At 40.2% G+C, this 144179-nt stretch overlaps 4 protein-coding genes across 9 annotated transcripts; 3 read left to right on the top strand and 1 right to left on the bottom strand.

Annotated features, from left to right (window-relative positions):
- The first annotated feature begins 34225 nt into the window (after nt 1-34225).
- On the top strand, nt 34226-44057 carry LOC115917581 (epidermal retinol dehydrogenase 2-like). Its single transcript, XM_030971736.1, has 7 exons — nt 34226-34289; nt 37666-38009; nt 40535-40666; nt 41652-41751; nt 42528-42672; nt 43238-43363; nt 43939-44057. Exons 2-7 carry the CDS (start codon nt 37689-37691, stop codon nt 44030-44032), a joined length of 918 nt encoding a protein of 305 aa, XP_030827596.1. The 5' UTR covers nt 34226-34289; nt 37666-37688; the 3' UTR covers nt 44033-44057.
- A 15929-nt stretch (nt 44058-59986) lies between these two features.
- CHCHD7 (coiled-coil-helix-coiled-coil-helix domain containing 7) lies at nt 59987-69124 on the bottom strand. The gene is made up of 5 exons (XM_030971926.1): nt 68987-69124; nt 66208-66285; nt 65533-65631; nt 61950-64780; nt 59987-60864 (listed from the first exon to the last, which is right to left on the bottom strand). The coding sequence occupies exons 2-4, from the start codon at nt 66259-66261 to the stop codon at nt 64679-64681; spliced, it is 255 nt and encodes an 84-aa protein (XP_030827786.1). The 5' UTR covers nt 66262-66285; nt 68987-69124; the 3' UTR covers nt 59987-60864; nt 61950-64678.
- A 191-nt stretch (nt 69125-69315) lies between these two features.
- Nucleotides 69316-122071, top strand: PLAG1 (PLAG1 zinc finger). Of its 6 annotated transcripts, XM_030966716.1 has the most exons (5): nt 91638-96753; nt 107305-107418; nt 110413-110512; nt 114320-114678; nt 115274-122071. In XM_030966716.1, the coding sequence occupies exons 4-5, from the start codon at nt 114437-114439 to the stop codon at nt 116535-116537; spliced, it is 1506 nt and encodes a 501-aa protein (XP_030822576.1). In that variant the 5' UTR covers nt 91638-96753; nt 107305-107418; nt 110413-110512; nt 114320-114436; the 3' UTR covers nt 116538-122071. The 6 variants fall into 6 exon arrangements, with proteins under 6 accessions (XP_030822559.1, XP_030822594.1, XP_030822568.1 ...); XM_030966699.1 differs by lacking the exons at nt 91638-96753; nt 107305-107418 and adding an exon at nt 69316-69537; XM_030966708.1 differs by lacking the exons at nt 91638-96753; nt 107305-107418 and adding an exon at nt 70016-70416.
- A 7900-nt stretch (nt 122072-129971) lies between these two features.
- On the top strand, nt 129972-131021 carry MOS (MOS proto-oncogene, serine/threonine kinase). Its single transcript, XM_030943730.1, has one exon. The coding sequence runs from the start codon at nt 129972-129974 to the stop codon at nt 131019-131021; it is 1050 nt and encodes a 349-aa protein (XP_030799590.1).
- Nucleotides 131022-144179: the final 13158 nt, after the last annotated feature.

Below are 144179 nucleotides of genomic sequence, written 5' to 3'. Positions count from 1 at the left end.
AACCAACCACCTTGCCTACAATCATAAGTCACAACAAGACTGATGAAAAACAACAAAATAGAAATCTAAATGGAAAAATATTTTTAGCACCTTTGCCAAATCAGTGTGCAAACTCTCAGGTATGGAAGAGCATTTTGCTTTGCCTCCCTAGAATATGCAAGCAAAGGACAGCAAGGAATTACTGACATGAGTCACAGTTTTGGTAGGAAGAGCCAACAATTTGGCAGAAAAGGGATTTATCCTGAGTAGATATTGGCAGAACAAATTACATCTGTGATACCAGTGACCTCTTGCTTCCACCAAATGTGGGGGAAAAAAACACAGAAATTTGCAGTCATTTTGAGAAATATGTATCAGAAAGGTACTGGATAACAATGTGTCTCCAAACAATGCAATGCCAGAAATATTCTGTAAAATAATGACTATTTCACTAGTAATACACATTTCCATTTAAGCAGAAACTGTTCCCACAAGTCTGATAAATGCCTAGCTGACTGCTTGTCCACAGCTTAAATTTTCTCATCCTGAAAAAAGGAGCTAAGGAAAGAGTAGGTGAGTGAGAAAAAGGAAAAGCGTGTTTAAAGATGGCTGCCACCCTTCTTAGCACAAACAAGAGAGGCTTGTGGTTGTAAGCAAGGACAATTTCTCTGAAAAACACTGCTTCACAATCCTAAGAAAGGCAGAAAAGCTGTCTTCCCTGCCAGTAAAATTCTCTGACTGAACTAAAAACACAGAGGGAGCTCATCTGGTTTTTTTAACCAATCATTGTGAAAGATTTGATTAATAAATTTCAAATGTATTTACAGCATTTTTTCTAGATGTCCTATTTTTTCTCACATAAAAAACACAGAATAAACAATGTTAATTAAATCTATTTGAATCTTTCCTAATTTGCACTTTATAATATGATAGCATTTGCTTTGCTTACACATTAACATCCTCCTGTTAATCACCAACTATCATGCAAGGTCCTTGCAGAGCCTAAACAGCAGAATGAATATTCGTGATGGTGCTAGTTTGAATTCAAAGTGCATTATATAGAATTGCAGCACACTTTCAACTGAAGATTGAACTGTGAAGCACTTGCTTATTTAAGCTAAAATGTATTTGCTCACCTGAATGATCCTGCAGAAGTAAGCAAGTGATATCTGCCTCATTTAATTTTAGTTCTCTGGAGGTGAGGTGGCAGACCCAAACTACTAATTTCACTGCCTGATTGCTTTCTCAGAGAATCAATTTATTTCCACCAGCAGATGAGGAAGTTTGGATGGATTTCCTGTCCTGAGATGTCCACTTTATTGCTTAAAAATAGGATAAAGGAGTTTCAACCTATACTCTTATTGATATCAGCTCAAATATTTGGACATTTAATATGCATCACAAAACAGACAGGAAAAATACAGCTAATTTATATCCAAGTTTAAACATATTAAAAATAACATGTATATTATAACTACATGTAATGCCAAAACATCACCATGCTGTCAATATGTTGGATTATTCCTTCTTTCTTCACTTCAAAGATTAGCAATTACTTATAACTAATAAACTTGCACTGATTGGGCAAGCTGGAAACAATGGATTCTGAGTTAAGTGCAGAAGGAACTGAAACACCAGATGTCTTCCCTATGTCTGTTGAATTAGCAATAGGTTTTCAAACTGGCATTTTAGGTAAAAACCTTCTTCTGGAAAAATCTGGCTCACATCACTCATGGAGATCAATGTGGAGTGAAGGGTTTTTACACTTTAGAGGATATCCTCAAAAATGCTGCTGAGATTAGGAATGAGGTTACTTGCCATTTCTAAAGCAGCTTTGGCGAATGTGGTCTTGGCTAAAAGGTTTGCCTGCCCTTTCTTATTCACAGCTTCAGAAAGGAAACTGTGTCCTGAATTGCACTGATGTAGACATGAAGTTTAAGTTCTGATTTTTTTTAATCTCCTTATTATCATGCAAATTTCCAGTGTGCCTTTTAAGATTTTATGTTAATTAGAAATGCTGGTTCTCACTTATGAAAGCTAAGCTGCTATGAACCAGAAAATTAGGGCCCTTGTATAGGTAAACAAGGTAGGCTTAATATGGAAGAACAACTAGGAAGAGTGAATAGTTGATTTCCAGAGTGGAGGTGGGCTGTTTGGGAAACCCCAGTGCTGTGCTCATTTCATGTTTTTGTTACTGATTTGGAATAGAGGATGAAGTAGCAAAATCATCAGATGATATTAAGGACACTTGAATTATTTATTTCACTCCCTTCTTCATTTGGCACCTTCGTCTCCCCGGCATCCCTAGAGCAGATGTAACAGCTAGCTCACAGCTAAACTAAGGCAAACCTCAGTTTCATTTTTCCCCCAAATGAACACTGGTCAACATTTTCAGGTTAATTGATGGAAGGCATGACTCTGTGGAATAGTGAACTGCACTATGGTCAGAATACAAGAGAAAAGTGGAACCAAATGACCCATTATATGTTTGAGGTACGAGAGCAAGGGGGTAAGATATCATGGTCCCTGTGAGTCTGGCACTTAGATGTAACACAGCTTTACATACCAACAGGTACACTAAATTTCAGAAAACACCCTGGCACAATGGCATTCCATCACACAAACACATAGATTCCTTTATGTTGGAAACGACCTATCAGATCATTGAGTCCAACCGTTAACCCAGCACTGCCAAGTCCACCACTAAACCATGTCCCCAAGAGCCACATGCACGTGCCTTTAAACACCTCCAGGGATGGGGATTCCACCACTTCTCTGGGATGCCTGACCCAATGCTTGACTACTTATTCAGAGAAGATTTTTTCCTTAATCTCCAGTCTAAACCTCTGCTGGTACAATTTGTGGCCCTCTTCCAATTTCCTCTTCTGCCTGGTTTCCCTCCCATAGAGTACAGTTCTCGCCGAATTTTCCTGCAGCTCATCAGCTGCTCCCGAAATTACGGAGGACAGGAGACACCAGAGTTCTGCACAAAAATAAACCTGCCCTAAACCTGCTCCCTCCTCCGGTTCCTAGCGGGGACGGGACGTCCCAGAGCGGATGCCCGCTGGTGCCCCGCGCCCGCCGGGCTTGCGGCGCTCCCGCTGCCGGCAGCAGGAGGCACCGGGCACTGCGGGGCTCCCGGTAGCGCCGGCACCCCCCGCTCCCCGCCTGCCGCTGGGGCGACCTGCCCTGTGATCCTCCGGGCCGGGCTGCCGTGCCGGCCCTCCCTGCTTCCAGCATCGGGGGTCGCTTTGCGTTACCGACCCACGCACTCATGGCTATACTCATGGCTACTTACTCCTGTTAAACTGGCATATTCCACACCAGGAACCTCACCTATTGATGAAACACCATATATAAGCACTTCATCTCTCTTTTTTTTTTTTTTTTTTTGCCCCTAGCATATAATTTTTAATACGCATCAACTATTTGGAAAGAAGGAGAAAAACCTTCGCGGGTCGCCAGACCACAAGTGCACAGCCCTCGGCGGCAGCGCGGATTCCCTGCAGGAAGAAGAGGGCTCGATCCGCGAGAGCGGAGGGCGGCAGGCGGGACACAGGCTCCGCGGCCGGGGGTCGCCGCCCCGATGGGAGCCCGCCGGCGAGGGAGGAGCACCGGCGGCTCCGTCCTGCATCACTAAGAGGCAATTTCACAGACTCTTCACTTGCTCCTCCGATCCTGTCGGCAAAACTTGAAAGGCAGAAGGGTACTTGTGCTTAATTCTTTACCTTTTTCCAGATGGTGGCGATTTGTATTTCCCGCGCACACTGGGGTGTGTGATTTACGGCGAGAGCATTCACCACTGGAGAAGACTGAAGGGTCAGCCCCTCTTTTCACTCCCTTCTCCCAGCCCCGGCCTTCACAAGCCCCCAGAATGAGAAGATCACCTTTCGGTGTCACGATGGAATTGTACATCAAGAAATAAACATGAGGGAAACATCGTCACACGACGCTGTTATAAAAGCACAAAATCCTAAACCCAGCCGATCTTGTCTGGCTGCGCCGTACAAACTTTGCGTACACAGGAGTGCCCTCTAGTGAATAATATCTGTATATTGAAAGCAATATTTTGCCGCGAACATTTCGGAGTTAAGAGAAATTGTCATGGTTTTGAACTGCAAGTAGTTTTTTGCCTTTTCTTTAGAAAACTGTCCCGTGTATGAGAAGACCCATATACACTTTTTAAAACATCTTGTAGTCATTCATATGCCGGGGGCACTTCTTTATGATTTTTGACAAGATCATTTATAACACCTTAATAATTGAAAGCCTGGCAACTAGAAAAGATAGGGCACAAGAGTGAAATCAGTGCAGCAAATTTTTATGGAAGTACAGCAAGCTACTTAAAAAGAGAGGTGCAGACCCAAAAGGATCTGGATCCAAAAAACTAGACATGAGACAGAGCCAAATTTGGAAGCCCTTGGTAACATCAAACAGCAGAAGCCAATGAAGTTGCCCAATGATTATGAGGAAAGAGAAGGGTGAACACTGAAAAATGCCAAAGAGCTGGGGATGGAGAGCCATAGCTCCCTGCACATGGGGTACTCTGAGAGTAGTGAAGATACAGTTATGAGCATGGAATAGCAATAGTGTCCTCCAGGCCCTGATAAAGAGGCAAATAAATCACTGGTCTAATTTACAATGAAAAGTCATGTATTTGCAGGTTACCGCAGGAGACAGTTGCCCTCATTCACATTCCAATGAAGATTTCCTCTGGCATTACACAGCTGAGATGTCCTTAACAGAGGTTTCTCACTTGCTGTAAACATGAGGACATTCAGGATGAAGAGCAGTGACAAAAAAAGTGATGTCCCTGTTGTACAGGTCTGGCACTCAGGAAGACCTAGTCCTCCTTCTCATGAAGCAGATGAAGTTCCCCATGGAGATCAGGTACTCAGCAAGTATTCTCAGAAACAAACAAAAAAAATTTTGTCCTAGTGCAGACAAACTGCGTAAAACTTTGTAAAACCTACAAGCTCTCTCACTCACTGGCTCTGCAAAGCCTGCACATCATGTGGATATGTTTTACTGGCACATCCAAACCAGAGTGACCATGAAGATAATCTGTAGCTCTCTGAGGCACAGCCACTGCATGGCTACACACATTTGTAATAAAATCTTTGTATGCTCGCAATATGCTTCAGTTCTGAAAAATAAATGCTTTCTCCCCATCAAGTTTAGATTCAGTTTAAACACCCCATCAAATAACATCGCAATTCTTCATGCTTTTCCTTCAGTTTCCATTGGAAAGTAAAGTATTTTTCTGAAGTGTAATGGGACACAAGAAAGAAAAAATTGCTTTCCCAGGAACGTTGGCATTCTTTTCAGTTGCCTAGACAGACGATTCCCCAAGAAATGTTGATAAGGTTTGTCCCAGCAGTACAGCTCATCAGCCATGAGCTTCAGCTTTTAATGCATTCTATTTAATGAATTTGCTGAGAACTGTAATCAGAATTGCTGGCACGAATTCCCCTTGCAGGCAGTGAAAGGACCAAGAAAAGGAAACTGAAGGCAGGTGAGTAGCCTGAAGTACCACGGAGATTTTGAGCCCACTTTGTGCATGTGAGCGTGCAAATTAGGTCTGCCTTCCCAGAAAAGGGTCCATATTGCTGCAGGAAACTGCAGTTGCCTTCAGCTGGCCCCAGTTAGGCATGCACTTACAGGCACAGAACCCTGAATATTTATACATAGCATAAGTTAGTAAACATTTGAACAAGTCTGTTACGGTGGGAAAAAGTCCTATAAATTTCACCAGGCTCTGGAAGAAGTGTTATTTATTCATTGTTAAAATCTCACAATGTCTGCAGCTGTTCTTAGAGATTTTACTGAGGTAACTCTGTGAGACTGGAGGATGGATACTGAAATAATTTGCTTTAAAACAAGAAAAGCTGAAAGTGAAACTTTACACTTTTTTAAGTCGCTACTTCTTATTTTATCAGGTGCACATTTTCATTTTCTACTTAGACATAGGGTACACCATCAGAAAGATCAGACTTGAAGTTCAAGTGGAAAAACTCAAGCACATTCCTACTTAAGCACTTAAGGATGTGCATTTCCTCCTTATGATGTCTTTCTTCTTTTTGCCAAATATTGACTAGCAAGTGTCCATTACTACAAACATGGTAAAACCCTGCAATAAAATAGACTGTCGTGCTCATGGTCATTTTCAATCTGAGTCACAAAGAAAATGTGTTTTCAAATTTTATGCTTTAGATTAATCAGATTCCTATAGAGACACATGCTTCAGATATATTTTTCCAGTCCTATACATGCAAATATTTAGTCCAAGAATTTCCATTAGTCTAAAGCAAAATGCTCTGGCAAAATGCCCTCTGCAGGAGGAATCAACAATTCCCAGTTTCTGAAGCCTCTGTTACTGACAGTTCTCTCAACTACAGACGAAAATTTAAATGAGGGTCCTTCTTCATCTGCAGCCTGAGAGGTTCAGCTAGGTCATGAAAAATACTGTTGGAAATGTAAATGCAAGATGGTATTTCCATAATAGTTAAACAAAGTTTGCAATAACTATATATAAACATAAATGTTGTGAATTTAATGGGGGACAGGTTTGTAGATATAACGAGGGGTTTTCAGATATCATTAGCTCTGAAGAGTGTTCTGAAGAGAATAAAATACAGTATTTTCAGGCCTAACTAGAAATGTCTCCTTGGTTTGGCACCTCCAAAACTGATGCTCACATTGTTCATTTACCTTACAATCTTACACTGAGTGAAATTACTCAGTTTGTTGAAGACTCATGTGATGAAAAAGAAATTATGAAAGAAAATGGCTCTGAAGATCTTAAATGCCAGCAATTTAGCAATTTCTATTATTGCATTTACCCTGTGCTCTTGGCCATATGGGTTCTTCTACTTTTGTTGCCTCTCGAGCAACTTTGCAAATACATTAATAAAAAACTCCAGAGACTTAAGAAAATACCATGGACCATGACTTAACCACATTCATTTTAGATTGGTTTATTGAGGATGAGGAAGAAGAAGGTGACTTTCACAGGATCTCGGGCTAAAAGGAAGTCTGTATTTGCCACCTCACTTTTGCACAAAGAAAATTATAATATTTCTTTTTAATTACTTTGGGATTTTCAACTGCCTAAATAAGATCATTATTCAAAAAAGAAAAGACTGAAATTAGACATATTTAAAATATTGCTACTGGTGAACAAACTTCTTCTTTAGTCGCTTGCAGAATTAATAAATTTCTTATGTTTAATCTTTCTTTAGGTCATATTTTCTGTATGACACCAAAGATTTTTCAGGTTACTATTCTTAATATATGTTTAAACAAAAAGATGTTGTGAAAATTTCTCTTTATTTTTTCACACATACAGTTCTGTTCATTATTTTTTAAAAAGCACATAACACATTGAGTTTCACAATAAATCTAGCTGGACAATCATCTCTTTCTTATAAAGCAGTAAAAGAGAAAAAGATATTTTAGTATATGTTTATACATTGCAGGCAAAGCAGGAAAGGAAGTACTTTCACACAAGATTATTTTTCATTCATATCTGTTGTAAACTCTATAAACTGTGCTTTATTCATCAGTAAATCATTGGAAATTTCTCGTAATTCTTGTAATTTCTTCTGTAGTTTTGTAATTTCTTCAATTTGATGACATATGCAACTGTGAAGTGTTATATTACTGCCTTCAAACAATAGGCCATGAAAATATTTGAATACAAACAAGATTATAATTAAATGAGGAATTAATTTATTTTTTTAAAGGGATATGTTATTATGGAGCAGGTCTAATTTCTTTCCTCTCTAAAATCCAGTTTTCTCAATAGATTCAAGTGTAAAATGATTTTTTTTAATGTCCTCAAAAATAAATTAATGCCTTGAAGTTTCCTGGCTTTAGCCATACTTTTTTTACTTTGAATGAGTATTCTAAAAATGTCCTTTTTTCCCCTAATTACCTGTAATTTCTTGAATTACAGTGGAGTACAAATAAATCACAAAAAGAATTCCTTGCATTATGGCATTCAACTGCAAATTCTGCATCGTTGTGCGGAGATATGTACAAGTTTAAGCACACAGTCAAATAACACACACACTGAATTCACATTTAAAACCATAAAATGATAATTCCTCTCACAGAGTATTCTGGATGCATAAAAGTAACTGAACACAATCCCAATGCAATGCACAGTTCACCCCTGAATAAAGAACCAATGTCCCAGATAACTTCTGAAATATATTTGCAGTTTCTTGGTATTTTGTTGATCTCTGAAAAGAGTAGCAGTGGATGTCTGGAGAAAACGGTCCTTGTAAAATCAAAATCTTGCCTCTGTGAAGGGCAGCAGACACACTTTCACCTGTACCTGCCTTTTGCTAACATGCCTCTCAGCTGCTCCATCCCAAACTTAGTCCCATACCTGGAGAGGCTGGGAAGCCAAGAAGGCATGCAAACACAGTGGATTGGGTCAGCATGGGACGGCAGCTTCAAGCACATCAGGCAACTGAAGGCTTCATAGTGAGACCTGCTGAGGAAGAACAAGAACATACAAAGCATAAAAAAGATTCAGTAGTGGCTCTGGAAGTTATGAGGAGTCTAAATGAAAGTAAGCTTCAATTAATATTGGGTAGACTTAAATATATAATTTTTTAGAGAAAATGTGTCATCATTTATAATTGGTGTTTGTTTGGCATTGTCTGCAGTGGCCAAAACTACCTATGACCTCTAAAAAAAGTGTCCCTGTAGAGGTAAAGTTCATACTTATTTATATATTATGGAAAATGAGACAGGGGAATTAATTTACTCTCATGTCTTCCATGAAACTTTGACTCGAATCTCTTCCACAGGTTTCCAAGATGCTGGTTCCACTGCAAGTATTTCTTTTGAGTGCATTTTAATGCATGTCACTAAAATGTCTTACAGTTGAAGTGTTAAGTACTTTTAGGTTTCTGCTGAATTCTCAAGAGGTAGATGATGAAGGAAGATGAATTCTTATAAAGGCGGAACAGAAATAGATGGGCACTACCTTAATTTAGTTTTATTGTTCTATCAGTATTTGGTTTTGCACTTTCCTATCAGTATGATAATCAGGTTCTTAGCTTGTGTGTTTATGTGTTTGTTAAGTCAGCCTAAGAGCTCTCGTCATGGATAGGAAATCTGTAAGCTTAACAAAAAATTTGGCAGCTGGCTGAGGGAGTAAAAGGTGGAGTTCAGGGGTTAGGAATCTGTGGCTGAGCACAGAGAACTCAGGGTGTTCTTGCAGGGTCTGGGCCTCAATCACTAAAATAAATAAGAGAAAAATGCCAACTTTGCATGTCACATCATGACAAGATTGCAAATGTTCAAGTAGCAGAACCAAATGCATTTGAAGAAAAGAATGTGTTTACTTCCTCCATGACATTTACATGTTGCCCAAAAAAGCAGGTATCAAGGTTGCACAAAAAAAAACCCAAACTTACAGCATGGGAACCAGGCTGTGAGCAACTTTCTGGTCAGTTTTGCAAGAGTTCTTTATACCTCACTAGCATGGCATTGGAAAGTCCTTTCAAAATACATTAAGCAGCATGACTTCCTGCTTGCTGCATGCTGTTTGTTCTCTCCTGTTCTTCCCAAGGGAAGATGCTTGGGTAGTGAAGTCTCGTCTCTTTGGTAGAGTTGGTTTGATTATAAACAATTATGTTGCCTCAGTGTTTTTGCTAGAATTCAAATAAATATGCCTTGAACTTTAATTGGAAGGTCAGGTTTGTGGCTGTCCTTATATCCCAGGATATTAATTTCACTGTCTCAGAGTGGTCTCCAAGAACATTCTGTCTCCTAGACAGACAACTTTTATGACAGCATTTACCCCTACTGAGGTGGAGATAGGGAGCAAAGGGAACAGTCTGCATGGACAGATGAATGCAATTGTCAACACCAAGCTCTAGATACTTTTTTGGCCATTGTGGAAAAACCCCACGGCGATGAGAAGAACCATCTTCTTGTGGGGAGGGATTGTAGACAGCTGAGGACAGGTCTGATGATACACTCAAAGTAAACAGAATGGCTGAGGGCTTTTTATTGTAGGTGAATTGTTCTAAGTGCTGAAAGCCTGGTGACCAAACACATCAGACTCCTGTAGTCCAGCCAGGAAGCAAGTGAAGCATGAATAACTGAGTAACGTGTCATCGTCTGCCAGCATGGGATGGGATCTTCTAGCCAATCAAAGCTTATAGAAAGCATTACTCATGGGCAATGCTATGTCCAAACTTAGCACAATCAAGGAATGCAAAAGAACTTCTAAATTATAGATTCAGCTGATCAATCACAGATGTGCAACGACTAACTCCAAAGTAGACTGTACTCTTCAGAACAGCTTTCCTCACATCATGATTCTTGCATGGGTTTGGTTTCACACAGATGTTTTTCATCCTTGGGCTAACTTTGTCCAACTACAGAACCGACAAGGCAGAAACAGCAGCATGGTTGTATGGAGTGAGTAACAGAGCAGTATCTCATCTACCTTTTTCTAGTACTTTAGTTTATGTCACCTGATGAGCTTCATTGATGATAAAAAAGACCCAAGAGACATCCTTCTCAAACACCACATGTGAGCAGCCTGACAATATCTAGCAATTATTCATCAGTGCAAGCCTGCAGAAAGGACTCAAAGCAATTTATTACATTCTCCAGCATCCTTCCTTTTCAGAGGAAACAACTCATTTTCATAGGTGACCATCTTGAGTGCTGTGGATATGGAAAGGATATGAGAGGGTGTGAACATGCTAGCTCTCTCTAAGTAGTCCTTTCTCTTCATGTTCGTGACATTTAGCCACTCAAGCTCAATGGGTCTGTGGGTCAGTGTCCAGACCTGAGATCAAGTAACCTTATTTCTTCTGCAGAATAAGTACTTGCTTGTGGGAACTCACTGGGGGCTGAGATGTCACCCACACCTTAGCTCTGTAATCTCTGACATTTCATTATTTTTGAGTTAATTGATCACAATGAAGACTGAAGGTTTAGTATTTAAATACGAGTCTGTGTTTCTCTTTCCTAATTCTTTTCCAGCCATGACAGTCCTTTACTTTCTTATTCACAGCACAGAACAAACTAGTGCTTAGTCAAAACAGACTTTCTGTGGTATTGCTTTATATGTTTCACATCTTCATTGCAATGGAGTAGGAAAAAGGTAATAATATCTCTTTACTAATGGGTAGTTGCCCCAGCATAAGGACTCGGGACATTTTTGATGGTAAAATATAAGTTCCATCAGCAATATTTCTTGATGGAGGAAATTGTGAACGGTAGATGTGCAATGTATACATTGCTGCAACTCTATCAGAAGATCATTAAAGCAGTGCAAACCACCCAAATCAATTATATATTCCAGAAATATATTTTTTCTGAATGGTTTCAGGAGTCCATTTCCACTCATATCATTCAATGTATCTCTATCTATACTTAGTATATCTGTTTTCTGCAAATGACTGACACCAGAAATAGAGAATAAATGTAGAATTTAATATACTTTAGGAAAGCTACTGCAATTGCTTCACAGATCTATCTCTGAAGTAACCAAGATGCCTGCAGACACGGGAGAAAAATGTAACAGTGTATACAGATTCAAAAAGACATTTGACAATATTTTTAAAAATTACACTGACAAGGGCTAGCAGGAAAGCCCCTTGTGCTATCACAGTTGATAAAAAAAATAGGAGTAAATGTCAAGTGCCACAAACTGCATGGTGTTCTGATCCAAAGTGTTCATCATATCCGAAATGACCACAAAAAGGTGTGACTCAGAAGGAGACATGGTGTGCTGCTGATGTGGTTATTCAACATCATGAGGCCTGAAAATGAACCACAGAAAAGCCTCAGGAGATTGAGTGACTAAGTACAAAAATACCAGAGGAAATCACTTTTATGTAAACAAATGTAAAATGACACATGAAAACACAATCCTAACTTTGCAAACAAATCTAATTATGGTCCCAACTTGACTATTACTACTAGAGAGGTTTTATAGATATAATACACGGTTACATAAAAATATCACTAATACAAACAGATGCCACTGTTTTTTAATAAAGATTTTTTAATAAAAACTCAGAAAAATGCTATGAATTATTAGGAAATGAATACTGAAAGAGACAAAAAATGTCATTATGCCACTGGATAAAGTCAATTATATGCATTATGAATACCAAGACCATAACTGAAAGGGCGTAGCAGAAATGAAAAGGTAGAGAAAAACCTAGCAAGGGTAATTTTGACCTGCAAAGTGTCCTTCCTATAAGGAAGAGGTAAAATAGAGTAGGATTAATAAACCTGGTGAGTAGACAGCTGAGAATATAAGAGGTCAAGAAATCAAGGGTGGCATGAAAACAGTGACTAGAGAATCTGTACTGAAACATCTGGGAAACATCAAATCACACTAGCAACAAATCCACTATAGATACAAATATATAAACTATTACCATTTCTTTTCATCAGAAGAACAGCTGCAAGCTCTTAAATAATCTTAGACACTAGATGAGCAGTTTTTATGGTGAATTTACTAGCCACACTTCGATGACTGAACATCTGACTGAATCTTCTTTATGTCTAGTGAGACATCTGAGAAACCTCAATCTCTTATTTGACTCCTCACAGATACATAAAATCTTTGACATTTTCATGTTGCAACAAATAATAAGTAGGATGTCCACTCACTGAAGTCTACAAACCTGAATTATTTTGTCAAAAGTGAGTTGGCCTCAGTGAATGATCCCTGGCCTGTACTGTCCTCAAAACCATGACCATGCACGGTTTAGGGGAGGGCTGACTGATAAGGACAAAAGGCACTAATAATGAATGAAGACAAAAACCAAGGATATGATGCATCTTCTCACAATCCCAAGGGAGCCAGGAAAGTCTGTGGTGACTGATCACTTCTTTCTTGTGACTCATGGGCCACTTGCTGCAGAACCTTTTTAAAGACTCTCAGTACAGAGGTGCTCTCTATTCTTATGGACTACACATCTGCAAATAACCTGGGATGAGGACTCCAGGGGCATCATAGATATTTCTGTTATAAATTTCTGCCATATAGACATATATCAACAGCCAAAGAATTATAGCAGAGATTCTGTGTACAATCCAGAGCTGTGTGAATGATGTCACTGTGTTTGGAATAATTCCTAAATCACATGAAAAATACTCATGGGCTGTACTAAGCACAGTTGAACTTTGCCAGATTTCATTTCAGGCAGGCAGAATTTTCTTTTTTATAAGACTTATCACAGAATCATAAGCACATCAACTGGAAGGTTTCTCTGGGGGTTTCTAACCCAACTTTCCACTCAACACTACAGGGTAGTTTCTATTTGAAAAATGGAAAGAGATTTCTCCATCTCCCTGGACTCACTCTGTAGTGCTACACTACCAGTGTAGTAAAGTTTTCTCTAGTGTCCATCCTGAACATCCCAGGCCAAAGTCTTGTGGTTATTGTACCTTATTATTAGATGAGCAAAATAACTTCCCATAATTTGCTGGCAATGATCCTCCCAGCGTAGCCTACTATGCAACTGGCTTTATTGTGCACCAGAACACAGTCTTGGTCCAAATTTGACTCCTATTTGTCCACTGTAACACCCACGTAATTTGCAACAGGACTGCTACTCAACCTTTAAGCATCCCTTTGCTGAGAGAGGAGCATGTCTTTCTGTCCATCAAAAAGGACAGCTTGCTTTTTCCATCACATATTAAAACAATGAATGGGATCCAGCAGTGGTCTTCAACAGCATGACTAAAACTAGAACCTCTGAATTTAATTTCCTCGGGAAGATAAGACCAGTCATATGCTTTTTTAGGCCACAGATATATATAGGTGTGTGTGCCATGCACACCAGAGTGTGTGGCAAGATAGAATAACATCAGACATATTTAACAGTTTTATTTCTATTCTAGTATTCCTGTAAGAATTTAAAGATGGGTAATCCAAAAATACACATTATTATAATGTGTGTCATAAGTCAATCAGAATTTACTCATGCATGGCATTCTTCCTTAAATTAAGAAAACAATACTTCAACCTCAACATTCATCTTTTAAATGCATAACCTGTTTTGGAATGAGTTTCTGTGGTTTAAGCATGAAAGTTGGCCAAATAAATACTAGTTTTATGAAAAAATAATTATGCCAATGGCATGAGGAAAAAGAGTAATCCTAATTAAATAAAAGCTTATTTATGCTAAGTACATTTTGGGAAGTCCATATCAGGGAAAAGCTTTTCATTCCACTTTATTTTTTTTTGGAAAACTGACTGCATATCAGAGCCAATATATTACAGGTGAGATCAAACACTACTCAACAAAAAAAAATCTTATTTCATGAAAAGGCTTCATATTTGACACGCAAATGCTGTATTTCAGTGCTGAAAATTATGTCACAACTAAAACATGAATAATTTTGAGATACAATGAATCAAATGCAAACACTAAAAGTAGAAGAAAACTGTCATGACTGGAGTTCTTACCTGCAACAATAATTTAAGATATTTTAGATGCTAAACCTTCCTCCATAAGTGTCTGCATTACTTTTATTCAATACTACTTGCAGTTTCAATGTGCAGTTCCCAAGTTTCAGAAGATTTTCTGTGGAATATATTGACATGACAATGTGTGCTTCACCTAATTCAGACAGACAAAAGCCACTCAGTTGATATTGTGAGTATATTTGATTATACTGTATGAGGCTGTGACTACATTATCACACTGATAATTGGTTCCAGAAAATACCAAGTAACACATATGATTAAAGTTAGACTTGCTTTTTGCAGACCAGTCAAAGACCAGCATATTGCTTTCAGCAGGGAAGAAAACAGAAGAAGTTAAATACATAATTCATTCACTAGGAACTGGAAACTTTTCTGAAGAAAAAATAGTGCACAAAAGATCAGCAACACACTGAAGCCAGGAAAAAAATTGAATACATCCCTGCAATTCAGAAGCCAAGCTTACCAACCATAAATCTGCAGTGAAATGCCTGGAAAACCACACAGCAGACTTTCAGCCTTGACAGCGCTTGTCCCTGATTCTGATGTTTCAGCATCAGCAAGCACAGGACACTGCTCTGATATTCTGAGTGGCAAATGGAGTCTCTCCGCCTTATCATTTTTCCTGACAGTATGTGTTTTACTCAGACTTCTCTCCCCATCTATATAGTCATGTCTGTAACATGCCCATGTTGCTGTATTTAAGTCGTGAAATAAGGTCTTGAGCTCTGAATTCTTCACTTCTGTTTAGTTACAAAATAACCAGAAGCAGAAATCGTAACAACTGGGGCCAAAACCAGGTTCTTACAGGAAAACCGGGTTGGTCTCTTGCCCTGTCTTGCTGGATGGCAAGTCCTTTTGCTGAATCAAGTTTTTCACATCTGACTGACCTGTGCATTCAGGCTGAAAGGAGGGGATGCACTGTGCTCCCTCCAGTGCCATTACCTGCAGCAATCTCACCAGGTAGGGCTCGGCCAACCCTGTCAGGAAGGCTGGAATTTCTCATTTTCCACAAAATTCAGTTCTATTTCTTTTCTAAATTCCATCACCTTATTTGTCTTAATGTGTTCAGCAATGGGGCAGCCTGGAAGTTAACTTCCTTTTCATCCCACTCAAAACCATTTTTCTCAAAACCTACAAAGCATTATCTGCTTCTGCTTCACCCTCTGACACACCAAAGCTCATCTCTCACACTCTTGATTCTTTCAAAACCTGACATTACCATAAGACATTTATAATAATTAGTTGCTATAGATTGTATTGATACAGGTGGTAGCACTGCGAATTTTGCACTGAAATCAGTGGCCAAATATCTATACATTCTTTAGTCATTCATGCTTTTCCATACCAACGGAAGGAAGGGCTGTGGAAAGCAAAAGAAATTAAGATGTGCCTAAAAGATAGGGATTTTCTGGTGATGGCATTCCATCTTCCAAAAACAGTTCAATTCTTAGACTTTTGCAAGTGAGGTGGCAGAAAAGAGCAAACATCGAGAACCTTCAGCTTGTATAAATCTTTCAGTCTCACCATCAGGCTACACTTACACAAAGTTCTGCTGAAGGCATTGCTGAAAGTGTGTCAGTTATTCATACTGCCTTGACTGCAAGGATATTTCTAGGGTGCAAAGGCTTTCTGGACTGATGAACTTGCTCGCAAACAGTGGTACCTTAAAGCCAAAGAACAAATATTAAATTTGAGAAACAAATTTCATTTTAATAGAATTAGATAAGAGCAATGCCTTTTTACAAAGCCTAAGAAGCACTAGCATGCCAATTTTACCACCATCTTCTTCCCAAAGCAACTTTGCTTTGCATTGCTATTAACAAATCCAGATACTAAGTTCATTGTAATGAATAAGTTAAAAGGAATAACATAGGTATTTAGTGCTCATAATTTCTAATATCACAGTTCAAGAGATAAAAATGCACTTTTTCTAACATATCATCATAGATATTGTCTACTAGTTGTTTGAACAGGACTAATTTAAAGCATCAGAATGAATCATTTTACAAATGGTCTTCTAGATTCCTTTATGAAAACCTACTTTGATTTTACAAAAGAGAAGGATGAATATAGATAATTTCTAGGATGGAAAAGAAAGAATAGAAAAGAATAGAAAAAAAAATAAAAGACCTATGAAGTCACCCCATTACAAGTTGTTTCCTTTTTTTAAACTTCTTAGAGAGAAAAAAAAGTCAGAGCTTCCAAAATATTGATGTTATGAATTTTTTTCTCTTTTTTGGGGGCGGAGGTGGTTTTGGGTTTGTTTTTGGTTTTGTGAGTTTTTTTCATTGGTCTTCACCTCCTCCCCACCCCACCCCCCTTTTTTTGTGTGTGTGTGTTGGTTTGTTTGTTTATTTTTTGTTTTAAGAGCAAGATAGTTTCCCTGTTTTGCTTTGGACTCCTGCCAACCGAATCTGCAGCTTTTCTACCATTTGTTCTGCTAATTCAACAATACCCAGTAGGTGGCCTCAGTGTATAATCTATTTCTTTTCTCTTCTTCCAGTGATTCTGCCTGCTTTTTTCATTGCAACAATTTTATCTTAGTTAGAATCTCCTGTGTTTATCCCTTATTTTCCTCGGGGCTTAGAGAAACATTTTCTTTAGAGAATACGAATATTACCCAGGTCCAGACAGACATACGGCCTGAAAAATACAGCAATCCTTACAGTCTTCAGCTCTGGATCTTTCAAAGAATGATTGCTGAGTCTTGTGGTTCTCCTGCACCTCCACCTTCAGAACATAATTGACTTCTGGGAATCAGTCAGCCCCCGACTATGGGGGAACAAGGATTATCACCTACATATGTCATCCTATGGGAATGCCCTTTCAGGTAAGGAAGCTCTTCTGATACAAAAAGTGTGAAATGAATTCTTAACCAGATTGAACATCTAAATTATCTTAGTTATTGCATTTAAGTATTTAAGACATACTGAAATTCATGTATCTACCCATTATCACAAAACTGGAAATATTGAGCTCTGACAGTTACTGGGGTCACTTCTACAATATTTTACTTTGACAAGTTTCTGAATTCAGTCTGCCTCGCTAAACCTCATGTAATACATCCTACAGACAAGACCAATTGACATTTTCACTGTGACTTCCTACACTGAAAGAAGTGCCCATGCTTTTGTGAAAAATATTTATCAATTAAGTATTTTTGTCTATGATGGAGTCCCCAAATTTTTTGATCTGATTTTTGTAGTTAATTGATGTGTAAATTCAGTCTTTGGCAATTGCCAGTAAACTAATAAGACAGACAGTCTTATAGTTTCCTTACCATAATGAGGCCTGAAACCAATTTGGCGGGGATCAAGGAAATATGAAGCCTCCAAATATTTCCGGAATTGCCTCACTATAAACTTTTTCAAAAAGGCAGATTGAAGTGTCCTATAATAGATGTGCCTGTCTGCATCAAGAAGGAGATATTTTTAGATTTGTGTCAACAAGAGCTTCCTATGGAGAAGTTGATGGTCCTATCATACCCTAACACCACTTTCAGCTAAGCTTGTGACCTTTGTTGCCCAAAAATGTGACTCCAGTACTGTCTTCACTTAAGGCTTCATTCATATGGGGCACTAAGGAAAATGTCTGCTCAAGACAAATAACCAGACAATGTATGTAAGTAAGGCTTTATTCATTTTCATTTAGAAGAAGGGCAGTTTAGTTTTTTTTTAGTAGGCTAAATATGGTGACCTATGTTACAATGACTGAGAACATCCACACAGAAGTTTAGTGCAACTTAGCATATGTGCAGTAATTTATTTCATTTTAACATTCCAAAGTGTCCAAGTGTAGGCAAGCCCTAAGAAAACAACATTATCCAAAATGAAAACTTGGGTTTGTGTTTGTTCCCTCCATAGCCTGCTCTGCTACCATGGAGACAGACAGCTCTGTCACATCTAGTAATCTCATCTTCAAAGAAACAAAAACATTCTTGGTGAAAGAGCCTGCAAAGCTATATTATTGGTCCTAAATGTGATCTTGCACCCTTCACTGAAATCCCACTTCATCATAAAAGAAAACAGAACTATTCTCTGCCACCCTTGTTTTCTTCTCATCTCTTTCTCTCAATTGTAATCAGAGCTCCCAAACTGTTCCATGGGCAGCACTACTAAATGGCCCTGCATAACACCCTACACAACCCCAGCAACACCAACACAACACCCCTGTCCAATCTCTCATATCCCTTCCTAACCCTTCCAATTCTTCCCCATCAAGGCAGGACCCTGCCACACCTTCAGTCAATCCTTGCATGCCCAGCTGAGGCTACTTGGTTCACACCCTTGATGTCTCCTGTCCATAGCTCAGTCTCCTCTGAATAGCTCCTGCCGGTTTGGCTGGGGACTGAGAGCACCCTGCTCAGACAGCACTGGAGGACTGGCCAAGCGTTGGCTGCCTCTGAGCAGGCAATGACTCAATTCTTCATACATTTCTCTCTGTTCAAATCTCTCCTACAATTCTTCACAAAAAGTACGGAAATGCAACTTCTATGCCATTCTGCCAAATGTTCCTGATGATATCACTGGCAGAGACATCTTGGTTAGTAATGTGTCATTGTGGTCAGAAACCACGCTCATGAGACAAGGGTCCTGGGGTCTCAACACATACTAAAAACCAAGTTTTACTGTGCTCCCTACAAAGGGACCTCACTCCTCGTTTCTTAGTCTATTAACAGAAACATGAAAGAGCCTATTAAAACTAAAATTCAGAAAGGTGTTGGGAGTTTAAGACAATGGTTGTATATTGGCATATTGATGTTTTTTAGCACTGAAGAAAGAACAGAGTAGGTCTTGTAGTTCTCAAGAAAACACTGAAATAAAAAAATTAAAACTACATTCAAGTGCTTGGGGATAATTGTAGTTTGGGGGTGTATTCTGAATACCAAACATAATTTTGCAGGAACTCCAACTATTTTTAAGGAGAGAAGTGACACATGGAAGTTATTTTCATGTTAGCTGGAGAGACATCGAAGGAAATGCAAATTTAACCCTCAGACTGGGAAGGGCAAAACTGCAGCACATTCCACTTTCATGAGACTTAAATAAGTCTCTTCACTACAGACAAATAAAGCTCTTACAAGCAAATCACAGATCTCAGCTCTGCTCCTTCCAGAAGCCACTGCCAGAAAATCTTGACCTCTTACTTCTTTTAACCATGTGGTTATACATGATTTGGGTGACTATAGCAGTCACAAGCTCTTTGTTAACATACCAGCACTGTACACAAACGACTGAGGAGTCAATGACCTGGGCTCATCTTCCACCCAAGGCACTGATCTATCCAGATCAACAGAGTGATTTAACTGCTGCAATGCATTCACTATTTATATCAGATCTTGGTATGAATTTACTAGGCTGAATATAAGAAGATTCTCAGCCTTTTCTTTCCAAAGAAAAATAGTGAAGCTAATCACACCATTATAAAAAGGCACTTGCAGGCACATCAGATACCTCAGTTAACCCAGAACTCCTGAACCTCAAAGTAAACTGACATTTATGGTGTGTCCAGCAACATCAAATGTGAGATGGAAAGCACCAGCTTTTTACATGCTTGCATTGCCACCTACAAGACTTCAATAGGAATTAAAGAGGGTGAGCTGGGAATGCTGTCTGGCATAAAGCTGGTGTCTTTGGGGGAAAAGTGAGCAGGTAAGTGGAAAGGAGAAGGATGTCCCCAATATGCTGCAGGGATTTGGCAGTTAAACCAAATTTTTTTTGTTTCTCTCAATGGCCCTGAGATATTTTAGCTATTTTGAACTATGAGCATTAGCCCTCTTCTCCTATAGAGTGGTGTACAGGAAGAGGAAGGCTAAGAATAAGGTCATACACCAACCATGCACCATGTTCATTGTCACTCAGACTTTTGAAGATAAGCAATAATGAGTTAAGATGTATGCCAAAATCACCTAAATTCTGCTCTCTTTGCACATCTGTAGTTTAACTAACATTAATATATTTTGCCTGTGAAGGTACCATTCTAGAATTGAGGATCTGATACTGATTCCATCCCATTGCTAAGTCTAAGCACATGTCTACATGAGGCATATTAAACCAAGCATCCCACACAGCTGTGCACTCAAACTTTTAGTCATGTGTCCAGAATTAACCCTGTTAAATTTTATAAACTGTTATTTTGTTCTCAGCCACACCAACCCTTACACAAGGTTATCCTTTCACAGGCCTACCACGGACCCCTACAACACATATGGACCCCTGTATATCAGAAGCTCTGAAAAGAACACAGGAATTCACCACTGATACATGCTATAAAACTTGGCTCTGGCTATTCTGGATTGCTTAGGGAATCCTGGGAATCTCTCTTGTCTTCTTTTGATCATATAAATGGGGTGGATCATAAAATCATAAAATAGTTTGGGTTGGAAGGGGCTTTTAAAAGTCACCTAGTCCAGCTCCCCTGCAATGAGCAGGGACATCAACTAGATCAGGTTCTCAGAGCCTCATCTTACCTGAATGTTTCCAGGGACTGGGCATCTACCACCTCTCTGGGCAACCTGTATCAGTGTTTCACCATCCTCGTTGTAAAAAATTTCTTCCTTATATCTATTTTTAATGTACTCTCCTTCTGTTTAAAATGTTTGCACCTCTTTCTATCATAACAGGCCCTGCGAAGAAGTTTGTCCCCATTTATTTTACAAGTGCGACTTAACTATTCAAAGTCTGCAGTAGGGTCTCCCTGGAACCGTCTCTTCTCCAGGTTAAACAACCCCAATTCTCTCAGCCTTTCCTCATAGGAGAGGTGTTCCCTCCTTCTAATCAACTTTGTGATCCTCAATTGGACAGGGTCCTGAAGAGAGCCTTCATCCTACATCCTATACTGAAGCATGAATCATCTCATGTCCAATTACAGCTTTCTCAAACTGTTCCAGCTAATCCCCTAATCCCTCAAATCAGCATCTTCTAAAGATGGGGACAGCATCAGGCAACTCCAAGTGATTATCATCTGTTCAGTGAGGAAGAGCTAGGTTACATTAGCATCTACCTTGATTCCACATTCTGGTTTTCAGGGATCAGAATGTTATTGAACTGCACATCCTAAAAGAGCATGAGACATTACAAAACAATTTTGACAATGTGGTAACACATTTTTCTGCAGTGAAACCTGCAGGACTATTGAGCTAATGGCCAAGCTTTTAAAATCACAAGGTCAACCACTTCTTCCTCACCCCTCTGTATGCAATCCTCTCCTCTGTCATGTGGTAATCAGGTTCAGAAAAATTAAAGACATCTTATCTCTCATGAGTCTTTGATGCAGTGTTGGCCCTGTTCTTCTGGTTTAAGAGCTTATGAATGGTGTTATAGTGAGCTGTAAACTCAGTCATAAGCCTAACAAGCTTGCATTTTATCTATGAAAACTATTCTGTAGAGTACAAACAATGTATATTTTCTTTTCACAAAAAGAAAATATGATTATGATTATTTATTATTTAAAAATATGTGAAACTGACGTGGAATAGTGGAAAATAACATCCTGCAAAGATAGTGTTCATTTTAGTTTTGACCTGCAAGTGTGTTTTTAAGTGTTGCAAAATAGACAAAGCAAAACCTGAACAGACATAGACAAACTTGAAAAGTTCATGAGGTAAATAAATCTATCTACTGATGATACAAAATTATCTTACCTGTACAAGGCAACATACTGACTGTTTAAAATCTAAAGCGGCCTTTTGATTTCTTCCTATAGTGAGCTCCAGTTCATATTCTACTTTTGAGCCTTCTCATCTCTGATGTTCATTCATCTCCAGATCTTTCAGGCCTTGAGAGATGGTCATCAACAACTGAAACTAGAGTCAGGTCTTACCTAACCTCACACAGCAGGATGACAATCATTCCTGCTCCATTCCACGTGTTTAATTGCTCAAATATGAAAGCCCAGGAGTTCCTTATTACAATTGTCCTATTTTTCTTGGTAATAAATCAAATTAAGATGTCATTTTATTATGTATCAAATATCTTGGTGTGTACCTTTTACTGTGGTTGTTACATGTCCTAAACAAATGAAGGAATGCATCATTACATCTTCACAGGAGCTGGCAGGATACACAAGAAGAAATTAAAAAGTTCACAGGATACAGTGATAAAGAAGGAACAGGAGACACAAAATGAAAGTGGAAATTTGCTTCAAGGACTTTCTACAAAGGGACACCACAGAAAAGAAGATTAGAACATTGAAAAAAAAACTGGCTCCACTGGAAGGTCTGACTAGTGCAGGCATTAGATCTGAAAACCAGGCACCACTGGTTTGAACTCAGCTGTTCAGGACAGTCAACTGTTGGCTCAACTGTTCCAGGAGTTGCATGCCCTCCATTGCACACATTTTTCACTTAAGATTCTATGGTCATAGAGATTTAGCAGTAATATTAAAATTACACACAGAGGAAATTTCTCTACACAAGCATAAATATATCTACTTTAAAATGAGATTGTTTTGAGAATCATATTAACCTATTAAACCTGAAAATGCACCAAACTGTATTGCACCAAACTTTGTACATGCAATAGTCTAGTAATTTCCAGAAACATATATTGGCCATCACCTCTTCAAACATCTACTAGGTCTGAGTTATGACATTCAGCAAATAATTACTTTTTTTTAATTATAGGGCTATCAGGAAATAATGTTGAATATTATACAATTTTCTATGGAGCACATTAAATAAAATTCAGAGGAAAAATTAGAAAGATGATCTAGTTTCAAAGTGGTTACAGTTCAATTTTCCACATGCGAAGCAAGTCTGCCAAACATGAAGGAGGTTTACAGGAAAGTAAATGAAATAAACACCTTAACACCGTGATGGCAGAATAAATATCTGGCAGACAAAGAAACACAGATCTCTTTCTGTAAAAGAAACAAAACCAATCAACCTAACACCCAGAGAAAACGAGCAAGCCACTGAGTGAATTGTCCTTGAGCACTTTGCCTCCCAACCAAATTTCATTCACAATTCTTACATGCAGAAACAGTTCTATGGTAGTTAGATACAGCAAAAACTGAACTGATAAAGTGGAAAACAAACATCAGCAAATTGTGGAGATGCACCTAAATATTTGAACATTTAGCAAGATCTAAAAAGTATAAGTCAGATATTATTTGTATAGGTTTGGAAAGAGTTCTGCCTGTGGCCAAGGTACTCCTATAATTTCTTGTGAGAGAAACTTTGCACTTTACAGTAATCTTTTAGTAAGTTACAATGGATAGCTTAATTCATGCTTGGCATTATTCAGGCCAGCACCTTCCCAGTGCCAAAGAAAAGAAGTCAAGCAGCACAGGCGCCAGTATAACACTGCTACTCCCCACTAGCTCCAGTCCCAGTCCATGCAGCTGAACCTCTCTTATGCTGCAGTTGTAACCTGTTTCCTGTTATGAGTAGAAAAGTTGCCCATTTTTTAAAAGGCTGCAGAGTTCACAGGTTGGGCCACTTGCTGCCAGGGTGGAGTTTTAACTGTTTGTTGTTGTAATCACCTGTCGTTTTCGTTAACTATCTGTTGTTGATGGTTGCGGAATCCCCATTTTGTCAAGCGGCACCCTGCTGCTTCCGGGAGGATGGCACCCGGGCGGTGAAGAGCAGGGGACATCGGAGTTGGCATGCAAATGACATCAAGGCTAGCACGCGAATGAAGAACCCCCTCACCAAACCTAGAAAAAAAACCTAAAAACAATGAGCTAACATGGAATTGACGGATCAAAGTGATGTCTTGACGTGAGGAACAGAATCCAGTAGCCACAAGACCCTTTTTACCCCTCACCCTAACCTAAAGATGTCGGCTGGACAGTGGACATCGAATGTGAAACCAAAAAAGCGGGAATTTTCTGATGATGTCGTGAGGATGGAATCCCCAGCTCTGCCCGCAGAGGAGCGGACGAAGCTGCGCTTTTCCCCATCCTCGGTGCCATTCTTGGGAGTAGCGGCGGCGTGAGCGCGACCCGTCGGTTCTTCCCACCCGAGCTGATTTTCAATGAAGGCATTAAAAAGGAGAAAGATCTTCTGCCCTGTTTTTTTCATTTCCCCACCCATGGAAACGTCGTCACAGGGGCACACCTAAGCTCGAGGCTCAGAGAAAACGTTTCGGGAGTCACGTTGTTGTATCGGGAGCCTATTGCTCTATCAGCCCTCGTTGCTTAAGTGCCACCATTGCGGCAACGGGGCCCATCGCCCTGAGGGACGAGGCCGAGCCGTGCGCGGCGCCCGCCCGTTCGATCCGGCAGGTGCCATTTTGTGCCACCTCAGGCCCGATCCGCTCCCGCGGCCCCCGCGGGGCTCCCCCACGGCCGTCCCCCAGCCCAGGAGGCTGCGAGTGGGGGCACGGCGGGGATCCGCGCTCCGGCCCCGCCACGGCCGCCCCCGGGCTCCGCAGGCCGAGCCGCCCCGCCCGCACTACATTTCCCGGCAGCGCGGGGCGGGGACCGGCCGGGCCGGCTGGGGCTGCTGGGAGGGCCGGTGGCTCGCCTGCTGGCTTTCCGGAGCGTCAGGAAGGGAAGGGTTGTTTGGGGTTTTTTATTGTAGGTGCGAGCCGAAAGGGGAAAGCTCCGCAGCCTAAAAAAAGCCTCGCCGCTTCCTCAGTTCGCAGCGGGACCGGTAACGGCAGCGCCAGTCAGGGGGGCGGCAGGGAGCGGGCTCCAGCCGCTTCCCAGGTGGTTCTACGGGGGAAGCGGTTCCTTCCTCCGGAGGGCTGTGGCACTTCAGAGGTCGGCTTTGGAAATAATTTATTTAATTTATGGTTTCTGTAATCACTTCGCAGGCATCCTGGAGACTAACAGCTGTTGGGGGATCGTGGTGGCTCCAGGCTGGGACTCTTGCTAGGAAAGACCAAGAATGTGAGGTTGCCATCTGGGCCATCTCTTTGGCCGTACCTTCCTGACCAGTGTTTTGTTTACCTGTGTTACGCCAGTTGAAGTTATGTATGAAGTTACATAAACATACAAAACAAAACTCTACCCACCAGTATTTGGGAGCGCACACAAACAAATGCAGACAACGTGAAAATAAGAATAGAATCGTTAAAGTTCAGGTTTGGTTTTGGTTGCTTCTAACTGGTGCCCAAGCTGATCTTTCTTTTCTCAGAAGGTTGACAGATCACTGTTTTTCTTCTAGAACTATGAGGGACCTGTCAATTTAAAAAAAAAAAAAAAGGTCTTTATTGAACATGATGGTATTTTCCCACCTTCCTTGCTAACCTTCCCTTCTAATAGGTTTTTCAATCTCAGTTTTCAGATGTCTAGAAATTTTCCAATGGAGCTACATGTCCCCATATGGCAAATTTAAGCCCTGTGGGAAGAAGTTTACTTTTTTAGTTACTGTTGTCATATGTTGGGCATGATGCACAGATAAAACAATCCATGGATCACAGCATAAAATGCAACAGGTAGGCAGATGTATATTGTTTACCAATTCAGTGCTACCTTCAATAATTTATAGTTCGTCTAATTGCACAATATAAATATTATGTGCCTATTCTCTAATACCTACAAGGGCAGGTAACTGAGATAAAACCCCAAGACTTTAATTATAGTGCTCATACTAACATATATTAGTGACATACTAACATGGATGAACCAAAAACATGTACCGTACATACGAAAAGTCTTTTTCCTAAGGGAAAGATCACAGACATTATCTAGAGATCAAAAGGCATAATTCAGAAGCTGCTGTAATGCACAAGCATGTAAATTATATTTCCTCCATTTATCCATCAGGAGCATTAAATGCAACTGTTTTCTGTGGCTTAGGAAGTCTCTGACTGAATGTGTCCATATGCACTGAGGGAGCACTTGTTTGCTTTCCCTGTTCTTACACTGTTTGCTTAAGTACCTGCTGCTGGCTGCATGAGGAGTAAAATACAAGGTTAAATAGATGTTTTGACTAACACAGTATGGCTCTTCTTCTGCAAAGAACAGTGTTGCTGCCAGTGCTGTATAGGTATCAGTCATGTCAGATCAGCTGTGTAATTTAGCTTTCTGAAATGAAACACTTCTTTCTTGAAACTGCTGCTCTGAGCAATAAGACTGTTCTCCACAGTCACTTTGCAAAGTGTCCAATACTTATTACATACACACATAAAAGACTGTTGAATCTCTGAAATAGGACTTCTAGTAGGCAATCATTAAAAACTCTGGGTGTTAATACACTTTTTCTTATGTATGTATTCATTTTATAATCAACCTGCATAAAATAATTACAATTCTTGCCATGAAAATCAGTCTGCTGTCCAGGACTAAGGGTGTAGAGGGAAAGGGCAGTTTCTTTCATTTACACCTTGAGGATGCCAGTCACTTGTTATCACCTGCTTATTTATTGTGAGAAACTGAATAAGCATTCAGTTCATCCACACCATTTATCACTTTATCACACCTCTCCCCTCTCAATTCTTCCAAGCTGTTGAAATGTCTCTTAGGCAAAAGCTATTGCACACTCTGAGAGCCTGTTCACTCTCCGGTACATCTTCCAAGTTGTTCTAGATCTTTTCTGAGATGGGAGTAGAAGGCAGGGGAAATAGTTCTCACTTAGCATGGAAGATGGGGGTGCATGATGGATTCATCATGGTGTGATTATTGCTTTATACTTCCTTATCCTTTCTTCCCTGAAAAACTATTATGTCACTTTGCATGTTATTCTGATATATTTCCCAATGCTTTCCAAACTCTTTCCGTTCTTTAGAGACCATTGATTTGGATTTAAAAAGCAGGCAGTTTTCAGCTTGACATATTTTGAAACAAAATCCAGTCAAAAACTAGGTGGTCTTGTGGTCTTGTTTTCTCCAAGCGTAATTTTCAGGGAACAGGAAGGAGGCTGAGGAAGATAACGTTGGTGGAACTCTCCTTCAACCACAGGAAATTAAATGGGCAACAGTAAAGCATTTTAAAATTGCTTTCTTTGGCTTTCAGCTATGGAATTAACATGTTACAGATTTCAAGTTTAGTACAGAAAATTTCAGAAATTCAATTTCAGAAATTTCAATTTCAGAAATTAAGGGAGTAATAGTGAGGAATACAGACCTTTCAGAAAATATAAGGGACTTACTTAGTATTCAGATATATGAGAAGTGACACTGTGAGTACTCAGATAATATCCTGCATTCAAATGGAACAAAAATGGGCAAAAAAGTTCTGTCTCTGTAATATTGAGATAATTTCATAGGATTTCTGTGGGTGAGGTTCCACACTTAGCAAGTGATGTCTTGGGGGAAAAAAAAAGATCACAAAATCAAAATCTCCCATAGCTATTCAAAGTCAGCTGTGGACAAAAGTTTTAATTTCTCAGTTTCTAGTATAAAATACAGTGACAAATAAAGGACTACAAACACAGTGATAAGTTTTTTTCATTAGGTTGGCTGAGAGTAAAAATCTCCTGGACAGGTTTCCTTTCTTCACAAACTTCCTTGAGACTTTTTCATCACACCACTTTGTGCTGCTGTGGCATCACATGCATCAGCCTTTTGCCACCAACCAACATGACTGATGCTCAGTTTAATCCATCAATAGCCAACTACTACAGGCATTACAATCAGAGCTGAAATGGGACAACAGTGAATTTTAAAATAAGTATCTTACATACAATACTCAAAGATACAGCAGTTTATTGTAGGAAAAATGCATAAACAAATGCATCAGATGCATTTCAAACAAGTGTAGGCAGATGGATACAACAAAATCCTCAAAGTGTAAATATAAGACAAAATGTAGTACAACTTAAAAAGGGGTTGTGAAGTGTGACTAAACGAGCTGGACAGGATTTTTTCCATCTCCTTTAGGATTTGAAATGTCTTTTCCCTTATTTTCTCTAACTTTCTAACCTACAGAGTACTGCATACATCAATAGACTTACTAGTACTCAAGACCTCAAAGCACTGAGTACAAATCATCTCCCTAGTTTAGATCAGAATTTTACTGCTGTTTGCACTGCATGTTGTGTCATGTGTACCATGCAGCATAAGTGTGTAGCACTGAGGCACATCTAGAACCTGTGGAAATCAGGCCTGTACACTCTTAGCTTCTTCTGGGGAGTTGTTCAACTTAAATGTTAAGTGGACTATTAAGTGGATCATAGAAATCCAGATGTGCAGATGAGAGGGAGTGACATTTGAGTTTGAATCAAACCTGGCAAAGCAGAGGTGATTTAATCTCTGGTCCCTCAGAAATCAGGGGGATCACTCCAAAAGTAGCAGGTTTGAAATAACTTTTGAAGTAACCAAGGGAACACAGGGAAACATTGTCCAAGCCAGTACTCCTGTAAATGTACATACTTCATGCTCAATGTTCATGAATTTATATGTTCTCTGAGAAAATAATTTTACCAACATGTTTATGTGTGGATTTCCTCTGTAGCTGAATACCCTAATAACTTAGAAATTGTAGAGAAAAGGGCAAGTTAAAATGCAAAAGCAAAACAGTGCTGTGATTTTGCATGTAGCAGAGACACGAGGGTTAATGTCATTGCAGCTAGCAGCTAAGTATGATATCATGGACATAAAAGTTAGCATAAAAATATAATCAATTTTTCCTTTCATAGCATTTTTTCCAATTTACAGGCCAACAATGCAGAGGAATGTATCACCCTTTATTTTCTTCACAGACATTAGCAGCATTATCTCAGCTTTTGAGAAATACACTGCAAGCCAAAATCAACCATCACAAGACATGGCAAGTATATTCTGGCACTCACAGAGTTTTACTGAGGGACAGAGGGTACTTTCTGTCTTATTGAGACACACTTACATGAGAATAGGCAAAAATTCTGATACTTAATAGTTACATCAGCTGATACTCTAGAAAGTATGGTGCAGCACTGGAAACCCGCATCTCCTTTAGGCCTACAAAAAACAAAGTAACAGAGGAGCAAAGGAGCAATTTTTTTTTCCTGGTAGCTTAGAGTGATACAGGTATGGAATGAAGCTAAACACTCAGAATTAGTGGCCACATGTTACGGAGTGCATTAGAATACACTAGAAACTCTGTGCCTCACTCTCCCCAGGCTGTTAAATATCTAAAACAAGACAAAAAGCAACAGAATTTGAAAATAAGGAAAAGCAGAAAAATGAAGATTAGGTCTGGCACAGAACCATTATTAATTTCCTTCTCCCCTTATTATTTATGTTCACTTCTAGCCCCTACCTGCATGTAAGGCTGCCCTGGCTTTCCATCAGGTCACAGATCTGCAAGGCCAGATGAGATATTCATGACTCCATACTTGGGAGTCCTCCCTCCAGCACATGGAGGTTTAAATTAGTTCTTTGGTTATATCTTGCTGTTTCCATTCTGTGTTCTCCTCCAGTCCCTACTTATTCCTGTAGTAGAACACACTCTCCAACCCGCTGCATTCCTATATATTAAATTAATAAATTACAACTTTGCTAACTATTCTTTCTGTTATCTAGATAGTAGCCTTGCTGCTTCATTTCCCAGACATCAAACGTTCTTTGGTGGTTTTGCTTCCCTGCTGTGTCTCTAATTTTTCCCCATCAGAAACCTTGCATTACTCTTTATTAGAAAGCATTTTTTCCAAGTCCCAAATAGTAGGAAACTGCCCCATTCTCTTTACTATTCAGCAAAAATTATTAATTACCTTTTTTTTTTTCAACTTCTCCCTTTAAATCCATCCTGACAGCCTGTACATCATAAATGATGTTTTAGCCCAGACTCCTCCAGTAACTATTCACGTATTATTTTTTTCCTGAAGAAAGCAGAAAAATCTCTTGTGGGACACTTCCTCCTACAGTACAGGCAGGTACTCTAGTAAGTAAGGATGCTAATAAGAACATATTACCAGGGGCACACAGGGGAGCATGCAAAAGGTCTGAGCATACAGCTACATAGCAGCAGTCTCTTTGCAGCTGCTTGTGGCAGCCAACAGATTACCTGTGTTCATTGTGCATAAAGTTACAGCTTACACATTGGCAAATAAAATCCTAGTGCAGGATCAGAAAACACACGCTGCTAAACAAAGCTGATTTATAACAGCTCTTGGACACACAATATTTGATATTTAATATTTAATATTTGAGCATATGCTGTAGCATTTCTGCATCACACTAGAATGCACCTTTTTTTTTCATTCATCTCACTGTTCTGAATAAAGTGGGTTAACTTTGGAGATGGGAGGTCAGCCAATGCTGCCTCATTACCAGACTCATTTAACTCATTCATGTGTGGTAAAGAACATAATTTCACACACATCCCTGTGTATAATACTACCTGTTGCACACACATCCCTGTGTAGTACTACCTGTTGCCATGGTTAGAGGCAAGAGCACCCATACCACACTTTCTTATGGCATGAGAACCCCAGTTAAGTAGTCATGTTTGGCAAGCTTTCACTCCTCTTACCACACAATCCTCTGCACTGTGTGAGCATGCAATAAATTTCACCACAGAGCTGGCCCATACCAACACATTTTCTTCACATATTCTGATGAGGTTCACTGCCAAAAATGCTTAGGGAATTAAAAACAATCTATCAGGTCCTGACATTGGAAACACATCTTAACAGGCACTGAACTATGGGACCTGAGCATCCAGTGGCTAAGTCATGGTGATACTTAGTGCTGGCATATTACTATTCCAGTGAGAATTTGTCCCTCTCCTAATGTTTGAGGAAACCCAAAGCTGCTGGTGTATTTGCTGTGTAGTTTGTAAATACTTTGAACAGATGTTAATGCAGCACATCTCAGCCCCTCACCCTCACAAAACAGGACTTGGCACTTTTCCCAGATGAAATGAATAGGGCACCAGTGGGTAACAGTTTGTCACTTTTACAATTCCTCTATTTTTAAATCTGCTAATATGTGGAACTAGAATTCCATAAATCTCCATTAGACAGTAAAAATCACTCAAAGGAAATGCACGTAGTAAATGAAAATTCAGAATGTCACTTAGTTTTCTGTGTTCAGGATGATAATTCTTCCTCTTGACTGGAATCTCCTTTGCCCCAGCTGTTTGTCTCCTGCAGGAATAAAAAAGGAAAAGTCAATTTTGAGGAACTCTGGCTAAGTGACATTTGCCCTGTTTCCTTCAGAGGCAACACAGGACACATATGACTTCTATGAGCAAGGCAGTAGGGTTTTTATGAAGACCACTCCCCTCCTAGAAGTTGCAATGTGTGACTCAGGACAAGTTTGTGTAGGCTGCAATTGCAGTGACATACCTACAATTGCTAAAGCAGCTCATACTGCCAATGAAAACTTAACCATAGAATTATAGAATAAACCGAGTTGGGAGGGACCCATCAGGATCATTAAGTCCAACTCTTGGCCCTGCACAGGACACCCCAAGAGTCACACCATGTGGCTGAGAGCATTGTCCAAACTTGATTGCACCAAGCTTCTTGAGCTTTGTGCTGTGACCACTTCCCTGGGGAGCCTGTTCCAGGGTTCAGCTGCCATCTGGGTGAAAAATCTTTTCCTGAGATCCAACCTAAAACTCTCCTGACTCAGATTCATGCTGTTTCTTTGAATCCTGATGAGAGTGAAGAGATCAGTATCTGCCCCTCTGCCCCTCCACTTCCCCTCGTGAAGATGTTGAAAAGTGCAATGAGATCATTTTGGAATTCTGCAGTAAGCATTGAAAGAAAGCAGAAAGATCAGACTGTTTACAAGCATATTACACTACTCCACTTCAACAGCTGGGGAACATGGGGGATAACTGATGCTTTAATATCAAAATATTTCTTGCATTTTGAGTGTTCTGATAGAAAAAAAAAAGAAATAATATGAGAGCTTTTAAGAGAATATGGCTCCAACAGCATGACAGGATATTCTTGTTTGTTTTTTACTCTTAAGTGAGGATGACTGTTCTAATCACCATGCAAATGCATTTATCCAGCTTAGACCAACCTTAACTCTCTATTTGCTTTATCCATGTTTCTTGTGACACATCTATAATCAAGATTAAGTGGTGGTGAAGTCAGGTGAATGTAATAAAACATCTACCACAGATTCACATGAAGCATAACAGCACTCTAGAGTGGTACTGGGTACACTGTTCCAGCAGAGGTGCCAATGTCTACCCAACAACAGATGCCAAGTGCTTTCTTGAGGTTAAGGTAGGCCAAAATACAATACAGCCCTCAGTAAAAAATGCTACAGACTAGCAGTACACTTACACAGCATAAGTACTACAGAGAAGCAGAAGTGACAGCACTTACAAAGTTCCTCAAACATGTTCTTATTACTTGAATGACCTTGGGTTCCTTTGAAGACATCCAGTGGAACGTTACACAAAACAAACAAACAACACCAGTCCCAATTCTACACTCCTGGAATTCTGACAGCACTCAAAAATCAGTCCAAAAGTAACATGTGGCAAGAGGGAGACATCCTCATCTGATACAAATTAGCATAGTTCCATTTCTAGACTAGAATCAAGAGTAACAATTCCATTTGTGTATTCTCAGACATGAGACTTTGAAAGATAAAATTTGACAGTCTTAAAAATAGTTTCTCTACAAACTAGTTTTAGCCTTTCATAATGTAGACTAGTAAAGTGAAGCTGTCCGGTGAATTTTGTTTCAGCAAGTTTTATTCAGCAAGTTTCTTACATGCCCAAAATCTTCATACCAGGTGGGGAAAGGGGATATGTCTTCCATCTTCTAGCCTCCAACTCCAATCACAAGGTCCCTCTCAATGTTAAATACTATTAACTTCCAAGTATTAATGCAAAGCTTATATTTAAATATCTTTAAAATTAAATAACTGGGGTGTTTTTTTTTACAGTTTCTTGTTTTAAGCGAGCCACCTTAAAAAGATTTTTTTCTCAAAAGAAAGCAGCAGCCAGTGTCAGTGTTTGACTATCATTAGCCTCCTAAATATGCTGCTTTAATACAATAATACTGTAAAGTAGGCATATTAACGATCACGATAATGATTTGCCAAGCAAATGCCTGCAGTCATATTTTTTTTCTGGTGGAACTAAGCGTTCTCTCATCACACAAACTTTCCTTGAAGTTGTGAATGGTCAGCAACTTACAGTTCAGAGTTCTGCTGCCTAAGGACAAGCATATGGTTTAAAAAACCCTCCAAAACAATGCTGCCCTAAGGGACTTATGTGAATGTATAGCAGTAAACGAAGAGCATTTCACTGAATTAGCAAACGAAATACTCTAGTCTGGGTAGAGCCAGAACACATTTTTTAAACTGAAGTGTCATTCATTCCCTCAAAAGGACACCACCCTGAAAGGGTCCCACTCCCCCGGTGAAGCCACTTCCGTGCAGCACGGCTTCACACAGGCCAGGTGACCTCTTTACATCAATCACGCCTTTAGGTGCAGGTCTCAGCACGGACTGATAACCACCTCGTGTGTATAAATACTTTTTTAAAACAAACAAAAAACAAAAACACAGCCCCAACAAACAACAACAAACCCACGGAAAGTGCGTGGGAGTTAGGGCGTTGTCCCGAGGGCCTCCACCCAACAAACTTCTCCGTGTTTCGAGCCGTTGACCTACTCCGGTCTCAGCGAAGAGCCTACGGGGAATAAGCGTCCTCACGGCCCGGGAACGACCCCACAGCTCCGTGCCGGGCTCACTCCCCCCGCCCGGCTGAATCCCGTCCCGGCGGCCGGCAGCCCCAGGCGGAGCGCGGACAGCGCCGCGCCCCCAGCCCGGCGTTCAGCGGAACGGGCACCGGCCCGGCCCCGGGCATCCGCTCAGCCCTGCGCTGGGGCGGGCTGCTTCATAAAGGCAGGGCTGCCTGGCTCCGCCTCGCTGTGCTCCCTGCTCCCTTCGCACCGCTCTCGCCTGCCCGCCCCAGAGCCTCTGGCCACGGTGGGAGGCGGAGGTTTCCTGCCTGTCCTTCAGGCCGGCAGGCGAAGGTATCCCCGGTGCTGGAGCGTTGTGGGCCGGGTGGGCGCCGGGGGACGGGACGGGACAGGACAGGACAGGGTAGGGTAGGGTAGGGTAGGGTGTGCGGGCACTCGGTGGGAGGACCGAGGGCTGTGGGCAGCCGGGCGCTGCGGGGCAGCGGTGCGTCCTGGGGAGGCGGCCTGAGGAGGGCGGTGAGCTGAGCACTGCAGCTGCACGCTGCTTGTGGGCTTTCTTATGGTGCTGGTTGGGTTGGTAGTCGCGCTGTGCCAAGCCAGAGTAAGGTTATCCAGCATCCCCCGGGGGCTGAGGAGTTTACTGCTGCGCTTGGGCAGCCTTAGCTACAGGACTGCTTTACTTCTGTGGGATCGCAACTCTCCCGGTACAGTGAGAAAAATGCATCCTTGCCAAACGCCGCTCAGGTGATTGCGTGATCAACCTTTAGTCCTTCGACTAGCAAGGGTGGTGTGTGTTCAGCTGCCACTCTCAAACCTGGCCCTGTCAGGTCTGCAAGAGCTGTCGGTGGTGATCATTGACATGTACCAACAAGCCTTTGCTGGCCAAGTTATCTGCACTTGAAATCTGTCTGATAAAATGTGGCAGCAGCTTTCTGGCCACAGAGAGAAACAACTTTCCCAGGCATTGTCCTGGGGAAAAGTCTGTGAGAAGATCAGAGAAAAGAATGAGAAACAATTCTTACCTTCACTTGCTGCACCTGTTGTTGTGAACATGTGGAATGTGTTGTGGAGATTTGTTTACCAAAGGGTGGTTTCTTAATTAGCCAATGGTGATGGTGTTTGGATTGGTGGACCAATTAGGTCCAGGTGTATCGCAACTGTCTATAAAAGCAATGGGTTTCTTAATAATTGTATATATAATAAAGAGATTGATCAGCCTTCTGAATATCATGGAGTCAATGCTAATTATTACCCAGCTGGGGGCCTGCGACCACAATAAAACATTGTAGAACATCTGATATTTCTCGACTGCTTAAAAGCCCTCCACACTTATGTCTCTGTGGACATAGGCATACTAAAAAAACAATACAAGGCATCAGAAGTGATTTGAGATTTTTATATGTGCCAAAGGCCCCCTTGGTTAATTAACTTGTAAATACATCCCTGCTCACTTTAGTTGACAAGCCAAAATCGGCCAGGTGAGTGGCAAATTTAATTGTCTGTATGGATATGCTTGGTTACAGTAGCTGGTTTAATTAGCAGTACTGATGCATTGAGTGAGATTGGAGGCCCAGTCAAATTTGGGTTAGGGGATAGATGTGTCTGTGGAAATTAAGCATCTTGTTGAAGGATGCAGAGTTGGTCTTCTAATAGGAAATATCCTGTGGTCTGCATGTATAAACAACTCTGCTTCCTTAAGTGAAAGGTATACTTTTCTGAAAGATCTCATGTGCCTCTGACCTATATAAGATTAATTCTTACTTAAAGAATTACTGTCATAAATTTTCAGCTGAGTTCAAATTGTGTATTGCCTCTGAAGGCAATTACCTTACTTGGCACTTGGTTTTCCATAGGGATTAACTTTAACATATTTATCTATGCCAGAGATACCAGTCTCCTTTCATCCAAATGGAGGGTTTTATGTTAAGTGCATTAAATTAGTGCAAACAAGTTAACTTCAGAAGCTGAATTTATTTTAGAGGCTTGTTTCTTCTGTTTTAGACTCAACAAAGAACTTGGGTTTCCAAAAGCTTGCACTTTTTTATGTGCATGAGATTTAATAACATTTTTCCTTTATAACTCTGTTTTTGCTTAGAACTGTAACATCTGCATAGATAAGAGAGCCTATTACAGGAGATGCTAATATTGGCTCTAGAAAAATGTTTCAGTGCTGTTTTGGTATTTGTTTCACTTCTTACTGAGTTACTGCCTCTGTGCACATTTTTTCACATTTTAATGAGAATGAAGAATAGAAAGTACTCAATTGAAAGCATTCATCCCATGCCTTTGCCAGAAAGAACTTCTTTTTCTGCCACTATGTCTGTGGCAAATGTTTTTTCTGTTATCAGAACAGTTTTAAGATGTTCCAATGTTTCTGCCAGAAAACTTTCTGAAATAACTAGCTCTGCTCTAGCAGAGGCCTGTTTCTTTTCAAGACTGGCCTAGTTTCCTGTGTAGAAAACCTGAGATTTGTGGTAACACGTGTATATTCACATGCTCAATTTCATGAACTTTGCTCAGAGTAGCAGAGACCTAAGTTACTTATCTCCTGGCACTTGTCAAACATGATTACCTTACACATGGATAGCAAAGTTAACCAGGAGATGTAATCAGGCTGGGTATGTCTAAAGGTTACTAAAGGTGCTAAATGTCTGAAACTGCTAAAGGTTGAAGTGTAAGTGCCAGCATACTCTACCTTTAGCTGAGAAAGAAGATGTTATTGCTTCATAATGTTGTTAGTCAAAGATTAAAACCTGTTTTAAGCAAGGATTAATTTCTTGCACAGCTTTTGTATGCTGGAAAATGAAATAACATTCCTCCAAGGACTTAAAGTCCTGCTTGGTGTTGGCTTTACTGGGATATGTACAGACTGTGAGGTTAAACATGTACCTGAGATGGTATGATTCAAGTCTATGACATTTGCTTAATGCGGGGAGGTGAAGAGAAGAAACTCAACAGCTTTGCAGTGCATTCTCAAAGAGCTGTGTTCAACTGCAGAAGCAGGCTCTCCTCAATAATGGTACTACAGGTAGCTGAAAAGTCAGTAGTGACACACAAGTATTTACCTAGTGTGCTTTGGAGATTTACAAGCATATTGTCTTCTGAAGCTCCTTATACTCATGTTTTTTCAGCATAATTGGGACTGTGACTTGTTCTGCATATGATTTCATGGTGACAGGGAGTGCCTACGAAGCAAAAAACATTATGGTCCTAAAAGGAGAATTTTTCCTGACCTATAGTACTAGTGTGTGAGCACTGAAGTTCTTTGATCAAACCATAAGTTTTGATTTGTAATTGTCATGCATTTCTGTTTGAGATGCTCAGTGGGCAGATTTTTATTAGTAGTATAGTATGTATTTATTTATTTTAGATTTTTGTCCACATCCTGTCAGAGCAGAGAATGAAACCCATGGCATGAGGGATGGGGAATTTCTAATGCAGATGAGGGCAGGTGTTTCCTATTGCTGCTGAATGGTAAATGAATTGTAAACTGCATCCTAGAGGAAAGTGGAAGCAGCCTGAAGATGAGATAGAAACAGGACAAAGGGATTAGATATGCAGGTGTATGCCTATATATTTCTTTGAAACAATACTCAAAAGCAGGGTAGAGAATGTTTAGAATGGATCTGAAAATGTTTTTACAATATTGATGTTTGCTTTTTCTCTATGGTTTACCCTATTGGTAAATGTTTTGGGTTTTTTTAATCAGGTTTCTGAAGAAATAGCTTGAAGATGAACTTCTTCCTGGAAACGTTAAAAGTGATTGTACTTCTTGTTTACTACTTCCTGGAGTCACTGGTGTTCTTGGTTGTTCCTGTACGGAAGAAGAATGTTAGTGGTGAAATTGTATTAATAACAGGAGCGGGAAGTGGCATTGGAAGACTCTTAGCAGTGAAGTTTGCCAGCCTTGGAGCCACGGTGGTCCTCTGGGATATTAATCAAGAGGGGCTCAACTGCACAGTAGGACTGGCCAAGGAGAAAGGAGCAGGAAGAGTACACTCTTATGTCTGTGACTGTAGCAAAAGACAGGAGATCTACAGAGTAGCTGACCAGGTAAAGTATATTTGTGGCTTTGACATTATTCCAAGATGAGTGCAAGCATGGGTGTAAGATGCATGTAAGTTTTCTAGTGGATTCAAAGCAAGAGATTAAAGTTAATTCATTCTGAATGTATTTCTTCCTATCTATTTCAAGAATTCTTGTTTTTAGGGTTGACTTGTGTATCTCTATTGCTTAAAAAATAAAAAGAGCTGGCTCTTTTTTTCAGTAGCTCATTTTAACTGAGTAGCTTCTTATTTATTCATTCAATGACCGAGCAGGCACTTAATCGTGAAGTGTGGAAAATCAATTTCTTGAAGCTAAAGCAGTATTTCAAGTTCTGGCAGCCTTTTACCAAAAGACCATACATTGTAAAAAGGATTATCTGCTTAGGCAATTTTCAAATAATTCCATTGCTGTGAAGAGATTTTGGCAGACTTACTTTATCTGAATTAATAAATGTATCTTGATGTCTTAAATATTTCTTTCTTTCATTTCTGAAGAGCTTTGTAAATATAGCATGTGGTTAAATAATTTGGGCAGACTAGCAGTATCGCCAAAAGCTAAAATTGTTAAACAGTTTCAAGTCTAAGAACCTGTTCTCATTCACTTAAAATTTGCTAAGCTTAACTGTTGAACTAAGAGATTTCCATAGCAAGTCTTGCCTGGGGATGATTTTTTTAACAAAAAATTCAGCTGTCTTCAAGAACATCTTTTGGTTGAAATAATGTTTTGGTGCTTTTTAAGAAGCTCTAGCCTTCTGTCTTTTTCTATCTGTGCAAAAATGACTATGATAGGCTTTCTGATACATGAAGCTTGTGTATGAATTGCAGCTTGTTAGAGGCTGGTGCTATTGGTTTTGTATTCCAGTAATGCTGATCAGCTTTGGTCTCCCTTGCAGCTGTTATACCAGCTGAGCTGGACATCTGCTGTCCTTGCAGAGAAGTTGCATGTCTCTCCATAGGCTTGTAGCTGTGCTTCCTGCTGAACTGGGAGAGCTGGAGGAAGAATATTGTAGTGTGAAGGATACTGGAATGAAGCAGATGAAAATTAACCTTTAGGTTTGAGAACTTGAATTGAGGGCTAGCACTCTGGGCCCATGGAGAAAAGCAGTGGCTGAGTCATGCTGGTGAAATTTGAAAAAGAGAGCTGGGTGTAGATATGTGTGACATGGGTTCAGAATGATGCAAACAGAGCTTGCAGGAACAAAGAAGTTGCAGTAGGGTCCAGTGTGTGGTCCCTCACTTAAAACCTTCTGTCAGCAGTTCAGCAACTGTCAGATTCACTAATAATCCTCATGCTAATCTGCATAGAAGAAAACACCTTACTACCGTTATTTCAGAAATGTCGTGTCCTGCTGATGATGTAGAATTATCCGATCTTATCAGTATAGGTGGTGCTTGGTGCCACTGCTTAATTCATGCAGCGTAGTAGACTTTGGTTCTTAGTGTTCGTATCTTTGGAAGATATGACCGCATTGTTCCAGGTTCTTTTTCCTCTTCTGGTGACTCAGCTTTATGCAGGCTTGGAGTTTTGCAAGACTATGGTGAACTAAATTTATGCTGGTAGGGCAGGATATGTTTGAAAATTTTGCTCCCAATAAAACAGTTTTATAGCCAAAATGAAATGTATGTGGATCTTTAATATGTGCTTCATCATCCACACAGAGACAGCATGAAAAAGTTACTTCAGTAGGAAGAAAACCAAAAGGCTCTGCATGTATGAGGTCATTGTTTCTTTCCCGTACCAACAGGATAAAGGACAGCCTTTTGGCTATCAAAAACTATAGCTTAAAATTTATTTCTAATGTCTCTGTTCCAGAAGTACCCAACTCCTAATAAAATAGACAAGATTAGAGCAATTTTAAGGAATATGAGTAAATTAAGCTAGAATAAAGGATAGGTGATAAATTATTCTTTAATTCTTCACTGTGTTACCCATTTCATTTTTCCCAGGTAGCTCAGATCAATGACTTGTATTTCAAATTCTGTATTAAATATTTTCATTCTCCTTTGGAGAGCTGACATAATATCTTGCAATCAACTGACCTACACTTGTTCCCTCAAATGGGTCTGTTCATGAAGGCTCTCAGTCTGGAGCTAAAATGAAAACTGTACCTCCTCTTACTGAGTTTAATGTATACGTATTATTTTTTAGCCAACTTAATTTCTGGGGTAAAGTGTACCAGATTCTAGTCCAGAATTGCTCTTTTGTTTTAAGATGTGTTTACTGTAGAAAAATACTTGTTGTATTAGTTAAGCTTTCTGCATTAAAGTCTTATCTTGAACACTTGTCCTCGGAAACAGAGGTGCTGAAAGCAGAAGCTTGTGTGAGCTTTGAGCTCCACAAATCTGAAGAAAATCTATTTAAGAGCTCACATTTAAAAAGGCATCAGGTGAGACTGCAAGAACCTGAGGTGTTTGGATCCATAACAAGTTCAACTTATTTAAATGTGTAATATTTCTGTTAAGTTTTCATAAATAATACTTGGAAAGAATGTTTGGATTTATTGCACACTCTCTTGATGCTTTTTGTTTTAGGTTAAAAAAGAAGTTGGCGATGTCAGCATCTTGATCAACAATGCTGGTGTTGTAATTGGGAAGAGATTTCTTGATTGTCCAGATTCACTTGTAGAAAAAACCATGGAAGTGAACACAATGGCACACTTCTGGGTAAAACCTGTATTTTGCAAATACATACTAAGACATAATTTTAATGTGTTTTCAATGTATTTGGCCTTTTAGAATTGAGGAAAACATATAGACCTCTTTGGAAGTTCAGTCAGAAATTATACAAGAAATTATTTATTTGCTCTGGAGTGGGTAAATTTTTTTTTAAAGCATGGAAGAATGGATTCTTTGGGAATCTCTAGTGTAGGCAGGTGGAAGCACTTCACATTTAAAATTCTCTTAAGAACTGAAGTATACCATCTGCTAAATTCTGAGGCTAGTCATAAGTTAGTGTCTCATTATTAACTGACATGAAGCAGGCCCACATTAATAGTTGCTGCTCTGAGAAATATTCACTTCTACTTCAGTTCTTCTGTTCTGTTAGTGTTCTAGTTGTTCTGTGGCTGTGATAATTCCAGTAAGAAACATCACATGTTCTGATAATCCTCTTGATAATAAGTGAAGCTTTTGTCCAGAATGAGTAACCTGCTGTGCTTTTCTTCCTTTCAGTGAAGGCTGGTCACCTATATGGTGTTTCAGTCATAAAGAATTGTATAAAAATATTCAATCATGTTTCAGTTTATTTAGAAATAAATTTAATCACAAAGATTTAATTAATCTAATGGAAGGAAAACATGAAATTAAAATCTTTGCCATTTCACAAAATTTGCAGTGAGCACTTTAATTCTCATTTGAAAGAAACTTCATGACTAGATTAAGCCATATATTTAGCTTTCATCAAGTTAGCATCTGTCTTGGGTAGTACTGGTAGGGTAGGAACTTGCCATTTAAATAGTTGAAGATTAGAGTTCAAACAACATGCGGTTCAAGCTCCACATACATACACACATCCTTTCCATAATGGAAGGGGGAAAGCTTTTTTGAATTGTTGGGAGAATTTCTCTAAAACCATCAAACACCTTCAAAATATTATGGTGTGTAGCTTACTTAGTAAAATGTTACATTGCAGCTCTGATTTACTTTGCAGACTTACAAAGCGTTCCTCCCAGCAATGATTGCCGCTAACCATGGACACTTGGTTAGTATAGCAAGTGTTGCAGGACTGTGTGGAGTCAGTCAGGCTTCAGGTAGTGTATTAAAGTGGATTAAAGCTAATATTAATTGAAGTAATTACTTTGATTTTAAACTGTGCCATCAATATCCATGGGGGGAAAAACCTAACTTGTTTTGAAATTCTGGATCTTTCCATATAGTTAAAGCAAGTAGTCAGACTTTCAAAACAGCTGACTTTAAACAGACCATTTCTTCACAAAGCATTTTCCAGAAGCTCAGCAGTGCTGTGAAACAGGTTTTTCTGCCAAGGCAGAAGGATCTGGAAACCATATAGAGCTTTGGAAGCTGAGAATCTCAATGTTGTTAAAATTTACTTGCAGGTTTCTGATAGGGAGAGGCCGCTTTAGATTTAGAGGGAGCTCAGAAGGCATTTCTGGAATATGTATACAAAGAGGGCGGAGTATGAAATAAGGTGACATAGCAGTAAAAGAAATGCAGCTCCAAGAGAGCTTCAAGTTGAAACCACATTAGAGAGTCTTGAAAATGTGAGTTTGAGGCATAATAAGTGGGTGCATGGATTTAAAGAAAAAATGGTATGAAAAAATAATTTCATTTACCATTGTTCGTTAGAGAGTGAAAAAATGGTAGCAGAGATGTAATGAGAAACTCTGTCTGCCAGTCTAGAACAACAGTTGATTCAGGAGAGAAAAGAAAAGGAATGAATCCAATCAAAAACAAATTTTAACCTAATCCTGAAAACCATTCCTATTCTGATGTGGTTTAGTATTAGACAGTAAAGTTTAATTTTTAAATTTAAATATTTAACTGCAGTTAATGTTTTATTTTACAGATTACAGTGCAAGTAAATTTGCAGCAATTGGTTTGGCAGAGTCAATTGATATGGAGATGAGAAATCTGAGAAAGACTGGTGTTAAAACCACAATTGTGTGTCCTTTTGTCGTAAACACGGGATTGTTTGATGGTGTTAAATCCAAGTAAGTAAACTCTTGTGAGGTTTTTATGAAACTTGCATTTTTAGCATGTTATAAATCCCTATTTCCTTTATGAAAATCATGAGCCAGGCTTTTTTCTGCTTGTATTATTTTTAAGGCTTCAGATGGGTGTTATCCAGTGACTGGTCAACTCAAAAAGCCTAGGTACTTTAGTATTCATTTAAGCTGAAATGTGAAACATAATTGGTGTCCTTTCCTTTGCAGAAGTCAAATGCTCCATTTGTCCTCTCTGGTTTCTAAACCCCCATTCTCCTCCTGAAATTGATGGTATAGCTTTGCTCAGTATGCATGTATAATGACAAAGTTTGGGAGCCAAATTAAAGTCTGATGTGTCTTAATATGAGGTCTCTGGTTTTGTCTTATGAGAGGTCATACGGGGGGAAATAATCATGTCCACTCACTCTAACATACTGAAGATTCTGTTGTTCATAGGACTTGTGGTATTTATTTCTTTTTTTAGTTGAATAACTGTAAAATTGAGACTTTTTCGAAGAAAATGTGAATCCAAAGCAATTTGTATTATAGCAATAAATATTCTCTTTTTCAGGTGGCCACGTATGCTTCCTGTTCTGGATCCAGAGTATGTGGTCGAGAGGATAATCAGTGCTGTTCGGCAGAACCAAGAAATTGTGCTTATACCACGCATCCTTTATTTTTTACTTTTTTTTAAAAGGTGAGTTATGTTTCTCTTCCCCTCTCTCTTTTCTGTTTGGGGATGCTTAAAGTATAAAAGAAGCTTCTACTTGCTGGTTTGAATTTTCATTTAGTTATGCACGTTTTTGGAAGGGTTTTGTTTGTTTGTTTGTTTCTGTGGGTTCAGTCTACCCTTGGGCCATAGAACAATGGCAGCAATGTCTAACTGTGCCTTGCTGACTCCACTGGGCTGCAGTTTTACTGGGGGCTGTAGAGACCGCCTGCTTCTCCATAACTGCGTGTCAGAGAATTATTGGTTGGAAAAGACCTCTAAGATCACTGAGTTCAACTGCAAATCCATCTGGTGTCTTGCTCTAGCATTTGGGCACTTTTGACTCTGTTGCAAGCCAGGCTGGAATACTGATCTATCTATAACTCAGGCTGCCAAATGAGTGTAAAGGATATTTTGAGAGGACCAGTGGGTCTGTATTCTAAAGAGTATACTGCCTTTACCAGTTTTAGCTAGGTTAACCTAATTCTCTGATAAAACTGCACAACTCTTCTGATATCTCTTTGTTTATTTTTGTTTTCTTCTTCCATGTCCCTACCTTACAGCTTCCTACCAGTGAAAGCAACAGTTCTCCTTTTAGACTACTTTGGACTCATTGTTATCATGAATACCTTCAAAGGTAGACCAAAGAAGGAGTGAAAAAGCACAAAATTCAGAGACCAGCAGCTCTAAAGTGGGTATTGAAGTTAGTTAAAGGTGGTGGTGGGAAAAGTTTGCTTCACTAACAGCTGTGAACTTTGGGTGCCTCATTTCTCAATGGTAACAAGATTTTTAAGAGTTGCTTTTTAACTGGCTCTTAATCAACAGCTTTCATCTGAACTATTGTTTATGAATTGTATTCTTTTCACCTCATTATGAAAATACATTAATTGAACTTACTTGCTTTGGTTTATAATGCCTTAAAAGGGATCCTGCATCACAAACCAATAATTGGCAACTTTGGGGGGAAGAAAAGACCAAGAAACCACATGTATTTAGCAGGTAGCCAGAAAAGCCTGTAGTGGATCTGGCTTCTTGCTGCCATTCAGTGAACCATGAGGATGAGCTGTACTGCTGGTGCCATTACCATTCCCTGGTAACCTGAGGAATTCAAGAATTTCCTCAAACAACAGATTCTAACTCTTACAAATGAAAGTTTTGGGAAATAAAAATATACACTGTGTTGGTGAACAAAACAATTACATTTATTAATTTTTGGAGGTGTGATCTCTCAACTCATAGATGACAATGGGTGTTGGGACAGGGATAGGGAAGGATATGTAAATTAAGCATTTGTGCTGCTAATCTACTTTGTGCCTAATTTATTTTAAAAGCTATACTATGACTGCAACTTTGTAACGGAAGTCTTTGTATCTTTTAAGTACAGTATTTTAAGAACTATTTTAAATTGTCATCTCCTAAGAAGAATAAATTTGTATTCATAAAGCATGAGACTACCAGTCTAGGTGGGCTATTCAATGCCTCATCGAAAGAGACAATGAACTACTAAAAGCAAGGGTGTTGTGTTGTATAATAGGGGTTTCTCTTGGGATTGCTTCAGAAAGGAATGATGTTGGCAGAACTGAATGGTATCATTACAGCCATCCTTTGAGTAACAGCATAATGTTTTGCTTCTCTGTGTTGGGTGACAGGTTGTCTTGTGTTTACAGAGAGTTGGTTTACTTTCCCTTTACTCTTAGGACTGTCCATTTATTTTGAGCATATGCTGTGGAGGCGTTGCCCTTTTTGACAACGGATGCTTAGAAAGCTACCTTGACTTTCTGTAATCCAAAACAAGAAAAAGGAAGTTTATGTGTACATCACTTCTGTACATGCTAAGTCCACTTCATCTCACAGTTCTCTGCTAGCAGTTGGTATAGCAATTGGAACAGTATGGACAAAAGGGGGACTTTTTTAATGGGGAGTCTTTTTTTCTTACAACTATGGCCTAGAAACTACCTTCATTTCCCTTGTCTATACAAATAGTAAGGTTTATTAGCAGGGAAAGGTTCACATAGAACTACTTTACTACTGATGAGCAAGAAACACTGAGTAAAACAAGTGTGTTAAAAATCACCTTACCTTTATGATGTATTGATGAGAGCTAGAATTCAGACTGATGGAGAAGAGATTTGTTTCAATCTCCTTTCAGATCTTCAGCTTCTCTTCCTCAAAATTTTTACTCATTTTACAATATACCTCAGGAAACAGAAGTTAACCAAGTAAAAAAGAGATTGGATTGCACATTGAGACATACACACATTGCAGTGGTCACAAATTCTACCACTAATAACTATGTGGTGTATCTGCGTCTTCAGTCTCCTCTCCTTTTTATACTAACAGAGCATACTTTTCTCTCCTGGCTATGAAGTACTAGATATGCAGAGTTCTGGAGCAAAGGGGAAAAGTGACCTCTGCATATGAACACTATGAGTATCAAACTCCAGCTCTAGTGAGAGCAAGTAGCTTTTCATTGTTAATGTCTTTGTGAACATCATCTGCCGAGGAAAATTAGAAGCAGTAAGTCTGGCAGTAGGATTTGGGGATTTTCAGCAGGTTAATGTTTGTCAAAGACCTAGGAGGATTTTACCTGAAAATCTGTGCCAGATAAATACATCTCCAAGGAATTTTCCTGCAGAATCAGTGAAAAGGACTTGTGCTCAATTAAGTTTTGTATATCTCTAAGGTTGAAAACTCTACAACCTCTCTGGGTAACCTGTTCTAGTGTTTGTTCATGTTCTGTTTAAAAACAGATAAATAAAAATTATGTGTAAATTTAATGTACTTTATTTCATGTCCTTTCAGAGGATACCACTAAGAGTCTGAGTTTGTGTTTCACACCTTCCTTTTAGGTACTTATACATATTGGGGCTCAGCCTTTTCTCAAGACTAAGCAGTCCCAGAAATCTCAACCTCTCCTTGTATGGCAGGTGCTCCAGTATCTTAATTATCTTTGCAGCCCTTCACTGGACTCACTGAGTATATGCAAAAACTAGTTTATGAGCATATTCGTATCTGTTAGAGACCAATTTCTATACTAGACTGAGCATGCATAATATGTCATACAGAGCTTCAGTAGAAAATCTCTGCTTGCTAGCTGTCCTAGTAGGAGTACACAAATAATGGCTTTTATATAAGCGTGCTGCTACCACATTAAATATTGTGGTCACTGGTAAATTACATCATGTACCTGGAGGATAACAGCCTATCCTGTGGTGGTTTTTATCTCCTATGATGGCATGACAGATGTGGAGCTGTATCCTGGAGGTCAAACAGCAACATCCTTCCCCTGTGTTCAGGAGGTTGCTTGGAGTGAGTGTTTGGATCTTCAACTGAGATATAAATGTCTTAAGATAAAAGATGGCTTACTTCCAGCATAACAATGATCTTGACTGATTACTTTTCTGATGCCAAAAAAGAGTCTTTCCTTCTGCTCTTGGCAAGAAAACTCATGGAAGGATCACTGTGACAGCCAACAAGAAGATAAAACTTGAAAAGGAAGAGCATTTCATTTGTGACAGCATAATGTCTGACTGCTGGACAATATATCAGGCAGCTCCCACAAAAGAATTGGGGGTTTCATGGCCATTGCCTGAAATTTTAAATAGTCTCTCCCCAAAAATGACTGTCCCAAATTTGACTAGGATAGTTGCATTAGCCTAATAGTAATGTTTATGGTGATTCAAAAGCAATCCATGGTATTTTGTTGCCCGCTGTATTTCTTTTCCATGTGGGATCATATTCCTGTGGTAGCAGACATCATGCTGTCCCCTAATGCTTCAAAACATGGAGAACATAGTGCCAAGAAAAATTAACTTGATTAAATCCTCTGAACAAGATTGAGAAGGAAGGCAAACAACCAGCAGCTGAGATACAAGCTCTGTTTTTATTTTATGAATTTGGAATTCATACCCAGGAGCTCTGTGCACCTGCTTGGAATCTGGTGTTCGTGGTGGTCTGGTTTCATTTTAGGAAGGAGCCAAGCAGGTACCTCTTCTCTGGTAACTTTCCTTAGGACAGTTGATCTTCCAAAGACACCAGTGTGGACTGCATAGTTTGCTAAGCAGCAGTTCAAAGCCATAGGCTTTGTAAAATAAGCATTTCAACAAAATAACTTGGCTTCTCTCTCTGACTTTTTCTTTGCTGTGACAATCAAAAGAAATTACTTTGGATCCACAGTTACCAGATATTTTAGGAAAATGCAGGATTACTGTCTATCAGGTGACACTTTAAAATGTGTTGTCAATGCCTCGGTAGGTGGGGCAGCACTACAAGCAGAGATTTTTGTCCACTCACTGCATTATGCACTTTCTCTCTAGTCTTAGGTGTCTCCAGCTTGATGATATTTTCTCTGCCTTTCAAAGTCTCCAAGCTAACAGCCTGAAGTTCTGTGAGAACTTCACAGATAGCCTGTGGCCTATGGCTGAGGAAAACATAGCTCTGCCTAGGGAAGAGAAGTGGAAAAAAATCCCACCTTCTTCCTTTGCCCTTGGCAGTATCATGCTAGGGAGATGAGTGCCCTCAGGATTGCGACAGAGATGTTCAAGACAAAGATGTGACAAGGACAGAAGTTCTCTGCCAAGGTGCTCTGTGTTGTTGCATCTGCTGGGTGGTTACTGCTTGATTAAAACAAACCTTGGTTCTTGGTACAGCTGTGTTGAGAAATTTCACACTTATCCAAGGTCAGGCATAACTACATCTAAGGAAACATTGTTCTGTAGGACTTGTAGTGGAGTAGTCTTCCACAATCCCTGCCCAGGAAGGAAGAACCCTAAGACATACTGTTACACTTTTGCCTCTCCACCTCTTGGGGTCCAGAGGCAGCAGCCCTGGCTTTGGCAGAGAAAAAAGGATCAACAGAATCAGAACACGAGCAGCAGCAGCAATCCTGTCAGCACATGCAGCCAACAACAATTACAGAGGTTCTTGCTGAACAAGTTTGGCCTGTTGGTACCAGGAACTTCGTGCCTAGAAGGTACCATGGTCTAGGCTACCTGGGTGATGGTGCAGTCCCCCTGGGCAGGTATCTGCATCACCTCTGTTAACTGTATTGCTGTAAAGGCAGCTTGCTCGGAGATTAATGCAAGGTGATATATGATAGCTGAGGAATCTGTTGAGCATGTGGTCTTTAATTATTGTTCCCCAGAAATGGGAATTCTTGTTGGAAGGTAACATGGAAGGTCTTCTCTATATTAATTCTAGAAAACACGCTTTGCATTATTTATTGTCTGCGTATTTCTGTCATGATAATGATGATTAACCCTGAAGCACACTCACACAATGCACCATGCACAGCTGATAAAGTTACAAAACTGATTTGAATCATGCTACAGTTATTGCAGAATGTCCTACCTGTGTTCTGGGGAGCTTCTAACAAATTAAGAGAAAGCTGTCAATTCCAAGTAATCACACCAAGGGTGTTGTATCCAGAAGGATCAAATATCACTAGAAGAGCCAGGTGAGGTGCTTGTTTGCAGTGTTTCCTTTGGGAAGTATGTAATTTCTACCCTCTAGTATTTAGTAGGTCTCTAACAGAGGTTGGGAGTAATTGACAGCATACATAGTTGAAATTTCTGTGTTAAAATTTCCTAAAAAAAGGAATACAAAGTTAATTCCACCAAAAGGAAAATAAAAATACTTGAAGCAGGCAGAGCCTGCTGTAGCAATTATCTCTACTGGCAGCAAGGGGTAGAAATCTGTTTCCAACCTTGCTCCTGAGCCAAGGGCTTGGAAGACAGCTATGAAACTAGTTCGTTCAACCTTTATTTTTTTCCACGTTGACGATGAAATGTCTGACTGCCCTCTTTCATATCCATAGATAATTTTATCTACAGTGACATTTATTACAACATTTTAGGGATTAAGGATTGGTCCTTAGCATTCAGATAATTGAAAAAACAAAGTATCTTTGCTTTTAATTTTTGTGTGGTTGTAACTCTGCCTGTCTAAATGGGTCAGGTTTTCAGCTCCCATTCAAAGGGGAGAGAGCACTTAAACAATCACTTCACATTTAAGAAATAATGTCCTGACATCTGCTTTTTCCTAGATTTGGAACGAGGCAGCTAGATTTGTTGGAAAAGAACCACAGTATCCAAAGTGGAAAACCCCCTTAGAAAAGAAGACTGGAGGAGGGATAAAAAAAGTGAGGAACTTTAATTCTCCAGTTCAAATGGGAATCCACTAAATATGTGGAAAATGCAAGAAAAGAGGGAAGGGTGATATTGGTGATATTGTTGATAAGTAATTCGTTGGTATATGGTCTCAGTAGGGGTAGGTTTGCATTGTGTCTCACAAACAAGGTATTTTGTAAAAAGGATAAGCACTTCGGAAGAGTGGAATATAGGATATATATATATGAACATACACATATATATATTCACACTTCAATTATACATATATGAAGTATAATGTTTAGATTTTGTTTTGATTCTGCATACACAGAGGTATAAAGAGGCAGACAGGAAGGTTTCTAAGCCTTTTAAAAGTCTTTTCAACTAGTTTTTGCAATTTAGTATACTGTAGCAGGTTTGAGATTTACATCTGAAGCCAGATAGTGACTTGTCTGTCAGATTAAATAATCTCTTATCACAAGCATTTTATGGAGTAGCGCCCCTGACTGCTAGGAACCTAGACTAAGGAGACAGTGGGATGTTCACAGCATTTATTTTTATTCAGCCAGCCACAAGCCTAGCCATTTTAACATTATTTTTCAGAACATGGCATGTAAAAATGGATTTTTCACATCCACAGGAAGAGCTGTTGCGTTATTTCCAGTGTGAAGGCCTGTCCTGTATTATTCTTTTCTATATATATGCTTTTTTGTTTTGTTGTATTACAGCAGAAAAAGCCACAAAGACATACCCAGAATATCTACCTGTGTTCTTCACCTGAGTTATAGATTGATTTGTTTAGAGGTTTTTTTCTTTTTAATAGTGTTGTCTTAAAATCCAGAAAGTAGCAGTGGAAGTCCAAGGAGATCAAGAGAACAAGGTAATGGATAAGTTCAGGGTTCACCCCAATTCTTTTTCTGAGGGTTTTGAAGGAGACAGAGTAGAGCAATAAATTATGCCTTTGCAACCAAATACAAATTCTCATAACTATGTTGAAGCATGTGAGCTTGCCACTCTGAAATCCAGGAAATCAACCGAAGGAAATCTACAATGTCCATTCTTACCTTCCTGCGTGTAAATCATTAGAGCTTCTATGGTGGCTAATGAAGTTCAGGATTCATTACGGCTTCACCCCTGTGTATTCCATTAAACCTGTTTTGGGAGACATTCTGCCATAGGACTGGTCTCCAGATTTTATACCCCTACTAATATTTTTTAGGATATTTTCACATCAATAGATGCATTAATCTTTTAAACTGTAAACAAAATATAATCGGAATAAAGAATGAATTGAGGAAGGGACTTAGAAAATGTGGTAACTAAAATAGTCTTTTCCAGAGACTGGGGTCAAAGTGTGCTAAAAGCTTGTGATTTTTCCTGAATGAGAAAGTAAGTATCCTTTTCCTTTCCCCACTGTAAGCAGGCAAGAATTTTTTGCTTTTTTTGGGATGCATTGATAATATCTGCTAATTAGGGGCAGAATGGCCCTGCATCTTTCATCAAGCAAATAGTCAGGGCACTGTGTCAATAGTGACTTAGTAGCACTTCAGGATTTCTGGAAATTCCTTGGCTTTCATCCTATTGCCACTCCCTAGCTGGACTGTAACGAGACTTGGATGGAAAATTTTAAGAACCTTTGTATTTTGCCTGCATGGAGAAAGGACTGCTATAAATTGACTACTGTTACTTTGGATATTTTTAGAGATTAGCAAAATTGATTGATTGTAACTGGACTATAGTCTCTTAAAGTAATTGTCTCTTAACAAAAGTAATTGTCTTAGAAGAAAAAGATAAATACCTATAAACTTGCACACACATATGTTATGCTTAACTTTAGATTACAGTTAACGTAATGGTAAATAGCTTCAGTGGTATGGAGACTTCCAACATTTAAGTGGCTAATGGTTTGAAAAGAAATTGAAGTAGAAAGACAGAACAAAGGCAAATCACAGTCAGTACAATGCTGATAATAATTGTTTGTATTTAAGATTTGTGTATGCTGTGATGCAACTAAGCACACATAACTTAGCAGTGGCTTTCCACTGAGGCTGGAATGGGATTAAAGTAGGCAGCACTTAGAGAGGTGTGTGCACCCTTGCATTTGCTTTTCTGCATATATATGGATATTTGCATTCTGCATGAGGTGATGTTTTGGATCACTAGTTCTGTGTATAAGAACCTCAAATAGCACCAAGTCCAATGTCTGCTATTTCAGACAATAAACTATTTTTTAACATTACTAATGTGGAATCCTCATGGGCAAATACGTGAAGGAATGTCTTTGAGTAAATCCCCGATCTGTTTTTCAAACAATATGCTTGTCATAAAATTAGTTTGAAGGCTTATTGAGAGATTATATGAGCAAACCTGGCTTATATTGGGATTCTGCCACATCCTTGGATCTTCCTCCACAAAAATGTTAGTAACATCAGACTTGTTCCAAAAATAAGAATTTATAGCAATAGACTTGTTTGTTTACCTTGGTCCTGCAGGTAATGAACCCTCTGGCTTTGCCACAATGAGAAGTTACACAGATATGTAACTTCAAATAACCCTTTTTGGCTCTGTTTTCTCCACCCTACATGACAGGGAATTTAACCATCATTGTGCAGTCGTTGGTTTGAAAGAGGGTTTTGGTTCAGAAGATGCTGACAAAGATGATGATATGAAATATCTGTTGGGAAAGAGTGACCGGGATAACCAGCTAAACAGGAGCCATGACACTGCTGTTCTTCACATGCTGGTTCTTCCTTAGGGCCACAAGAGAGGCTTGTGGATGATGTCCTCACAATGTCTGCTCATCAGCAGGGGAAGTTGGTGCTGCTGTTGCTGAGATCAGGCTGCTGGCATATGCACTACTACTATACACTGTACACTACTACTGCCTGTACAGGCTGGGCAGAGTGTCCAGAGAGCAGCCTGGTGGAAAATGACCTGGAGGTGCTGGGCAACAGCATCTGACCATGAGCCAGCGTGTGCCCAGGTGGCCAAGGAGGCCAGTGGCATCCTGTATCAGCAATAGTGTGGCCAGCAGGAGCAGGGCAGTGATTGTCCCCATGTACCCAGCACTGGTGAGGCCATGCCTTGAGTCCTGTGTTCAGTTCTTGGCCCCTTAGATCAGGAGGGACATTTTGGTTCTGGAGCATTTCCAGAGAAAGGCAACAAAGCCAGTGAAGGGTCTGGAGCACAAGTCTGGTGAGGAGTGGCTGAGGGAGCTGGGGCTATTTAGCCTGGAGCAAAGGGGGCTCTGGTGGGGCCTTATCACTCTCTGCAATTACCTGAAAGGAGCAAGGTGGAGAGTTGGCCTCTTCTCCCAGGTAACAAATGTCAGGATGAGAGCACACAGCCTTAAGCTGTGCCAGGGGAGGTTCAGGCTGAACATCAGGAGGAACTTTTTCATACAAAGGGTTGTTAAGCATTGAATGCCCAGGGAGGGGATAGAGTCACCATCCCTGGCAGTGTTTAAAGAAAGACTGGATGTGACAGTACCATGGTCTAGTTGACATAATGGTGTTTGGTCATAGGTTGGATTCAATGACCTCAGAGGTCTTTTCCAAGCTAAAAGATTCTGTGATTCTTTGACTATTAAGGTGAAGAAGATACCAACACTGAATAAAATAGTCAAAAAGGCACATTGTTTGCATAAGTTAAAAATTATTGTAATAAACTAACATTGGTTTGTATCATCTCTCAAACAGTCTCATTTGTAAAAGACATTTAGACTTGCCACATAGTGACAATAAGTTTTCCATGTTTTTCTCCTGAGCAGCTGGTTGGACATGTAGGGACATAGAGCCTGGCAGTTTTCCATGTGTTTTTTAGTTTTCCTTCTGTCTTTCTCCACCACCACCAATCCAGAAAACAGTAATCTGAAGTAGCAAGATTTCAGAAGGATTTACTAGACCTCATATATTTTTCTGGAACAATCTCCTTGGTTGGAATATTCCCTTACTTTTCAGGTCACCAATAGGAAAACAGTGAAGCATCCCTTAGGAGCATTTCTCCAGTTACATTGTACATGAGCCATTCACCAGCCAGTTGTCTCATGAAATCAGCTTTTGAGCAATGCCTATGAAAATCCCTATCATGAATAAACAGTTGCACAAGGAAGATTTTTTTCAGCAAGCGAGATTTCAATAGGCATTTTTGAAATCACAGTGGTGTCTGTGCAACCTCTAATAGCAGCAAATCAAGATGTGCAAGCACAAAAATTCTCCCAGCTGCAGAGGATTATTCTCTTGCCAGTCTGCCTTGACAGTTCACTGTTGCTTGAGGAACTGCAGCCAAGCCAACACTTTCATCACTTCAGCAGGTGATTCACCAGCAGCTGAGTCATCCCTGTCCAAAGCTAGCACATGCAAAACCCAGGGAGGGGTGGGTGGCTGGGGAAGGGAAGCACAACAAACCTTTCTCCACTAATTCATGCCATCTGGGAATGACAGCCCATAGGCCTGCAGCTTTGTTTGCCAAACATTGTTTACAATTTTTATTATGAAGTCCATAGGGAAGGAGACTTAATTTTATTTAACAGCTCATCATTACACAAACCGTTGTTCTGGGTTTAGCTTCAGAAAACAGGAAGCAATACTCATGATTAGTTAGTCAGACTTCTTTTTTTTGCAGGCTTTTGTTGTTAAACAATTAGATGGGAAAATTGGAATTGAAGTCACTGACATGCAGCTAGAGTCTTTTGGTGTTAGAGGTCTCTCTGGTGAGCCACAGAGGATGTGAGCTGTTGCAGTCTTGACTCATCACGTTGGTTGGTGGTAACCCAGGTTTACATGGGAGGTCACTTGGCTTAAATGTCCACAACTGAACAGAAGGGCAGCAATCACAAATGGTTACCTGTAAGCAGATGCTGCTTTGTGCCTGAGGCTCACGTGTCCCAGTGCTTGCATGATCACTTTGTTTAAGTGTGAAATTATGTAAGACCAGTCACTGCCCACAAAGAAGCTCTTCCCTTTAAGCTGCTTTGTTAGCAAATGAGAGCAGTCCAGTGAAGGACCCAGCAAGCGTAAAAGCTGGTGGAAGGTTGAAGATGGGCTGTTCCTAGGCAATGGGACAGGGTAAAGGGGTAAAGGGAGCAATGGTGAGTTGTTAGACAGCTCAGCCCTTCAATTTATCTCACCTTACAATGTTTTGTCTACTAATCATGGGCACCACTTAAAAAACCAAACAAACTAGTAATAATTAGTTGCTTTCCATGTTCTGCAATGAACAATTGAAACACCACACTTCACAACATAAAGGTACACAGTGGATTATTCATTAATAGTGCAGAATAAACAAATTCACAGACTGTGTAATGCTTCAGAACACTTGGCTACAGTCAAAATATGTCCCAATAGTCACTTTGATCTGTAGTTTCCACAGAACAGGAGCATTTACTGCACTTCCACTCTGACCATGCAGCCTGGGTTGAAAACAATTTCTGCCATCAAGGGTAGAGGTGAATAAAGTGAACACACTTGTCTTCTCAAAGGCAAACTTTGGGTTTACCTCAGGACAAGAAAACTGGACTAGAACTAGGCTCCAGCTTCCCAAGAAAAGCTGTTTCTCTAAGGGAACATGAGTAGAGGCAAAATATTCCCATATCTTCTTTTTTGCACCACCTTCTTCCAGATGGGAGAAGAGACTTGAATTTACCATGTGGTTCAACTTCTTGAGGAACTTGGATGAAGGTGTAAGAACATGAGGAGTGGGATTAAACTATTGGTAAAGGTACAAATTACCCATCTTGATAATAGGATTAGAGAAGGCCTATTTGGAAATGCCATTAACTGCCATTGTTTGCATATTTTTGGGGTTTTTTTCAGCCCAGCTGGGAGAATTTGGTCTTTATGAGGAATTTAAAAGTTCTTTTTCTGCTTGTAGTTAATTAAATCTTAGCTGTCCTCCATAGCAGGGAAAAATTCAAGGCAGATGCATAAGAAGCACCAAGCTACTGACAAACATCTTTATTTTTTCTCTCAAGGATTAGGGGTTTTTAGTACCTGAGGAAAAAAGGTACTAGTAATATGATCTGCATAAATACCATAAGTAGTTTAAGAAATGCATAGGAGGAAAACTTTGTTTATATTACCCTTATTTGTAGTACAGGAACTCTTTATTATGTCCTGCTGTTCCTGGGTAGGTATCATTCTCCCAGTGTCAAACAGAGCTTACTAGACTGCCAGAATGACAGTTTCATACCTTATTATGAGGGCAGTTCCTTATCATAGCTTTTCTTAGAGTAAGGCATCCAAAAGCCCTGTGTTTCACCACCCATGACACCACTTTATTATTTCTACACTTATTACATTATCTAGCATTTGCTGACTACTGTTTTGTTAGGTAGGGTCTCTTGTGACATTACATTAAATAATCTGGCAAACCAATATTAGATGTCACTACTTCAGCTATTGGAGTGGGGGGGTTGAAGTGGGAAAGGCTATGACCTTCATTTTGTTTCTTTGAATAAGTCATTTTAAGGTCATTTGGATAAATACTGTGGGAGTCAACATTACCTGTGAGCTACCTGACAGGCCACCTGTTAGGCAAAATCCAAAGCACATGATCCTTAATCCAAGATCCACTGTGAAGAAAAGCATATCCCAAATACCACACGTATCTTCCAGGAGAGAAAAAGATTCAGGGTCCAACTTCTGATGGAAGAAGAATTTCCTTTTCCTGCAATAATCTCTCTTTGGAGAAATCACTTAATTATAAAACATGGCCAACTTCTGTGCTACTTGGGGATACAGAGAGATAACTAGTTGTCCAGATGTTGAAATCTGTATTGAATATGGACTTTTGAAAGAACTCTGCATATGCCAACACATTCACTACCCACAAAAGGGTTTATGCATGTGAAGGTAGCACAGTGAATGGTACCCCTTGTTAGAAACCCCAGAAATAATTATGAGACTGGAAGCAGAGTCCTAGGATGCCTTCTGCTATTCTGACAGTTTCCTACTTTAGCTTATCTCTGGTGTTTATCACTGATGAAATGAAAAGCAGCAAACAGGCTACCAAACAGCTCAGCTTTCTTTGGTTTTCATGTCAAGCGATTTCTTTGGGATGGGTTGTGTAGCAATGTGTTGTGTCCCTTCCTTAAGGACCCAGGGGAGGAGCATCTCTGCAGCAAGCACCGTTGCACTCCCAGCAGAGCTGCCCTCTTCCAGCAGGAAACCCCCTCCCAACACCACCGTGCCGTCCCCTCACAAACACTGCCTGAACCAGAGCTTGGTAAACAGCAAATTATACTGCACTAATGAACAAAAATTTCTCAGCAAAGTACCTAATTTGGTTCCAACTAGTTTGATGAAAAGAGGTTTATTAAGTCAATTTCCTTACCTAGCGATTTGCTGAGTATGTTCCTGCAATGCCACATGTTGAATGTCCCTCTAAAGGCTTGTGCAAGAACATCTGTGAACCTCCTACGTTAGGCACATCTCATCAATGGTATTAATCACTTACTGAACAGCAAATGTATTTTCTCTTGGGTTGGTGCAGAATCTAGCAATGTGAAAGCTGAACTGGAAATAAATCATGAGGAAAAGCTTGCCCAGAGAATAATTTTCTACAAGTAAACAGCAATTCTAGACCCAAGAAAGGATATGAACAAAACCAAATTAATCAAATGAATCAGTATTTTAAGTTAGCAAATTGCTCTGATTTTAGAAACAGTGTCAGCTTCTTGGGGCTTTACAGAGGCCAATTGGTAGCAATAATCAGCAACAAATGACCTCACCAGCACAACCAAAAATGAGCAGCCTGCATTTCCAGACCTGTACAAAACTGGGCTGATCTGTACCCATTTGGGTCAGAGAATGAGATTTCCCTGACTCAAGGAGCAGCTGCCTGTTTGCTAACATCCAGCTTTATAGCAGCTTTTCTGGCAGGCTGATTTCCTGCAGCTGCCAAACTGGAGGAGAAAGAGATACTGATGCTTTCTACCAACTCCTGGCTGGAAATTTTCCTACAGCACAGAAAACCAAAGCATTTCATGAACTCTTCTTGTCTCACAGCGACAGTAAAAGAACTGAAGTGTTATTATTGTAATTGATTCTCAGGGTTTTGAACATTAAAATTTAAAGGACAGAAACCTGAAAGCTGCTTTTGATGCAGATGTAAGTAAAGACCTACCAGCGAGCCTTTTCCGTAGTTTTCTGCTCCTCATACACATATGCTTGCAACATGCAATTGCAGTGTGAGCACATCTATGACAAAACAGATGAGCACACTGTAAAGACTATTTAGACTGCCTGGCTGAAGGTGCTAGGAGACCATGGTTCCTTCTAGGTTCTATCTACTTGCCACCTCATAAAGCACAGCAGAGAGAAAATAGCCCAGGACATTCCTGGAGTGTGGAAGAAAACTTCCTAACACAGCTGATGAAGGAGCCAACTAGGGAAGACACCCTCGTTGTTTGTGAACAGAAAAGGACTGTTGGAAACTATCTGGGGCATGCAATCATGAGATGAGTTTTTGATTCTCAGAGAAGGGAGCAGAGGGGTAGGAGGGAGATGTGTCCAGCAGAACTGCCACATTGGACACCCCCTGGACAGATTTTGGTCTGTTTAGGAGCCTGGTTGATACCACTGCTTTGGAAGTAGTCCAGAAGGGCAAACAAGTCCAGGAAGGCTAGGCATTCTTCAAGAAGGGTCTAGAGCACAAGTTTTTATGAGAAGCAGCTAATGGAACTGGGGTTGTTTAGCCAGGAGAAAAGGAGGCCCAATGGGGGAACCTCATTGCTCTTTGCAACAACCTGAAAGCAGCTTGTAATGAGGTGAGAGTCAGTTTCTTCTCCCAAGTAACAAACAAGAGGAAAAGGCCTCATGTTTTGCCAGGGGAAGCTTTAGATTGGAGACTTGGAAAATTTTCTTCACCAACAGGGTTGCCAACCATTGGAAGAGGCTGCCCAAGGGAGCGGGGGAGTCACCATTCCTGGAGCTATTGGAATGATGTGTAGATGTGGTGCTCAGGGACAGGGTTTGATAGTGGACTGGGTAATGCCAGGGTAACAGCTGGACCCAGTCTTACAGCTCTGAGTTTAAGAATCACAATCCCTGAGTGCTCACAGCTTTGAACAGCTAAGCCTTTTTTCAAGCACAGAAAGCCTCTTCTGACTTGTGAGAGCAGCTGTGACTTGAGCATTTGCTTCCTGTATTTTGCTGCTTACTCAGACCCCTACATTGTCCCTTCCAGCCCAGGGACACAAGAGAGGTGCTCAGAGGTCCAGCTGGGCTGAAGAACAATGCTTATCCCCTTTTCCCTTTGCTATTGGGCAGCTGGATACATGCCCCAGGGTAGAGGTCTGTGTTAGCACTGATGCTGAGGATCACACAGAGGCACCTGCTGGAGGGAGGAAGAAGGGACATGGAACAGCAGTTACTGAAGGGAATTACTGTAAAGATGGCCATTCAAACAATGCCTTGCAGAAAAATAAATTTCCTTCTGTTCACCTACACCCTAGAAGACTTCACAGTCAATCCTCAAGGCTGGTGAAATATTTTTTCTCTAAATCCCAGCAGTGTTGAGGCAGGGACAAGCAGTCCATCAGCACTGTCAGCACCAAAGTGCAAGGTAGAACATGAAGCACCAGAGACTTCTGGGATCAAAGTTTCTGTCATCCATAGACTTTTGATGTCTAAACACAACAGTCAACAGGTATAGAACCCTCAAGATCTGTTCATTTTCAATCTGAAAGTCAAAAGGGTTTTTCCAACATCTTGAGCTATCAGCTTTAAGAACCACTTTAGTTTACCTGTCACATAGATAAATACTGAAACACAGCATTTCTTGGATTATCAGTAACATCCATTCAAATTCATTCAGCATTAGGAAAAATTCAGCCAGAAAGTACTCAAAACTGATATTGCAGGATAAGGTAAATTCACAGTGCACCTCCTGCCTAAGGATTTATCTTGTTAGCTTCATTCCATCCTTTTGTAATTTATAGATTGAAGCAAGCACTATATGACTGACATATTCCAATGCAGCAAGTTCATTCAATTCCACTATTTAATAAAAATAGGAGAAAATGCCACCCTATTTGTAATATGCAACCACATTCACTGACAGCTTCAACAGCTGCAGGCAACGTTGCAGACAAGGACTGCTCAGGGAACCCCATTTCAGGGAAACAAAAATGTGAGATCCATGTGTGACACAGTAACAAAATATTACCAGCAGGCTATTTCCATAAAAACACTGCAAAATCTTTTTTTGCCTAAACAACTGCAATCTTTTATCATCAATTAAAAATTTTGAGATTCTTCAAAGTCAGGTGTGAGCTGATGGCCCCTATTGTCCCTACACTATTTCTACTATTGTAAATTTGTCTTAGAGCTGTGAATTGCTTTTAGAAATGAGGTATTGACTAAATACAGTATCTTGAGCATAATCTTTGTCATTACACATAACCCTGTTACAATTGTTTTCCATTTTGACAGACACTAGCTCAGTTTTGTTCTATGCAGAATTCTGTTGTGTTCTGCCAGTCACTTGATATCAGGAAGTGTTTGCAGTGCATAGCAGTTTATTGAAGTAAAACAGGTAAAGACACAGCTCAAGGGTAGTGGGACTTTTAAGAGCAAGTAATGATTGAGGATCTTCAGAACCATTCTTCCAAAAAAGGATTTTGAGATAGGAGTCATCAAGGTAGAAGCCTGAAGAACAGAAAAATTACTTACTCACAATCCGATGGTTTGAGTTACTACATATGGTATCATATATATCATAAAGCAATTAAATGATCCACTGCATTTAGTTAATATAAATGCAGTACTTCCATTTTTCTCCTTCATATCAAATAGGTTGCAATAAAAATTAAAATATTCTGGAGTAGCCAGCTTGATTTACTTTTTACTACTTTAATACTTACAGAACTATTTCTTCCAGTTGCCTGAGATTCTTCCAAGAAAACAAAAGCTTGCAATGGTGTTTTCCCACACAATAATTACTTCTTTCATGGCTATTTTGGAAGACTGACTTTAAAGATGCAGATACTTTTAACATGAGTTAAGGGCTGTCTCCAAATGCATTAGAGCAGCATAATGTTTTGTACTCTAAATTCATCTTATCTGTTCTGCAAAAGTTTTACCAAAAGCTCATCTATGTACATGTTTTTCATCACCTGAGTGCAAAAGTTCCATTACAAGATCATGAAAGAGACTTGGAGCAGCAGTTGATTCAACTCCTTGCCTTTCAAACGCTTCAGCTAAATCCAAAGAAATTTTCAGGACTCTAGAGCTAGACAACTTGGATTCAATGATCCTTGTGGGTCTTTTCCAAATCAGCATACTCTGCAATTCTGTGAACTTCCTTTGAAGATCTCCAAGAGCACAGACTCATCCCAATTGTGGTAGCAGAAGACTCTGAGCCAGACAAGGCCTTGCACTGTAGAGTAACAGAAAAAATGAGAAGATAAAAATGTACAGATGGGAATCAGGATATTCACCCAGACCAGGGAGAAAGCCTACAGCTGCTGCTCAGTGCCTAGCTGTGATCAAATAAGCACACTGAAAAAAATCTATCAAGGGCCATATTCTAAGGCTTCTCAGGCTGCACAGGAAATCTCCTATTTCCCAGCAATGATTTAGACTCCTATCCTCCTTTTCTGTTTATAGTGTTGAGACAGGATCAATCTTTCCTTTCTATTGGATGAATTCTGCTACCTCTGTGGGAAGAGACCAAAAAAGCTCGAAAGAGCTAGTAGTGAGTGGAGTGCTTCTGTTTTCAGTCTGTTGTGCAACAGCACCATCCAGCTGTCAAACAAAAAAATTATCAAACATTAATGCCACTATCCAGATTTGGTCCTTGTATCACAAGCAAAATGAGTAATTACACGTATTTAAAAAAAAAAAACCAACAAAACCTAACCCATAGTTCCCTTCCCTGTTTCTTAATTAATTATATTGATCCACTGTGTTACACTTTCTGGGTTAAGCACACAAGAGTGTGCTTTAGGGAAATGAATAATGCAGCCCAGGTTTTGGTTGTTTTTGTCCAGTAAGAGTGGCAGACTGCAGCTTACCTCTGTTTCATGAAGTGTGGAATGTAAGCTCTCAGGTATGAGGAAAAGACCATTATCTTTGGCTCACAACCAAAGGTAGTTAATCACACTACAAAAATTAATGGAAAAATCTCAACTCATAAGAGCCTATGTTTAAGCTATCACACTTCACCACTTGAGCTTCAGCAGTGAAAGCAAGAACAGCAACCTCAAGTGAGGGATAAAAACTCATACTCAAGTAACAGATCACTCCTGAGAGACATTACAACATGAGGAAGAAAACTCCTTGCTCCCTCAAGATTTTTTATAAACTTGTGTTATTTAACAGTAAGGAACATGCAATGGAAATAAATGACATTCCTGACAACAGATTACTGATTACCTGAATTAAATCAACAAGGTCACTGCTTAAATTATCCTCAGTTGTACACTAAACTCATTTTTGTTGTAACATCCACAGGGAGCTTACCATGAACATCCACTGATGATTAGAAATCTGATGTTAGACTACTGTTCCTGCATTACATGTGCCTTAGCCCATCCTGTGATCCCACATTCTGGCACTGACACCTGAAAGCAGTGATGCATCTTCTCTGATTTTTTGAAGACCAGTACTAGTTCTTTACAAACACTTTACAAAGCAGCACAGGGTACCTATCAATGCCAAAAGATAGGCCAGTCATCCTTTAAAAGGAAATAACATTAGTGGAAGCTTCCTGAGCAAATATTGTCGGGGAAAAAAAAAACAAACAAGCAACTTATAAGTGCAACAATTAACCTAAGAGAAAGAGCATTTCTATATGCAAAGGAGACCTGAAAGGAAATCCTAGGATAAATGAGGCAATTTTAAGGAACTTGAGCTTATGCAAAGAAGAATGGGCATATCCACCTCAAGAACAAGATGATTTTTTTCTTGCACATAAAATATACTGTAGATTTTAACATAAGTCTAGAATTTAAGAGCACAGCAACAGAAAAACAGCAAGCACTAGAATAGTAGTTAAAGCCATAGGAGCAAAGAACATGTCCCAAGATACAGCAGAGGTGGCAAATGACAAACCTGTGCCAAGTAGGAGAGAAGGTGCCCTTAGACACACCAAGGGAGGCAAAAAGCCAGAAAGGCAGCAAAGGCAGAAGAGTCTGAAGAGACACAGCCCTAAGGAAGAGAACAACAGCTCCCCAAAATTTGCAGATGAACAAGAAGATCAAAGAGAGGCATGGTTAATGAGGAAGTATTATGGCTAAGTTTAATGAAAGCAAGAAGTTTTCTCACTATTAAAGAGAACAGAGAACACACAACCTTCAAAAGGAGCTGTATTAGAAAGTCACTGCAAGACTATACCATTAGATCAGAGATGAAACAAAGGTACTAGAAAAAACTGCAATGAGAAGAGACCAAAATGTTAAAGTCAAAAAAGAACTGGTGTCAAATGGGCAAAAAAATGAGGAAAGACTGGTATGTAGGAGGGTATTAAAAGATAGCAAGGATGTGGCAGAAAAGAGCAAGCCCTTGAATCTAGAATGAAAGTTTATTCAGCTCCACACACAGGGGAACAAAAACAAATTATAAAAACCCCCCAAAACAAAACCAAACAAAAATCCCCAAAAAACTCCCACCAAAAAACAAACAACTAGAGACAACAGTAAAAAACCCCAACTACAAAAAGAGGAAAATGTCAAAGTTTGCACTTTAGGTGAAGAGAAAGTAATTTGAAATAAAGAATGTTATGGTCTTGATGGAAGAAAGTACATTTTCCTTGCCAGGAACCGACAAGAGAACTTGTGACATGTTTGAAGGCTGTACAGCTTTGCTTGGAGTACTGCATACTCAAAAGGCATAGAGTTACACACTCATTCCAACAGAGAGGGTAGGATAAATCAATTTCAAAACTCAGATGTAAACAGAGAGCAGAAAGGAAGAGCAAAAGCAGATTTTGTGGAGTTGCTAGTCAGATCAAACAACAAGGAAACAGCCTAAAATCACAGCAAGCAAAGAAATAGGCCTACAGTGGAAAGAAACAAGACAAGCCAGACAGGAGAAACAGAAAGCCATGAAGTCTTTCCAAAAAGTCTAAATAGAGAGACAACACTTTTACACTATCCTTCATGAGGTCAGCCAGAGTTCTGCCAAGTTGATCTCAGTAAGAACTAAAGGATTTCACATGGAACCTGAGCTCATGACAGTAGTTTTTCTGTTTTATCACGGGATACAAGCTTTTAAGCCAGGACACCAGAAGATAAAAGGTAAAAAACACTGTTTCCACTAGACAGCAACATGTTTACATTTATTAGTTGTTCAATTTAGCTAAAGAATCAACCTTATTTAAGATTAGAGTACCTGTTTAAACTGAGCTTTGTAATCTCGTATGAGTAAGCATTTCCAAACCCCAGGTTTCAGCTGTCCAGAGTCTTAGATAGATGTGCTATAGTTAAACCTGCCATGTCACTCAGAGGATCTGTTTACATGTCTGCAAGTCCCCCCTGCCTGCCCGCCACCAAAGTATCTATTTACTATCCAGAGAAATTACTATGCAGCTCAGACCTGAGGAGCTCAGTTTTATCTTCACCCATCTCTCTAACCTCCTAACTAGCACTGATCTTCTAACTAGCACACAGATCTGACTTACTGCAAGCTTCTTCTGTCACTGGCAAGTGCAGTGGCAGACCCAGTAACAGGTTTGTTGGACTTAGGATTTTAGTTCATGAACAGTCTTATTTAAACTGGGGACACAGAATTCAACATGTGAAAATAGTGATAAAATCACACATGGTAAATCCATACTATTGAGCAGAACAGCTGAGTGCAAGAAATATGTTGCATGTACCAGCTTCTCGACTTGCTCCAGCCTTAGAACAACACTGCAATGCTCACCAACCCATGTTTTCAAACAGGCTTTCTTCAAGTCCCATTGATTTTATATTTAGCATTTCACAGCAAGGTAGTTTCTACTTCCAAAAGTTTCTACACAAGTTGCATTGAGACCCGTATCTTCCAATAAAAGAGGCCAGGTTCCTATGACAGGAAGTAGGAACAAACCCAGGAAATTCTATCCTAGAAAGCTCCCACATTTCAAAATTTAAGATCTTATTTTAATCCAACATATGGCAACTGTAAAATCCAGTTCATAAAATGGTAACTTGCTGCTGCCAAGTCTTCATATGTACAGTGACAACAAGTCAATCAATTCAGATTTCTAGTCAGTAGGGCTTCCCCATTGATTCCAAGATTGTCTTTCTTTCTTCTGCTGAGGGCATCTCTGGTTTCACACCATTTCTCTTCCTTTGCATCATAATTCCATGCTGAAAATAGAACAAGGTGACCATGAGAACAGATTTCCCTGAGCTCTGAATGAACAAGATTCTTTAATAGAAAAATGCTCTATATATCAAGACCCAGTACTCTAAAAGCCTGATTAGCTGATAACTAAATGTACTAGTAGTTAGTTCAAGACACCTGATAGTTTACCTTGCTACTTCAGAATACAGTGCAATCAGTATTCCCATTACTCTATAGCAGACCAATGCACAATTGTCTGTAAACAGTTTTTTTTGCAGTTTGCACAAGTATTTAAAGGCTAAGCTAAAACCTCTTTACTTCAATGGTATAAGGAAACAGCAGAAAACAGTTTAACTGCACATAGATCCTCATGGTATTTCTCCACCACCAAATAAGCTTTATATCAGGTTAAAGTAAATATGATCCAAGCCAGTGGGAAACCAGATAACCTTACCTTGCCTCAGAATTTTTTCACTGCATCAGTTTAAAAGAGAAATTATTACTAGAAATATGTGACTTAAGTTCAAAGGAAAACATCAGGTACTGCAAGAACACTGACTCACAATCTAAGAGAGTAAACCCAGAACAATCAAGTGTTGTACTTTGATGTGCATGTGCTTAAGTCTTACAGCAACGCATACTGGTACTACCTGGGCTGGTAAGTTACCATAAAAATGTCCTTAGCTGAGTTTGAAGGGTTCAGAAAGCAGCATGTCAGAAGTAACATACATAAAGCAAAGCAGGGAGTAAAATTTAGAAAGTTTACTGTGCTTACCCAGAATTTTCTGCAGTTTTTGTACTTCAAAAAGTAATCAGTACACATATCCTTGTTATAGTTGTTGTCATTCATACATTTTGTAGTGGCATCTGTTTCCTTTAATAGGGGAAAATATACTTCAGAGCTGAGGGAAGTTACTATACTCAGTGTTTAAATATTTTAACAAGTCCCAGAATATCTATGAAGATAGGAGTGAGCTCTTCAGATGAAAGAACACTATCAAAGAGAGCAAAGCAACACCTATTACAAAGGATCATCAGTACTTCCAAGCAGTGATTTAGTTTGAAGATAATAGAGTACTGTCTGTACTCTTCAGACAGTAAGAGCAGAGGCCACAGAATATTTGTTTACAATGATGCTTGGTATAACTCAAAAAGATTTTTAAAAAATAACCAAGCTTGTCTAACCAGGATTTCAGGCTCTGGTTTTAGGGACAGAAAATTTAAGGGACCGCCAGCAGTTGTATTACTCCTATTTATAGGGAATTAACTTGTTATTTCACACTTATTATAATGGACGATTTTCAGCCCTTCCCACCTTCAGACTCTTAAGAAACTTTTAATGCAAAGTGCTAGAATGCCAGTGTTCTACCCGCAAAACAGTCCCCTAGAAAGTGCATTATTTAACATTGAAATGTACAGACAGAAATCAATCTTAATTTGATCATCTTACCGCTAGACATGGATTTATATCGTGATCTCTAAGCTTTTTTGCATGCCTGGACATTCTAGACAGACACTCGTCCCTTGGCTAGAAAGGGAAAATAAAAAGGTTAAGTATCTACTTTTAACAGTAACTCAGGATTAAGTCTGAATTTCAGGATGTAATAAAGGCCTTCTAGCAACACAGTTTTGTTATCTCAAAAAAAAACTAAACAAAACCCAATCTTCTCTTGCAAAGTGTTATTTCAAAAGCAGTAACAGCAAGACAACACTGGCAAGTTTAGCCCACCACCAAGACTGCTTACTCCCTATTAAATTCCTGCAGAGAATGGAGCCACTGCAGCAGCTCTCACACCAGCCTGTGTATCATGGAGGAAGTGACCACGTGTAGGAGAAACTGCTCCATAGAAGCTGCTCACAGCCAACACACTGTAGACACTTCAATTAATAGTGTGTGGGAGGAATGTACAAGTAAACTTTTCCAGATTTGTCCCTACTCCTTAGCTGGATCACATCTGCATCATCACTGAGCTTTCCCAGGTACAACAAGTGCCCAACTATCTCCTGTGTTGCTATAGCAAATATTTAATAGAAAAAGAACTGGTTTCACCGCAAGGTGGGACCAGACCCACTTACTCTGTGTATGACAGCTTGAATCACATTTTTTACCATTTACTAGTTTGACACTGACTCTGTAAGCTTGAGAGACACAGAGCTCAGTGCCAAGACTCTACACTGATCCAAGATGATGACATCAAGATGAACAGCAGACCCTCTTTCCCTTTACAGCTCCCTATACATTGCCTCCTGCACACATATGGCGATACAGGTATGCGTTCCAAACAAATACTAAATCTAACAGAAAATAAATTAATGTCGACCAGATGACTGCTTGAATCAATGCAATCAGAAACACAGGGACCAAATCAAAGTAATGGTAATGAAGGACACAATCTTGTTTTTTACTTTCTCAAAAAAAATCGGTGCTAATTCTTAACTTAGACCTGTTTCTGTGCACATTAGGGAATGATAAGTGCAAGTCTCCAGTAAAAAGCCTGTTTTGCTTGATACCAGATTTAAAAAAAAAATTCAAATACTGCTCTTTGTAGTTCACAGAAAACCATGTTTTAGATGGGGTTTCTTCTTTGGGTAAGAGTAAACTCTTCCCCGTAAACAAGCCTTAGATTTTACAAGCTGTGCATGTATACTTTCCTGGTGCTTGGAGTACTCTTTGCTTTCCATATGATCATCTTCTGCAAATGGGCCTTTTAATTAACAACACTGGGGAAATGCTTTCACTTTCCTTTGAGAACTATCCAGTGCTTAAGTTAATTTAACAAGCCAGGCAAATGTTCTCCTCTTTGACGGGTGGAAGTGCATTTTTGATCGGGCACTTCCAACTCAAATGGAAACACAAGCATGAATACTAGCATCATCACAGACTTCAAGAAAGAAGGAGAGAAGGGAGAAGTAGGAAGCAAAAGCAGCATACCACAATGCCTCACCTAACTCACCACAACAGATAAAAGATTTTTAGCTGTTTGCATGTGTCTGTTTCATAAGTCTGCATTTCATTGCTACTGCCGCCTAAGCAGACATGCCTCAAGGTGTACATTGTCACTCTGACTTCAGACTTACTCTCCGAAAGAATACTTAGGAGTCATAGGATGTGCCGTCATAATCGGGGTTCCTTATACAAACTGCACTTGACACTTCCAGTTTGATTACACTACCAGAGTCTGCAACCGCGCCCGTTCTAAGGAACAATGCACACAATCCATTAAACACCTACTTAACGAATAAGTAGTTCAGGTTCTAATGAAGATTCACAGCTCGGAGCAGGCAAATGCTTAAACATTCTTAGTACTACCCAAAAAGTCTGATAGGTCGTGCGCGTGTTTTCTCCCCTCTCCGAAGTACTTCAGACTTGAAACATTATCAGCTGGAAGGGCAGGCGGGTCACGCCGAAACGCTGCTGTGCGACTGAATGAGCAGTTGGGCAGGAAGCGAGCTTCCCCCTCCTCCCAGGTTTTGCACATGTACGGGCTTCCCTTCCTGCTTTCAGATTACAGGTCAGAGCCCAGCCACCACCCAAGGCTTATCTATGCCACAGGTCTCAATTATGCTTTAACACATTAATAGTTGTAAACTGTACCACAGAGAACCAGGGCTGTTGCTGGCACTCTAACCCTAGGGCTTTTTCAGTTCATAGACCATCAGGGCACTTCGCTACAGGCTCCCGCCCATTGAAAAGCGTTTGGTCTGCTTTAAATGCACACACATAGATACAAAATCGCTAATTATGCCGCAACGTAGACCAGCTCATTAAACCTTTGAAACCTGGAGCCAAGGCCGTACCAGAATTCCTACGGCACTTTGGGCTGTTACGGCGGCGGAGGCAGGAGGCGGCAGCCGGCGGTCCCTGGCGCTCAGCACCGCGGAGCTGCCGCCTTGCCCAGCTCAGCTTCCCGGGGAAGGCCGGGGGCCGTCCAGGTGCGGAGGCGAGGCCGGCGCCCCCCGCCCGGTCCCTGCCTTCCACCGGCGGCGGAGCAGCCGGAGGCGCCCGGCGACCCCTTCCCCCGCCCCGGCTCGTTCCCCGCGGCCGCTCCCGCCGCCTCCCCTCGGCACCACCTGCCGCCAGGGAGCGGTGCCCGGGCCGCGCCGCCGCCGGGCCCGAGCGGGGCTGCCCCGGCCCGCGGGCGGCGAAGGTCGAGCGAGACTTTTCTGCGCCGGCCGGGAAGGGGAAGCGGCGGGCGGGCACAGCGCGGGTCGCCGCCGGCAGCACTCACCTCCGTCCCCGGCCGTGTCCGCTGGAGCCCGGGGCGGGAGCGGGGGAGCCCGTCTCCAATTCGAAAGACGTCAGCGGCTCGGGCAGCGCGCTTAAGTACGGGCGCAGCCTACCCCGCTCCAGGCCCCGCGGCTCCCCCCCGGCCCCGCGCCGCCGCCGCCCACGCCCCGGCGGCTCTGAGTGGCACGGCCGGGCCGCCAATGGCGGCGGCGCCGCGCCCGCCCCGGCCGTGAGCGGCGCCTCCTTCCACCAACGGGGCGGGCGGCGCGGGCCGCAGGCGCCGGCGGCGGGGCGCGGCTGCGGCCCTGACTGACTGGGGGAGGCGTCCAACCCGCGGTGCGTGTGGGCGGCGGGCGGTGTGGGCGCGGCGTGTGCGGCAGGCTGGGCTGCACCGCAGCGCATACACTACAATGGCTGCTGGAAAGACGGGAAAGCAAACAATTTCCAGGCCCGCCGCGTCCAGCCCGAAATATGGGGAAAAAATTACAGAAAAATCGGAGAACACTGTAAAGGGTGGAAACGGGGCGCAGAGGGGATGCTGAGGCTCCCGCGGTGAGTCTGCTGCGGGTTTGGGGGGCAGGCGCCGGGGTTTAGCAGGGAAATATCAGGGTTATTTAAATTATGAAGGGGGAGGAGGAGAAGGAGGGGGGAGAGGAGAGAGGAGCAGCGAGCAGTGAGGAAAAGTTTGTGTTAACCATCCCTCCCTTCCATCCCTCTCCCCCCATCTCCCGCAGCCCCCCGGCGCCCCGCGTCGGACCCCCCCGGGGGAAAAAGCCGGGGAGGGGAGCCGAGGCGAGCGGTGCCCCCCCCCCCCCCTTCGGAGGGAGAAAGAGATGATTTTCAGAAAAACCTCTCTCAGGAGTTTCCTCCACTCCTCCCCTCCCTCCCCGCGGCGCTCTGCTGGTTCGCGAGGAGCGGGCGAGGCGGCGGGGCTGCCCGGGGGACGGCAGGAGGGCGCGGGGTGCCCGCCGCCGACCCCCGCGGCGGCCCGGGCCCGGGGCCGCGGGGCAGGGGCAGGAGCGGCGCGGCCGCCCCCTCCCCTCCTCGCCTCTCCGGAGCCTGTGCTGTGAATGCAGTGACAGCGGCGAGAGCGGCGAGAGAGGGAGCGGAAGACATTAGAGACCGCGGTGCCGAAAAATGAGGGAAAAAATTAATATAAATTCGCCCGCCGCCTCAAACCGGACAAATTTCGCACAGAAATTTCCCCCGTGGACCCGGCTACCCGTGGGGTGTCCCCCGGACCTGGCGGCTGCGTCTTTGGGGGGATCCGGAGTGACTTTGGGGCACTCGACCCCCCTTTCCCGTCGTTTTTTGGACAAAAGTTTTTTTTTTCGTAATAAAGAAACGAATTTGCCTGCTCTCCCCCTCCGAGTAGCCCAGGAGCTTTTCCCTTCCCCATCGGTGTGTGTTTAGAGAAAAGTGTGAACCCAAGTAAGTGCTGAGTCGTGTTGCATTGGGGAGGGGGGTTTGCTAACTGAAAGCAGGAGAGATCCGGAGAGAGAGAGAGAGAGAGCAGGGACAGCTTGTTGTCAGTATCATAAACAACCAAAATGGAGGGAGAACTGAGGCATATAACAAAATAAAAATCAGAAAAAAATGCCAAAAAATACCTAAAAATCGGGGCTGCTCCCCCTTTTCTTCCTCAAGGTAACAGTATAAAACCCGTGTCTTCCCGAGACCGTTTTAAGGTTTCAGGGAGCAAGGAGTTAATATTTATTATTTTTTTTTGTTGATGAATTCTTTGGAAAGGCAAAAGCCTCTTATAACTCGCCACCGACAATGAGAAAACGTGAAAATCCCTTTCAGGACAGAGAGGTAGGGGGAGATGATGGTGCAGAAAGTGTATAACTTGGGGGTAATGTGGAGTGATCCTAGATAAGATAAATGCTGGATGTGGTGCTTTATAACTTCCTTTTTTAATGCTTTTTTTGTATGTGTGTTTTTGGGGGATCTGGGGAGATGGGGGCTCTTTTCTTTTCCTCTGTCTTTTTCTTTCCCTTTTTTTTTTTTTCGGACCGGAGTGTAATGCTTTTGTAGTGTCACTTTCCTGATCTAATTAGGATGTGTGAGGCAAAGAGTAAACCTTTCCGGTTTATAAAGTGCATTTTCGTTGCCTTTGAATTTCAAGTTTTCTTGGTGGCTCACTCCTCTATTTGAACTGGATTCTTGAGAGTGGTGTGGGGTTGAGCTAATGCTCCATAGGGAGAGCAGAGAGGGCTCGGGGGCAGGGCACCTCTCCTGCGGGTGGTTGCTGATTTCCCTGGCACGTTCAGTTCACCTGTTTGTCTCCTACAAAGAATGTATTCTGCAGTCTCCTCGTTTTATTTATATGAAATAATGATGCCTCATCTCGCCTCACATTGAAGTTAATGCGAAAGTGCTGCTGATGTTGGTTCCACGTGGGATCAGGGACATAGCAGGGCATTTTAAAGAGACAGCTTCTCTTTTCCTAGGGTTATCATCACCTCTGCAGCACCTCTGCCTCTAGCAGAGGGGTGGTTCGTTGTTTTTTTTTTTTAAAGGAAAGGTATCAAATCGGCCCTAGTCTGATAAATTAGGGAAGGACAGCAGGGGGAAACGTGCAGAATCGTTGGGATCAAAGCAATTCTTTTGTGTGTAGCAGGTCTTCAGGGGAGTTTTCTTGGTGTGTTAATTAAAATGCTGTGTTTTGGAGAGTGTTTTTTGGATTGTATGTTGCAGAAATGAAATAGTCTCAAGTTGTATAATATTAAGATCTAGTGCTGTTCTGCTAGCTGTGAATTCTGTGGGAGGGGATGAATTCCCTGTGTGTAGGGCAATTTCACAGACATTTTGTGAAAGTTGTGAAGTGCGTTATTTTTACTTTGAATACATTCAGTTTTGTTGGGAACACTTGAGTTTGTTCAAAAGTTTATTCTATGCCTAAATCTCCTAAACCATCCCCAAAGGTTTTGAAAATACTGAAAAATAACTGTAGGTTTTAATTGGCCAAAGTAGGGGCTCTTTACAAGTACACCTTAGGTGTGTAGTTAAAACATGACTTGGAAGAATTGCCTCTGGCTTTATTTAAAGAAAGAAAAGTCATCCTAACTGTGGTCTGGTGTCATGTATATGTGTGCATGTGTGTATGCATGCATGCTTTTAGCATGAGTTCTGGCTGATACTTTTTTTTCCCCTAATTTTTAACTTGTAAATGTTTAACTGTGATGATGCAAAATGCTCTGCTCATCTATTATCTCCTATGTATTTTAATTTTATTTTTGAGTGTCCTATTTTAAAAAATTAGCATCACCTCTTAACATGGCAATTTGATACCTTTATGAGGAGTTGCAATGTTGCCTTTACACTTGCTTTGGTTTTGGAGCCTTTGTACTTAGTTCTAGATTGAAAACTGAGTACAGGTATGCAGTTCTTGAGAGGGGAGATGGGCTACTGAACTTAGATGGAGGCTATTGCAGCACATGTTTTCTGTGAATCTGTGGAAGTTGAGTAGAGTTGTGATAGCCCTCTGTGTTGAATAGCATGTGCTTGCAAATGATCTGTACCCTTTCTGCAAGTGTGACCAAAGAAACTTGTTGCCTAGGATAGCCTTGTGGTTAAAGATTTGGGCAGAAATCTCAAAGTTTTCCAGTGACTCACAGTTGTGAAAATTAAATCACATTAACTACTCTTAGGTTAGAAAAAAGGGTCATTAAGGAAGAAAGATTAATCATTTTGTATAGAGAAATGATATTGAATGTTTTTCCAAAACTGCCTTTTATGGTTTAGAGATCTTTTTTATAGTTAGTAAGAATTCAGGCTTTAAAGTTCCTTTCTGAATATTTCTTAAACTGATCTATTATTTTTATTGACTGAAGTAACATTACCCTGGAATGCATAGAAATTTGATAAATTAATAGCAGTTCACCATATGTTGGTAGTTTTAATGTACCAGGGTAGAGACAGATGGTACTAGATGTAGAGAACTAACTTAAATAAACTAGTTGATGGTACTGAGAACTCTTCAAATGCTGTTTCTGTGACCATCAGTATGAAGTGCTTAACATGCCTCTACATTTTTACCTAATTTGGAGCTTTTTAATCATTAATTTTTTAATGCTGAAAATAGGTATAGACACTGATAATGACAATGTGAAAGGAGCAGTGTTGTGGAGTATCTTTCTTGACTTACACCTGTGTATTACAAAGTAAATTCGGTGTATCCAACCATAGTACAAAATTCAGGATTTAGGGTGGAGAAAGAGGAAAGGGTGTTCTCTCAGAATTTGATACTCTTCTAAACTGGATTTAATTTTAAGGTATAATCCAGATGGAGATAATAATAGCAAAAAAGAATGTTGTTTAGGATTATTTTTTTACAAACTTACTCTTTTGTAGAAAACAGAATTCCTACAGTGATGAAGTGTTTTTTTAAAATAAAAATACAAAGTAACTTTCAAAGCTTCCTTGTTCTAAGAGTCAAGATAATCTTCTTTAATATGTATTGGTCTGATTCCATAGATGATACAGTTTGATTTTTTCAAGATTTTCTAAAATCAAAACACCTGAGGAAACAAATACTATGGTCTGTTGTTTGTGAAGTTAACCTACTCTTTCTAGGTAAACAGGAGAGGTGTAAATGTATTAAAATCCTTTTTAGAGACTTATCAATCCTATTCAGTAATGTTTAAAAATTAATAACTACGGTATTCTACAACAGTACAAGCCAATACAGGAATCTAAAGTGACATGCATTCAGCTTTCCTTGAATGCTTAGCTCAAATGTGTCTCTTGGTGTGTACTTTTAATTAGTCATTATCCTGAAAAAATAGTTTTCATTGTAGAACTTTTGAGATTTAAATTAAGAAACTTTTAAAAAGTTTATGTAGTTCCAAAAGGCACTGCATACAAAGTGCAGCCACTTCTAATGGTTGTCCATCTCTGCAGCTGGTTAGTCAAAATGGTGCCCTAAAGTCTCCTCCTTTCAGGGTATTGCATATGTTTTAAAATTAATGGGTTAAGGAGGGCACTGCTCATGTTCTAAATAAACCACTGTTTGTAGCTGTTCAAGGTTATTTTGTAAAATAGATGTTTTTACTTCAGAATCTAAACCATAAGTTTTTAAATTTTCTGTCTGTAACCCCTTATGTTGTTAAAACCAGTTTTTGTGAACAAATACTTTTTGGTAGGGTTCTTGAACAAATTTATGTGTTTACCAAGCAGAAATATTCTGGAAAATACGAAATCTGTTCAAGTACTTAGACCATTCTCAAATCAGTATAGACTTAAAAGGAGCTAGCAGTGACCACCACTGAAGTGATAGAGAACTTGCTTTCAAGGAGTTATTCTCCAAATATCTGCTCCTAGTAAGGATTTAGCTTACAGAGCTTTTGAAAGAAATGTGCAGCATTTATCCACTGAACTGGTAAGCATCTTTAACTGATTACCAAATGTTTAGGTAGCCTTTAAAAACTATTTAAAAATAATTCAAATATTAGAACAAAGTAACACTTGTATTGATCAAATATAAAATGTTTAAATTTCTGAAGCATTGGAGTGGTTTTTTGCAATTATCTGGGCATTTGATAATAGACAATTGTGTATTTTCCTCTAATCTAAAAAAACCCCACATCTAGAATTTAATTCAATTTATATTGATTTTTAAATTGTGTGATCTTGTAACTTGAATGTAAAACACTGATTAACTCTCAATATAATCACTTACACAGATGCTTTTTTTTTTTTTAGTTGTCAAGGAATATAGTGAACATTTATCTGAAATTGCATAGATTGCAGTTACTAATGCATTTTAAATAAAGAGTTGTCCACCAAATATCAAATGCAAAAGATCCTAATTGTATGCAAGTTCAGAAAACCTAATATTAAATAGAACTGGTCACCATTACTGCAGATTCAGTTTTATTTTTATTTAGTTTGTGTTGTTAAAGTGTTTTCTATTTACATCTGTATCACTGTTCACCTGCTATTGTCTCATCTTAGGACAAATAGCAGAAATTCATAGAACTAGAGGGAGTTTTTTGACTTTTGAAAAGATGCTTTTTAGAGTAGTTGTGTGCTCACAGTTTTAAATGATGGGGCCTTCTCATAGGATGTATTAAAATTTTTAATATTTAAATGGACCCTGCATGTCTAGCAAACGGTTACTGTAGGATCATGGCATTGAAATTAGCCACCATATATGTCAGGGGTTTGAAGTGACTGTATAAGTACATACCTGACTGTGAAGAGTGGGAAAGGATATATAGTTATTCTCATGTTGAAGGAATAAAAAATTTCTATTATATCCTTCTGTGTAGCCTTCTTCTCTCTCCTTCCTGGTTCATAGCCTGTCCAGTGTGTAGAGATACCTTGTCAAATACATTAAAATCCATGGCCAGAGTGATGACCTGTTCTATTCCTGACCAAATCTGCTGGTTTTTATAGACTTACAGGGGGGCACAATGGAAATAAAATGTGGCCCAATGGGTATTTGTTTAGAGGAAAGGAAAGAGAGGGAAAAAAACCCACAGGTCTGAACTATTATAAAACTGAAAAGTGAGATTAAAAAAACGAATGCAGACAAGTGTGGCTGTAATGCATACAACAGTAACTTAGAACTCTGAAGTAAAATACCTCAAATCAGATTTGAGAAAGTCAAGTGGGAATCAGGAAAGGAAAACCTAAGAATTGCCATCAGATGCAATTAAGAAATAACTATGTAAAGAAACTTGGAAAAATGCAAAAAGTGTCTGTTACAGTAAACTGAATTGCTATAATCTTCTTTTGCACTTAATGTGCTAAATTCCTCTCTGAAGGAAAATATCCCTAGAAATCAGATTAGAAAGTGTTTAAAGGGAATTATTTGTCAAAGTTGTTTTTTCACTTAAATTAGGATAACTAATAATAATCTTTTCCATATTGCTGTAATAATACTTTATTTGATACAATTTAGCAATATAGATTGCATGTAGATTTACTTATGTATTCTGCAGGTAATTTACCAGTAGCCTGACACTGTGTATCTCTAACCCTAAAAGCTTTTCTTTATGGTTGTGAGTCACATCAGATTTGGCAGTCTGCAAGTGTAAAGTATTTCTTAGGAAATAAGATGTAGATTGCTGATTTTGCCTTATGCACATTTACTGTGAATTGCCAAATAACCAAAAAGGAACGAGGCTGTCAGAAAACTTAGCTTACCTCTTCATGTATTATGTACTTCTTTTTGCAGTGCGTAAGTTTTCTAAAAAACCCTGCAAATCATCTGATTCTGAGTTAATGAGATCTCACTATACTACGTGTTTGAGCAGCAGAAAGACCCTGTGTACGCAAATCAGATTTTACTGTCTCAAGTGCTTGTCACTTGTAATAAAACTGTTTACTGTGGGGTATATGTATTTATCCTGAATGTTCCATTTATATGTGGGATAGATACAGACATGCACACATTTTTAGGAGACATTTAGGGACAATATCGTGTCTTTTGAATCAGTTGTGGAATAGGAATATTTTTTAAAGAGATCTTATTGAACGAAAGGCAGAATGAGAGATTCTGGCAGCTTGCTATTAAATTTCAATCAAGCCAGTATAGTTAGTAATAAAACATTTACAAGTTTGTAAATGTTAAGTTTCTTCAAGCTCCTACTGTCACGTGTGGAATTTTCATTTATACTATTTTGCATTTACTGCAGCTGCCTACATGCAAGGCTTAGTAATGCTGCATTTATCACATGCAAGTATAGATAAAATATAAATATATAAAAGTAGAAATTGCCTGCAGCTGTTCTTATGTTTTCATAAGACGATACATTACAAAGGTGTAAATTTATGATGTTAGCTACCTGCCATCAGTTACTGGTGTTCTTCTCCTCACAAGTACTTTAAGAGTATTAAAGTAAAATAAAACAAATATAAAATAGTGTCAGAGTTTTGTGTTCTGTTTAAAAGTTAAACACAATATTGTTCAAGCTTATTTTGTTCGCTGGAAGTTACTGTGATTGATACTTACCTAATTTGTTTCACCTAGGACACTAGGAAATGTTGAACCACCTAGCTTAGGAAGAGCTTAGACATAAATGCCAGTTATTTAAATCTTTAGGCTTTTTTTTCATCTGTGATTTGAAGTTTTCTTTTATTATTTTGAATACTAGGATTGTGCTCAGACTAAACCACTCCTAATTATGCCCCAGCACAAACATATTGCTTATGGCTATATTTTAATCAGTTTCAGAAAAAGTAATAAAAATATTATTGCATCTGTCAAAGGATGGTGTTGCTACATGCTATTTTAAATGGTGTTTAAGTACAGTTATAAGCATACCAGTACAATGAAATCAGCTCTATTCCTAAACAACAAAGTTGCATTATTTTTTACTTAAAAAGTTAACCAAGAATCCTAATATGTTAATTATCCTAATTATTCAGGCAGGTTTTAGTATGTGTTGAAATTGCTTTAAAAAGTATACATGAAATATTTATATCAAACTTGTTTAATTTCTCATTACTTGTAAAATGTAATGTTTTCCCAGTTATAATTTTAAAGGTTTTTTTGTCTTAGCTGCCTGAGTGTATCCTTTTCTTTTGGATACACTCTTTTCTGAACTCAGCACTTCTTTAACTTGTTTAAAACTCTTTTATTCTCGCAGAATCTGTGTCCCTTTAAGTTTAGCTATTGATAATTTTTGTACTACAAAAATTGTGCCAAGGAGTACTGTGAAATTAACTTGAGGTGATGCTACAAATAGAAAAATTGAGTGCAGAGTACTACAGGAAACTTAATCATGATGGTGTTTGGGTGATGGCAATAGTCCCTAACTGGATGAATATTAAACTTATCTGTGAGGAAAAGATGTCAGGTCTTGTCAAATATGTGCTATCATTGTTTCTCATAAGAAATACTCAAACACACTTCTAGTGTCAATTGCTGTAGAAGGCAAACAGAAATCTAGATTATACTTTCAGAAATTTTAAACTGTGAAATAAATGTCTTGGGGGGAAAATTGGTTTTAGATGTCTCCCCTGTATTATTTCACCTTTGAAACCTTGGCCACTTCAGAATATTTGAGAACAAGTAAGATAAATCCATATTGAAAAATACATTTCAATTTCCAGTACAGTTTTTATCTATGCATCATGTAAAACAGATTTCTTTCTCTTTATTATACTTAAACATTTGTGCTGAAAGGAAAGTGCATTTAAGCAGTTTTTAACTACATTGATTGCCTGTCAGTTTGATTGGAGTAGGAAGATACTTTAGTTTGGGGAGGTTGGATATGTGTTATTATTTTCAGTTTTTCTGTAGTTTGACTAATAAAACAACTGAACATAAAAAGAGACTGGGTCTTTCTTCAATCCTCAAGTTAAAAGACAGATGTGGTCAAAAAGGTGCTCTGGTGACTTAAATCACTGCCCCTCAGTCCTCTCAAAATATTTAAATCATATGAATTTGTGATATCACTCACATAGTCGTGTTGCAACCTTGAAACTGATAATATATTCAGTTATCTTGAAATGAATTCCATAATTCTTCATTAGCAGATTAAATTTCCTAAAGGTTTTGTCTGAATAAGAACTTGAGTATTGTGCTGCTTATTCCATTTTTCATCAGGAACCAAGCAATAGAATGTCTCTCAACTCTGAGCAAAGCCTCCAAGATTTAATGGATGCTCTAAATGACTGTTCTTGTCATAGTTTTAGGTGTTAAACTGTAGTTGAAGGTCAGGTAATCCCTTCTGCTAAGCATGCGAATTTCATCATAAAGGAGGTAGTTTGGTATTTGAAGGTAGTTTTAGCGTGAAAGTTTCATGTAGGCAGCTTAACAAAAAAAGCTAAAAGGCAGGCAGAAATTAGCTGTCAGGTTGCAAGTGCTTTGTAACTGTCCTGTGAAGTATGCTTAAATTCCATTTTTGGGATTGTAAGATTTACAGTTTGAAGAAGAAAGAGCTTAATTTAGAGCAGTTAAGAACAGTTAAGAAAGTGCTTAACTGTTAGTTCTTCCTTCCCAAATATATATAAAATTAGCCACCATTTTGGCTGACAACAGCCTCTGGAGAGGGACTTTTCATAAGGCTATATAGTGATAAAACAAGGAGTAAAATTGACAGAAGGTAGGTTTGGATTTGGCATTAGGAAGAAATTCTTTACTGTGAGGGTGGTAAGGCACCAGAACAGGCTGCCCAGAGAAGCTCTGGGTGTCCCATCCCTGGAAGTGTTCTGGGCCAGGTTTGATGGGGCTTTGAGTAACCTGGTCTAGTGAAAGGTGTCCCTGCTCATGGAACTGGATGGTCTTTAAGGTACCTTCCAACTCAAACCATTTCACAATTCTATAATATATCCAGACTTTTTGTAACTTGGGCCTTTGTAGGATGGTTATGAGGTCTCCTGGACAAAGATTATATTGCCTTTGTGAATTAATTTATGAATTAACTGTTACTTAGCAACTTGGCAATTTTGTGATGTGATTTTGTCTTTGGGGGTACATCTGAGAGAGAATGTAGTCAAAATTACTTCACTCCCTCTGCATGGCAGAGTTCTAACCCAAAGAGTGTGTGTTATGTCTTCTTGCTTTGGGTATTTTTAGACTGTTATAAGGGGGTAAAAATATTAATCCTTTTTTTAACCTCTACTTTCTGCATTTGTCACTTGTTTAGGAAGTTTGTTTCTTGATATTTTTTTTAGTATGTTGCAGTGGCTGGCAAAGTTACTGAATGATCTGAACTATAGAATTTCTGAGTGGAATAGGGAGATGTTTTCCCATCTGGTCTTGACCAGATTATTTGAAAGTTTCCTGTTCGTTTCAACAGTGCTTTGCTATAAATGAAAACAAATTAAATTAAACAAACAGTAAAAATGCATGGCCCAGGTTCCACTTGCAAAGCTTATTAGAATCTAGTTGGATGCTAACAATTCCTTTCACTCTGGATCTTTGAGATATGAAGCCTCTATTTCATGCTTTCCAAACATCCCCACTTCCATCTGTTAAATTCTAGGTAGGTCATTAGTAAATGCATAGTAGTAACTGTATGGTCTGTAATGCCAACATAATGAACCCACCTCAGAGTGAGAGATCTCTGTTAAAACTGAAGTGCTTCTCAGGGAGCAAGTGGTATTTCCCCATGATCTTTTTTGTTTTTTAATACTGTAACATGCATTTGAGATTGTTTCAGGTGGCACTCATTGAAAGGGGTGGTCTTTCAGGTTGGCAAGAAGCAAGCTGTTCAGGGTTTTTTCTAGTAAGTAAAACCCATTATTTTTGTAGCTTCATTCAGAAGCTGGTGGTCATTGAGGGTACATCATGGAACAGTAGAGTCATGTGCTTCTCAGCAGGGGATGCTCTTAATGATGGAACTACAGTGTCCTGAATGTGGAAGGAGCAGACCAGCAGTGAAGGATTGCTTGCTTTCTAAAGTGTGAACACGGAACTGCTTAATTCTGGCTTTTACAAATTAATTATTTGGAATGAGATGCTTCCTGTACTTACTGGCATTTTAATTTTTTCCTGCAATATCAGAAATGGACACTTCAGGATAATTTTACAAGCCTGTCAACTTGAAAGGGCAATTTGTGTAACCACAAATGAAGTTAAAATGTTCAAAAAATATTAAACTGTCTTGAAAGCAAAGAAAAATAACTACTGTACTAATCTGGTAATATTTTTCAGTGAAGTAAATAATACTTATGTGTCATGAGAGATTCATTTAGCAGTAGCTTGGATCCCTCAATAAAAGAATGTTGGTATATTAGTATATTTGTTAATATAATACATCATGTACATAATTTAGAAGAATAACCATCATAACTCGATCATAGAAAAAAATTACATTGTGTCTACATACATCCATAACCTAGATATGCCTAGGTATTCAGAAGCTTCCATGATGATTTCTAGAAGCTGTACAAACACAAGGCTATTCTGCTACATTCAGATAGTGCATGAAAAAGTGCTTTCTAAAGTTAGTGAGTGTTGGTTTGGGGGATTTGAATTCAGAATTAAAAGTGATACATAGAAAGTGATACTGTGCTGACTTAGTAGCACAAAGTATTTTAGTCCAGTGTTGAAAGTACGTATTATAAAATCTGTATGTGAGTGTTACATGGCTCTGGAATTAACTTTCTAGAAATATGGAAATTACCTAGGAAAACAAGTATTTTGTTTTGTTAGAACTACGGTTTCCCTCTGGTGGAATTGCCTTTAATTGAATTCTGCTCAGTGATTTTTCTTTTTCTTATTATTTGCACAAAATTGTGTTCATGCTTTTTCCTCCAAAAAAATACAAATAGTATTGTATTCCTGCTGTGATTATTATGCATAACATCTCTGACTCAGCAGATCAAAAGTTATGTTTACTGGAAAACAGAATTAATGTTTTGTAATTTTTTTAAGAACACTTAAAAACAGCTGTGTCAAAAGAGATTATGTTTTTAACATGCTAATCCACTAAGCCATCATACATCACTCTGTAGGCAATGTTTTTATTCTAAGTAGCTACCTCTTACAAGAGCCCATCTGAGAGATTTCAGGATAGCCCCGAAATATACCCATGAATTTGAGTTCTTAAGGAGAGAAACATCCTCAATAGAATGCATAAGACCTTCATTATCAAACTGAAGGTATTTTTTTCCAACAACTGACAGCATGTTTTGGCCTCCTCTAAGGAATTCTGGCTATTGGGGACAAATTGATGATTAAAACTGGCATATGCAAATTATTTTTTTTGCAGTGGGAGGGGGTAGTAATTCCTAATTTTGATGGATAATATTATATTGTGATAACCAAATACCTGAATAGAATACTGTAGTGATTAGGGAAAAGACAAAGGAGTAGGAGAATTTATGCCAGCTGGATTGGAGACTCTGAGATTCATCTGGATTAGTTGTTTCAATTGCTAATCTTGCCCCATGTTCCTCTGCCACTTTGTTTTCTGAAGTTGTCTTTTCAGTGTTTGTAATTGTATACTGTTGCTGAGTAAAGAGTCACACAGACGTGGGAAACAGCAGTACTGACTTGGCAGAAAACTCGGTGAAGTGGAAAAAATGCAGCAGAAAAATAGAGTTCTGTCTTATCTTTTGACTTCAGAAATCTTAAGTTTTGCTTTTAAGGACAGTACATATATGTGTGGTAATCTGAAATTTACCTGTATGTTGACTGGCTCTGTGTACACCAATGACTATAGGTAATAAATACCAATACAAGGAATTTGTTCATATTTAGTTAAATTACTGTGCAAAATTTGCTGAAACAGCATAGAAGTAACAATTTTCATTTATTTTTTAAATGCTAATTCAGAATGGTACAACATCAGTGAAAAGTTTAGTTAGTTGCTACTATGTGATACTCTATTCTGGCTAGTTATGGAGGTCTATTTAATGTTATCTGACAGATTAGAATATTTAACTTGAAAATGTGCTACTGCCTGACTGGCAAGTTGGGACATTGCCTACTGTGATTTCCTACTGGCAAGAAGTCTGTTTTAAGGCAAGTTTGGCCATACTTGAAACTAACAAGAGTTAGCTAAGGTTTGATACACTGCTTTCTTCTTTAGGCCTGCTGAAACGTCTTTTGCAATTTGTGCCAGTGTGGTTTTGGACTGTAGAATGTGCAATGTGTGTAGAATGACTGTAGAACGTAGAAGTGTGTTTCATACAATGTAAGACTCCTCGGGTTTGGTGCCATAAGCCCTGTCCATTGATGTGATTCTGTGGGGGTTTTGTTACTCTGGTAGTCAGTAAATATGTATGGCCAGAGCACAATACATCATGGCTTTGATCTGCTCCCTGTATAACCATCTGCAAAGAGCAGTGCAGTAAAGAGACACAGGGAGAATATGGGAAAGAAGGTATTAAGTGATGCAGGGAAAAATGAAACATATCAGGCCTACACTGGCAGTGTAGCAATAGTCCAAAGAACTGTCTCCTCACTGTGCTTTCCTGTAAGGCACTGCACCAAATAGCATGAGATAGTACTTCCTATGTAATACTTGGGAATTATGTTAGTAAATAAAGTATTTTCCACAAGGAGTTATATGTATTAGCAGATGCTGCATGGAAGCAACTATGCCAGTCTTGATGTAAATTGTTTTTAAATAGACTGTTGAATATGGTGGTGTTCCAAACAGTCACAGTTTAAAATACTGATAAGGAAGGAATTGTTGTAAAGTATTTTGTTCCGAAGCTATATACTGAATTGTCTTGGCAGACAGAGTTCTTCATTCTTCCAGGGCTGAATTTTCACTGAACAATTAGATGCAGTTACCTACATTTGAACTGACTGCTGAAGTTATCCCAGCAGGCGTGAGAGCGATAACACTGAAAACTGGTACATAAATCACTTTGTGGAGCTGGGTTGTTAACTGCATTAGTAAGAAAATATGTTCTTTGACTCACTGATTTAAATATAAAAAACCTAAAAACAAATACCTAGAGAGTTTTGTATGTAGTTAGGATAGGGTATTACTCAATTTATATGTATGACCAGTGCAGAAACAGAGAATGTCTCTAAATTCAGCAAGTGGTGTGTGTTGCTCTAAAGGCAGCAAGTGACTCATGTGACTGTCTTAGCAGCTGGGCAGCAAGATTAGAGAGCTACTATGTACACATTCCCTTACTGAGGGGTCCAAACTATTGCTAAATGAAGTTGTATTACTGCCAGAAAGTGAATAAGAGGCATAAGAAAATATAATAAATAAGTGTGTCATCAGGTTAGTGCAGTAGTTATTTCAGATAGTCATTAAAGTGAAGGGAAAAAAAACCCCAAATGCAGCTTTTCCAAGATTCGTATTTAAAAGATGTTTGTCCTTTTTTTCAGACTCTAACTTCATATGAGATTACATGTGAAGTGTCCCTTTCAATTTTGATATTTGGAAAAGTCTGCTTGAAATGGCTGTTTCTGACACTGCAGGGAAAAAATTGAGAATGTTAGTGAGTGTAGGATCTTATTCCAAAGAACTCATTTATTTGTAAAAGTACTAAAAATATGCTTGTATCGTGAAGTACTTTGATTTGAACTGAAATTGGCAAAGTGTGTACTTCTTGGTCACTTGCTAATTTGAAGACTTATTCATGATGTTATTCCTCATGTATTTCCTAATTGTAAGAATTTGTGAAGTTTGTTCCAAATTGTCTTTAAGTTTTCCTGGCATGCCAGTATGGATTAGTGGAATATGTATTCTTTTTATTTTTTCTTATGTTTCCCTAATCTAATTTTGGTGGTTTTTTTTTTTTTGCTCAGATACTTGCTTTTCTTAAGAGAGTTGCTAAACATTTGTAAATGCTTTGTTCTTTAGACATAATGTGTTTACAGTTACACATTGAATTTCAACTATAATTTATGGATTTAAACTGAAAACTGTCACCCTGTCAAACTTATCTTTAGGATTAACCCTAAAGAGAACTCCTTTGAGTCTTGAAGACCAGAGCACATACACTTGACTGTTGCAATCGAGTAAATTGATACAGAAATCAAGAAGATGTAAATATGAAGCTCCTTAGTGCTATTTTTAGTGCCAACTTTCAGACCATAATTATGTTTTAAAGATGAGAATGTATTTACCGAAGAGGAGCTTTTATATTTAAAAAGCCAAATTGGACAAGAAGTCAAGCTCATGATAAATTCCTTATAGTAAAAGAGGAGCAGAAGAATGTGTGTTCCTAGTTATCATCACTGTGTCCCAGTGTCCTTAACAAGGTTAAACTGTTTGTTTGTTATTTTGCTTCAGGTTTTCCGGATTTCTGCTTTCTCTGTTTTTCTGTGTAGCAATGACTTGTTTCTCATCTTGTTGTTCTTTCCTGTTTATTCCAAGTTTCTGCAGCTTTCCTCAGCAATGGTTTTCAGTTATATCTCTAAGAAAAGATGGAGAGAGCATAAAATAAGATTGTCCAGAGTAGTCAGTGCATCTGAAAACTACCTTCTCTGGGTGGATGATCATTTTAATAATGCTTCCAAACACCTTCATCTGACCTTTTTATTTTTGCACATTTAGATTTCTTCATAATCAAGTCTCTTATTGTTTAGCATTCTGAAATCTTTGATTTATAGGAAAAGTTCACTTTAGGTTTTGTTTTGATTCATTCTTTCTGAATGTTTCATTACTACTTTTTTTTAATGTACCATTTTTTCTGTTCCAGATTTCTTTTGTATTCTGCTTTCAGTTTTCACTCCCAAATTACTCATCAGTTGCAAAAGAAAAATGTTTCTGCACTTCTTAGTCTGATGATGGTCTGTGACATAGGATCTCTAGGAAACAGGAATGTTTGTGTATTGACAAGTAGTTTATAGATAAAACACTAGCGGATTGCGATCAAGGATCTACATACCTGCAAAATATATTGATCCTCTGACTACTTGAATGCTTCAGTGGATTTTTGCATGCTGTTCTTAACACATTCCTTGAGATGAACCATCTGAAATATCCATCTGGCAGCAGGGTTTCAGCTCCTGGGTCTTGCTGCCCTGTGTTGTGTGCCACAGCCGCTTCTCAGGCTTGGACTTCCTACCCCCGCCCCAATCACACCCCGCCGCCCCTCCCCAGGGAAGAACTCTGCCGTACTGCAGTTTTGTTGAGCTCTTGTCCTTTCTTCTGCAGTGTGCTTTGTTTTGTTAGAGCACCTTTGCACAGCTGGAAGAATTATATACAATAAACAGCTGCCCTGAGAGGATTTTTGCATGAACTTGGACTTCGGCTTGTTTGTTTGTACCTTTCAGAATTACACCCAAAATTTCTTAGCCACAAGTTTGTGCTGCTCCACTGAACTAAAGAGGGAAGTATCTTCTCATAGATTCTTAGGAGGAAAATTCTTAATCCACCTCTAACCAAAAATACAGTATTATTTTTAATGAATGTGGTATTCAAATGTCCAAGGAGAAACAGCTGAACAAGATCAGACAAAAATATCTTGTATTTGTATGAGATTGCCTCTTGTAAGCAGTCATGCTTTAAGAAAGGAATAGGAAAGATTCTTTCTTGATATAGTCCTCCTCCCCCTGCTCAATCTTGCCATTCCATTCTTAGGATCAGGAATTATCCTGGTTTTTGCTTCTTGGGGCTGTTAAAAATCATGGATATTTTGAAGTTGAGATGCTGTTTCTGATGCTATTTGTATCCTTCTGGTGAGAGTTTCGCAACGTCAACTTGTGGTAGTGTGTGCCACCTGCCCAATATGCTTTTCTTTGCAGGAAGGCCTACAAATAAGAAGAAAAAATGGTTTTGGGGAAGTTGGTAATTCTTGTTTTTGTTTTTTTGTGTTTTTTTTTTTTTAAGCCTCAACCTGTGCTCTCTGACAGCATTTCTTAGGGCTAGAGTTGCTGTCTCACCTCTTTCTTTCCTGCACTGCGGGGAGGGGGGGCTGGCAAGTTGTCTGGAAGCTGTAAGTTGATCAGAAGAGACTCTTCAGCTCTTCAGTTTCAGATGTGATTGTGGTATTTGATTCTGTAAAGAGTTGACAAGCTTCCTGGTGAGGAGAGAGAATTTTAGTAGCCAAAGCGAGAAATCTTGGTTCTGATGTTGGAGAGGGCAAGCCCTCTGGGGCAAGCTGAAAAGTAAAACATGGGAAGGTTTGGAGCCTAGATAACTGAAACACTCTTCTCCAGTAACTATAGATACTGTGGTCTTTCACAGGAGAGCAGTGGACAGGAAGAATGTTTGTTTCCAAGCACCGGTGACCGGAGAAGAATAAATAGAACTAAAGGAGGCTTTAGGAGTTGTGTTGCTTTGTTAATGTCTTAAAAAAAAATAGCATCCATTTTTAGGATTCAGTGTACTAGAGGCTGAAAAGGAGAACACAGCAGGCATCTGTCCTTCCCCTGACAAGCTAACAGTGTTGCTTGAAAGAGGAGAACTGAGACATGTGGAAAGGAAAGGGGAAAAAAGCAGTTAGAGTACTTGCAGTTACATGTGTGCACACTGTTTAATTCTGTGTGTTAATTTAACAATATGGCACAACAGAGGCTCACAAAGCCAAATTATGTTCCTCTCAGTCATCACCATGGGCACTCCTATGCTATCCTGTTTTTCAGGCTGAGGATCTTTGAAGGAAAATACCCAGTGGGATGCTGGTTCTCAGAGCAGTATATATCCCACAGATGGGAGTTCACAAGCCAGTTTTCTGGCTGGAAACTTATACATGGATCTTGACAATGGAACATATTTATACAGAGTTCTGGTATGCTCTCTAGCACGTTGAATGTTTTGCTTCAGGCTCTGGATTCTTTGAGAAAACCTGCCCTACAGCCACAGTCCCTGCCCTGGTGAAATGCCGAGCTGCTTGTACATTGTTGCTGACTCTTGTGATGGAGAGACACCTCCTGCCCAACCTGCATTATGATACTTACACTGTAAAGCACCTTGATTCCAAAGGAGGAGAGCCTGCAGTGCATGCACAGGATAAAATGCAGTGAGAATAAAGTAAATTATTCCTGTGGGGTTTTTTCTTTTAGTTGTTTATTTAAGAATCAGATTTCTGTGGAATTTTTGGAAGAACCTGTTCTGAGATTACTAGGCAGAGTTTTTCAAAACCATTGTCTTTATAATCTGTTTAGAATGCAGCTTTCACTGCCTTTTGCTTCAGCTTCAGGCACTAAGTATTTCTGCAAATCACTCCTTGTAGACACATGCCAAGGACTGGGAAAATTAATGACCTTCTCTGTAGCATTTAGTTTAAATGACACAGAGATCTCTAGTAGAATCTGAGACCTCTAGGACAGCGTTCAAAACGTTGATTTCTGAGTTACTAATGGGATTGTGGAATAAGCAATTAGAAAACTGGCTGAATTCGGGTAGAGTTCACAGGAATGACAGCTACACCACTGTCCCTGTCTAATTTCAAATCTCCATCTCAAAGAAAGGTGTTCAAAGGAAAAGGAAAAGTAGGAAATGTGTGCCAGAATTTTTTGACACAAATAAAACCTTTTTTTTCTATTAAACTTTATGTTTTAGAAATGCACTGTTTTGAATGAATAAAAACTGAAGAAACAAAACAGGAAAGCAGATACTAATTTGTAAAATTTCAGCCCAAACAATGGCAGTTTGGCAAAGTTGTAGGTTGGCTTAAATAGAGGAGTTTATCATATAATGGCAAGTGTTTGGCAGCATGGTGAAATGTGATCCCACTCATTCTGCAGATAGTCAAATATACTGGATTTGAGTTCACATTTGTACTTACTGACAGCAGCATTGGTTCTTGTGCAAATTAACAGAGGAATTTTCCTGCTTTGAAATCAAGGTGGCTAAAGGACTGTTACAGGAGGGCTTTGCAGCCTGATCAAGGCCTGATATGACAGTACTTTTATTTAACCTGATAAATGCTGATCAAATTCTATGCTTGCATTTTATTTAGTAAGAATAATTATACTTGTGTGTATATTAAAACCTGGTGCTCTGTTTCTGGCACTGGCAAAACCAAAGTTACTTTGTCATGAAAATTTAGGAGGAATAGGGATGATACTCCCAGAGTGTTCTCCTGATCTTGAGTAATCCACTTGTCAAAGGCTTCCTGAGCTAAGCAAAAATGAGTTTATATTTACTAACCTTTGCTGGACTTTTTCCATAACTTTTTTGTGTTACCTCTTGGGCTTTGATGAAGTGTCTGAACATGCTGTTGCAAGGAGTTAAACTGCAGATATGTTTAAAAGGCAGGTGCTTTGCCTTCTCAAGCCTGTGTCCTTTTGTTTAATTTCATTTCTCCAGCTATTTCATTGGAAGAGCTGCCAGTCTGTTCAGCTTTCTGTCTCTCCAGCCACTTCAGCTGAGGTGTACTTGCATGCTATTCATTTGCATCTCCCTTTTCTGCATGTGTATTGGTTTCTCCAGAAACTCCACTTGCTTCTTGGAGTTTGACATCCTTTTCTAAACTATGTTGCTTCTTCACTGATATGTTTATTCTTGTGTCCTCCTACTCACACCCCAGTTGTTCATTGAAGTTTATGCTTTCTTGCCTGGTGTCGATGTCAGGCTTACTGTAGTACTTCACTGCATGGTGGGAATTAATTTTTAGGAAAGAAATCAGACAGGCAGCAGTTGGTGCCGTGTCTCCTCAATACAGTGCAAGAGCTACAATACAGTATGTAGCATGGCAAAGATACAGGACAAGGTAATGAATGAAAAAAGTAGTGAAACAGTTTCCATGCAAGGAAGGCCTAAGTTGGTTTAGACTTTTCAGCTCTGTAAGAGACTACAAAAGGGAGAGCACTGAACACAGAGTTTCATATCACAGACAGAATGATAAAGGAACCGTGAGTAATATTGATGGGATAAAGGGTGAGCAAAATCATTAGCTAAGAGGAAAAAGACATAGTGGGAAATGGGCTCAGAACAAGCTAATAGAGAGCTGTTGTTAATAAAATGTGAAATTAAGCTGTGGCACTCCTTGCCATGGGATGTTGTCGGTACAAAAGATTACATGGGCATGAGAGAGAGCTGCCAAAATAGTGGAAAAGGGCGGATATTAAATCTGTCTAGATTGCTAAGTCCCTAAATCACAAGTGGTGATGCTTCCCCAAAATACTGTGCTTTTGTCTTCCTCATGATCTGCTGTTGGCTGTTCCTGGAGCAAGGCTGCTGGGCTGATGGACTTTTGCTCTGGCCTGCAAGGACCATCGTTGTGTTGCAATGAGTATTCAGGGACCCCGAACCGGAACAAATCACCCAGAACTGGAACAAATCACCCTGGCTGAGCCAGATGCCTCGCTGTCACAGAAACCACGTCTGTCTCTGTGAACCTATATAGAGCCACTTGCAAGCTAGTGAAGTTTTTTCCATGTAAACTGAAAGCAGTGTTGTGTTGTCTAGAAAGCCTTTTAATTTCCAGCCTAAACTTATTTTGATAAGCTTACACTTCCACTTCTTTGTTCCAGCCCTACTGACTGTCTCTTCAGTTTATTTATTAAGAACTTTAGTCTTTTTTTTTCCTTTGGTCAGATGTTTTGTTGTACTATCCCAGATAAGTTTTTTGTGAATATGTATTACTAGATTTATACATGGTGTTCCCAGTGAGATCTTGGTAGTCCGCTATGGTGGTGTCTTTCTATCCCTTCCTGCACTGAAAATACAGCTGCTTTTTTTGAATCATTATATTTTATTTCTTCTGAAACAGCTTTCTTTAGTGACTTTTACTAGCTGCTTATAGGAGGGTTATACTCAAATTTTTTCCTTCTCTGCTGCTTCCAACTAACAGTTCATCACTTCTCAGCAGCAACCACTGTCTCTGAGAGCATTACTCTGTTGTTTGTTGTTCCTTTTCATCCTGTTTCTGTCCTTAAGATTTGTTACAAGATTTTTGTGTTACAACACACAATTTTTTCTTGTGTGTTGTTTCAGTCTGCACTGTACTTCTGCTACCTCCTAGTTTCATATTTTCTGCATGTTTTTGTAGTGCTCACTTAAAGGCATAAAAAAATCCTAAATGGAAGTGTTGAATCAAAAAAGACTAAAGACTAATCGTGGCAGAAGTCCCTAGCTAACATCCTTCCACCTTTTTCTGAAAGAAATCTGTTGTCATCTCCTCTTGGTCGGCTGCTTTTCCTGTCATACTGTTCTTGAACTAACTCTTCTCAGCTCAACAAATTACTGCTCAGGTGGTAGTGTAATATATTCCTTAGGAGTGAGACTAGAAGTGTTGTGCTTCTTTTGTATAAAGACTCTGTAATGTTGAAGAAAAGCTGGGTATTTGACATGGTTCATGGTTTTAAAAATCATGTGACAGTTTGTTTGATTTTTTTTCTTTACCTTCATGTTTTCATTCTTTCATTGAAAATGTGCTCCAAGCAAGAGGCCATGCTATCATCATTAGTTGTACATCCAGATAACTTTTCTCCACCTTTCTCAGTATTGAAATGAGGCAGAAAGTGTGTACTTGGATTTGATGCTCTTGTGAGACTGTTCCATCTCATCACAGCCTTGCTTCCTGTTAAATCAGAAGATAGTATTTCAATATGAAAGATAAGATTATATAAGTGTGGTAGATGCTTTTTTTTTCCTAAATTCACCTTTCAGAAGGCCCTGTGTTGGTCTCTGTTGTTGACAGCCATCTATGATGCAGAGGACTGTAAACTTCTACATTTTTTTCACTCTAGGAGGAGTAATGAGTGAGTTCAAACAGTTTGCCAGGGCTCTCCCTGTTGTGATTGTAGATGTTTGACAGACTTAGATCGCACCAAGTTTATTCAAGGAGATCTATGCACTGCCAATAATAATTTGAACTTGGTCATTCAGCACCTTTCATCACCCCTACTAAGGTGAGAGCATCTTACAGTGCTGTGATACTCCATTAGTCTGCTGTGCTCAGTCTGTTCCATCAGGTTGGTTCCTCTTGGATGTTGGGTCTGCGGGACAGAGCTGGTGCCAAATCCCCATGTTCAGCAGGGTGCTGAAATTGCTGCTGTTCCTGACTCTGAATGTTAGTACCAAGAGACTGCAGGAAATCTGTGTATGCTCTTGGGGCTAGAGATATGGGAATCCCAAACTGCTCATCCCTGTTCATGAGGTGGCTCTTCTCTATCTCCTCTTGTGCGGGCACAAAACCACTCCAGAAACTGCATGGAAATGGTTGGAATTCTTTCTGTAGAGTTAATTTGACTGTTTTAGCTCTCTGTGGTTAACTTGAATGTTTTAGGTCCCTGACCTGGCACAGAGTGTGGAAAGGGAAAAGGAAAGGGAAGGGAAGGAAAGGGAAGGGAAAGGGGAAAGTAAGGGGAAAGGGAAGGACAAAGAAGCACTGAACTGTGTCAGTGTGGAGGCATGCTGAAAATAACTAAGTTCTGGGCAGACTAACAGAGTGCTGACGTGTGCTGTCTTCAGCATGACAGCTGGACAGATGTGTCCATCTCTGATCCCAAAGCATTAGCCAAGATGCTGTGCCAGAGCTGTTACCCCTGCCTCTGAGCTGCTCATGGATGAAAAGCTGAAAAGCTCAGCTGCTTCTGCTGCATGGTCTGGCTTCCAGCAAGGGGGTGGCTTGTGTCAGGCCAGCTTGGCATCTTGGCTGGGCATGGTTGCCTCTGCCTATGCTCGACCCAGTAAACAAGGTGCTTGTTTAGGCGGAGCTACCTAATTCTGGAGATGGCTGCTTTGCTTTTGGGATTAGATCCAGAGATGAGAAGGTAACTGCTGAAGTTGCTTGCCAAGGCAGCTATCAAATCTGATGACGGATCAGGCCTTGAGGTTAACTAACAGCAATTATCTTTACTGTAGCTATATCAATTCTGAGTAATTTTTTCAGGGGTTTGTTTTGTTTTGTGCTGAGTTTTGTTTTGTTTTGAAAAGTTGATGCCTCAGAGTGCTGGTTTGTGTGTAATTCAAGGGAAGTATCAGCCCTCATCTTGGCATGTACAGCCTTTTGGGTACAAACCTCAAAGTTGTGGTGACAAGTATAGGGTAGCAGTGAGAAATTAATATGTAAATATGTTTGATACATTCTTGTGTTTTCATTTGGGAAAGCCTCCTCCAAAAGCATCCCCTGCTTTGGTAAGGAAGCAAATTATTTCAGAAAGAAACATGTTGAAATCATCAGGCCATTCATTGTACCTGTTTTGGTAGTGAGTCTTTTTTCTCAGCCATTCATTTGCATAACCCTAGCTCTTTTTGACCGTTTTGTACCCTTTTCTTTAGCAGATGTTTCCCCCCAGCACTAGTCATGGTGGCAGCTTGTGCAAGGTGGCAGGACTGGGTGAGTTTGGGGAGAGGGATGGAAGCTGCAGGTCATAAATAAGTGTATTGTGTGTGGTTGACGATATGTAGCAAGTGTGGTTTAGTAAGATGAGCTTCCAGCTCTTCCTGCAGAACGGTCTGCACACCTTCCTTTGCTCTGGCACATTTCTGTGAGGTGATAGGAGGCAGGAAAGAAATGTCATTTTTACAGCCGAGTTTCTGCGTGTTACTTTTTCATGTGTTCTTAGTGATAGAAGGCTTGGGTGGCTGCCCTGCTGTCAGACTGTATTACCCAGCTTTAGCTGGTCATGAATCCCTGCTTCGTGTTCACAGGTATTGCTTTTTTTCTTGAAGACTGCTGATGTGGGCAGTTACAAACACTGATGGAATGAGCATGATTCTCCACATCTCACTTTCCTCCCTCTAGTACTCAGATTTCAATAAGTAGGGCATTTGCAGTTTGAAATTTGTAATTGTAACATTGTCTGACGGAAGAAAAGGAAAAAAAACCTGCTAAAATAAGTAGCATAGAACACGCTAGATCTGCTTCAGATAAAGCTGTTATTATCATGTGCTATTAAACCAAGTGTTTTAAAGGATTAGTAGATACTATATTTTAAGAGATTGGTTAGTGGTAGGAAGTAAGGCTGCCAGTGAAATCTTTATTCTAGGGTCCAAATGCAAAGATCTCTTATTAAAATTTATCCAGTTGTTTAGCTTCTCTTAGCAGAGGGTTCATACGTCACAGAAACAAGTGCAGTATGAAATTTCATACTCAATGTCAGTCACCTGCTTTTAAAGAAAAATAGTTGTATTTCATCATTTCCGAAGACAACAGTTACTGCTTTTTGCTGTCAACAGATGCCCCTGTGTGTTTACATTTGTCTGTATCCTAAACAGTTTTGATTTTTGTTTTGTTATTTTTATTTTTTGCAGTAGAAGCCTTTACAGGCTCCAGAGGATTTCATTGGCTTTCTTTCTAGCCACTTTTCCCTAAGATAAGGTGACCATACCAATGATGTGAAAAATCCTGTCTGCAGCATTGCCTTGCAATTCATTAACTCTGCTGCTTTGCCTCTGCTTTGCTTTGTTTCACTTTTTAGGCTCCCTTGTCTTCATGGGAATCCCTGTTTTGGGGGTTTTTTTAACCAACTTTTCATCTGCTACAGGTGAAGGGAAAAGAGGGCTTTCTTATAACTGTTTTATTAAGAGAGCCTTGTTATTCCTAATCCACTGTAATTTGTCTCGGTTTCCTCTTCCTTAATCTCATTTTGCCCCTACTTCCAAACCTCCTCACCTGCATGCTGATGACTCCTCCCTCCCTGATCTTGGGGTTTGGATGAACCTCGGAGGTGTGGTTAGATGCCAGAAGCACTCAGTTATTACTTACACAGGGAAACTTCATCCTGTCTGACAAGCATACATTCGTAGCCTTGAGGGATATACCTGAAGGGCACTGAGTTTCCACTCTGAATTTAAGTAGATTAGATTATGTATACATATTTGTTGTGACTTGGCGGGTATCCCAGTGCCTGAGGTTTTAAAACTTATACTTTGCTATACTCGAGGCAAGCTCAACTGCATGTTTTAAAAGATGCTCTGGGGAGATGGGAGGCTGCTGTTTGGAGTCCACAAAGGTGTTATCCTCTCTAGATCTGGTACAACACAGGAATTCTGACTACTGTTCTGTTTAGTCCTGTATTTTGTCTTGATATTAGGTGCTATCAGATGCCTCAGGGGTGGTATAACTGTAAGATACAGAGGAGAAGGTCCTCTCTTATTTAACTCTCTGCTGATTTGTGTTTTGTCCTGGAAAAAGAGGGTTGCTATTATTTTTTCCTGAAGCCCTCTTGAAATCATATTCTAATTTTGGATGATCCCAGTTATCTATGTAAATCTTGTCTGTCTGACTGTAAGCTACCTTCTGGCAATTAACCTCACAGGCTAATACTTTGCTGTTAAAAAACAAGTTGTGGCTGTTTATTTGTTTAAAATTTGCTATGCTGTGGCTTTATTGAGGCTCTCTATCATAAGAACAGATGAAACCTGTTACTCTGAATCGGAACAAGTTACTCCACTGCCAATAATTTTAATAGTTTTATCTTGTTATCTTGTTAAAAAAATAAAAATTAAAAACCAAAACAACAAAGACACAAGCATAAAAATGCAGCTTCAAAATTCAGGTGCTGTGGATATGCTGGAGGGAACTGTGAAGTCAAAACAGCTGTATTTTATGAAATTCTGTTTGGTATGGCACTTTTCCTTATAAGGACCAATGACCAATTGTTTTGATTATTTAGAAGGAAAAAATTCCATGAGAACTGTTACTGAAAATGACTAACTTGGCATTTGTGATCTGTCGCTCTCTTACAACATTTGATGCAATACTGAATTTTCGATAGCTGAAACATCCAGTTAGCTGCTCAGTGCTTCAGCTGTTCCTATGTGACCTGTTTGTTTCATTTTCTTGTAAATTGCTAATGATATCTGTAAATAAATACTCCTCCTTTTTATAGTGGTGTCTTCTTAATATCCAAGCCTTTGTAAACAAAGAACAGCCTGTGCATCTGATAGAAATCTCCAAGACTCAGTTTGCGATGCACAGTGACCTACCTGCTTTGGCAGCAAGGAGCTGAAGTGATTCCTTGGGTTTTGCCACCAGAGCAGGGAAGCCTTGGAAGGAGGAGTGTGGCTCTGAAAGAGCATGGTAGTTGGGGCTGCACTTTAGAAACAAGGAATGGATGGGTCTTGTTGGGAGAGGAGGGAAGATTTAACAGAGAGGTAGGCTGGATTTGGTTAAGTAGTTTTGTTTCTTTCTTTAAGCAAGGACTGGAAATTGATAAAAGTGTGTAAGCTGATATGCCTTAGCTACTTTTCTCAAAGTTGTAGAAGGGTATGTGAGAGAGATGGGACCAGGACTTAGCAGATCTGAAATGTGCATATCCATCTGACCCATTCCTTTGATGTCTTAGTGGCTTATAGAAGATGCTTGAATATAGTAATTACAAATCTGTTTGTGTTATCTGTTAGAGTAATCTCTTAAAGGTATAGGATGAGGAATAACCCATTGTGGGGTTTTTGTTGTTGGGGTTTTTTTTTCATTATGAAATTCTTATTATATGCTGAAAAATATTTTTCTCTAACAAACAGAAACTGCATGTAAAATTCACTGCATTTCCGTTCTTTACTTCTATTTTCATTTTGTAAGTATGGAAACATAGGATTCACTCAAGCAGACAATAGGTAGGATTGTCCCTTTGTGAACTTTAAAATGGATGAAGTGAGAAAGAATTTCTAGGCTGATGATTACTGAGAAATAATTAACAAATCCAATTCACTATGGCTTAGTCCCCAGTAGGATGTTACCTTGAATACAGTGCAGTTCCTCTTACAGCATCATGTGTCCATGCTGAACTGAATTCTCAATGTTGCATCACAAAGGAGTATTTACTGTAGTAAATGCTTGTTGTGGCGAGCTGGGTTCCACTCAAGGTTTCTTTGGATTGTATATGATGCGTCGGAGTTCTTATTTCTTCCCACCTGGCTTACTACCCATGTTGTGCTTTACTCCAGGATCATTCTGAGTAGAGGTAGATGCTCCATACATGTTGGCAGGTAGGCAAGAGTGCTGCTTTTTGTGGTGGAGGTTGTAAGAAAGTTGGTTATAATAATATATTAGTTTTGAAGGGTCTGCTAAGGCTCTGGTGGCCTCCAGTTCATATATGACTGAGCCTGGATATTAATCATAATGGGATGGGCAGGTACAGGTACATACATAAATGAAGGAGAGAAAACACACCTGGACCTGGCCTTGGGAATGAATCAGCACAAGAGACCACAAAGGATATAGCAGAAGACAAAGAAACTCAGCAGGATTCTTGATCAGTGCCCTCATACATGCTCAGGGCTGTGGTTTTGCAAGTGACATTGCTACCAAATCCAGGAGTGAATATTTCTTTTCTCTCAGATGGTACACAGTGCCACAACAGAGGCCTGAGGTAAATGAATTTAAAAAAAACACAACAAACCAGCAAAAAAAAAAAGTCTGTAGCCTCACCTATACCATAGTGTCCTCCTGGCCTGGGTCATCTGCAAAGCACTGTGTCTGCTCAGCTGTGAACAATACCCAAGAAACAGCTACAGGATCCTGTGGAGGCTGGAGGAGGAAACTGATCTGGTAAGTATTGCATGCCCAATTGCAAAATAACTTCACAGGAGGGTTTAAACTACTTTTTCTGGAGCATCGCTCCATCACTCAGGTAGCAGCCTTTCCCTTGCAATTTAACTTAGCCATTCTCAAACTTATGTCAGACTCCTGTTTCATTTATTTTCTGTGAGCTCCTCATCCACACAGATGTGCTGTCCTTTACTGACCATCTCTAAACTTCTGCACTCCAGCTACTGTCCCTCCATCCTTTCATTTCTCTTACTCTGTCATCCAGAATATCAACGTTTACTGTCTCCTACCCCTCTCCCTGGTCTTTGCTCAGCTAGCCTTGCCTTCTTACCAGTCCAGCTGTACGGAAGGACTTCTCAGAAACTTTCCTGTATTAGCTCCCTGATACTTCCCATGTCTACTCCTTCCCCTTGTTCTCTGTGCTCTGTACCTTTGGTGTAAAAGACCCATTTCATGAGGAATAGCATCAAATTATCTTAGCTGCCCAGATCAGTTATCCTCACTGTCCAAATCTTTGCAACTCTGTCCCTTATTTACCTTGCCCTATTGGGAAAACCTAGAGATCTCCAGAAGGAGAGTGCTGACCCTTCTCTTGGTGTTGGTGTCACCATGGAGCTCACTGCCTGCTCCCTGCTTTGGGGGTCCTGAGGCTGTGGGGAAGGCAGAAAGCAGCCCAGCCCAGTTAGACACAGCAAGGAGTTGCCTGTCCCAGCTGAGCTGAAGCCGTGGCATGGCTCACCTCCATGCTCCCTGGAGCTCTGCTCCTAAAGTTGGGTGCGAGGGGAGATAGTTTGAAGGCTGGAGGGAGTAATGTGTTCAGGGGATGTGCACAGACATAGAGAATGGATAGTGTTGGATGGGACTGCTTCCTCCTGCTGCTGCCTGCACCCCTTCCTGTGTGACATCCTTCAGCTTAGCAAGTGTTGGTTTGCCTTCCTCCCAGTCGGTCTGTCACATCTGTGCTGCTGACTCATGTTTTGTAGTTTGTCCAGTACCTGACTCCACAATTGCAAGAGCTCTCAATCACACTTTTTGATAGTTTTGCATGCTTTTTTCTTCACTCTTGTTCCCCTCAGCAAAATGTCATCATCTCATCAGTCTTACTTCAAAGCTTTAATGATGTATTTCTTTGCTGTGCCAAGTCCCAGACATGATTCACACTTTTCTGCCTCCTTTCTCTACTGATTTGATCTGTCATTTCCTCCTCGCTAATCACAGCCTTCCCCAGCTTTGGTTATGCTGCCCCCCTGCTCCAGACCTTAGTCATGCTCACAGTGTTTATTCATCCTAGAGCAGTCTCAAATACAAAGCCGTGCTGTTGCAGTTTCATTTCTGTGCTCAATCTTCACTCAAGGTGAAGTACACAAAAAGAATTTTGAGCTCTGTGGCTATTCTGTATTTTCTGTGTAGTAAAATGAGCTTGTGTAGATCTAAAAGCTGCAACAGAAATTTCTTACCTTCACAGTGTATTTTACAGTAATCTTCAGAAGCCATAAAAGGAGTGAAAATAGTGTGTAAGAGGGGGGGTTTGACACAAAAAGTGCCGGTAAAGGAGGCGTTGGGTTGTTTTGGGGTATGGGTTTTTTTCCCCTCTAAGGAAATGGTCCTCTGACACTCCTGGATGAAGCTTGTTGATAGGTAACCTTGCAGTGCATTATCACAGTTTGCCTGTTGTCTTTATAAATGAGGTCTGTAGGTCTCCCAGGAATTTGTTAGGGAGTGCTGTCCTTCAGCATAAGGATGGCTAGTTTCCCATGTATGCAGTTAAAATATGCAATGCATACTAGTTTTTTCTTTAAAAACCAAACAAAAAACCAACAAACGACCAAAAGCAGAACCCTTTATACTCAAATTCCCTATCCAACAATGTCTGACCATTTCAAGTTTTGAAACAATAGCAACCAACTTACCCCATTACATATGTCTCAGTAAAACCTACAATAGCATATGTAGTATGTGGAAGTAATTTGGATAGCATCTTGCAGTTCTGAAGGGCACACGGTGAAAAGAGAAACTGGAAGAAAAGAATCTAAATGTGGTCATGAAGGAAGAAGCTAGTTAGCAGTACAAAAATAGACTCTGTATTGAGTGGGGTGACTAGTAACATCTTTATTTTTTCTGATTTCTCTTAGCACATAAAAACGCTGCAGCCCATATGAAGAGGGAATTAATAGCTAAAAGATAGCCATCAGATTTCAGAAGATAAACAAAAGGTGGATCTGAACCTTGAAATTGTCAGCTTAGCAAAGGCAGAATGGTGAAAGGAGGGTTTCCTGGAGAACCCCCAGAAGATTGTGATGGATTATGCATTTCTGGAAGTGGACAAGAAACAGGCAGTGCAAAGGTGCTAAACCTAAACAGTTCTAACAGAACACTGGTCAAGTATTTTATCTCCAACACCCTGCAAAACATAGAAAGTATTTCAGATTGAGACCACTATGTCAGTTGAGCTGAAATGTTTCCTGACTACTCTGATTCTTGTGTGTACCATCTAGAGGAGCACTCTGTGCAAGACTTGCTTTGTTTTTAAGGTTATTATTTTTCACTGAAAAAAATTCACCATCAGCTAAATCAGTAAATAAATCCATTTGTCTAAACACCTGTTTGAAAAATTAATTGAACACACAACTATTGTAAAATTCATCTCTTCACAACTTTTTAAAAATAAAATTAAACTAAACATACCTTTTTGATTGGAAATTTTTTTGCTAGCCTAGAGCTACTTTCCCACAGTGTGAAAGGAGCCCAAGCATCTTGTTAGAGAGCACTTTAGAGGAAGACATTCTCTGGGATTCACAAAAGCATCTCTATTTCATGTTTCCATCTGCCCTCCAGGATTTTTTCCCATAACGTGCATGAAACATTGATGCATACCATACAGTCATAAGACTATTTTTATTCCATCTTTTTTGTCACCATCTTCCTTCCACCTTTCTGGAAGCCTGCCCTACTAGCAGTTTGCAGCTGTTCGAGGCAAAGTCTTGCATGTGTTTTTCTCACATCACTTAATGTAGGCTTGAAATCAGGGAAGCAGAGTCTACTAAGTTGTTTTTAAAAAAAGAGAGCTTCTAAGTAGTCTGGTGTCTTAGACTGTGGAGAATAAAATTTACATTTCAGGAAATCCGGGTCTTTCATTGTAGATCAGCCAGTGTTGGTGAATGCTTACTGTGGTAAACTGTGTCCTGCAAGACTGAGATAGTCTTAAGCCAGTGTGTTTGGGGATGGAGCTAGGACAGAGTAAGGGAACATGTATGCATTTCACAGCCTGTTTCTGTGACAGCAGGGAACCCTATCCCTGTCCCTTGACATGACATGGAGAAATCCTGTGCTACTGTTAGCCTTCCTGGCTTGCTTGTCCTGCCGATAACATGATGATTATCTTGTGAGTTAAAGGTAAAGTTGTTTGGTGACCACATCGTTAGGACATTTCATCAGGCTGACAGGAGCTCCCAAAATGGTTTTCTGTTGGTGTAGCTCCAGGACAAAATCTTTGTGGACTTCTAGCAGATTCTGGCTTTGCTGGCTGAAACTGATCCAGTTGTTGTTTCTGGTCACCTGAATCCAAATATTGTAATCCGGGTGGCTATTCTGGATACTAACTGCCTGCCTTATCTCCCACTACAGTGTTCAGTTGTGTAGCTCTAAATTATGCATGACTGCTTTTAGTTGTTCACTAATCTGGCATCAAATCTCAGAATTCTTAGGCCTTGAGATATGCATCCCAAATTGCATTGCATGGCATCACCGTGCTCTGGAGCAGAATGCTCAACATGCCAAATGGAAAATGGGAACAAATGAAGAGCTCTATGTACTTACCTTGTTCACAAGGATGCTCTGGTAGCAACAGGGATGGTGGGGGCTCTGAGTAGTCACTCTAGTCAGGGTAAGCTATTTAGGTGTGTACTAAAAGCATTGCACAAAGCTGGTACATGAACAGAGTCAGAAATACATTTGGTGTCTGTGCTGTGCAGCTTCAGAAAGGCTCACTGGTTGCACCTTTGAAGAGGGATTTGCTTTGGTATTACCTTAAGTATTCTGCATTTTCAGTTAACCTTCCCTAAGGCTTTTGTGTTTTAGCTCATAAGGTCATTGGTACCATCATCCAGCATCACAGTTGTAGCAGTAGTGGCAAAAGCAATCATGGCTAGATGTAGCACTTCCTATTTACTGTAAAGCTACAATAATCTGTGAAGTATGTTCTTTTCAGATAGAACAGCAGTTCCTTGACTGTAGGTTGTATTGGAAGTGACTGCTTGGAAATAGGTCACTCTTTCTTACTTGTTGCCTTTCTTTGAGGGCTGGGATGAGAGGTTGAGGAAGCAGGGCAACCAGGATCATCAGCATTTCAGTTGGAATAGCTCCAATAAATAATATGGTTAAAAGAAATCCAAGGTTACAATAAAGCAGTGCTAAACCCTGTCACAGGTTTTGCCCCCAGGCAATGTTGTTTCCACAGTGTGACTCTAGGCAGGACTGGGCTTCTGCTGCAGGCTTTGCACTACTGCATGGTTGCCACCTATACACAGGATGTGGTGTTATGTAGTGGGGAGACTACCCTGTCTCTCAGTCACTTTATATCTGTCCTGCATGAGTTGTGGTTTTGTTCCAGAATTGATCTTTTCAACCATCTAGTGTAGCATCATGAGAGAAATCAGCTCCTGTGGAAAGCCTTGTCCTAGCACAGTGCTTGCAGCTTCTATAACATATTGAGATTTTTTTCAACCACCAATTTGCCCCTCTTATTTGAGCTTGTGTTAACTAGCAGGACTAGAGCAACAGTAACCCTTTTACTTGAATGATAGCTGAAACTGTTAAAAACATCTTTAGTTATGATTTGTTAGGTGACTCAAAAAGCAAAACTTTTAACACCAATCTATTTGTGCTCTGCAACCTAATTACATTGTCTAAATGGTACATGCTCGAGTATTCAGGTTCAGAAAAATCTTCTGAAATGCAAGTATAGAAAATCATGGTTTCAGGGGTCTGGGCCAGGCAGGCCTGTACCAGGCAAATCTGAAATCTGTATTTGGTTGTTAGATGCTGTAATAAAGCATAGCATTGGTGGCCAGCTGCATAGGAATGATAATTTGAGAAGAGTCAAAGAAGAACTTGTGAGGAAGTCTGGTCTTGGGCAATTGCAGTTTCTGGGAGGATCAGCAAGAAGATGTTCTGGTTCAAAAATCAAAGTGAACTTTATCAAAAAGACTTTTTAAGGAAACTAAGATTATATAAGAGGGGAGGTCCTTGCACAAGTAAATGACAGTTTAAGAGGTACCATCAAAGGGTAGAAGGCCTGTTCTCAGTTAAAGGAGGGTCCCAGTTAATTTCCAGAGATCTGTTCATGAATGGGATCAGTAAGGGGATGAGCAGTTGGGTGAGCAACTTTGCTGTGAAGAAGAGGGCTAGCTGTAGAGAGCAATGGAAGGACATTAAAGTGCTGAGGACTATGCAACAAAATGGGTGATAAGATTCAGTGTAGATAAATTATGATGATAACTAAGAAGGATAACTGGGCAGAACAATCCCTTTTATATATTGGATTAAGAGTTTGAGCTGAGTATTACCATTGAGGAATAAGATTTGGGAATTGTGATTGGTGATCCTGCGAGATCATGAACTCATTGGTCACCAAAACACAATCCAAAAATGAGAGTAAAAATGTACAGAACAAATTTTGAGAATGTCTTTACAAAAATGTATGTTCAAGTTGCTTCCAAGTGTTGTGTGTATTTCTGGAGCCTTCAAAGGTATATTAGAACTAGAAGCAGCTTAGAGGAGGTCAGTAAAGATGATGAGTTACATAGGTGGCTTCCATTAAAGAAAATTTCTGTAAATTGGAACTTTGGTCTGGGGAAGTAATTAATTGAGGGCAATGTTGTAGACATGTGCAGAGCAAGGAAGATGAATACTGACCACTGCCTTTCAAAACAAAAGCATGCACAGTTAGGAGAGAAGGCACATTCCGAGCCTTCAAAAATGAGAGGTTCTCCATGAAATCAGTGGTGGAGAGACCTGTGGGATGACTTGTTAAACATATGTTGTGGATATTATAAAAAAATATGTGGTTTCCAGGAGAATCGTGGACTATTGCTTGGAAGGGTGATGTGCTCAAAGTTGCTAAACAGAAACCACATATGGTTCAGAAAGTCTCTGACATCAAAGGAGTGGGTGGTCTGAAGAGAACCAGAGAAATATCACACGTCTGTGACCTGTCCTGTACTCTTGGCTATTACTGAAGATAGATAGAATACTGGCCTAGATGTAGCACTAATCTTGCCCTCACACCCATGCTCATTTGGAGGTGTCTTGTGGCAAAGGAAAATACTTTTCCTTAAAAATATCAAATTAGTTCCTGACCATATTAGAGTATAATCTCATGCACCTTTAGGTTGTGTGTTCATGCTTGCATGTGCATCTCCAGGATTTCCTTTGCATTTTATTATAAAAATAGTATGGAGATTAAACAGTAACCAAAGCTTGTTTTCACAAAAGCATCATTACTTCAAAAATGGGTCCAGATTATTCATGAGGAAGAGGGGTGGTGGTGGTGGTGGTGGTGATGGTGTGATTCCAAAACACACAAAAACACTTCCACAGGTTTTAAAAATTCTAACAGTAATTACACTAACAGCGTTATTTGTTATCACAGTCTCTCCGAAGTTTTAAGAAAAACATCTATGCAATGCCATGGAGATTCTTAAAAAGTCCATAAAACCACAATCATCAGATGGGTTAGCTCTAGGCAGCTCTTGTTTCCTTTAATTTAGTATATAACCAGGAATCCTTTGGAACATTTAGTAACCAAAACTGAGCTCTCAAGATTTAAAGTGGACCTAAGTAATCTGAAACATGAAAAGCCCACAAAGAGATGCTGGATGGTATTGTGATTTTTTTTTCTTTAAATTACAGACTATTAGGTCATGCTAAAATAAACATTAGTAAGTTCATGTTCTACTTTTCCAGAAACTTAAGGGGAAAAAAAAGGGCAAGCATGGTAGAATTTTTTCTTCTATATTCTGAAAAAAAAGTTATGTAATCCTCTTTCTAGTGTAGCATATTATAAGAATGAGTTACTTTCTAAAATTAAAAAGCTAGTTGTCCAAATTTCATGACTGTAGTACAGCTCTCAGAATTGCATAGAATTATGACAGTGAAAAAAACCATTAAACGTAATAGTCATATCTATATAAATACCTATTTTTCTATGATGGTTACTGTCCCACAGGAATCTAGTGGGTTTTTTCCTCCAAGTGCTTGCTTTATTAATTAATAAAAGATACGTATATTTAACAGATGTTTATTACTGAAATCCTTGCATTTACTACCCACAAGAAAAGAAATATGTTTAATGATTTTAGTGCATTTGTTTCCATTGCTAGCCAAATTTCAGACTGGTTTGAAGGGAGTGGAATTTTTTTTCCTGCTCTGGTGCCTGCAGTTTCTGTAGTTTTCTCTGTTTTGTGGATGTTTAAAAAAATCCAAAACAGCAAAGCCTTAAATAAAATCTAGTATTGATGAATCTTGCATTTTTCTGTCTTCTATATTATATTCTTTGCAGCATAATCATCATTCTGCACACAGTAGATATTAGTAATGTGCTGTCACTAACAGTAGACTACAATGGTTACCTGGTTTTAGTTTCAGTGGTTATGTTATTTCATTGTGTTCTAGATGTTAGGCTGTTTCCCTCAGGGGTGAACTCTTATGTGTTATTATCTCTAAGTCATTCTTATGTTTATATCTAAGATCGCTGGAGAGATATTTTCACTGTTTTGCCCACATCATCCCATTTTCCTGCAGCAGCTTTTGCAGGCAGTTCTCCTGCTGCATGCCTGGATTTGGGGATTTGGTTGTGTCTTCCTGCAGCCCGTGCATGCTCTCACTGCTGTCCTACCATGCTCCCTCAGCCACCCCTCAGCACTGTAGGCTAGAGCTTGAATCCTTGGAGCAGGATTTCCCTCAATTGAGCTGTGTTGCTATAAGCAGGTCCTGAAGTTCAAGATAAAATAAATACAGCCTTGTATATATATATTTTAAAACCCACGCAGCAAAACTGTCTGTTCTTTTGTGATTAGTTTGCATATGTGTGTGTGCTGCCTTTACATGAAGCACCACTGTACCACAGGGCCAGTGCCTGCATCTTTGAATGGTTCTTTGCAGTTGCCTGAAAATGCAGATGGCCAGGTGGCATCACCCACCTCTCAATGCCATCTTGTCCCACTGGGGCCTCAGTGTTGGACCCCTTTGTCTTTTCACATCTGTCTGTCAGCTTATGAAAGAAGAGGAGCTGTAAAAGTGCAGCTGATTTCCAGCTGCTCTCAGGTAGGGCACCTGCCAGCTCTCCCCTCTCACTCCTTGCCATCCAAAAGGCCCCACAGTGCCAGAGACAGGGCTCTGGGGGCCAAGATCTGTCCCTCCTGCCATTTGGCAGTGCCTTATTTTTGGACAGTTGTGCCAGGTGTCTGCACATGCTGCTTGCTGTTCAAATCTCTTCCAAATTACACAAAAAAGCAGACAGAAAACTAAATTTCACTGTGAAAGTGCAGGTGTGAGCCTCTCCTGGCCCAGTCAGACTTCATGGCCAAACTCACTTTCTGTTGTCGCACTCTAGCAATGGCCATTCTTCCTTTCTGCCCTCCAGCATCAATGCCTCAGCTTGAGTTTCCAGATGTAGAACCACCTTCATTGCCCCTTTCCCTCTCCACCCCTATTCAGCCAGGAACAGATGGGGAAGGATCAGCATCTTCCTACCAAAGCCAGGATTCTCTTTCTAAGTATGAGCAAAGGTGAGCAGGCTCCCTCAGCTGTCTCTTTTAAAAAGTGCCATGCTGTTCAAATAAATGCAGGTCAAATGGCCTGCCAAGCACAAGCAGGGATGTAGACCCCTGAATCAGTCAGAAGACTTGATTTTAATTCAACATGGAGAAAGGCACCCCTAAATAGGTTGAAGCATCGATATTTCAACATCTTTGCATGGATTTTTCTTACCTGCTTGACTGTTTCCATTGGTGGTGTCAGCTTCTCCATCTGAGATCCTCCCTTATGGAAAGTTAATTCTCTCTTAAGAAGGAGAATTCCCTCTAATTCTCTCTCTGGAAGTCATAGGTGGGAAGTTGGATCTTCTGCTGCCTGCAGCTACTCTGAGTTGAAGTGTCTGCTGCAAAAAATCGAGTGTTTTTCTATGGAGCTGGTCAGACCTCCTGCTCTCTCTCTGAGGCCTGTACAAGTGTGCAGTAGGCACGTTGGTCTTTGTTGATCCAGGAAGGGTGTCTGAGCCTTGCAGGGCAGCAGGTCCCAGCATGCTGTCCTGGAGCAGTACAGGCACTCTGCCACTTCTGCCCTCAGCCCCTTCCAGCAGCTAAATCAGCAGGAGGATTAAATCTGCTCCCCCACAAAATGGAACTGCCTGGTGAGAGGCTTGCATGTAAGCTCACAGCGCAGGGAATGCCAGAGAAGCCTACATGGTGCTCCTTCTTTTGTCACCTTAATGTGGGGTTAGATTCCTTTGTCTTCAGAAGCTCTGGCAACATTTGTGCCATTTTAAGAGCTCCAGCTGAATGGGGATGGGGTTTGTAGTTGGAGTCGTAGAGCAGTTTGGGTTGGAAGAGACTTTAAAGATTATCTAGTACCAGCCCTCATGCCATGGGTAGGGACATCTTCCACTAGACCAAGCTGCTCAAAGCTCCATCCAACCTGTCCCCTTGAACACTTCCAAGGATGGGGCATCCACAGCTTCTCTGGGAAACCTGTTCCAGTGACAGCCTCTCTACAAAGTGCTGTCTGATAGTCATTTTGGCTCTTCTGAGCCACAATGATGAGATCAGCTGTCTCTTACTGGTGATTTCACCAACTCAGCTCCCCCAGCTGTCCCAGATCGCTCCAACAGAGCAGATTTCATTTGTCAGTACTTTTTAGTCAGGTGACTGCTTGTCAGTGCTTTTTAGACTATTAGTCACCTGGTACAGAAAAGACGAAAAATCATTACTTATGCTACAGTAATGGTGGCTCTTCTGGCAAGAGAGGCACCAAAAGTCATCTATTGTCCTTTACTCTGAATGGGTGTTTACTGTTGGCAAACCTGAGAGAGGTTGGACTGGGGTATCCTGAGATTAGTTTGCTCCATTACCACCCTGAGCAGCAGCAGCTCCTTGCTTCCTTGGGCTGCATTTGTTCATCCTCTTTTCTTCCTCAACTAGGATGCCGGTTGATATTTCAGCTTTCCAAACCTCACACCACAGTTCCAGCTAGGACATCAACTCTTGCCCATGTATTGCTCTCCCATGCCCCTGCTCCCTTTCATCAACCACAGCAAACCTTGCCAGCTCAAGTCACATCAGCCCCCAAACCCCTGAGGTGGGAGCAGTGGTTTGGGAGCAGCAGGGGAGAGGGAGGTTGCCGGGGCAGCGCATGGGCAGCAGTGGTGCGGGCAATTGGGTTTGTGCCACAGTGTGAGTGAAGGGCAGAGCTGGGAGCTGCTGGCTGTGCTAGGTGGGGCAGTGGTGGCACTGCTGGGGAGTCCTTTGCCTTGTGCATAGCTGAGGTGGTTCACAGGCACAGCCTGGATGGACATTACTGACTTCAGAGGACTTGGTCCTGTCCGTGTGAGTACGTGCTCACCTGGGATGTGTGCGGACAGCACTGCTTAAAGAATCACAGTTCCGTAGGGTAAGTAACTGCTTTCCATTTTGTTTCCTTAAAGAAATATTTGAAACCCATGATGACTCTTAATGCTATTAACTCCTTACTGAGTTCTACCATTATTATGATTCTAATATTTCTAGGACCCTTCCTTTGGTTTAAAACTGATTGATTTCAGGAACTGAAGCTAGATTTGCTGTTTTATATAAAAGGCAAAATGACAAATACTGTGTTCTCAGTACTGTGTTCTCATTATTGCTCTTTTATTTTGAAAGAAAATAACCATGAAACTGTTGTTTTCCTTTACTGTGCTTGAAGCCTCTTAAGTATGAAATGCAAGTTAGGAGGAGGATTATTGGTTATATTTCTGTATTGTCTTCAATATCCTTTCAGTTGAGATATCAAATGTTTTAAAATATTTTCAAGTGTAACTATCTTATCAGATTTTTGAATAGGAACTGTGAATTTGGGGGAAAAAGTGTTACTCATTTTAATAATAAAAAGGAATAGATTATTTTATATTTTTATATTATTTATCTTCCACCGAAGGGTTTTGTAGCATTTTTTTTAGTTGAAATTGAAATATTATCTAACCTGGAATTATCAGGGTGTTTGGAGATTTAGCAAAATTAGTGCTTCACAAATTATGGAAGATCTGGTAAATTGTAAAAATTCTAAGAATTCTTACAATTAGATTAAATAATTAATACATTTAGAGAAGTTGTGTTTTGTATACCCAAGTGGGCTTCGGGCACATGCATGTGACAATGCATTTTGCAGTGTGATGCTTCTCTGCTTCATGTGGAGAATTTATTTGAACTTTGTTATTCATTAAAAATTCTTTCTACCTCATCTAGGTGAAAAGCTTAGTGACACTATGATTATAAGCCCTTAAAAGGAGAATGATACATTTTTGTCCAGTATTATGCCTCAGACATTTTCTAACACCAAAAGCTTCTGAGAAAGGTGGTCTAGAAATCAGCATTATCATGGACAACTTTTGCCTTCTGTGCATAAGGAAAAGTCTTTTATCCAATAGCATGCTTATTGTTGCAAAAAATAGGAAGTATTTTATCTTTTCACTTAATCCTGTCAAATGGAGTAACTGTTTTCATTATTCATACAAACATAGCCCCTTTGTGTGTACATTGTTGAGCTCTTTATATAATAAAGGCCCTGTAGAAACTGAGATCCCACTAATTGTAGGTGTAGCATTGCCCTCACCTGGATCCACTGCATTGTGATTTTGCTGTATTTGTAAGGTAATGAATGAATGAGAGTACCTGACTGTCCTCCTTCATTCTCCTCAGCATTTTAGCTACATCACGTGTTTATCTTGTTTATTTACTTGTTCCAGTTGCTTCATTTTCCCGATTCCATACTCCTTCCGTGTCTGTAGTGGCCTGTCCCTGAGGTCATCTCCTTTTTGCTAGAGTGACTTTAGATGTGCGGTGAGCATTGAGGACTATAAACATTTAAGAGAAAATGTTAAATGCCACTGAGAGGACTTGATAATATTTTAACAGGATTTGTTGGGGTCTTTTTTCCAAACAGGAAATAGTCTGTAAATGTGAATAGTGAAGGAGCTAAGTCCATGAGGACTTAGTCCATTACATCTATACATCTGTCTTAATATTGTCTGCCTAACAATAGTAGTACATTAGTAGAAACACTTAACAATAGTAGCACCTCAGTAGAAACATCTGGGGAATGAAAATCTTCCTTTGTGATAGTGGAAGACGTTGAGATGGGCATTGCAGGGGAATGGATGTATAAGGGTCTTGCTGGGAGAGGAGGTAAGGAGTCATCATCATTTTCTCCCTTAAACAAGGTGATTTGGGAACCCCAAAAAGTGGAGGTGAGGGTTGTGCTCATTAGTTGAAAACAGAGCTTTTTATTTGAGTACTGGAGCTGTTTCTGCCTCCTGCCTGTATGTACAAAGCCCCACATAAATGTTCCTCGGCCATCAGAGAGCTTCAGTTGGTTGTTCTGAAGCACTTCTGACATCAATAGGTGTGTAGGGACACCTGTTTGCTCACATTCACACTCAGCAACAGAGGATGCTGGGGCTGTGCAGAGCTGAACTCGGTATCAAAAGGAAGAATGATTTCTGGAATGAATGGGAAGCCAGAAAGGAAAATGTTTTGTGGGGGGAGGAAGAGGCATTACATTACTGCAGGGCTCCTGCCAAACAGCTTCAGCCTGCTGTGGGGTATGTACAGGGCTCTGCCCTTACACATCTGGAAGAATTGGACAGGATAAACCTCCCCATTACAATGAGGCACTGAACATGTTTTCTGTGTATAGCTGCATCATCCAGGAGGCCTTCTAGCAAGACAAGGAAGACCTGCTGCAAATTTACAAAAGGATGATGGCAGGGGAAAGGGAGGTACAAGGGAAATTCCAAGAAGGCCCTCTCAGTTTGCTCAGGCATACCTGGACTTGCCCTCCTTTGAGATTTACCTGTAGCATGTTCATCATTAAGAGGTTTTATTATTCTTTTAAAATTAATTTTATTTTCCTTTGCAGGTCACCTTTTAAGCTGCTATTTCCTGTATAATTAAGCAGAATGAAGGCATTAGGTTCTAGTAAAGTTGGGCCTAATCCAGAATCTTCTCTTACTCTGTCCTTTCTGAGTAAGAAACTCAAGTCTGGGCCCAGCATTTCACATGTTTTGCTGTAACATCTAAATTATTTGTGGTCTGTGGATTTTTTTTTAACTACATGAAAACTTCTTTGCTTTTGTCTAATTTTATCTCTTTATGTGTCACTGTCCAGCATAGCATTAGTTGAAATTATGTAAGTATACTGCAAATTGAAGTGCATAATTGCTACTGATAATGCAAGAATGATTCCTACAGTTTATAATTAACAGTATATAATGTTCTGTGCATGGGTTGGATCTGTCCCTTTTAACTTTTCCTTTCTGATTCTTTCCAATCCCTGGTCTTGCCACATCAGAGCCTTTATGAATGCGCTGGTTTCGCTGGAGTCTAGTCCATTGTTCCTTTTGTTTTTCAGACCAGTAAAAATGGGAAGTACTGGATTCTGGTTTCCTCCAAGAAGAGTCAGCGGAACTGGTTAAGACCAAAATCTGAGGACTTTAGTGGGCAAACATCAGGTGTGCATTGAACAGAGGCTGCTTTAATCCTCTTTAAGTATATGCTTCTTTAAAAATAGTATTATATATAAGCTTTTGTGTAATGTGTTTGTTATATTTGATACTGCATATAATCATTCATCCTGCAGTTGTGAAAGCACCAGTAAGAATGTGGATTTTAAGTGATAATATGTTGAGACACAAGCAGGCAATATTTCTCAAAATTCTTTCAGCTGGTCTTTGGAAAATTTAATATATGAGGATCAGTGTTTTTTTAAAGTTTTATCTCCATTGCTCAGTCTATATATCCACATCCAAAAAAAGGGAAAAAAAGTGGTTGTTTGCTATTCAGAGATCAATACTGACATTCTTAATTGCCTCACCTATTGAGAAGTGATATGGAGATAATAGTGCATATGTGTTTTTTAATAAAACTCTGTCATTGTCGAAGATTGGATCCACACTATATTTGTTCTAGTGATGCATTTTTAAGGACACTTAAACACAGTTCAAAGTCAGCTTAATTAGTTTTGATTGTAGAGGAACAAAAGCCAAATTGTTCATCCCTGTGAATGTTCTGACTGGTACAGCAGTTCGGTTACCTGAAATTTTGGAGAAGACAACAGCGATCTTATATTGGCCTGAATATAGGATGGTCTTCAGCCTGAAGTGTGATCTTTGCAATGAGAAAAGGAGTGAGAAGTTGTCAGATGTTAATTTGTTAAGCTTAATATGCTGTTTCATAACAAAGGCTGCTATTGACATCACATCAGATTCACCCTTCTGCATGGCCTCATATCCTGCATCTCCCCAGCCTGATGCATGTTCACTTCCTTCCCACCCACCCCAGTGTTACCAGCTCACCCCTATCCTCATGTCCTCAGATATTCCCAATGCCTATGCAGCACTCCCTGAGCCTCCCTAGCCCTAACCCCCATCCTGGTTCTGTCCACTCTCCCTCCCTGTGGTGACTCATCCTCCTTCCCTGTATCTTTCCTGCTGTCCCCACTTCTCTTGTTACTGTCTGGGCACAGACTCCACTTGCTGCTGAGCTGAAGCAGCGCCACTCTTGTGCAGCAGACTGTGGAGGCTGTTTCCTTGCCTTTTCTGCTAATCCTGCCTTCCCTGTCTCAGGCTAGGTATGGATTTGGCGGGGGGGGGCAGAGGGGCTGGATCCCTTGTACCTCATTGGGGCTGTAGGTGTGCCCTGGCCATGCAGTGAGGGCTGTGACTGCTGTGCTCTCAGCTCTGTGTGGTGGGTCTCATGCAGGTGCCTGGGTAGTATAGAAGTACCCTGTGCAAGCATACGTCAGGTTGGATTTTTCTTCTCCCCCCTGAACTTCATTTGTCAAGAGAGATTAGACTAAAACAAAATTTCATTCTGCATTCAGGCCAATATGCACTGAAGACCAGTGTGTTCATTAACAGAACAACAAATTTTATTACCAGATTCTGATTAAAGACTATATTAAAAAAAATACCTTTCAATCCACAGATATAGCACAACTTTGATGTGAATCAGACTCTCCGTTTGATTACATTGGTGGCTTCATTGAAGTCTTTGGAACTGATCTTCATTTACTTTTATCAAAGAAAATTATTGCTCTTAGGTCTCCAAACAACTGTTCCCTGTGAACTAGAATTAGTGAACTAGATTGTTGATTATGAGACAGAAAATAAAATTAAGCTGATACTTTGAAGACCTGTGCATTTTCCCACTCATGGAACTGATGTCTCCAGGCTTCATCCCACGAGTGGGAATGAGTTTGAGACAAATCTGAAATCAAGAGAGTCCTTAAAGAAATGCCTTTTCTCTCACTAGGTATCTTTAAAAGAAGTTAGTGTTTCCTTATGAAATTTAAGGGAATAAGGTGGTCTTGCAAAACTGCTAGTTTAAAGGAGGTAGTGTAGTTTAACCTGTCATTCAAGGACTTCAGGGTTGAAAGGAAGCAGATTTCCATCTTGGTGTACCAGTACTTCTCTCCTCCTCTAAAGACAAGGGAAAATGGGGAGGAGGAAGGAAAAGGCTTAGACAAAGACATACTCTGTATATACATTTCAAATGGAGGTCTCAAGTCTGAGGATTTCTTATGATGCAGACATTAAAGAGGCACTTCCCCTTCCTCTCCCTGCTTCTCCTGTCCTGCCATGCACTGAGGGAAACACAGGCTTTCCTTCCTTCTCACTTTCTTCCAGGACCATGCTGGGGCACTTGCGAGGACCGTGTAGTTTCCCCCCCAGCACACCTAGGCACTGCTCTCCACTCCTCTCTGGAGCAGTTGGCTGCCTCCATCTCTGCTGAGCCCCAGCAGGGGTGAGAGGACAGCTAAGGCCAGGGCTCCCTCCCAGCTACCCGACCTCCCTCGCTGCCAGCAGGGAAGAGCCCGGTTTGTTTTCCAGGGAGGTGGCGTTGGGCTGGAGCAGCTGCAGCCTGGTGGTGCCTGCCTGGCTCCAGCTGCCCAGCTCCACCTGTCCCAGCAGCTGCAGCCTCCCGGGCCCTGCAGCCAGGGCTGAGGCGCTGCCCGGCCACCGAGCCCTGGCCCGGCCGCTGCCCGGCCCCAGTGCCGCCCGGCCCAGCCTGGCCCGGCCACCTCCTCATGGCTGGCAGCTGCCCCGGCAGAGACCGGAGGGGACAGCAGCTGCCAGTCATGACACCGGGGCTGGGGGTGGGTGCTGGCACTTTCAAGGGAGAAATGCTAAATTTTGGGACTTTCCAGCCCTCAAAATGCTTGCATTGAGTGCTGTCCTGCTGTCCTCCTTGTCCCTGCTGCTGCAGACCTCACGCTCCACCCTTCCCACTCTGGGTAGCACAGGAGTTTGGTATCTATAGTAGCAGTTGTGCTCCAAGGATGAAGCGAAGCTGTCAGCAACCCCTGACAAAGGAGGGCTGTTGAGTGCCCTGTGGTGGCAGGTGCCCAGTTGCCACTATACGATACCAGATGACAAATCTAAAACTTCTCACCCACAAGTCAGACACAAGGATCACATCACGCACTTCCTGACAATGAAAGCCTCCGGTTTAGTTGACATTTTGCTGTACCACAGGAGCAGGACTTGGAGCCTCCATCCTGAGCTAGCCTGAGTCTGAATGCTTACAGCCTTCATGTCTCACAGGGTAGCATGAGAAGGCTGGGGGTCTCCAGCACTGGGCTGAAAAAACCCTGATCTGTCTAATCTAACCCTAATCCATGGGACTTCTGCCATTCTTAGATCAAGTCTCTGTTAGCAGAGGGAGAGTTTACAGGAGAATTTCACCTGGTGTTAGGCATCATTGGCAGTGCATGCATTTTCCCAGAGTAGATGCGTAGATGTGCAGTAATCACGGGGAGGGAGGTATATCCAAAAGGGAACGTAAGCTTTGCCCTCCATAGTGTCTGCATGGGTACTGCTGTGTTTTGTGCAGGTTTTCAAAAATTTTGAGGCTTACAGGCTGTGATAGTTTGGTGTGTGTGTGGGGAGGGGGGGATGTATGTGCAAACACCAGAGGCGTGGCTGTAATTCCTTTGAAATCTGAAGCTGCCAAAAGGTGCCTGCGTAGGTAGGCCTTTGCCTGATGCCTCTCTTAATCTGAGAGAAACTCTGCTGTTCTCCATCAGTGCTTGAGGGGAAAGTTGTGAGGTGTGATTTCAGGGCATATGTGGATCTGTTCATCCTGAGCAATGCATTTTAAGAGTTGCAGCAAATAGTATAAAGAAACCTGTAGGTATTACATTAGACCAGCTGAACCTAACTTTACTTTTAAGTTTTATTCAGAAGCATCACATAGCAAGTAAACTTCAAAATCTAAGTTTAGTTACAAACTAGTTGTTTCTTATTTTTTTTTTCCAGTCCCCTTTTGCTTTCTTTTACGACCACATGAAACTTGAGAAGCCATCTAAAGCTAAATCATTTAGTGGAGTTGGGCAATTCCCAAGTGTCCAACAAGAAGGCCTGGTTTAGGCTGCGATGGCCACTGTCATTCCTGGTGATTTGTCAGAAGTAAGAGATACCCAGAAAGTCCCTTCAGGGAAACGTAAGCGTGGTGAAACCAAACCAAGAAAAAACTTTCCTTGCCAACTGTGTGACAAGGCCTTTAACAGTGTTGAGAAATTAAAGGTTCACTCATACTCTCACACAGGAGAGAGGCCCTACAAGTGCACACAACAAGACTGCACCAAGGCCTTTGTTTCTAAGTACAAATTACTAAGGTATTAAACTCTATTTATCTTTCAGATTATATTATCTATTTTATGTTGGCCGTGTTAAGCCGTGTAAAAGTATATATTTCTGTACACCTTCAGCTGATTGCAGAGAGGATGTGTTAATTAAAGTAGCTATTGGATTGTTTCTAGAATTCTAAATTACCTAAGTTTGCAAGCTAATGTCTTTGATTTTGTTTCTTAATTTGTTTTCTGCTTTTGTTTTCCGTTTGTTTGTTTTTGTTTTGTTTTGTTTCATTTTTAATGAGCGTAGAGTTTTCATTTGTATAAGGAATTGTCACAAGAAAAAGAGTATGGACTGAAAGTTCTTTGGCTATGGACTTTTACACGAGTACTTTCATACTTGCCCATATACCCCTGTTACCGTAGCTAAGACCCACCAAAACTAAAGTGTCAATTTAAGAGAAATGGCTCGCGTTTTGCTATATTTAAATTTGTCAAACTGTCTTTGTAGTGTCATGCTTTCAGTTAAAAGGTTCTGTTGCAAAGCAGCCCTTAGTGTAGTATTTAGCTGCCATTAAAAAATGAGCACGTGTGTTTTTTGATCAAAATAATTACTTACAGAATATATCTGTGTTTAAAGGCATATGGCTACTCATTCTCCTGAGAAAACCCACAAGTGTAATTATTGTGAGAAAATGTTTCACCGAAAAGATCACCTAAAGAATCACCTACATACACACAATCCCAACAAAGAGGCCTTTAAGTGTGAAGAATGTGGAAAGAACTACAATACCAAGCTTGGGTTCAAACGTCACCTGGCTTTGCATGCTGCAACAAGTGGTGACCTCACCTGTAAGGTATGTTTGCAGACTTTTGAAAGCACAGGAGTGCTGCTAGAGCACCTAAAAACTCATGCAGGCAAGTCATCGGGTGGAGTGAAGGAGAAAAAGCACCAGTGTGAACACTGTGACCGTCGGTTCTACACCCGAAAGGATGTCCGCAGACACATGGTAGTGCACACTGGAAGAAAAGACTTCCTCTGTCAGTACTGTGCACAGAGATTCGGGCGCAAGGATCACCTCACGCGCCACATGAAGAAAAGTCACAACCAAGAACTTCTGAAGGTCAAAACAGAGCCAATGGACCTTCTAGATCCCTTTACCTGCAATGTTTCTGTGCCTATTAAGGATGAGCTGCTTCCAGTGATGTCTTTACCTTCCAGTGAACTGACATCAAAGCCATTTACAAACACTTTGCAATTAAATCTCTACAACACTCAGATTCAGTCCATGCAGAGTTCTGCATCTGCACACCAAATGGTTGCCACATCGTTACCATTGGGAATGCCTTGTCCAATAGATATGGAGTCTGTCCACCCTTCTCACCAGCTATCGTTGAAATACCCACTCGGTACTACCTCATACTCAATTTCTATGCCTGAAAAAGAACAGCCATTGAAAGGGGAAATTGAAAGTTACCTAATGGAGTTGCAAAGTGGTATGCCTTCTTCATCCCAGGATTCTCAAGCATCTTCATCAAAACTAGGGCTGGATCCACAAGTAGGGCCACTAGATGATGGGTCTGGGGAAGTTTCCCTTTCCAAGGGCTCCGTTCCTATTAGTGAACCTCTAAATGCCCCATCATTGGACTTTTCTCAGCTGTTCAACTTCATACCTGTAAATGGCCCTCCCTATAATCCTTCTGTTTCAGTGGGAAACCTCGGGATGAGTTATACGCAAGAGGAGGCACATTCTTCTATGACTCAACTCCCACCACAAACCCAGGATCCACAAGATCCTAGCAATAGTATAGGTCTTGGGTCTCTGCACTCATTGTCAGCAGCTTTCACAAGCAGTCTAAGCACAACCACCACCCTACCACGATTTCATCAAGCTTTCCAATAGGATGTACAAAGCTGGCTTGTTAACTGTCTATTTGTAGAAATGCCTTAGGTGACCATTTTTAACTTAGTGCCTACTATAAGACATTATGAATTCTCTGCTTTTGTACAGTACCAATCTCACGAAGCCAGTAAGAAATTTAAATTAACTTTTTTAAAATGTTTTGAAAGTGTTTATTCTCAGCTGTGTTTACTTTGGTTTGTTTTTTTTTAAAACAGTCTCATTGTATTGTTTTCATTTTCACTGCCAATTTACACATTTAAAATGTTCAGTAGAAAGTCATCCCAAGCAAACTCACAACACTCATCCCGTTTTTAAAACTTTTTCAACCATACCAGCTATTCTGTTTTATTGATGGCAGTGGTAGAACTGCCACTTTTACCTTTTAATATATTCTACTATTTGCAAATAATCCATTTAAAATATGTATCACAAGGAATCCTGAGATTTGGGAAAAAAATTCTCCAGTCTGTTTCCAAACAAATCCTCTTTCCAAATGGTGACACATCTGACCTGTTCTATAATGACAAATCTAAATTTTTAAAATGAATATAGAATTCAGTTTTTTCTGAAAACTTGTGTGTGTATATATAGAAGTCCATATATACACATGTACATATATATAGCATTTTGACTTGTATTGAAGTCATTATAAGAGTTGTTAAGAATTTTGCCATTTTCTGGCTTAAATTTTGGTGGCCTGTTATGGATAACAGAAGAAAAAAAATTAGTGTAATTCTCTAAAATTAGGGCTGAACAGAATTTCGACAGAGAATCTCTGCTTGCCTAAATGACATGTTTCAAGTTGAATTTGAAACTGTTGTTGTGTTTTCGTGACGCTGGTATAGGGAAACAGGCAAAATGAATGGCTGATCTTGAAATATAAAAGTGTTGTAATGTAGTAATGCAGAAATTTTGTCGCAGTTTTTGTTTTGATTCTTAACTTGCTGTTTTCTTCTCTTTAGTAGCATAGAAAGAGTACTGCATAGGAACCTTCCAGTAGTGTGTTCTCGTTTGTAGGCATCAGTCTTCTCCTCGCTGCCACCACCAAAGGGTGGATCAAGTCCAGCCAGAAAGTGTGTACCTATTTTCACTTCAAAACTAGTGAGCAGTCAGAAAGTGAATGTAAATTTGCAACTACCAGTTTGTTTTGTTTTGTTTTTATTGGAGTGATCTTTTCAGTTGTGTTACATGGTGTGTTATGTCCTCCTAAGCAACAAGTTAGATGTTAATCACACTTTCTACACCTGGGTACTTGGTTAGGGACTTTTTGCCCATTGCCAAGATTTAAAGACAGGACTCTTAGGAGTGAAGTAAAAGCATATTGCTTACACCACTTTTACCTAATGCAATATATATTCTATTCCCCAACCCCTAATAACCAAAAGAGGAAAAAAAAACCTAAAAAACAACCAACCCTGTGATGCATAAAAGCAAACTAGATTTGCTGTAATTGAACAATAACGTTATTTTCCTTGTCATTTTTGTACAAGGAATTAAAAAACGGAAATTGAGTACATTAGTATCTCTCAAACTATGAATAATGAGAATTCATACAAGGTTTTAAGTGGTTAAACTAAATATACTTCACAGAAACAAAAGTTGCTCCCATTTAAGGAGCTCATGCTCCAGATGTTTTATCAGTAGCTCCTACTGGTTTTTTTAATGCTAGGAGCAATATGCAGGTGTAGTTTTACTATTTTATACATATGTGTATTTAAATTTTATTACTGAAAAATAACATTTTTATAAATGTGTTTGTGTTCCAAAGGCATTAAAATAAGGATATATTAATAAGGAAAATACCTTCTGAAATTCTGCAAACTACTCCTAGATTTTGGTTTTAGGAGCACGTTATCTCAAAGTGGACGTTTAGCTCTGCTTCACGACTGCTTCCTCTGGTTTCTGTGAAACAGATTGCTCGCTTGCTTACATCTTTAGTTGAATGACTTGTTCAATATTGCTTTTTTTCCATTCACCTTTCTAAAGGAAAGAAAAACACAGATGAACAGAGCACAAGCTGAATGCAACCGAATGTAGCTCTAATTTACATGAACGACTGTAACACATCTAAGAAAAACTTGGATTTATTCTCAATCCTTTTAATCTGAGATGAAGATAAATGGACTTAATTCCTCCAGTGGGTTATGTCCCATGTAGAGCCGAGCATCTGCAACTCTCCCTGCTGCAGAGGAAAGCTGCAGGTGCTTGGCATCCTGCAGCTGGCCCAGCAGTGTGGCCGGGCAGCGCTGTCCTCCCTGGGCAGCCTGTGGCACACAAATTTCCAGTCTGGAGCCACTTGTTATCGGCCCCAGCTGCTGAAAGACTTCGTGAAAACCAAAACCCACAGACACTTTGCCAACACCCGTTTCTTAGTGCGTAGCCAGAACCCTTACTACCTTGTTTGTGCCTTAGCTTCCTGAAAAGGGATTGACATTTCACTTGGAGTTAGATGTACATTTCACTTGAGAAATAGAGACCTCAGACAAGATATTGAACCTCATTCAGTCAGGGTTTCAGTGGGTGGCTGCACCCAGAGTGTTTGCCGCTGAACTAGGATGTAGGGTAACATGGAAGCAGACTGACCCTTAAAGCAATACCAACACCACCAGAGTGCTTTTGAGCATCACTTAGGCAGAGTCACTATTGGCCACTACTAAACCATCAGTTTTTAAAACCCATTTTCTTGATTGCCCATGGATTCTTGGTGGGAGGGGGGAGGGCTGGCTGATCATGCACCACTCTTTGTGCAACTTCTAAACTTCTAGTAAGGTTGTTTTGTTGTTGTTTTTTTTTAAATATATATATTTTTGTGTACTTGTTGCTTGTGCTTTATTTAGTAGTAAATTGTGGAATAGAGTGATTTATTGTTAATTTGGCAGTAGCGGTTTTTAAAAACCATATACTGACTGAAACATGAGCCAGAGCTGATTGCTTTATTAAGCTAATAATGAATGTTAAGAGTACATATTTTCAGGATCATTTGCCTAGTGAGCTAAACTTGTATTATAGGCCAATATTTTTTAAAATAAAGCTTGGTCAACCTCTATGTTACACATATTACAAGATATAGCACTTTCAAAAAGAAAACCTAAACCTTTTAAGAAAATTTCTTACAGGTTATGCTTTTTATTATAAAACCTTTTATTATAATTTGTTTCAAGTGCCATTAGATTACATATATGTAGGCCTTTGGTATAATGCTTTGTGTACAAAATGGTAGACATTGTAATTTTAAACAGGTACATTTTTACAGTGTTTTCTTATCAATTTGCTATATTGCACAGAACCAGTGTGTCTTTCTTAAGGGTTTTACAATGGTTTTTACTAGGTTTACATGTTTCAAACTACACTGTCTTCTACTGCCATTTTGAATACCAGTCAAAAACAATTAGGAGTTTGTCCTCACCGTTTGCAAACTGTCTTCTGGAGTTCTTGATGATAAACTTTGTCAAAAATATTTAACATGCAGTATTTGATACAGTTTTTTTTTATCACATCCTATCATCGCTATGCTGCTGTCTGAAGTTAACTTTGGGCCTGATCCTGCATTCGTAAATGCTGTGGGGATCCTGCATCCTTTGTTATGTCTGTCTCATACACTGGTTTAGCAGCTTCTCCTGTATTCTTCTCAGTCTATAGATAAACCTCTGAAATATATGTACTTATCTGGTATGTAGTAAACCATTATAGGCTTAGCTGCCCATCCTGCTTCCCCCCAGTGTACAGTTTAAACCACAGCTTACTTAGCATCATGCTCAACTTACAAGTAATGCCACAGTAGTTCAAAATGTGTTTGGGTAGTCCCAAAGCTTTTATGCAATAAGGGTGTCTTACTTTTGTTGGAAGGCAGTGTCTTTTGATAACAGTTATCTAGCCCTGGAAGTGACACAGAACTATTGCTAATCATATGTAAACACTTTTCAGTATAAGCTTCAGTGGTACAGTTGAACCAGAGTGAATGTTTATCTCCTCAGAAACACTCCTGCAATATTGTTATATTGGATCATGCTGCTAATGTAACTTGGGATACAACTCCTCTCATGGTGCTACAAACCTCCCTGTCTCATTCAGATGTATTTTTACCCATAGAAAAAAAAGGACTATACTAGACTTATAGTTGTATGATATATTTTTATACTGTGACTTAATTTGTCATTAATGAACTTTTGTGCAACACCACAATGTATTCATATGCACTTGCAAAAGTAAAATTTTGGACATGCAAATTTAAATGCTGACAAGCCCAGCTCTTGTTCACAAAAATAGGTGACTGCTAGTTAATGTTAAATGTGGGCTTTTTATATGGTGTGGAGTGAAGAACATACTATATGTTACTAAAAGCCTTAGACAAAAACTGGGAAGAGTATATTGGTGAATGATGTCACACCCAAACCTGACTCGGATTGCTGAAATTATATTTTTAGCTAGTGGAAAAATTGTTCGGACTTGTATGCTAAAATGTTTTTAATGATAAAAGTTTTGAGTCAGAAAAAAATGGAGAAAAAAAAAGAACACAGAAAACCCTGCATTCCAGACTGAATTTGTATATGTTTCTTGCATTTACAATTTGCTATCCTGTGATATGGGAAATTGAGTTGCTTATCATGTATATGTACTTTAAAATGTATTCACAAACTACTGTTGTATTTGTATAAAATATAGACAAAAAGATTGCATATATATTTTTGTGTATAAGCTCTGTAAAATAGCAATCACGTTATGAAGCTGCAGCAGAACTTCATTTTAAACATTCACATCCAAAGAAACAGACTATTTATTGTCCACATACCCTGATTATAAAATATACCTTGCTGCTATTAAACAATAGTGCTGCAGCTTCTTGTGGCCTACAGTGTTATGTTTGCTGTACAAAAATATGTGAACTCCACAAAATATATCAATAAAATTACAGAATGGTTTTAGTTAATGAATAACTTATGCCTGGCATTTCAGTAGATAATCTTGATCTGCATGTTTGGGATTGCAAGAAGTAATTACAGAGTCCATCCAGTTTTGCTGGGAGTAGTTTGCAAAGGCATAACTGTCTTTATAATGTATGGCTGGTAAAATGTCAGTTTTTCAGAAAATCTTAAGGCATAAATATCTGCGTTTCATGATTTGACCAAGGAACAAATGGGATGATGCTACTCTGTCTGTGACAAGACAGATCTGAAGGAAGCAATTGAGCTTTCCATCAAATTGCACTTTGAAACACTCTGAGATACTGGAAGGTAAGTATGGGGTATCCATTCCTTTGGAACACATAGGTGATTCCCCATCATTTCAGATCAGTGCAAGTCTCATACATCGTTTGTTGTAGTTTGCAGGACAAACTTTGAGGGTGTGCCATGTGCTAGACACAGCATGTGGGATGTCTCTCTGCAGTATTTCCAGGAGAAACTCTGTTGCTTTGATACCATGGATGATCCCATAGATGCCTGTCTGGCCTGGCACTGACTTCTGAAGAAGCCAGGCTGATGCCTGGGGAAGAGATGCCTCACAGCCAGACAAGCAGCCTGCACACAACTGCAGAAAGTTACCTCTGCTCATTCCACAGGTGTTCCCTAGCATAGACTGTGGGCCAGGAAAGTAAAAGAGTAGCATTTCACATTTCATTGCTTTTCAGAACATATTTTGTTAACATCTTTAGCACTGTCTGGGTTTCCCTGCTTTTGAGTTCCTCTCTTCTCCAAATCTTGGCTTTTTAGGTTCCTTGCTGTAACCCAGCTGGAGAGAAATGATTGTTAGAGAGAGTTGGTGGCTTTCACCTTCTCCACATGCAGACATCTTTCCTTTCCTGTGATCCCTACCCCACTCCTCTGAGCTGACCTATCATTTCTGTGCCGCAGGTTTCTAACTTGTTTGAGAGGGTTGGCCTTGTTATTTTGAGAGTCAAAAGCTCAACACATGCTCTATGATATGAAATACTCTGCAAAACTATTTATAACCACCCACAGACATATACCCCCCACACATACCCCCGAGAGAAAACCACCCCATTCACTGTGTTGCTGTCCTAGCTGGTCTCACCCACTGTAACTGATTTAATATGCCCTCTTTCCAAGCAGATAGCCTCTAGAAATTCCATCATCCTCTGCAATAATTGGAATGGGATTGCACAGATGACATCTGTGTTATACAGAGATCTCTTGATGCAGTCCCTCCAGAATTTCCTTGTTAATTTCAGAGCCAGGGACATCTTCCCTTCTGTCTCTCCTGTAACCACTTCTTTCCAAAACTTGCATAAGAAGGTACAGAAAAATGGTTCTGCAGTATCCTCTATAGCTGGTCTCACTGTCCTCCAGGAGTGGAAGAGGAAGGTTGGTTTGGTTTTCCCCTTCACTTTCCTTCGTTATTTACACCTTCTTTTCCTTTCCATGTACAAGCATGTCCTAGGATGAAAACTGGTTTTTGACAGAGAAATCCAGAACTGATGCAGAGCTACTGCTGGATGAGCAAGAACTGGGCTATTGGCTTTCCTGCTTTGTAAATCAAAACATTCTATAAAATCGGATAGAAATTAAGTCTTCCCAAGTGGCAGCTGCTGTAGTTGGCACAGCAATGATTAGCGATCACACACAGACAGCAAGCAGGACAACAAGATAAATTCTGTTACAAAATTTAGTCTGTACTTAGTAGTTCCAGAAGCATTTTGGAAGATTAACTGGTGCTTATCAGTGTAAGCTGGGGCCTTTAGCAAATAAAGAGCAACACTGTATTTCTGTTTTGAACAACACTGGAGATAATGGTGTTGAAAATGACAGACCCCAGCAGTAGTGTGAAGTTTCAAGTTCCTGCTCATGTGCTATATCCCAGGTAATTCAGTATGAACTTTCTCTACTCCTAATAAAGATTTAACACTTTACCTGGTATTTTTATCTTTCTATACATTTATTTCTTGATTTATTGATCTGCATGTCCTCAAGTAATGAACATTTTCAGAGAAATAAGTATTTGTAAAAAATATAATGAACAATTCTGTTCTTGATTGTCATTGTCATCGCTCAGCCTTTTCTCATTTGGGGATATTTGTATCACAAGATCACCAGCTACAAAGCTGGTTTGCCTGAGAGGGGACTGAAGAGACATCAGCTGCCAGCTGAGCTTTCTGTGAACAAGCCGTGGTAATGCCTGCTGTGGCTGAGCTGGAAATCATTTGAATTGATCCCTTGATATTTTACCCGTGAGGCTGATTCTCACTGTTGCACTGAACTGCCACATACAAAGAATGGTTTAGTGCCACTTTCATGTGTCAGATCTCTGTTTGATGTGTGCTAAGTAGTGCAGAAAACCTGAAGAGTCACAGTTCCTAAAAATCAGTATCTTGCTTAAAACTCTGGTGAATGTTTTGTATGCACATGTATGTGTGCATGCATGTATGCATGGGAAAGTAATCCAAGCTGGAAAAGTTTCAGGCTTTTTTCATTTTGGTTTCCTCCAAAATGTTTAAGTCTAAAGTGTTTGTGTTTTACAAATCCAAAGTGAATCATATTGTTTATTAAGGTATCCCCAAGTTAACACGGTGTGTGGTTTCCCAGGCAAGCTGGCAGAGCTTCTTCCAACTACTCGATTAATCTGTGAGAGACAGCAGTTTATCTAAAGGGTGCACAGACTCCAATGAGGAAGGTGTTTGTCAGCTCTCCTTGTGTAGTCCTAGATACAATTTCAGCAGAAAAGCTCTATAGGCTGTGCCTCTGAAATTAGACTCAACTCTGGCTTATTGGCTTTTGTGTTAAATTGATACACACACATAGTCATGGGTAAATCCTTAAAGTTCCTTCACAAGTACTTATATTGAAAATAAAAATAAAATGGTTATGGTTTAGGGGCATACTATAAGTGGGCAACATCTAAGCAGTAACATAAGACTATCAAATATCAAACATTCATGACAAATAAACACAGACTAAAGTCCCAAACTTTCTTAAGTCTCACCTGAAAATTGTCTCCTTTTATTTTGTCAGTGTTTGACTCCTTACACCAGTGAAGTATTACAGGGTTGCCCCTTAGCTCATATGCTCTGTTTGGCTTGGGCTGAATTCAGCAGTGTTTTTACAGGAAGCTTCTGCTTACTCACTGAAAGCCTTGCAATAATGTATTTGAATTGTATGACCCATTTTAATGGTGGGGTTAAAACCTTTTGACTTAAGGCAACCTCTGAGAATTTGCTGTGCCCCACCAGAGTACCCAGGCCACCACTTCAGAGCCGCCAAATTTAGCTGATTCTCTTGCCTCTACCCCTCTACAACCCTCCAAAGAGGTGGTGTTTGCAGGAAGCCACCACATTTGCTATGGCACTGTATTTAATATACATCCCAGAGCTGGGTGTGATCTGTGTTAATGGGATTGTGCAAGCTGCTGGGAGAGACTCACCCCTTTAGGCATCAGTCTAGGCATCAGCATTAAATCCATGTACCTGGCAAAGCAGCAGCCTCCCAGTGCTCAACTTAGTTCTAACATTACCCCCCTAGGTCCTTTGCTGTACATGATTAATTTCGCTCATTAAGCATTGAAGCTGTTTCCTAGTCCTTAAGCTACAAGTCTGAAATTCCTCCACTATATTTGGCATCTCCCTGTACCCCGCCAAGTCAGCTTTGCTGCAGGGGCAAGACTGCAAAACCAGTCTTGGACAATTTGGCTGAAAATACTGCACAAGGTGCCTGCCACGTGGCAGCAGTCAACCTGCCAGGATAGGGTTTGGTCTTTGCATGGCCAGAAAATTCTGCTGTCAGTGAGAGCCTGCAGTTTACATTTCATTATCTTTATCCCTAAGTTTGGATTCTTTTAGCTCATCACAAGGTGCTAATTTGAAATTGTAGTATTAATCTACAGCAGCAGGTCTCAGATTGTTATCCCTGGTCCACCTTGGTCACTGAGCCCCCGGTAAATTAGCTGTGAAACCTCACCTGCCTTCCCAGTGCCTCCCGTTAAAACCTCAGTGTGATCAGGTAAGAAGAGCCTTTGCTTCATGCTCTTGAACACATGGAGTAACCTTAGTGTGAAGGGAAAAAAGCATCAAACAGCTGTTTGGCAATGTGTGTTTGAAACTTGATCTTATTATTTATAAACTAGGGTTTAACCTTTTAAAATGTTTATTATTATTATGTCTCAGCAGTAAAACAGCATCACAGTTCTTGCAGATGTATTTTTTCTTTGCATTTGGGTTTGCCTTTCACTGCTTTAATGAAAACTTGCTTGTATTTGTGGTTCCAAGGTGTCATTTATCTCACCAAAACAGCCAAACTCTGAAACATGAACTGGATTCTTTTCTGTCTTGTTCTTGTAGGGAAAAAAAAAAGAAAGAAAAAGAAAAAGAAAAAAACAAGTTGTTAATCAGTGGCCTATCTTCAGAGCAAGCCTCTGTAGGGACTGGCTCCAGACAATGCTATCACTTACACCTGTGCAATTGATCATATCAGAATTCCTTTCAGGCAACTCTGAATATCATTTGAGGTCTATGAGGTGTGGTCAGAAGCAGCACTTGGACTATGAAACTCTGTGCAGGAGGAGAATGTGGGTTCATCATCAAATCCTAAACTGAGATCAGAGAGACTAACAGTAGAAGAAGAAAAAAGAAAACTTGGTTTCAAACAGAGAAGAAAACCTCTCAGAAGTCACTAAGCGACAGGCTGTGGAACTGTCTTGCTTTGAGTAGGACTGTAATTTAAGTACTGAAGAGCTACACTTGGCTCCTTTAGCAAGGTTACAAAGTAACCTATTAGAAACACAATGCTACCTCTGTGTTGCAAAGCAGTTCTTGGAAGCCTCTGGATAGCCAAGCCTTCAAGGGATTGTTACATAGTACAACCACCAAATGTACAAATAAATTAATCATTGAGGAGAAGTATATAACTATACACTTCTAAACTCTCTGAAGTCAGTTCTGATCCCCAGCCCTGTCCCTCTCCTGTTTTAGACAAAACTGGCTATTAAGCACAAGATGCACCTTGATGGAAACAAAACTGGTGTTTGGTACATGGCCCGTGTTGTGCTGGGTTACATCCACACCAGCCCTTTAAGGCCCTTGGTATCGGGTCTGATTTCTCCTGTTCAGTGACCAAACAAACAGCAGCAGTAACTAAGAACAATGGCAAACAAAAGGTTTCTATATTCCTGATATGCCAGTGAAATATGAATGGGGGAACCAAGTGAGATCTGTATTCCTTCTCATCCAGAGGCACAGACTAGATGGGGCAGCTGGTGCAGCACTGGGTGCACAGGTATGTTTTACTTGCAGAAATGCAACATACAAGTTTGGAACAAACCCATTGATGCTGCAGTTTATTGTAGCTGTGACATACTGGAGCCCATGGGACACAGACTGTGTGCTTCCCCCCTGTCCCTTGTAAAAGCTCCTATTGCACTCTGTACTGGTGACTTCTGGTTCCTACAGCTTCCTTTTCCCTCGTGGAAAAGGCAGTGCAATGGGAACAGTGTGGTTGGAGGCTGCTGTGGGTTGCCCTGGGGAAGGGTGGCCAGGAGGGAAGGGGCAGTGTGTCCCCAGCAGCCCTACTCCCCTCTGCAGGTGGCTCCCCAGCCTGCAGTAAAGCCAGAGCCAAATGGGCCCATGAAGTTTAACATGGACATCCTGCAGCAATTGTGGCTCCTGGGAAGTCACTGGGCCAAATCACCAATGGATTACAGGAAAATGGTGTTCATTAAGAATAAAAGCCCGCTTGCATTTAAATCAGATTTAATCATATTCACATTGAAAGACTCTGAAGGTTCCCTTCCTTCAGTCCTCAGCTATAAGATTGAGGCAGGACAGTAGTTACGTTGGGGCACTTTACATCCCAGAGAATGCCCCCCTTCCTGTTCAAAAATTCAGTGTATTTCCCAAGAACAATACAACAATGTCTACAATGGCAGGGCAAAACAGAAAGATTTCTGACAGAAAAGGGTAACAAGAAAATAACCTGAAATGGCAGCAAAAGGACAGCTGACAGATGTGGACATGTAATAATAATATGGAAGGTCTGATACAGCCTTTCAAATGAGATTTTAATCAAAGAAATTTGGAAACAGCCCTAATCCTGTCTATTTTATAAACATAGATTTTATTGCTGTTTTATAGCATTCCAAATCATCAGAAAGGCTGCTATAGTTGTTGGCTTAACGGGTCTGTGCTCAGTCTTTTCATCCACACATCCTTCCACCTGTGCCTCTCCACACTCAGCTTTCCCTTTAAACTTCACTGCCACCATAACCTGGTGAAAACAGACTTGGAGAATTTAGAGCAGAAATGTCTTTCTGGTGCTTTTATATGCTGTATGGCACAGAAGCCTGCTGAAGAACCGGAGCCCTACTAGCACTCAGAAAACAGGCATAAAAATCTTTCTTATGTAGCTTCATCCACTTTCTGCAGCTTTTCATTTCCACCACAACTCAGCTGCCTAGAAGACATTCTCTGCAAACATTGGAAATGAAAACTTTACATACAGGCTTAACATCGTAGTGCTGCTCAAGAAAGCAAAGTTAATATCTGTTGTCTCCATTGCTTATTTCACTGCATATTTAAAACCACACTAAAGATCCTCTGGTCCTTCCCCACCCCCAAAACATCCCTGAGTAACTGATGATGAGCCAGAGAAATGCCCCAAAGTGGGGGTAGCAGTAGGATATTTCTTGGCTGGCTCATGCTGTACAATGGGCTGTGGCAGCACCTGATGGGTCCAGGGGCCTCTTGCACTGCCACAGTCCCTTCTGGGAGGGGCCAGGAAAGAGGAGCCTTGTGTTGTCAGGCAGCCCCCTGTGCAGGAACTGTCCCACCCATGGCCCTTGGAGGTCTCTTGGCATCCCTTAGTCTTTGCACTTTCACTTGTTATCAAGTCCTATTAGCACCTGTTCATCTAGATCTTCCCCAGCCTGGTCCATACTGCCAGATGATAACCCACATTCTCCATTCCCACTCAGCTGTGGTCCGAGTTTGTTTCCCTGTGAATTGCTGTGGCAAATTTCTCCTGATTATCCTAAATGTCAGTACTGGGGAAGATCTCTATCACTGATTCACTGAGAGTGATGTCTTTGAGACCCCCTGGTCCAGCTGATCTAGAGTTCAGGGAGGGTCAGGAGATCACTTTGGGACATCAGGTTTGTGTGTTAGGGTGAAAAAGTGAACTCATCTCAAGGAGGAGAACACTCCAGTTCTGCTTGCACATGGTCTAGGTACTCTTGAAACCCCCTCTCAGCGGCCTGTAGTCCACATTATACACATCCAGATTAAAAAAAAACCAACAAAACAGAACAACCCCAAAAAACACAACAAAAAAAAAAAAACAAAAAACAAAACAAAAAAAAAACCACCAGGACCACCTGCAGAGTCAGTCCTGCCCACCAGAGAGAAACCCTGGAGAAGGAGCCATTGTCAGTCTGAAGTTCCATGGCAGAATCTGTATTGAAAAATCTGATATCCAGAGGAAGGTTCTGAAGAGTGAGGAGGTAGGAAATGGCTTCCAAGTTTTCTAAGATATTTGTCAACATGTACAGAAAGATACAGGAATATTCAAAAATCCTTAATCCTATAAGGGTGCTCTGCTATCTGAGCAGTACAGCTGGTACCAAACACTATGGCAGTTAGCACAAGCACTGCAAATATGTGAGATGGTCAAAATTTTAAAAAGCTCCTTAAAAACCACATGGACCACTAACACAAAATTATGTTTCTTTGATTTCTGCCAGAACAGCTCTGTAAATTCAGCAATAATTTTTCTAAGAAGGATCCAGAAATAAAATACACACCTGTAGTACTGAATGGGATGTGATGGGAAGATGACCAAATACTTACATGTAATTCTAGTTACTGTATCCAAAGGATGATGCACAACAATAATTTGTCTTTATGCTGCTATTAAGATTGCAGTACTGTGTGGGCAAAGCTGAGCACCCAAACCAGGCCCCTTGTCCCAGTTATGTTTAAGTGGTAGGGTCCTACAAACACAGTTTTGTATTTATGCCTGCCATAGCATCATCAAACATAGCACTCACCACCTCAGCTGCTTCCACTGACAAAGACTTTGAGCTGTTTAATGCACCTGATGCTGCTCATTCCTGCCTGGAGCCACAGTGAAATGCAATCACCTGTCACTGCTTTATTTACTCCTGGGGCATTTTGCTCGAGGCATTCAATGGGTAGAACATATTTCTTTTTCTTTTGAGATTAGAAATTATGTGAAATACTTATGAGTTAATAATTTTTTAGCTTTAAATCTGTTTGCCTTGATTTTCTAGAGATTTGCTTCAGGGCTGGAGAAGAATGTTTCCAGGTGAACCTGATTTGCTTCTGACAGTTGGGACAGATGCAATTCATTTGGGGGAGGGAGGGAAAATGGTGAAGGGAGGATAAAAGGCTTTGGAAGCTGGTTTACAGTCCTTTCTATCAGGGAAGCTTTGTAGTCTTCTGTCTTAGTAGCTGCCTGTTGTTTTCTCCTTCATATTATGCCATCACCTATTCCTCTTAATTGTTTTCTTTCTTTTGAGTATTCCCCCTCTGCAAATTTGCGCCCCTGCAGCAGCCCTTTAGTTATCCCTGGCAAAGACAGCAAAAGCTTTTTGGGGGGAGCTTCTTCAGCTAGGACTCGCCGCTTGCCCTCACGCCTGTCCTGGTGCTCCATTGACTGGGAGCAGCTCTGCCTCCTGCAGCCCTTGGGATCTGGGGGCTTTGGCTCTGTCTACAAAGCCACCTACCATGGTGCAACAGTGGCTGTGAAGCAGGTGAAGAAGAGCAGCAAAAACCGGCTGGCGTCGCGGCAGAGCTTCTGGGCTGAGCTGAACGTGGCCCAGCTCCAACACGACAATGTGGTACGTGTGGTGGCTGCCAGCACCTGTGCCCCAGCCAGCGAGAACAGCCTGGGCACCATCATCATGGAGTATGTGGGTAACATCACTCTGCACCATGTCATTTATGGCACTGGGGATGCATGGAGACAGGGGGAGGATGAGGAAGAAGGATGTGGAGGGAAGGTCCTGAGCATGGAAGAGACTGTGTGCTATTCTTGTGACATCATGACAGGCTTAGCCTTTCTGCACTCGCAGGACATCGTGCACTTGGACCTGAAACCTGCAAATGTTTTCATCACTGAGCAGGGAGTGTGCAAGATTGGAGACTTTGGGTGCTCCCAGAAACTGGAGAAGGGCTTGTCCCAGAGCGCCTGCGTTTGCCAGCAAGGGGGCACGTACACACACCGTGCCCCTGAGCTCCTCAAGGGGGAGAGGGTCACTGCCAAAGCCGACATTTACTCGTTTGCCATCACCCTCTGGCAGATGGTGACGCGGGAGCAGCCGTACCTGGGCGAGCGGCAGCACGTGCTCTACGCCGTGGTCGCCTACAACCTGCGCCCCTCGCTGGCTGCCGGGGAGTTCCACGAGTCTCCCGTGGGCCAGGCACTGCACAGCATCATCAGCTGCTGCTGGAAGGCCAACGCAGAGGAGCGTCTGCGTGCAGACCAGCTGCTCCCCAGCCTCAGGGCCCTCAAGCAGAGCCTCTAGGAAAACTCAGGACTCTTTACGTTCTTTTTGTCAACTTTTCTTTCCCTCTATCCTTCCTCTGAATGTAATTAATTCAGCCACTGTGTGATCTAAAAGTTTTGTTGCTGTTTTTTATACTGGAAAAAAATACCCTGAACTATTTTGATATAGGAAAATTAAAAATAAAGAGGTTTAATGAAACTGTGGGGTTTTACCCTGGAAGGGGATAGTGGCAAAGATGATGTTGGCAGACACATTTTTTTTCTGGTTGATGTGTTGTGTGCTGCCTTGCTCACTAGGAAATGTGATGTGCAGAAAAAATGTTGGTTGTAAGTAAGAGAAGTACAAACAAGGGTCTGCTTTTGGAAGGTTCTTTATATATAATACCTTTTGGTATTTTTAAAATGTCAAATATGAGTAGTTCTTGACACCACCTAGGGTAGTGCACTTCAGCTTTTCCTCTTCACTAACCAAGGAATGAGTATGTATTACAAATCAATGAATGCAGAAAAAGAAATACAAAGAGTCAGTGGTCTATTTAACTTGTTCTTAGATGTACCTAATTTCAGTAAGTATGCTGCTTCTGATATGGAAAATGTGAACTACTTACATAGTCCTTGAAATAAAGAACCTTTTTGTCAGTCTAAGGCTACTAAGAGTAAGAAGTTACATTAACAACTTGTCCTTTTATAAGACTTCCCTGCTACCAGGTGTGTCATTAGCAACTTGCTAGTTGGAACACTGTAAATTTTGAAGCATTATAAGAAGATTTTGTGCAGAATAAAGTTTAAAAAAGAAGGGGGAAAGAATGGTTAAGTGAGGATTATTTTGCCTTATAATGCATGGCTCAGTATTGGACAAGATACTGGAAGTACTGAAAAGGAAGTTTACTTACAGCAGTAAAAATGTTCCTCTGCTGGTGCTCAAAGCATACACTATTGAACTATCCTGTGCACTGCTTATGTCTTATCTGCTATCTTTCCTAATCTGGTTGTAGTGTGTCTGGGAAAGGAAGTGCTGTAGGCAACGCTGAAGACAAAAAGCTCTGATCCCTGACTTATCAGAACTGATAATTGTACATCTGCACCCTTATCTGGAGCTGCCTGCTGTAGCTGATATTGCCATTCTGCTCAAAGCCTCTGCTTCTTTTTAAGACAGGAGAAAGAGTGATGTTTCAGTCAAATTGTTTTTCTTCTTTACCTTCCCTCCCCCCTGCTTCTATTCTGGAAAAAAAAAAGTCCCAAAGGAATTGAGCCAGTTTCCTGATTTCTGACACACATCTGTTCTTAGCCCTGTGAAATCCTGGAAGTGAGCAACTATGTGAATTTGAGATGATTCTGTAGGTCTTTATGGTATTTGGGCTGGTAATTGAAATTAATGGTTTATAAAGCATATCTAAGCTTAACTATTTCTTGGTCTTCTGTCCCCCTTAAGTGGAAATAGAAAATGCTGGCTAGAATAAAAAACCCTGAAGTAAATTCTGGGAAAAGTTTCCTGTGTTTCTCTGTCAAAATAATTATGCTATGGAACCAGAACTTTTTGTGTGTGTGTATTGTGTAACTTATTTAATAAAGAAGTTGTTTTATAGAAGTTATGATAATAAGCCAGTTACCTTTTGATATTATTAGCTGAAGGCATGCAAGATAAAATTTTAGATAAAGCCATTGACGTGCCTTACCTCAATATCAAGCAATAAAAATGTTTTGCAGCTTTGAAAATAATAAAAAATTAATTTCTTCTAGTAGTTTCTAAATGCTTGTGTTGTATTTATTTTGCCAGTCTAGGAAGCTTGCTGTTTATACTGCTAGAAACCTGTGATTTTTTGCTTAATGATACTTTAGCATCAACAAGTGCTACTTGAGCCTCTGTGAAAAATCAAGCACCCTTCAAATTCTCTGTTGTACTTGACAGAAGGATACTGAATGGCCAAGATCTACTCTTGAAGTATAATCAGCTCTGCAGATGTTTCTGTCAATTTTATGGGGTTCTCTTTTGATAGTGTGAGAGAGAACTCTGCACAGCACTCAAGATCCAGGCACACCATACTCTGCTGCCATAATGATGGTCTCTGTTTTATTAACTTCAAAGGTTTGTTTTGTTTTTTGATTGCTAATGAGCTCTGAGTTGATACTAATCAAGAAATATCTCTAGCCTAACAGCTCAGAATGCTTGGCTCTATGTAAGATGGGAAGTTTGCCTGTTTGCCTCACTTTACACCAATATACCTTGAATTTCTTTCTGCCAGTTTGTAGTTGGCCCTTGCAAATAAATAACTCCACCATCAGCAAATTTGTTTATATTCTGGCTCTCCAGCTTGCACTTCATTTGTGGATGTGCTGGGCAGCAGAGGATCCCCTGAAACACTGGTGGGCACTTTCTCCTGCTGGGAGAACTGACAGTTTTACCCTCTGTGCCTATCTTTGACTAACCCAGCCCTGGGATTTCTCTCCTAAATGTGGCTGCTTAGTACCTTTCAAAGGTCTGTAGTGAAGGATTTTTTAAAATACCTTTGGAAACCCTGAGGGAACATATCAATCAGTGCCTTATCAACATGCTGTCACTGCTCCTAAGGAATTCCAACACAATCCAACATAACTGTGAAGTGCAATTCTTCCAATGAAAGCAATATTGGCTCCTTCTAAACAAATCATCTCTATGTATCTGTTATTTCCTTTAATATAGAATCTGCTAGTGTATCTTGTACAGATGTCACTCATGGAATTAGGAATTTGATTTTTTTAAAGACTTCCCCAGGATATGAACCTGGAGAGAAGAAGGGCCAGCAACACCTGGTTGATTTTCAAGGATTGCCTTCTCCAAGCTCAAGATTGGTCCATCCCCACAAGCAGGAAATCAGGTAAAGGTGACAGGGTGCCTCCAAGGATAAACAAGGAGCTCCTGATTAAACTCAAGCATAAATAATAAATATGCAAGAGTTGAGAGACCAGTGTGGGGTCTGAAGCAAAGAAGATTTATTATTGATAAAGAAGGATCAGGTTAGGGAACACTGAAACAAAAAAGGTGTACAGAAGTTCATTGGCCCTGATGGGATGCACTCACAAATGTGGAGGGAGCTTGCCAATGCCTTTGCTAGGCAGCTCTAGGTTGTCTTTGGAAGGTCATGGTGCTCAGGAGAGAATTCTGAGGTCTGAAAGAAAATAAATGTAACTCCTGTCTGCAAGACGGCCAAGAAGGAGGATCTGGAAAACTTACAGCCAGTCAACCTCATCTAAATCCTTGGAAAACTGGTGGAAAAAAATAACTCTGGAAATCATTGCCAAACATATGAAGGACAAAAAGTGATTTGGAGTAGTCATCAGGGATTGATGAAGAGGAAATCATGCTTGACCAACTTAGTAGCCCTTTGCCATGAGATTACTGGCTGCTGGAGGGCAGTGGTTGTTCATCTTGACCTTAGGGAGGTTTTTAGCACTGTTTGCCATTACATCCTCAGAAGTTGATGAAGTACTAACTAAATAGTGAAAACTGAAAATTAGCTGAGCTACTGGGCTCAAAGGGTTGTGATCAGTGACACGAAGTCCAGTGGGAGACCAATCATTAGTGGTGAATCCCAGAGATCGGCACTGGGCTGGCTAACATCTGCAGCGAGCGCTTGGATGATGGGATGGAGCGCCCTCTGCAAGTTTGCAGGTGATACAGAATTGGATGGAGCAGGCAATACCTTGGGTGGTTGTGCTGGTGTTCAGAGACATTACCAAGCTGCAGAAATCTGCCGATGGCAACCAGTGCACGGAGCTGCGGCGTCTGACCCCTGCACCAGGACGGGCCGGGGCCAAGGGCTGGGAGGGAGTTCTGCAGGAAGGAGCTGGAGCTGCTGGCAGCCCCCGAGCAGAACGTGAGCGAGCGATGCACCCTTGCGGCAGAGGCGGCCAACAGCACCTGGGGTGCGCTCCGGAGGCTGCTGCCGGCTCTTCCAGCACGGCTACAGGAGATTATTGAAGATAATAATCGTTCACTCAGCCCCGGTGAGACACATGCGGGGCAATGTGTCAGGGCTCTGCCGGAACAAGAAAGGCACGGATGTACTGGCCCAGGAGTGCAGCAAAGGGCCATTAAGCTGATCACAGAATTGGAACCTCTGCATGCAAGGAGAAACTGAGAGATGGGAGCGCTGACTCTCAAAAAAGAAGGCTCAGGGGGATCTTACGAGTTTGTAGAAATACTGATAGGAGGCAGTATTTATCATCCAAGAAAGACGGAGCCAGTGTCTTCTCAGTGCTCCTCAGTGGCAGGACTACATGTAATGGACACAAATAGGAGGGCAGGAAACCCCATTTAAATGCAAGAGAAAACATTTTTACTGCGAAAATGGTCAAACACTGGAGCAGGTTGTTCAGAAGGGTTAAGGAGTCTTCATCCCTGGAGAAACTCAGAACCCAGCTTGATGTGGTACAGAACAAGCAGCTCTAGTTGACCCTGTTTTGGAGGGGGTTGGACCAGACAGTCTCCAGAGGTCACTTCTAAGCACAGAAGTTCTCCAATTATAAAAAGCATGAGTTAAAAGGTCTGATTCTGGCCTTTTTTCCTTTTATTTTATAAAAAATGGCATTCACCAACCCAATCTCCCCTGATGCGTCTCCTTCCTCAATAATAACATTAATAGAGGTTTGAATTTCAGACATCTCCTGATTTCTACAAAAATCCTTCTAGCTTGAGCCTATTTTGTGTTTCCTTCAAGGACAATGTACATGCAAGAGAACTCTGCTTCTTTACAATGGCTTTGTTGTCTTGAGGGGGAAACAGGTGAAAATGTTTAGGTGGGGGTAGTATTGATCTTGCTTTCGGGGGTTTTTTGTTTGCTTTGTTTTGTTTTTCTTTTAGAAACCTGACATCAATAGATCTGCCAGCGAGTCTTGGCAGATTTCTTGTTCTTGATATTCTGAAAATAAGAAATTATGGAGTTTATGTTAGTTCCTTGAAGGTTTTTTTCCCCTCTCTATTTCTATATGTAATCCACCAGACATTTTTCCTTTTTGTTTTCTTTATCTGGACCCCGCTTCAAGTTTTTAAAAGATTCTTTCCTGCTTCTGAAGCTGGAATGAGCTAATGAGTGTAGCTGCACTTTGCTATTAACTTTGTCACACTTGCATACCCCCAAAAAACTTTCAGTAGAAGGCACATGATGCTAGCAGAGCAATTGCAGACAACTGTGTCACAACTCTAAGGGGATTCTGTTCATCCAGATTTTTCCCTTTCTATAAACTGGTTTTGTCCTTTCTCTCTCCTTGCCCATACATAGGTATGCAACACAGCTCCATATGGTTAGCAAGACATGGTTCTAAGTTATAAACCTTAAGGGCTACTTGTACCTAGTTTATTTATTCTCTTTGTTTCTGGAACTGATTGCCAGCAGTTTGATCAGCCTAAACAGAAGATTTATTGAAGTATTGCAGAGATTCAGATAATGCAAGTGTAAGTCTGGGAATTGTGGTATTGGAATGGCTTTGACAGCCAGGTATGATCTATTCAAGGCTATCTGATGCTAAGAACATCAAATAAGAATCTCCAAATAAGAATCTCCTCCTCAAATAAGAATCACCACTCATCTTAACTGTGTTCTGGGGAAGGAACAAAGCCTCATTTCTTCCAGCTGGTAAATGTAAAGGTCAGGTCTTTCTATTAAGATCAGATTAGATCTCAAGATCAGGTCAGATCTATCTTAATATTAACCAAATTTCACAGCTTGATATAATTATTTTCCTTGGAAACTCAACTATTCTGGTGTTTAGTTTAGTTTAGTTTGTTTATTTGTTTGTTTTGGGTTTTGTTTTTAATGTGTTGTGTGCTGTTTCTGGGACCCTGGGATGCCATGTCACAGTAGCCAGCTTCTCAAGGTGAGCTTTTTGTTTTGTTTTATGTTCTCAGTCCCTAAGCAGCACAAGCTGCCTTTCAAACTTCCAGCTCTGCAGCACTGAGAGCTAACTATTCAAAACTGGGTGGGTTAGCTCCTGCCTCATAGCAGTCTGGGGTAACCACAGCCTGCATGGAAACCTCAGCTCTTTCTCATTAATCTCCCAGTACCTAACTACCAAATCTGGTCGCATTTCCTAATTTTGGAAAGTATATATAAAGAAGATACTGGAAAGTGCTTCCATTCTCATGGGTACTAACTAACAGCAGTAGCCCTGGACATATTATCCATATTACAGTGTTGTATCTTGTGCTTTCTTGGTTATACAGACAGTATTGTCCACTAAGGGAAAGCATGATTTAAAAGTCCTGATTCTGGCCTTTTTTTTCTTTTATTTATAAAAAATGTCATTCACCATCCCAATCTCCCCTCACATGTCTCCTTCTTCAAATGGGCTCATGTGTAAAGCTTGACAGGATGCACTTAATGTAGAAATGATTTTATATAATTTTACCTAATTCAAACTGAATCCCCAGATAAAAGCCAATACTAATTAGTGCTGGAATGGTTTTAGGTCAAAATTTATTTTTTTCATGCCTTACAATGAAAAGGAACTTCTACGCTATCCTGAGTTCTGTGAAGTGCAACAATTCTTTTAGCAGTCAAGTGATTACAAGAAAGACAAGAAAAGATGGCTAGAAGCATGGGAACAATGCAATTATAATAAACAGTTTCTAGGAAAAATGAGAAAAAGGAAAAGAAAAATCATTGAAGCCCATAATTCCATATTAATCTTCAATTACTATAGCTATTGCTAAAGGTTTAGTGTATTTGGATCCCAAGTAGAAATATCAAGAGACATTTCATTATAGGTTTTAAAAGGAGTTAGCATAAGATACAATGCTTGATGCTATGCTCTTTATTTGGCTTGTTCTGTTGTTTGCTCCTCCTTCTACTTTTTTTTTTTTTATTGTGCTTTATCTCAATCCAGAAAGAAAGTGATAACATCACTATTTTCAAACAATAGAAATACTATATAACTTGGAAGGGGGCACATAGTCAATTCAGAAGGTAGGATGAGAAGCATGAAAACATAAGTCTGAAGAAGTATGAGTTGCTTCTGTATTCTGTGGTAAGATATACCACAGCAAAGAAAACAAAAACTGTTTCATACAATATACCACAAACATTTGTAAATTCAATGGGACTTAAGTGGATGCTTACTATTTGACTCAGGTATCAATTTTTTGCAGTGTTAGTATCTGTGCACATAATTTCATCTGCTACAACAAAGGTGAAAATAGGGATAGGAAATTGTTATTTTTAAAATTAACTCTATGTGGAATATTCTAGTTTTACTTTGTTCTAGCTATTTATCTGCTGCAAATACCTTCATGCAGCGCTCAAAGAGGCTCTTTCTATGCTTCAGTTAACCCAGCTGCCAAATATTTGTCTGCCTGTCAAAGAAAAGCCTTAAAAGCAGTTAAAGAAGGCAAATGGAACAAAAAAGTTTACTGGCATCTATCCCAGCCTGCCAGTAACTAGGGATGCCATGGGACAATTTGACAGCAGAGGCACCACCACCCAGCCCTGGACTTCTCTGAGCACGAGGCTGAGTTCTGCTGTCGACCCAGCCTGAAGTTCAATAGCCCAAGTGTTCAGCAGAGCAGGGAGGTGATTGCATTTGCCTTTGCAGGGCACCTGGGATAATAGAGCAATTCATAACTTAATAAATATTCTACTGCACATGTGCCAGGCTACAAAGAGCAAAGTAGGCTGCAAATTGGAAATGTAAATGCCCAGTTCTTTTTAAGTCACTCCCTCCACAAGGGCAGAAGGAAAACCGGTTTTATTTTCAAGCCATGTATTTTTCTTGACCACTTAAAAATGGTGAAAGGGTTTTGATTCAGATATGGCACAAATGAAGCTTGTACCAGAGACAAGTATACAAAGTTGCACCTGAACAGAGATTGTAAAAAAGCTGAATGTAAATAAGGGGAGGCTGGGGAGGCTGGATTTCTTTTTTAATAGCAGTTTACAGTATATACTACATAATACAATAAGTTTAGAGAGATACCATACACCTTTTCCACATCCTTGTTTTTCTCTTAATTAATAGTTTCAATAAAATGGTTTACAGATAACACAAAAGCTACATGCAAAGCTTTTGAAGGAATGTATCACTGCACTAACATGCCAATAGATGAATGTCACACTGATTTTTCTTTGTTAAGAAGGTTACAGAACTCCAGACCTCCCATAAAGTTGTCAATCCATGTACAGCTTTTAGGAGTGAAATGATTTCTATTAAATGTTTTCTTATTGAAAGGGGAAAATGAGACATCCCTAAAGTTTAATAAATCATTCCTGCCAACAGCTGACTTTCAGAGGAAACAAATGTAGTTAGTAGTAAATTTTTTAAAAAAGTTTTCACGGTTGCATTGTTTGTTTAAAAAGTTGTATAATGAATTGCAAACAGCATTTGAAAAAGTGTCATGATCATGAAAAATCAGCACTACCTGACTGATCACAGCAAAAGATCCATTTGCTCAGAGAGACAAGGGAGGGGGCTGGAGGAGGCAAGGAGATAAGCCAGAGACAGGCAGAGAGGAGACATCCCAAAATCCAAACCTATTTGCTACAACCCTTTCAATCAGTGAAGCTCTCACTGAAAACTAAGTTTATACTGGTGTGTGGCTTTCTGTGTTGTATGCTGGAGATACCTGCCCACTGGACTGTCAGGGTCCTGCATGACTTAATTTAAGGTCTTGAACTAGTGCTTAACATTAGAGAAGGGCACTGATTCAGTTCAGAGTGCTCACCTGTTTCCACCAGGTCAGAGTAGTCTCTTGGTTTGCTGAATGAAGCATAGACTTCCTCTCGCTCCCAGCCCCCAAAAACCCCAACTGATCTTGAAAACTTGTTTTATTTTAATGGTTCTGCAAACCATTACCAGTCCTGAGACCATCTGAGAGGGCTTTAAAATTTCCTTTTCTTTATGATTACACTATTACTAATTATGATTAGTTAGTGCTATATTTAAGCAGCACCAATGACTTAGCAATGTATGGTAGTACACAAGAAATGGTAGATTTTTCATTAGAAAAGAAATTTCCTTTATGTATGAAAGATTTTTAAGAGTAACAAACTCCATTTTCTGTATCAAAGGTATGTTGCTGCTTTTGCCTTTTTTTTGTAGGAAAAATGAGAAATAATTCCTAGGTATTAGCATAAGCATTTGTTCTTGCCAGAACAAAGGGACTGGCTCTCCCTCACGCCAGGAACATTTCATGAGAGTATAAGAATCAGTTATTTCTTTGAACAGGTAAGGGATTCTCAGAAAGGAAATACACCTGTGGCAGTGTGGTAAGGGGCTATTGGTAAGATGAAGTGACTGCTGGATGCTCTCAGAAACAACTTCCAACAGTCATAACTGTTGAAACAGTATTTTTAAACCTACGTGTTTCATACATAAACTAAATACCTGAGGTCATAATGCTGAAAAAATTACAAGTATTAATATTTATGAATTTTTTTCAGGGGATATAGGTACCATACTCAAACCCACCTTCTATGTTTAACACAACACTTAATTTTATTTGCCTAAAAATTGAATGCTTGACCACAACCCTAATAAATGTTAATACTATCTCTTCCTCAGTTTTAAACTTGTAGGAAATACTGCTTCCCTTGATCTGGAAGATCTGTTGCTGGGGATTTCACTGTGCATGGAGGCAGGAATGTCGGATGTGCAATCATTTCACATTAGTGTACATTAATTTAAGTGATTGCTGCAGGGGAAAAAATACTTTTCTGTTTTATATCATTTCCTAGGGGAAAAATAGAGCAAACTATATTCCACATTTGCAACCACACTTTGTAGACTGGTGTGAAAGGCCATGCACAAGCCCCATTTTTATGAAGTAGGAACTTCTGGCATGCATTTAGGTGAGAGATAAGTTTAATAGACTTGCTGTAATCTACTAGTAAGATGTTCTCTTAAACAAAACTTCTGGGCCTTCTATGAATGATATAACAAACTCTCTGGTTGTTGCTCTGGCCCTGCTACTGCGACCTCATAACTTCCATGCAGTAAACTGCAGCTGCCACTTTGCCACATTAGCCTTGTGGAGAAGTCAGTAAACCCTTTGAAACCAAAACTTCTTCATATTTGATGCCTCTTGGATCACTTTCATGTTATATTGTGGATCTGACCAGCTGTTCTGAGCAATCACAGCGTGATGATTTCCTCAGTGGCTACTGACTCCTGTTTCTAAAGCACATCTTTAACACCACAGTATCTCCTTTAGTTCCAGGTCCTAAGTTCTATGTTACTATTCCTGTTTCTGTCAGGTTTTGAGTAATTTAGCTTGGCTAGTTCACAGAAGGTCAGGTCACAACAGGAGAAGCATTGCTGAATTGGCTTTAATCTTTCTTTCCAGATGCCAGGGTTGGGAAGGGCACCTCAAGTTCCACAGAAGGCTGACACCTGGATGTAATCTAGATAAAATTGCAAGTTGCAACTAATATCCGGCTCTAATAGTCCTGTAACATCAAGGTGGAAATCACCCCTTGCTTTAAGTTTCTTCATCATCTGTGGCAAGCATTTGTTAAATTTTGTGCTTGCATACATTCACCATCTGAAAACTCGTTGGATCAAGAATATCACAAAAAGACACCAGTCCTAAAGAGATGAGGAAAAACTTTTCACAAATAAAAACCTGCAAACATAGGGAGTGATGCATTCCACTTCAAGAGAAATTTTTCTTCTAGTCATAAGGCAGTGTGAGGCCAGAACCATTCCTTAAATTATCCCTGTTCCATGACAGAGAAGCAGCACAAGCCCCGTGAAACAATTCCCTACTACTCTGTCTCGCCAAAGAATTACATTAGATTAAACTGGTCTTTGGATGAAAAAAGCCATGATCAGCAACCTCATATCTGGGCTCTAAAACACATGGGCAAACGTGTATATGGGCTACATACACTGGTAAACAGAATTGCTGTAAAATTAAACACCATTTTTTCCTCCCAGGACAGACATCCAACCATGCTAATACCCTGAGGCTGGCAGCTTCCCACAAAGTCTTTGCAGGAGGCAGACACAAAGAGGAAAGACAACTCCAAAGTCTTTCATAGCACAGTCTCGTGAGAGTTTGCATGCACCAGTATGTGCCACCAGTGCCTAAACACTGCCAGTACAAAGCATCCATAGAGAAGCCAGTGAGGTAAGAGCAGCAAAACAATCTGTGTCCTGGAAGCCACCAGCCAATTCTGGTGTTAAAACAGCTTGTTCTGTTCAATAAGTCACATAGATATTATTTCAGTAGGTGCAAGTCTTCAATGTGTTCTAAGAACTACTGCAGTCTTCTTGAATTACTTTCACAAAGTGAAAAGACCACAACAAACAGTGCCAAGTGGTGCTGCCTCAAGTGGCCAAATCCAGACTGGAGAGATTTGTGTAGTTTATTATTTTTTTTGTACTTGACTTACTTTTACCCACATGAAATCGTCTGAGGTGATTTCTAAACTGAAAACTGGATGCAAAAATCCCACAGTTCTGTTTGTATGCCCACTAGCTCTGCTTTTACTGGGCTGATGCTGGGGATTTTTTGTACAGGAATTGCATGCCCCCACTCTTGATAACCTGGCCTGGATAACGACAGGTGATAGGGTAGGAATGCAAGTATAAATAGTGGGTGTGAACAGAATACCCAAACTGGCATGTTCTGAGAGGATGCTTGCCCAAAACCTGACAACACTAAGAGGAAATTAACAATAACAAAGCTTGCTTAAGACAATGACCACCCAGATTAAATGCTAACCAGGGAATTAGATTAACAAGAGCCTTCTGAGGGGGAAAAAAAGCTTGAAAAACAGTATGAGAATTTGTGATTATTAGAAGAAAACTTGCAGCAGGTGCTAATATTTCTAAGAGTCTCCTCATCAGACATGGTAAGCAGCTGCCACCCCACTGCTGGTACAGACTAGGGGGACTGACAGGATGAAGGAATAGTAGAGACCCACACCCCTCCTGGTATGTGGAATGGCTGCACAGGCTTCCAAAAGTGGGACTGTGTATGTTAATGCACATTTCTTGCAAGAGAGTGGAAGTGCATGTAAGAAATGTGTGACCATGTCAGTGGGATCAGTTGTAGAAGGGTATGAAACTTGTAGGTGCTTACCAGCAGTTTGTAAGCCTCTTGTATTCTGATTTCTGTTGTAGTGCTGATACTGACCCACAATATATAGTTCATTGATTACCAGCATATTATAGGTTGCCAATCAATAAACCACCTTAGTTGCTATCAAGGCTGTGTGAGTTACAGAGTCATTTTCTGCCAAAGGTGTTTTTGTCATTGTTACAAATTTGACAGAAGCATCACATCTGCAGAACAAAGAGTAGAGAGAAAACATTCTTCTAAGAAAGCAGAGAACACATAATTCGTGAATTTGAAAAAAAAATTAAGATTGAACTAGAACAGGATGAATTCAAATATCCTCCTGAAAGCCTCCCAGATGGACAATGCTGTTTCAGCCCCAAGTGTTTGAAGACATATTGTAAGGATGTATCACAGATTCAATGTCACTAGAAATGCTGTAATTTATCAGCAGCTTTGTATTTTTTGTCACAGTGACCTGTGTCAGAAAAACAAGGCAGAACAGGCTGACAAGGGAGAAGTTTTGCTCTAATCACATCAATGATATTAGAAGCCAAGTGTATTATCTGCCAGACAAAAACCACACATTTAGAAAGAACTTGATGAAGTTTAAGTTGCCCACAAAACAATCTCCTAACAATCAATATTTGTGGCAATGTTTGTCAACAGCAAAGGATTCCATCAAGGCACAGTTGCTCTTTTTCTGAATCACAGACCTAGCTCATGTTTTCCATGCTTACATGAGGACTTTTTAAGGTAAAGACAGCCTACAATTTTGAGGGGTGGTTGCATTTTCATATGCTGAGCCTTATGATAGAACTGGCATGAAAATTTAGAAAATGTAAAATGGACAAGCGAGGTGCAATATGAGAACTCCAGCTGTGCATTCTGTCTGCCTGCTACCTGCAGAGAGCAATACCCATTAGCAGCTACCCATCTACACAAATCAGTCTTTTAAAGGACGGTATTTTTCAATTTAGTTTAGGTATTTTTTAGATTTTTTCTGAAGTTCCAGTAGCCCAGGCACTTGTAGAGAAAGCTAATCACTGAGCAAAGAACTTGGATGAAAGTTCTGCAACATGAGACAACTGAGAAACACAAGAGGATCAGCAGATAGCCTACAGCCTCTGCTTGGTCTTAAATGTA

Source organism: Camarhynchus parvulus, chromosome 2 (assembly GCF_901933205.1).
Source record: "Camarhynchus parvulus chromosome 2, STF_HiC, whole genome shotgun sequence".
NCBI lineage: Eukaryota > Metazoa > Chordata > Aves > Passeriformes > Thraupidae > Camarhynchus > Camarhynchus parvulus.
The sequence above is the reverse complement of the archived record's forward strand: the minus strand, read 5'-3'. Positions and strand labels throughout refer to the sequence as shown.

Coding starts and splice junctions, on each gene's coding strand:
- LOC115917581 (XM_030971736.1), top strand. CDS start 37,689: ATGAACTTCTTCCTGGAAACGTTAAAAGTGATTGTACTTCTTGTTTAC. Junction 40,667..41,651: donor ACACAATGGCACACTTCTGG/GTAAAACCTGTA, acceptor TTTACTTTGCAG/ACTTACAAAGCGTTCCTCCC. Junction 43,364..43,938: donor TTTTTACTTTTTTTTAAAAG/GTGAGTTATGTT, acceptor CCTACCTTACAG/CTTCCTACCAGTGAAAGCAA.
- CHCHD7 (XM_030971926.1), bottom strand. CDS start 66,261: ATGTCCAGGCATGCAAAAAAGCTTAGAGATCACGATATAAATCCATGT. Junction 65,632..66,207: donor ATATAAATCCATGTCTAGCG/GTAAGATGATCA, acceptor CCCCTATTAAAG/GAAACAGATGCCACTACAAA. Junction 64,781..65,532: donor AAAACTGCAGAAAATTCTGG/GTAAGCACAGTA, acceptor TTCTATTTTCAG/CATGGAATTATGATGCAAAG.
- PLAG1 (XM_030966699.1), top strand. CDS start 114,437: ATGGCCACTGTCATTCCTGGTGATTTGTCAGAAGTAAGAGATACCCAG. Junction 114,679..115,273: donor TCTAAGTACAAATTACTAAG/GTATTAAACTCT, acceptor CTGTGTTTAAAG/GCATATGGCTACTCATTCTC.
- MOS (XM_030943730.1), top strand. CDS start 129,972: ATGCCATCACCTATTCCTCTTAATTGTTTTCTTTCTTTTGAGTATTCC.